Below are 144,179 nucleotides of genomic sequence, written 5' to 3'. Positions count from 1 at the left end.
GAATAATTTACCCACTTGCAAATAAAAGTCATGATTTCTTCCAAAGGAAAAAAAAAAGGGATCATACCTGTCCTATTCTCCGTCATACTACCTCATTCATAAGACTTCAATAAAATCGTAGAGAAATTGTCAAATGTCCCCTTTTCTTGGAGAACTTCACTCAAATACCTTATCTTTCTTCCACACAAGCCAGTAGTGAGAACAATTAAGAAAAGTATTAATGTATTTGTAATCCTTCAAAAATCAGTCCTGATTTTCTCCTCATGGAGAAATGAGGGAGAAGTGTCAGAGATGAGGACTGGTCTACTAGACTGGTATAACCACTGGCCATTGTCAGTCCTATACTGCTTTATCCCTGCCTCTGGGCATTGGTGTATTTTGCCACTGTAATTCCTTGGTTTCCTCTCCACTTCAAGGTCTCTTCTTCTATATCAAGACTCTTTGGATATGTCTTGTCTCTTCCTTCACTCCTCCTAACTTGGATTGCAGTAACTCAGTGGCAAAAGGGACAAGCAGCAAGTAGTTAGTGGTGGTTGTCTGGCCCCCCAGTTCTGTTTTCCCTGTTTCTGTGAATGGCCTCATGGAATGGAATAGCCACCCTTTAATGTTTTCTGTTAGAAATGGGGAAAAGAACTAAGGAAATTGCATGAATCAAGCTCTTTTCCACAAAATTTCACTCTGCATCTCAACTTCTTGCTATGTTTTAGCTCTGCCACAGGTTTAAGCTTTTGCAAAGCTACTTTTAACAATTCAGTGAATCCATGTCCCTTCTGGAAGCCCTCAAGGCCACTCTAGCTCCCACAGAGTAGAAGCACATTACAGACACCTGCTACATTCACCATATCCAAAAGCATCTGTTCCTGACCTTCATCTTAAAACAAACAGAAACGATTCCCTCTACCAGAGAATCCATATAAAATCAGAAACAAGAGTCACTTTAAATAGTTAATATTCTTTTAGAAACAAAATAAAATGAAACACTAAGCACTTGTTTCAGTATCATTGCTAGAAATTAGAGTAAAGGTCTAATGGGGTGAAAAATAATCAGCATACATTAGTCAAAAGTTGGCACTATCATATTTAGAAAAAAGAAATTCTATTCTATTATTTTTAATTCTGGACAATAATCAGAATTAGGGTAATACAGTGTTACTTTCTCAGCAGAAGTCCTCCAAAAGAATAGAGAAGAATGTTTGGAAATAATACATCATTGGTTTGTGTTTAAAAAGGTGCATCTGGAATGCCTCAGGATACCTGACAAATAAAGTCAACATTTTACACAGATTCTTGTTCTTATATATAATATACACTGTGAAAATATTAGTTTTTGAAAGGCAAACTTTCTCTCATATATATATACCGCTTCCAAACTGTCACCAATTTTAAATTTTCCGTGTCCAAATTTTAATGAGACTTGAATGGTTTTTTTCTTTTCCAAACTCTCTCCCAACATCATCCAAGAAATTGGCTGGAGCGATGGGAGGAGAATGAATCAGAAGACATCGGAAAAGTCCTTATATTTTTGGATATTGTTAAAGACTATTTCTTTCTTATACATCCATCTATCTTTCTACTAAACAAAGACTAAGCAACCAACAGAGTATGGTGTGCTCAGCAGTAATCTAACTTTCTGCCACCAAGGATACAATGACAACTCAGAAGGGACAGGGGGAACTGCCAGCAGATTCAGGCACATAATTCTCTGGATCAGGGCTCTGATAAGCTCCATCTAAGAATATCAGTTAGAAAAGCCTCTTGTAGGAGGTGAGTGCCAAAATAACTTGGAGGGTAAAGAGGAGAATATCTGGCTAGTGGAACTCACACCACCTATTGTTTGATTAATTGGGTCAATAAAAACTAGAAATGCAGAAGATCAGTGATTTCAGTTTTCCAAAACTAAACGTAACAGTTACAACTGGTTCTATAATTGAGTCAAGAATAATTCATGTATCCAAGACTTTACTATAGCAAGGTTTTATTTGCTAACTTGATGTTTTAGGTTTATTGGTGTTCTAATGCCAGAATTAGTGTTTTTATAGTATCGTGAAAAATTCAAGATTATCACAACATAAAATGTGGAGATTTCTTTATAGTGAACAAAGAAGCTTTCAGCAGGATCAAGTGCAGAATTGAAATCACCTCGTCTGGGACCCCACAATCAGAACAGCAACCTTGCTCTGTCATTATCCAAAGTGAAAATGCTTTTAAATAAAGCTGTTTTAATTTAATAGCCTCTCATAACTTGCAATCAGCATTTCTTTAATAAAATTGAAATAAGCGCCTCAAAGGCGATGGGTATTTCATGCAGAACCCAAAAATAGGATTTGCATTAAACCGAAAATTGGGCCATGCTTCACCACACAGTAATTTGACCTAAAGATAACATTCCTATTCCCACAGCTATGAGATGTGTCTTTCAGACAATGAAAACATTTAAGAAGTACAATGTTGGGTAGGTTCTATAATGTAAAAATATCTCTGTCAGGTTCCAGTGCAGCGACATAATGAAATCCATTGGCTTAACAGCATTAGTCTAGGTTCCCACCCAATGGACTGTAACAATAGCAAGGGTAAACAGAACATAGCTAGGGAATTGAGAGTCACATTTCGCTGGGTACCTTGTTTCTTACTAAGTAATTTGAAGCAAGAGATGAACCTAACATGAAAGTAAGCTAGTTAGGAGCATTCGCCAGCTCCAGGTAATCTATGAAGCATATTTTCATCTCTTTGGGACCATCCATTTCCTCCCCACCTTAATATCTATCCTTCATTGTCAGAGAAGAATAAATGGCTTTGAAGCAAAATGAACCTATGTATATAATCATAACTCTAGATCTGCAAGGGATCTCAGAGGACATTTACAATGGAAAGAACATTATGTAGTTATATGAACTAGGTTTGAGTCTCATCTCTGGTACTACTTGTGTGAACTTGGGCAAGTTAGTTAATCTGGAGGAACCTCAATTTTCTTAAGTGTAAAATAAGTTGGTTAAACTAGATAGCCTCTCTAGTCCCCTCTCTCCCCACCCCACCATTGGATCAGTGATCCTATTCTAGTATCCACAGTTTACAAATGAAGAAATTGAGGCCTGGGGAAGTGTAATGATTTCCCAGAGGTCATCCAGATAATAAATAGAAAAGGTGGAATTTAAATCAGGTCCCATGACTTCAGAGCCAGAGTGTTTTCTCCTTTGGTACTTTGTCTTTTCAATTCAACAGCCACCAATTGAGTAAACTCTTCTTTAGTATTTTAGCAAGAAAAGCACAGTGAAAATATAGAAAGGGACAGAATCAAAGAGAAAGGTTAACTGTATTGAGGGCAAACACATAGCTTTGAAAACAACTGGTATGTAATGCAAAGTTACCCTTAGTTTACCATTTATAATGCTTAAATCAAGTACTCAATAGCAGCTCTTCTGACTGCTAAGTGTAACAAAGCATAGAACCTGCTGTCCATAAAAATCAAAACAGAGCCATATCTTATGAAAATGAAAACTCCCTGACAGCCCTGCTTCCCTACGCTGCCTAGTAATGAGCGAGCTGGACACCACCACCTGACACCTCAACCTCAGATAAATATTTCAAACACATCATGCAAGAGATTCACAGATCAATCCTCACTTCCATGAAACCATTGGAGTGAGACAGAAAAGCCATTTTGAACTGACCCAACAGAGCAGAACACAGCTAAGTGTAATTCCCTACCCCCCACCCTCCAACCTCAAACCTGTCCCCGAGGTTGTGTTTAAGAAAGAAGGTTAGGTGATCAGAAGCAATATTTTGGATAGTGGTTCTGACAGGCCACAGCTACACAATACAGTCTGGCACAACAAAAATAACAAGTTCCATTTTATATTTTCTTTCAAATGAAGTCCTTGAGACTGAGTCATGCTTTGAAACTCTTCTCTAAAATGCAACAACTGTTCAGCTTATAAAGAACACTTGTCACTGAAAGGCAGTGTACTATGGAAAGAGTCCTGGGTTTGAGTCCCAGCTCAGTCAATAATTAGTTATGTCACCTTGCTTTCATAAAGTGAAGGGGCTAGACTAGACCAGGATTTGCTAAACTTTGTTGTGTTATAGATTCCTCGGAATATTTGTTGTCTGTATTCATCACTGAAGGAAACTTTAAATTTCCTTTACAGTTAATGAAAATAAAGATACGAAATTTTTCCAAGCTCAAAGTCACCTCCCAATTAATCTATACCTAGACCATTTGTGCATTCATGGACCCACAAAGATTTCTTGAATCAGAAGATCTTTAAAGTTCCATCTAGCATGTTTAATCCTGTGATTTAAATATATATATATATATATATATATATATATATATATATATATATCGTCTCCATTTCTAAGAGATCTATCTATTCCTTGTAACAAAAACAAAAAGAAAGGAATGAAATGCAGTTCATCAAAACTGACAACATTATCAACTGATTTTGACAATATTAGTAATGTTTTCCAACTGTAGTTAACTGTCTCATTAAAGCAGGAAAAAAAGGCACATTTTCTTATTTCTGGAATAAATTTGATTATTGAAACTATATAGCCTTCAGCTTTAAATATACAAACATTCATACAAACATACATCTATACACATTTGTACATCTTTCCTCCCTCTCTTCCTTCCTCCTTCCCTCCCTTCCTCCCTTCCTTCCTTCCTTCTTTCCTTCCTTCCTTCCTTCTTTCCTTCCTTCCTTCCTTCTTTCCTTCCTTCCTTTTTTCCTTCCTTCCCCCTCCTTTCTTCCCCCTCCTTTCTTCCCTCCCTTCTTTCCTCTTTCCCTCCTTTCCTTCCTCCTTCCCTCCCTCCTTTCTTTCCTCTTTCTCTTCCTCCTTTCTTTCCTCCTTCCCTCCCTCCCTTCCTTCTTTCCTTCCTTTCCTCCTTTCCTCCCTTCCCCCTCCTTTCTTCCCTTCCTTCTTTCCTTCCTTCCCTCCTTTCCTCCCTCCCTTTCTCCCTTCCTTCCTTCTTTCCTTCCCTCCCTCCTCCCTCCCTCCCTCCCTCCCTCCCTTCCTTCCTTCTTTCCTTCCTTTCAGCTTTCTTTTCTTCCTTTCTTCTTTCATTCACATTATTGTAGCCTTTGTGTATATTGTCTTCCCAGTTCTATTTACTTTGCATCACTTCCTAAAAGTATTCCCAGTTTTTGGTGTGCTTATTTATCATTTCTTTTTTAAATGGTACTTTTTTTTTTCTAATTAAATGTGAAAATAGTTTTTAACATTCACTTTTTAAATAAGATTTTGAGTTTCAGTCTTTTCTTCCTCATTCCCATTTCCTTTTCCCAAGATGTCAAAGAATCTGATATAGATTATACATGTGCAGTCATGTAAACACATTCCCACATTAGTCATGTTGTAAAAGAGAAAACAGAATAAGAGGGAAAAGTCACAAAAAAGTGAGAACAATATGTCTCAATCTGCAGTCAGACTCATGGTTCTTTCTTTGGATGTCAATAGCATTTTCCATCATGAATCTTTTGAAATTGTTTTGGATCATTATATTGCTGAGAAGATCTAAAACAATGATAGTTGAATATTATATAGTGTTGTGGTTATTGTGTACAAAGTTTCCCTAGTTCTGTTCACATCACTCAGCATCAGTTCATATAAATCTTTCCAAATCTACCTGTTCATCATTCCTATAGCACAATGTTATTCCTTATTATATACTGCAAGTTGATCAGTCATTCCTCAGTTTATGGGCATCCTCTCAATTTCCAATTTTTTGCCACCACAAAAGAAAGCTGCTACAAAAATTTTTATACATGCAAGTCATTTTCCTTTTTTAATGATGTCTTTGGGACACAGACCTAGTAGTGTTATTGCTGGGTCAAAATATGTACAAAGGTTGGTTGTCTTTTGGGAATAGTTCCAAATAGCTCTCTGGAATGGTTGGATCAGTTCACAACTCCACCAACAGTATATTAATGTTCCAATTTTCCCATATTCTCTCCAACATTTATCCTTTGTTTGTCATATTGGCCAATTTGATAGGTGTGAGATGATATTTCAGAGTTGTTTTAATTGGCGATTTTTCAATCGAGTGATTTAGAGTATTTTTTTATATGTCTATAGATAGCTTTGATTTAGTTCATCTGAAAAGTACTTCTTCATATCCTTTGCCCATTTATCTATTGAAGAATGGCTTGTATCCTTATAAATTTTGGCTATACAATTGAAAAATGAGGCCTTTATCAGAGACATTTGCTGTAACTTCTTTCATAAGTATCTGCTTTTCTTCTAATTGCTTGCAATGGTTTTGTTTCTACAAAAGCTTTTTAATTTCACTCCTTAATTAATTTTTTTATCATCACATCAAAGTCAACTTATATGCACGGTTTCTAAGTATACTCCTTTTAACTGCCTTAATAGAGATAACTTTTTAAGAATTACAACTACCATATCCCCATGGAGAGAATAAATAGTTTAATCATATTGAATACTGTGTTTTGTTTTTTGGTTTTTTCTTTTATGTTTACCATTTTGTGCTTCTGTTGAGTCTTGACTTTGAGGACTGATTTTTCTCTTTAGCTCTGGTCTTTTCATCAGAAAGACTTACAAGTCCCCTATTTCATTGAATGTCTTCTTTTACACTGAAAGATTATACTCAATTCTTCTAGCAGATTCTTGGTTGTAATTCAAGCTCTTTTGCCTTCTGGAATATCATACTGTAAGTCCTCTGATCCTTTAATGTTGAAGCTGCTAAATCCTGTACAATCTTGACTGTGGCTCCTTGATATTTGAATTGTTTCTTTCCAGCTGTCTGCAATCTTTTCTCTTAACCAGATAGTTCTGGAATATGGGTACAATATTCCTTGGAGTTTTTATTTTTGGATTTCTTTCAGAAGATGATCAGTAGATTTTTTTTCAATGATTATTTTGCCTTTCATTGTGGAATTTAAGGATATTTTTTCACGATAATTTCTTAAAAGATGTTGCCCAATTTCTGTTTCTGTCTCTGTTTCTGCCTTTGTCTATCTTTGTCTCTGTCTCTTTTTTGACCATAGCTTTCAGGTAGTTCAATATTTCTTAAATTATCTATCCTTGATCTATTATCCAGATCAATTATTTTTTCAATGATTTATTTTATAGTTTCTTCTATTTTTTCATTCTTTTGATTTTGTTTGACTGATTCTTGATGTGTCTTAGAGTCATTAACTGCCACTTGCCACATTCCAAGGAATCTTTTATACTTCCTCTTTTATTTGTTCAATTCTACTTTTAAAGTCTATTTTTCTGCATCCTTTTCTAAGTTGTTTACTCTTTTTTTCCCTAATTCTCTTACATAACTCTCACTTCTTTCCCCAATTTTTCTTCTATCTCTATACATGTAGGCCTTATTGACATTGTTGTCCTCTTCTGAGTTTGTTTTGATTTTCCCTCATGCCATAGTAGCATTTTATGGTCAGGGCTCTTTTTTGTTTATTTGTTCATATTTTAAAGTTGAGCTTTGCTTCTAGGGCATTGCCCCAAGGTTCTTGTACTGGCAATCAGAGCTTTAGACTTGGCATTCTGTATAAGTATTTCTGGAGGTCTGGTGGCTTACTATTGCACTAGCATGACCCAATCCAGTTATGCTTGTTGTGCCCTGGATTCCTGGGCTAGCGATTTGCCCATTGCATTGGGCCTGGAAGCCTCGCAGCTGGCCTGGTGTGTAACGAGCCTGCTGAATCAGAATCTTGGGAGCTTGGTTTTTTGATATGTGTGGTGACTAAGAGCCTCCCACTGGCTTGCCTGGGCATTGCCTGTTAAGCTCAGGGCTAAACTCCCCTTTAATCGAAAGAGACAGACATTTCCTGAAGCTCTTTTAAGTTATCTTAGGCTAGAAAAACTTGTTTTACTCTATCTTTTGGTGCATTTTGTCACTCCAGAACTTTTTTAGAGATTCAATTTAACATTTTGTTTCTGAAGGAAACTGGGATGTGCTCTGGCAACTTTCTGGATTCTCTCCACTATTTTGACTCTGCCCCATCTTGTTTATAATTTCTTATGGTAAAGTAACTGTCCATTACATTCATGTATTGTACAGAAATTTGTTTAGCTGTTAATCACATGCTTTGTTTCTAGTTTTTTGATACTGAAAAAATATTCTGCTATAAAAACTCTTGTGTTTTTGAAACCCTTCTGTCTTTGAACTCCTTGGCATCCTATTTCCTAGTAAAGTCCAGAAGTGAAAACTGACAGAAAGAACCTTAGAAAGAACTGAATTACAATCAACCAATCATTGAGTAATCATTAAATATCTACTGTGCTTCAGGCATTGTGTTATGTGTTGGGAATGCAAAGGTAAAATTCAAATAGTTCTTATTAATAAGGGTACCTATTCTAAGGTATTGGCATAATTTGCATATTCATTGCATTTTTATGTCCATGGCCCACAATGTGCAAACTGTGTGACTATAGATGTCAAGTCTTGTGTGATTTTTTTCCCCACCTAATAATGACAATGTATGAGACCATGATAAGTCCATACATATTAACTACAGATGAAGATAAAAAATGAGGTAAGAAGTATGTACTGAATATGGGAATTGCATAAACAAAAGCAAGGAGTGAGGAAAAGCTATAATATGAAGAATAAAGAAGTTTTATGTGAATTTTACTTCAAGTCTTATAAATGCTTCAGAATTTCATATAGCATATATAATATTACATGAGGTACATGCAATGATCAGAAACAATCACAATATCTTGCAGTGAGTAGATATTTAATGAATGCCCTAAAACAATAAATAGTGAATTAAATTAGCTATAAAATATAGGCAATCCAATTTTATAAACATTAAATACCTACTTTGCAAAAGCCACTATTAAATAAAAAAGAATTTTTTAAAGAATAGAACAATATGCATTATTAGAGAAGAAATAGAACACAGTCTCTGACTTCAAATAATTTGTGGTCTGACAGAGTGACAAAATAAGATGACTAGGCAAAATACTCTAAGAAGATGAAAAATATTAGCAGAGGAAGGTTGCTTTTATCCAGGAGGTCATAAAAGACTTCATGAATAGGACGGCATCTGAATTGGCAGTTTCTAGCAAGAAATAGATGTCAATGAACAGAACTAATTGGCGCATAGCTATGTGAAGCAATAGGATGAGATATGGCTGGAAAGTTAGGTATTCTTTTGAGAACTGTGAATATTATGTATACTAAATGAGCCAAACTATTATTTAATCATCTCATGAAGTTTGCCCTGTTAATAGTTTATTGGGCAAAAATTTTGCTTCAGTACTTCATTTTGGTATGTAGATAGCCAAAGCTTCCACAATACCATAGTAGAATAGCCATGCTCTGGGAAGTTTTCCTAAGCTTAAAAATGCTCTGATTATGATTATGGACATAAATGATATCTCTGAGTTTTGATTCCACATAGGGAAGAGATTGATCACCAATATTTGGGTCACAAGTTGATTAATTCTTTCATATTTACAAAGTGGATAAAGTTATCAAAAAGATGAATTAAGGAAGCAAAAAAAAAATATCTCCATTTCTATGTAACCTTATTTTTGCTTCTGCAGTGATAGTGGTGAGTCAAGAGTAAAAGAAGCTGGAGGAGATAAAAAGTATCATTTATTGCACACCAATTATGTGCCAAGAAGTCTACTAATTATTTTACAAAAAAATATCCATTTGATCCTTACAACAGCAATGTGTGAGAGTAACAAAATAATGTGATGATCAGCTGTGATGAACTTGACTATTCTCAACAATGAAGTGATTCAAGACAGTTCCAATAGATAGAAAATGCCTTCCACATCCAGAGAGAGAATTAAGGAGACAGAATGTGGTTTGAAGCATAGTATGTTCATCTTTTATTTGTTTGCTTTTTCTTTTTTCCCTTTTGTTTGGCTTTTTCTTACATAACATAACAAACAGGAAAATATGTTTAAATGGAAAACAATGACAACAAAAACAATTATGTGAAATAGGAGCTATTATTATTCTCATTTTACATTTGAAGAAAGTGAGGGTGTCACTTAACTCTTTAGACTGTCTGCAAATGCCAATTAAATTTTATACTCTAAATATCAGAACTTTTCCCACAAGGAGTAACTGAATCATATCTATAGTGACCCTGGACTTAGAATGAAGGAGATCAGAGCTCTTTTAGTCACTGATATTTCCTAGTTGAGGAATCCTGGGTAAATTACTTAATTTCTCAGATTTTTCCCTATCTGAAAATGGAAATATTTATAGCCTTACTTCACATGGTGGTTGTGTGGATCAAATGCTTAATTATATGTTTAGTGCTTTTTAAAGCACTATGTACACTTCAGTTATTATTATTCAGCCAGATAGTCAACAATATTTTATTAAGCACTTACTTCTTGCTTGGTTCTTAGCACTGGAGATATAAGGACAGACAAAAACAAAACTCTGCACTCAAGGAGTTCGGATTCTAATGGGGAAGGCATCGTGAAACTATAAATAAAATAAATAAAAAATAAAAATAGGAAATAGCTTTTTCCTTTAGCTCCTTATCAATTTCACATCAAAATAGTGAGAAATTAGAGGAGACTTTCTGGTTTGCTTCATATAAATTTCCTAAAAGAGAAAACTATGGTTTCTTCCACTATCTAACATTTCCTTACTTTCTCTTAAGCCAGTGGCCACTCAGGAAACATTTTAGTTCTAATATAATATTCAAAGATAAGAATCCCTTAACCCCCCCGCCTCCCCAGTTTTGAGGGTAGATTTGTTCTTTTCCAGTTTGTGTTTTCTTTTGTGCAGTCTTTTCCATCAACCTGCTAAATTACATTTCTCATGTAGCTAAGGCTATAGCTTGGGACTGGGAATAATGAATTCCCTGATTCATGGGTGTTCCCTGATAGAATAGCCATCACTTGTTGAAAAAACTATGAACAGGTCTGTTCTACTTTTTGGACCTCAGGTTCCTTATCTATAAAATGTCATGAAACCAGATTTTTAGATCACATTTGGATAGGGGCTAATAGAATCTAATCTAAAGAAAAGAATTTTATTGTACTACACGTCCAATAAATGATTATCCATTTCCAGTTGAACATCACTAATTCCTTTAATCTAACTACACATGATAGGACCTTCCCCATTCTGGACCACCTCCTCTATATGGTATATAAAGCTAGGGACAAAATATAATACTCCAGATACTACTGGCTGATCTAGACAGAGATCAGTTGAATTTTTGTGTTTTTATTTTTGTGAACATAAATACTTTTAATATGACTCAAATTTTCATTAGCTTTCTTAGCTATCATTTATTTATTGGCTGGATGTCTAACACAAAGTCCAAATAGATGAGGGATTCTGTCTAGATGATAAGGCCCTCCAAATGACCCTGTTTCCAGAAGATATTGTATTGATTCCTTCAAGTGCTTTCAGGTACTACACTGTTTCCTAAATGAGATTCACAGCCACTACAGTATGACTTAATAGTCCCCACAGGAAAGAAAGAAGAAGTGTACAAATAGTTCACATTTATAGAGTGCTTAAAGGTTTGCCAAGTGCTTTATTATCAATGAAATCAGAAGACACACATAAGTTGGAGAAAAATGGAAAGCTAGCTTAGAGGTTCTCCTTGGAGAATGGAATAACAGTCACTGGAATTGGTTCCACCATGTGCCCAAGAGGGACAAGAAATATCTATTCAATGGGACTCTTTTAAAGGTTGATATTAGTAGTGGTAATAGGAACATTATGAAGATAGTTGTAGTTTATGTGCTGAACTGTGTAGCTGTATAAGAAACAGAAAATTTCTAAGAAGAATAGCCCAAGCTCAAACTAATGTCAATATATATCCCAACAGACAGGACAGTAAAAATATATATATTAATATAATTTGTATACATACATACACATGTATATGTATACAAACATAAACACACACAGACGCACAAACATACACACACAGATAAACACAGTAACACAGTTGGGATTAGGAAATAGAAGAGGTCAAAAATATAGATTACTTACAAGACTTACATGTATATTGAATTTTCCCTCAGGAAGAGATTTGAAAGGTTTTGGAGATGATAAGCAAAGAATCCTTATTAAAAAAAGAAAATATCTTAAAACATGAAAAATGATTAGAGAAGAAGTGAAATGGTGGTTAGAATTGAACATGGAGCCAGGAATCATTAGGATTTGTGTGATGTGAGCAGGTCTTTTATTGTCTCTGAACCCCATGTTCCTCATTTTTAAAAAATAGGAATAATGATATTTACTTCACTGGATCAATCAATCAAGTATTCATTAAGTGTCTGCTAGATACTACTATGATGCTAGGTGCTGGGGACACAAAAAGAAAGAAAAATAGTATTTGCTTTGAACCTTATAAGGTAGTTGTAAAGATCTAATGAGACTATGGTTTGTGAAAGTGTCATATACTCAAATTGCCATTACTGTTTGCCCAGTTCTGTGCTTTTTTTTTTTTTTTAATATAGTGAGCTTCCTATAAGAAAAATTATTCTATCAATATAGATTAACAATTGTTCCATAGTTTATAGTTTGCAAGATTTGCCTGGAATATGAAGATATGAAGTGACAGCTAGTATATTTGTACCAGATGTAAGAACTGTTTCTGGATAGAGGTCAGCTCTTTCTAATATGCTATACTGCCTTTAATTATTTTATTAAATATACATTAACTATTGCTATTTTTTATATTTAATGTTTTATAGTCTATTTCAAAGAAGCAGGGAGATAGTTCAGTGGATAGAGCAGTTGGCTTTGAGTCAGGAAGACCTGAACTCAAATGAGGGCTCAGCTATATGATTCTGGGTAAATGAATTAATCTGTCTTAATCCATTGGAGAAGGAAATGGCAAATCATTCCAGTATTTTTATATGGGGTCACATTGATTCAGACATCACTGAAAAACAAAGCAAAGTCTATTTCACAGGTTGATAAATTATTTGCTTTTTTGTTATTGAATAAATATATTGTGCTTTAAGATCATTTTATGTAAGCTCCATAAAAATTATCTTCAGAACAACTCTGGTAGGAGATGGGACAATTTTTCCCTTGCTGTCCTCTTGTGATTTTGATTTCTTTTTCTAGTTTATTAATTTTTTAAAGTTTTAAAATCTATGTAGTCTGAATATTTTTAGCATTTGGTATGGTGATAAAAATGATTGTTCTTGAATTTTTATCAATTGATATTTTGACTGGGCAATTGAGGGAAACAAATATCTGTGGTGGATCCAATGTATTTTAATTTTGAACTCTAACATTCTAAGAATTGTATTTATAGTATTGGCATTTAGTGTCTGTTGATTTATGAAAGAGTGAGCTCCTTTATCATCATTCTAGTCACTATGGAATTTTTTATTTGTTTTTATTTTTGGTGAGGCAATCAGTTGGCTTGCTCAGGGTTATCTGACTTGAAGTTGATAGTATTTTGATAGATTTTCGTGACTGCTAAATTTTCAGAAGCTATAGTAATATATTTTATAGTTTCTGTTGGTTCTGTTGATCCTTAAGTCTGAACTCCTTAAAGATAGCTTACCTATAATTATGAATATTGAATAACAATAATGAATTATAATCATAAACCCTTGCATTTCTATAAATTAAACTATATAACTCTGAGTTTTGATATTGTTATGATAGACACACTCTGGTTACACATCACTATCTTGCTATTATTCTTTGATTTTTAATGCTCTGTAGACTAATCATAGGTGAATAAGTCCTTTTTGTAACTGAATAAAAGTAATAGTACACGAAATCATCCTGTGTAAGCTCAATGAAATCACAATATCATGATCACCATGATCATTATCATTATCAGTTGGCATGGAAATCATTTCAGAATTCTCTTCTAATACAATCATCTATCTAACTACTTATCACCTATCTACATCTATATGCCACCTATCTACTATATTCAAGGGATTATGTTAGGGATTGGGAAGACAAAGACTAAATGAGTACAGTAGTTGCCTTTTGCAAGTTCCAAATTAGAAGAAAGCATAGGAAAAATAATTATATTTGTAATTACAATAATAATTACACAGTTACAAAAACATTAATTTAATGGCTGTTGATTCTTAAAAATAGAAAATGTATTTTCTTAGGAAAAAATGTAACTGATGTTAATCATCAACGTGAAGAGATCAAATGAACTGACATACTACCTAAGTCAGAAAACATTTAGTTTCTTTACTATGAGGACAAACAAAACAAGCAATATTTGTTTGAAATGCAAGCTAATTTTAAAAAAAGACTAAAGAAAGAAATGATAGAGGTGGTGATTTCAAGAAAAAAAAAATGGTAGGGAGACTTGTATTAATTGATGAAATGTACAGTACACAGAATGAGAAGAAAATTTCTACAGTAATAGCAATATTGTAAGGATAAATTTCAAAGAACTAGGAACTCTTCATCAATGCAATGGGCAGTTAGAGATCCAAAGCATTTATGATGAAATAAGTTCTAGTTAGAGGATTGATGGAGTTAAAATGTATATTGAAGCTTATATTTTTCATCCTCTCTCAATCCCTCTACTTCTCCCCTCCTTGTTTGTTTTTCTTTTTCTTCCTTCCTTCCTTCCTTCCTTCCTTCCTTCCTTCCTTCCTTCCTTCCTTCCTTCCTTCCTTCCTTCCTTCTTTCCTTCCTTCCTTCCTTCCTCCCTCCCTCCTTCCTTCCTTCCTTCCTTCCTTCCTTCCTTCTTTTTTCTTTCTTTCTTTCTTTCTTTCTTTCTTTCTTTCTTTCTTTCTTTCTTTCTTTCTTTCTTTCTTTCTTTCTTTCTTTCTTTCTTTCTTTCTTTCTTTTTTCCTTCCTTCCTTCCTTCCTTCCTTCCTTCCTTCCTTCCTTCCTTCCTTCTTTCTTTCTTTCTTTCTTTCTTTTGCATGATTATGTTTGTAGTGGATTTTGTTTTTCTTGTCTTTTCAATGGATCAGAATGATCAGAGAGAAATGAGAGAATTCAGTATTAAAAATTAAATAAAATTGAAATATTTTTTAAATTAAAAATTGGTACAAAGGAGAATGGTAAAAGGTCATCCAGTTTCATCATCATTCAAAGCAAAAACAAAACAAAACAAACAAACAAAAAAGGCAGGGGGATGACTCCTCAAGAAATGAACAATATACAACTAAACCAGATAATACTAAAAGCATTCATACTTGATACAATAAGAACATAAAGAAGATGTGAAATTTATCATCTGCCAACATTTCTGAAGCAATCTATTCTCATCTTAAAATGACAATGAAATTGCCGTATTTGGATTCTTATACTATCAGTGTATAATATGCAGAAGTAAAAACTACATTTAAATTGAAATCAGGAAAAATAACTAAATCAAATATTTAGAAAGTTCATCAAATTTAGACTTTTAAGAGCTCACGAAGAAATCAAAACAATGGAAAATGTCCCAAAAAGCATCTCAGAAGATATCAGTAACTATTAACTATTCGCCAAAGCCTATTTTTTCATTTCTAGAATTCTTTCTTGATGCATGTCATCAATATTTGTGTCAAGGATTGCCTTGATAAAAATTCAGGAAGAAAAAAGAAAATCACAGCTAATCTTATCACAGTTATATAACTAACTGCTTGAGATATAATGAGAATAAAAAGTACATGAGTGTGGGTTTTTTTTTTTTTGATAATCAAAAAGAGAATGGGCTTGTCAGAAATGTGGGAAAGTATAATCCAAAGCCTCTCTTCCAAATAGATATAGTCTCACATGTATGTCAACATCATATATGATTTCTTAGTAGATGTAACCACACACACAATTTGTTCAAGTATCCCGATAATTAATAAAGCACAAGAAGAATGGGGATTCTTACTAAAGGTATTAACTGGTTTCATGAAGGATATATTGGCTATTCAAAGTATAAGAAAAGATAAAATTTTGAAGTTGTGTAGATTTTCCAGAACACTTTACAAGCTTTCCAGTGGAATCTATGGTCACTAGAAAGAGGATTATTTAGTAATACATAAAAGAACAAACAAAGGGATAAAACACATATTTTCCAGACTATGATACGCAGTTGAATAGATGGACAAAGAAAACTTTTATTAATGTTTTTACACTTACTATGTGCCAAGCCCTGTGTTAAGCACTGGGATAAAAATACAGAAAGAATTACAATCCCAACCCTCAAAGAGCTTACTCTCTAATAACAAGAAACTACATATAAAAGGCAGTGAGATATGGAAGCAAATTTTGGTAGGGGAAGTCACAGAGATTATTAGTTGGTCTAATAAGGTAGTTGACTTATATTTCCTTTAGAGAAACCATTTTATTATTGGTTTGATTACTGTAATCAGAATAAGAAGTATGAATGTGTGAGAAGGATGGGGCATAAGATGCATGTTGTAGCAAAGGGATGGAAAGATAGTCGGAGGAGTTGTGGGCTAAATGTACTTCGTTACCAATAAAGAAGAGTTCACTGTGCTACTTTATATGTGAATTGTTCACCACAAATGAGAAATCATATGGATTTATAATTAAAAATAAAAACAATAATTATCATTTTCACCATTACAGATAACATTTTTATAGTACTTAGTATACATCAGGCACCATGCCAAACATTTTACAACTATTATCTCAGTTGATCCTCACAACAATCCTGGGAGGTAACTGCTATTATCATTTTTATTTTAGAGATGAGAAAATGGAGGCAAGCAGAGGTTAAATGACATATCTAGGGTCATATAGTTTGTTTGTATTTGAAGTAGGATTTGAACTCAGGTTTTTTTGAATCTAGTCTTAGCACTCTATTTGCTGTGATGGCTTTGAGTCTTGAGCTTGATTTTGAATATATGATTTAGGTACATAGAGGAAGATAATTCGTAATTTTTTTTATAATTTGCTTTACTTTTTTACTTTGGGTGAAGGCCTAGCAAATTCAGCATTTAAGAATGGGACAAAATAATTCCTTTTTTTTTTCTATAGCAATCTTGTACTCATTTGAAGAAGCCAATCAGAAATGAATTTTCATTAGGTGAATAACCCATAAGAATTGTGAATTAATTTATCACTTCTTAGGATTTAAGGACTAATTTGATTGAATACGAGTTGTATAGGATTTCAAATTAAGAAGTATATTTTCAAACAGACAATAGAAGTAGATACAAAAGAAATAGATAAATCATTATGCCAAATAAAAAAGTGTACCAAACTCTAAAACTACTTGCAGTTTTATGTAGGGCTTCCCAAGGTTTATGAGCTTAGAAGGTCTCATGGTATCAAGATATAACACTTGCATGACAGGATTGAAAATTTCATCCTCTTTTGTTTTTTTCTGCCAACATTTTTAAATGCAAATTCCATTGGAAGTACCACATGTAGTCATTTATACCTTAGCATGTATTTCTTTGTCAGATCATTTTTCCTGCTTACATGATCCCTCAAGTTTTAGTACTTTCATGCCCAACAAAATAGGAAAGGATTCATTCTGAAGATGCTGTTAAAGTAGTAGCAGTAAGTGACCTTATGGCAGACTCATTACTCAAACTCTTTAGTGTTATTTATGTCTAACACATTAGAGATTTCACCCTCACTTTGAAAGTGAACTCAAGAGAAATACAATACCAAAAAAAAAAAAAAAAAAGACTTTCCCAACCGGACACATGGGCACACTGTCCTGATTCACCAGGAAGATGTTGTCTCTAGCTCATTTCTCCAACCTTCCAAAATAAATGATACTGAAATGGTAGTAGAAAGGGTCACCCCACAAAAAATGCAACAATCCATCAAATCAAAAGAAAACAAAAAACAAACAAAAAATTCATAATAACCACAAGTTCTGGCTTTCATATGATGCTTGTAGTCATTGCCAGAATGAAAGAGGTGGAATTTACTATAATTGCTGGTTTCATCTTCACAGCTAAGTTGCTTTTGTTTCCTCATTGTAATGACACTTGGTGCCTGGGTAAAGGACATAATAGATGGATAAAAAGACATGATAGTTGAGCAAATCAGTGGTTCCATAGATAAGCTTTGCTTAGTTCATAAATTTTCCTTTATTTGGCTTTGCTCTGAAGCATTTTCTGAGGATACCTTTAATCTGGAAAAGGTGGAAGTGAAAGGCAGATGGGGATTCTCTCTCTTTCTCTTCACCTTTCTTCACTTAGAATAAAAAAAAATCATAGAATTAAAGATGGAATTTTAGAGGTCATCTATTCCCTTTCTTTAACAAAGAAATAGCTTAGTGAAGTTCAGTGACTTAACCAAGTCACATAGCTAATGGCAGAGCTAGGACCAGAACTCCAGCTTCTTAATTCCCAAACCTGTCCTTTTATATCTTACAACTCACTGTTCTTCAGTCTGATCATAGTCACGATCTCTTACATTTAATAAAAAATTTATTGTTGCTGCTAGACTTTAATTATATATTCATTATAATTAGAGAATTATATTAGTTACCCCTAGGTACTATAAGCCAAAATTATTTTTATTTTTGGTGTTAATATCACCATTCTTACCATGATATAATTTCTTTTTATTCTTTTTTTTTTAATCAGAGAGAAATGAACAGATGTGGGTTCGATTTGATTTAGGCAATTGTTTGCCATTTGATTTTTATAAAAGAAACCCAAGTACTAATGGCTTCAATTTCTATCCTCTTTATGGCTAAACCTTTGAAAAAACTTGTTCCCCCTTTGAACTCATACATCACTCTGCCTCAAAGATAGCAAATTTCATAAGTTATGCCATTACAAATTTAACTTTTTTTCATACATTAACCGTTTTTTAAACTTAATGAATATTATCAAACACTTTGTATTGGCATTGTAGAATACAACTACTCCCCGACATTTAGGGAGAATTCACGTAAGAAGTTCCCTAAGGAAATCCGTGGAAGTCCTTTCTACACTTAAGTCATTACTGATCCCTGGTGAAAACCAGCTAGTTATTCCTCCCATTTCTGGCAAAATCTACTTTCTCCATGACAGTTTTGATTTTAATCTGGACCCCTCATTTGAAAGGACAAAGTAGAGATTATAGTAGGAGCATTTCTCTTCTTCTTATATCCTTTTCGGTCCACTTTTTCCCAATTGAGTTTTTATCTTGCTAGTCTTTCCTCCTTTCTATGTGCCAATGGAATAGGCTATTTGCTTTGTGTCCATGAGGTGAAGAAAACAGTAAAATGAGAAGAAAGGAATATCCCATTGAGCACAACTTTGGATCTTCAAAACTATTCACACCCATTAGTCTTTCAACCACATCCATAGAGATTCCCCACATGAAACAACATCTTCAAATATGAACAAGATATAAAAGATGATTTAAGGAAATTCAAATCAATCTTAGCTTAAAAGAAAAAAAAAAGCTTGGCTGTACAGTGGATAGAGCACCAGCCCTGAAGTCAGGAGAACCTAAGTTCATATCTGGTCTCAGACATTTAACACTTCCTAACTATGTGACCCAGGGAAAGTCATTTAACCCCAACTGTCTCACCAAAAAGAAGAGAGACAGAGACAGAGAGAGAGACAGAGACAAAGAGAGAGAGAGAAAGAGACAGACAGAGAGAGAGAAAGAGAGAGAGACAGAGAGAATTCATTCTGGGCTTCATAGGTACTGGTAAAATCCCCATCACTAAAAATGCCTTTTTTTCCCCCAAGGAATTAAGGTATTTAATGTTCTTTTAATTTATCAATCAAATCAAAGTGACTCCTAATGCTCCAATGAGCATTAATAAATATAAAATCATCAGGTACCTACTTTTAAATGACTATTACTAATAATGTAAATTAAAGTTTCTATGGCAGTTTAAGGTTTACAAAGTGGCATTTGAACATATTATTTTATTTTATATTCACAGTAGTCTTTAAAACAGTCTATAAAATGGATAATATTTTACAGATCAGCAAACAGGCCCAGATAATTTAAGGTCACATAGGTTGGATTTGAACTCAAATCCCTCTTAATCCTAGTTCAGTATCCATTCTCCTATATCACATTGTTGATAAACTTAATTTGTCCAAATTATACTTTATTTAGAGAATTGAAACTAAGCTGAGGTAGTAAAATCCCGAACAGCCTTGCTCCCAGTATTCATGCAGATACCACACATTCCATTCCAGCTGATGCTGAAGGCCTTCAGGGAAGAGCACACCTTGGCTTCATTTACAGAAACTAAGAAGTCAGGTCACACGATGTCCCAGCTGTGGGCATTCCAGCAGCAGCAATTTCATGAACATCAGCCTAGGGAAATGATGTGAGTTTTCTTTCCACAGATGATCCCATAAACTTACTAATTTTAGTGCTTTATTCACTTCGGTTGCTTTTCTTAGCTAAATACTATGCAATGTACGTCTTCCCTAGACTTACACAAGAGACCTTGGGTATGAACTACCAGGCTCATCTGTAAAACCTCTCTTCAAATATCCCCTCTATTATAGCCCCACTCAACAGCTAAGGGGTGGTCATGTATTTTGGATGAGCTCTGGGCAGCACACTATACAGCCAACATTCTTATCTGGTATTGCTAAAGAGCCATGGTCAGGAAGGGAAAAAATAAAAGAAATGTGCACATTTTCTAAAAAAAAAAGGGGGGGGGGCTAATTATCTATATTTAGTTGAGGGAATATCTGATTCTGTGATGTTGTTGACTAATCAAGTGCATCAGAGACATGCTTGCATTGATTTCCCAAAAGTGTTTGAGAATTGGGGAAGAATGCACAGAACCTTCATGCAAATAACTATTACTTGAATCCCTTAAAGGGAAAGAATGACCAGTGGCATTCAGGGCTCTTTACCAGCATCTTCTGCACTGGGAGGTCACCTGAGTGAAATAAGAACATTCCTTTGTGCAACGATGAGTTTCTGGTGCACATAGTAATGAATGAACATTGGAGTCATTCTTAATTCTCTTTCATTTTTTTCTGATAAATAATTTGATGCTCTTTGACCTTCAACATTGTTGAAATATGTGATTTACTAATAATTTATTGCCTGAAGCCTCTTTGGAGATGGGTAACATTCAATATTGTTATAGATAAGGTAGCTAATATGTAATATACAGTAGCTGTAGATAAGCTTTAAACTTTCAACCCTTTGTTCTGGCTGTAAAATGTCAGTTGGACCCATTTTGGTGCTTTTTATTACTGCATCAAAACCATGCTGTGAATTTGTAGCTGCCATAAATGCTTAATGTAAGAGCTCATTGTGCAATAAAGTGTCAGAACACTGTTTTTAAACACGTTTTTAAAGCAACATTTTACAGCTTACATTTTTTCCCACTGCGTCCTATAAAAAGTACAGATTTTCAATGTCACATTCATAATAAGTGCATAATCATTCCTGGGAAAGCAGAGCCTATTGCGACTTAAATGGCTTCTTCTCCAGTCCATCTACCTCTTCAATTTTTCCATAGTAGAGGATGTTTGCACAGCTGCCTTGCTGGAACCAAAGTGAGGTGGGAAGAGTCAATGTCTAATTCAGGAAAAGCAGCTTATTTGGACTTTAATTTGAAATGTTTCACCCTTCAACTAATTTAATCTTTAAAAACAACAAAGTACCAAGGTAAAGAAAAAACATGGCTTCACTTTGTTTCTTCTTTTACATTGACTAGTAGATTATAAAATAGCTATATTACAAATTTTTCTTCTGATAACTCCAATCTGTTTTCAAATTTTAGTATTGTCTTTTTTTAAACCTCGTTTGAACTTGGTTTTTATCTTACTTTGAAACATATTTTCTTCTTTTCTAGCTTAACTCCCCTTATTTCTTTTACCCAGTTATCAGATATCAATTTTTGTTTTTTAGCAATTTCAGTCATGTCCAAATCCTTGAGGTTTTCTTGGCAGAGATACTGGAATGGTTTGGTATTTCCTTCTCCAGCTTATTTTACAAATGAGGAAACTGAGGCCAAATAAGGTTATGTGATTTGCTCAGGATCACACAGGTAATAAGTGTTTGAGTCCAGGTTTGAACTTAGGAATAGTTTTCCTGACTCCAGGCCATACACTCTATCCATTCTGCCACCTAGCTGCCTGATGCTGTCAATGCTTTCAAAAAAGGAGAGCAGAATAAGATTCTTTCTTTCTCCTCCTCTAAGTCTGATCCTACCAGGCCTCTTCTCATCCCCACCCTCCTCTCACACATGTATTACCCTTTTTTCTGACAAAGGGACTTCTGGGCATAGCTAGTGTACATAAACAAATTTCGTATTGAAATTCTTATTATATACATTTATGTTGATAAAATTTATAAATTTTCTATTTGTAAACTACCATAACATTTCCTCTGAAGTTCTATTACACATAATGTTGCATATCTCTGGAAATCATTGCACTTTCTAGTTCCTTTTATACTTAGTCTACAACTGGATATAGTCAGGCAATTTGCTTGCTTTTACTAATGACTAAATCTTATGGACAGCCTGTCATCTTATGTCCTTAATGTCAGAAAAGACATTTATATCAGGAGATTTGATAAATACTCTAACATTTGTTCAATCACTACTAAAATACTCCACAACTTGTTCCCAAATTTCCTATAGATTTATATACATAACTTATTTTTATACACTTTCTATTCCACCTAAATAAACTTTCTTAAAGTTCCTCATATAGAACACCATTTCCCATCTCTATGCCTTAATATCAGCTGAATTTCTTGGCAGAAATGCACTTTCTCCTCCAATCTAAAGTCCTAGCCTCCTTTAAAAGCACCATCTTCCTCATAAAGTCTTGCCCAGCTGCAATTGCCTTCTTCCTTAAAAAATGTCATATTTGTTTTGTATCTTTCTATTTATAGAATACAAGCCCTTTGAAAACAAGGAATGATTAACTGTTTTCCTTAAATTCCCAGTGCTGGGCACATAATAGATTCTAAATAAAAGGTTTTTTGATTGATGAGTTGAGACAAACTGAAGAGCTGACAAAAATACATATAATACATATTTTATGTAATAAATATAATAGCATATAATTGAAAAATTAATAAAATATTATAGCAATTATTATTGTTTGATACTGTGTTTCCCTATCTTGGTAGAAGTGCAGTGGTTATTTATGCATCAATCTTAATTGTGATCAGCATGGAAGTGTTTTTTCCCCCCTGATCTAGACTGATTTGTTCCTCCTTAGGTAACATGGTATATCTTCCTTCCAGAGGAAGCACCACACTAGGACCTCACTTAGTATAGAAACCCAATCAGCTTTTAGTCCTACTGAAGCTTTTAACTCCTGACTACAAATGATCTACCAGCTTCAATCCCCCTATCTTCCCCCAACTCTCAACAGAGATTACAGGTCTATGCTACCATCCCAATCTAGAAATAGTATTTTTAAAGGGCATTGTTAATCCTTTGCATTCAGCAAAAGTTTAGATTATATAATTGCCATTTGGTCATATCAACAGAATTGCTCTGGGACAAGTGTAAAGATGATTGTCAAATTTGAAGGAGACATTTCACTTACTCCAAGAGAGCATTATATGATTATTTTCCTTTTGTGTCCCTGAGGTTTATTGAGGTAGTCTTCATTTTTTATTTTTTTAAACCCCAACTCAGTTCCAACTTAATTGAACTTTTCAAAATCAGCAAGTGGCCTTTGGGGAATGGAAGGAGTCAAAATTTTAGTGTCCCCAAAACCACAGGTCTACTTCAATAAGAATGTTTTTTCCTATATATAATTAGATTCATTTGAAGATAATTCTTTTGCAGCAAGTACTATCAAGGAACTCATCCTACCTTAGGAAGTCTCTTAAAACATGAAAATGAGGTGGTGATTTATTCTTCCTCAGAGAAATGCATTTATGAGTGTTTTTAAGGACCAAGAAAACAGCCAATTCCAAAATGCCAAAGAGATGTAAAGAAAATACCGACAAGACAATAATTGATTTAACCAAAAAAAAGTTACTTTTACACTTCAAGCAAGTTTTTCTTTTCTTTTTTCTTTTTTATGATCAAATGGCAGGATCAGTTTAATATGTATGAAGCTGGCAAAATACTTCTTTCTATATGAGCTGTTGAGATAGCATTTGGATTTTTAAAGTGTTTCCTTGTCAGCTAAGGCAGGGCCATCACAATCAAACTGTTTTCTAAAAAGTTCTCTTTCTGCAAAAGCATAAAAGGTTTTTTGTTTTGTTTCTACCAACCTATAGACTATTAGTCACCTGAAGCTCTGTATGTTGTGAGACAGCGTTTTCTATAAAAACTACAGATGTGTATAAAACCTGAATGGGATAAACTGAGTGAATACCTCTCATAAGAATGTGGTCTTGACCTTTGTCCTAATTATAATTTAAGACTTTGCAATAATAAGCTGAGCTATAGCTAAAAACTGCAGGTGTTAGATTATCCTAAATATTTCTCTCCTGTCTTCCCCACCCATCCACCTTTTCATTAGCATTTAAAAACCTAATAGGTAAAATGTGTTCTGGGGTCAATGTTTAGTCTCTGCATAAATTAGAACTTGCCAACCAATTGGAGAAAAGGTCAGAAAGGATGGGGGCTTCTGCTTTAGGGTCTATATAATCTTGAGTTTTGCAATTTGCACTTTGTACTCTTCTACTAACACTTTGTCTGCTGGAAGTTGCCCTTTCTTGGGAGTTGGTAATAAATCCCTTTTTGCTTTTTACCTTGAGAGCCTCTGGTTTTAATTTGCTGTCTCACACAAACCTCAAGCAAAATAAGGACCAGAAAGGAGAAGCAGAAAACTGAATTCCTGTCTATAAGCTGGTTTTTAGTAATCCTACCCTAATTTTTTTTAGGGTACTTAGTCATGATGTCATAAATGAGTGCTATTATTTGTAGTCAGAGAAGTAAGGCTTAAATCCTAGGTGTGCCACTTAGTATCTATGTAATCTTTTAAAAGTTTAGCTGACTCTATGGATCTACTTTCTTCAGCTGGAAAATTAATAGGGAATAATGGGTGTTGGAATAGATGTACTCAAAGACTGCTCCTATCTTAATCTATGATAACAGTGATCCTTCATAAATTGATGATAAACTTCCTCACAGAGTAAAGGGAATGTTTTTTTTTCTACTTAAAAATTATATTATATATTGGATTGACAATGCAAGGTAATAGACTATTAACTCAGTAATCAAGAATGAACACCAGAATTACTCTGAATCCTCTCATATTAGTTTTGCATATAGTTTGATATTCTTTGACCATGGACAAGGTTGAAATGTTAGAATTACTTATAACTTATTTTCTGAAGCATCTTTGGGTAATATTAAATATACTTATAGTGTAGGAAAAATAAAGTAAACTTTCCTTAGTGGAATAAGCTCAGAAATATTCTGAGATCAAGAGCTAATTTAAAAAGTCATGTTTATGAGAGAGAAAGATCTAGGCCTAAAGTCTTCCATTTATACTTTAATATAATAGTACATAGGAAAATAAGCTTAGTCATCTAACCTTAATATAGAGGTATATAGGAGAATATGCTTACTTGTCTTACTTAAATTCGTCTAAGTTGAAAAAAGTACATGCTTCTAAAATTCACATTCCTAAACCCCACAAATAAGAGGAAATTGCAACATATGGCTAGTACTGAATGGGAGAAACAATCTCTTGTGGAAGAGACCTTGTAGAACCTGAAAGTCTCAGTATATGATTAATGCTAATATCATAATCTAGAGATTTTCCTGTGTAAGTAGATGAGAACTCTTCACTATCCCCATGAGTGCTGAGTAAAGATTCAATCTGGAGTTTTCAATAATTTTTTTTTTTTCTATAATGATTACAATGATTTAATTTTATTCCATGATCACCTATGGAGGTTTTTTAAGTTCCTTAGTAAAGTCTCAACTTTTAGGCATTTAGGGAATATAAAAAAAATATTACAAATTCTATGATCACATACTAATATAAGGAAGGAATTAGGAGAGAGAAACAATTTTTGTTTGAATGTGAATTCATATCAATAGATATTATTTTGGTCCTTCCCATTTTCTCATCTATAAAAGAAGAGATTATTACTTATTACTTTCTAGATATAAGATCAAGAAAAATGAAATATTCCTTAAGATTACACCTTGACTTCTCCAAGGAAAATGTTAATTATTAATGTTTCAAATGAGAGTTTTTTCCAAATTTTTAAGTTTCATAAAAATGGTATTATTTTAGCATGTTGATCTGAGTCTTGTATGCAGAAGATTCTCCATAACTGCTCTTTCTATAAATGAATGTTTTTCAGTGTCATAGCTTATTATATCTACTATCTATTGGTTCCATAATTGGTAGGTTAAATACTAGGATACATATCTGGTGTGTGTAGAACAATGTCTCCACCACATTTTTTTTTTTTTTTTAGGTTTGAAACAGTACTGATGCATTACTGATGGCATCCTGAAACCCTGGATACTAAATGATTCATCCAATGTCCACCATGATGCATTTCATATTTCAGGAAGGCAAAACAATTGTGGATTTTTTAGTCCCACATATTGATTTTATAAAAATAATTTTTACCACTAGATGGATAATAAAAATAGCAATAATATCCTGAATTGGTATAAAACTTTTAATTCAAAAAGCTTGAAACCTTCAAAAGGAATGAACAATTGTGGGCTTGGAATTTCCTATACTTTATGAAAAAATAAATATTTTAGTTCTTTCATAACTGAAACATGTTATCAATTTCCATACCATGTGGCACTAAGCACTGGCATTACTACATTGTACCAAAATAGAAAAGAAGATAACCGAAACACACATTTGCTCCCATGCACACACAGCATTTGATTACAGTAAATGGAATGGAGTCTTGCCTTTAACCTATTGACTTGAGCCCTTTTACCTCAGCAGATGACAAACCTAATTAATGCTTATATAAATTTTAAATTTTGCCTGAATATCATGAATTAGAACACTTATGGTGTTTTTAAAATAAATTATATTCACTGAAGTATTGAGAGACCTGCATCCTTCAAGTCCAGGTTTTTTTTTTTTTTTTTTCATTCCAGTGCTTCTCTAGCTCAGATTATGACACTTGCTCAGATATTTGGTCATATTTTGTGATTTCATAATTCTGGAAATTTAAATAAGACTCTTTTGATATAAAGACTTTTCCCAATGCTATTAATATGCAGGAGGTTCAATACTTAAAAATTCTCTTTTGCTTTCATAAGAAGTGAATTTGTCATTTGGTACAAGTGTTGGAATACCACTGCAATGTAAATGGAGCAGCTAAAGTTCTGTTTTGATAAAACATCTTTCAGGTGATAGTTGCTGGATACTATAAACTGAATGAATTATCAGGACCTTTGTGAAGCAATATATAAATAATTTCTCTCAAGCCCTCTGTCTTATTATTCTATTAGTGCAGTGTGGTTTCTCTTGGATTTGATTTGCTCTCAGCCAATCAGGAACTCCTGAGCTCAGTATTCCAATAAACTGTAATTCAGCCAGCATTATGACAGTTTAAGAATCAGTTTTACAGCTTAATTTGCCAATGACTCACTACCACACATCATTAAAACCTGAATCCTAATCTATTGATGGACCCATTCAAATGAATTGCTAAACCCTGAGAAGCAGAACTGGTGGCTATGCTCTTTATTAAATGAAGAGCATCTTCCCTGAGGGGCTGGGATCAATTAGATCAGCTTGCCTTTTACATAGTCTGTCTTTTTCCTTCCTTCCTTCCTCCCTTCTTCCCTCCCTCTCTTCCTTCCTCCCTCCGTCCTTTCCTTCCTTCTTCCTTCCCTTTTTCCCTCCCTCCTTTCCTCCTTCCCTCCCTTCCTCTCTCCTTTCCTCCTTCCCTCCCTCCCTCCCCCTCTCTCCCTCTCTTTCTTCTTTTCTCCCTTCCTCCCTCCCTCTTTCCCTCTCTCCCTCCCTCCCTCCTTCCCTCCTTCCCTTCCTTCCTCAGTCCCTCCTCTCCTCCTCCCCCTCCCTTTCTTCCTCCCTTCCACCCTCCCTTTCTTCCTTCCTCCCTTCCTTCCTCCTTCCCTCCCTTCCTTCCTTTCTTTCTCCCTTCTTTTCCTCCCTCCCTCCTCTCCTTCCTTCTTCCTTCCTTCCTTCCTTCCTTCCTTCCTTCCTTCCTTCCTTCCTTCCTTCCTTCCTTCCTTCCTTCCTTCCTTCCTTCCTTCCTTCCTTCCTTCCTTCCTTCCTCCCTTCCTCCTTCCTCCCTTTCCTTTTCCTCTGTATTCAGTGGAGGGTGGATCCATCTCTAATTATGAGGGAAGTTTCAGCTATAACTTGTCTGGTCCTTTGGAAGAGCTAAGTATACATCTTCTTTTTTAGAAGAGAAAAAAAAATGAGATAAGAGAGGGCAGAGCCACCCATAATGTCATGTTTTCCCTTTCCACTATTTTACAATCTAAAAACAAATAATTCTGCATTATGAATTCCAGAGCCCCAGACTGCAGTACATCAGATTAGCTTGGTGGTAGCTAAAGAAGCAAAATTCAAGTATCAAGCTGTAATAGTTCTGGATACTCAATCCACTAAATCCACTGATGGAATTTGAGTGAAAGATTTGAACATTTTGCCATGGGCATAAATTTTCTAATAAAAGTGAATGGTTCTAAAAGGAAGGAAAAGGAAAAGCCTTTAAACTGTGGCTTAAGACCTCTCAGTTGGTTTAGCCTTTGGAACAGTCATTCTTCTGGCTCTTTCTCCTCCTGGGTTAGGTAGAGAAGATTCATAGGATCAAGGGAAAATCACCTTTGAAAGCAAAGTAAAGGTTTTCTTATTGATCAGAGTGGCAGATGGGATTAGCTATGGTTGTTTGCTTGGCAAGATTTCTCTGGTTTAATTTCTTCTCAGTATTCTCAATTAGAACCTCAAATATAGTAGCAAAAATAGATAGAAAGATAACTTAGATGTGTAGGTAGAAAAACTACTTTATCATTTTTCTCTCTTAAAAAGCTATTTAGGAGGGATGATGTCAAGCCTCATAGATTTAGAGTGCACATGTTATGAAAATTTAAAAAAATCAAGGGAAAAGGGAAATCACACCGGTACATGATTAAAATTGTTACACAATTAGTGGCATAAAACTAAACTTTAACTGACTTCCTTTGTTTAAAGTGGTTGTCTTACTAAGAAGAACAAGAGGAATCCACATATAAAGATTTACCTTGATAACAAAATCTTTCTTGTCACATGCCACTTTTTATTTTTTTGGTAAAACAGGTCTGATTCACAGTGCCCTGGTAGTTTAGATTTAATATTGGAATGAAATCAGACCCTCATGGCCCATTTGACAATTAATAATTAGTCATATATGATTTAGCCCAAAGCAACTTTTTGATGATGGTCATGCTGTTTGAAAAGTACTACAGAGAGAATTGGAACTTTTGGTAGATTTTTCTATTCATATGTCTAGAAATTTATTGTAACAGCCTGAATCTTATACCCATGAGCCAAACAATGATGGTTTTAATACTTCTTAAGGAGAAACAAAAACAAAAAGAAAAAACTCACAAAAATTAGATTAATTTACGTGGGATAAGGCCTTAGAAAAAGCCAGTCTAGACTACATGGAAAGCCCTATATGGAAAGACTACATGGAAAAAAAAATACTGCTTCTGTCACTCTCCTGAAAAGACATTTCACCTCCACTCTACAATTGTTTCCCCTCACTTAAGGAAATATTGAGAAACAATTTGAGAGAATTCGTGTTCTTTGGATGCTGTCATTGCAAAGATCAAACCTAATAATCCACTGATATAGGTAACAAAGGAAAAGGTGTGGATGCCCATCAATTGGGGAATGGCCGAACAAGTTGTGTGCATGAAGGTAATGGAATATTATTGTTCTATAAACAAGCTGATTATAGAAAGGTCTGGAAAGATTTACTTGAACTGATGCTGAGCAAAACAAGCAGAAACAAGAATACATTGATAATAGCAAGATGATCAACTATGAAAGTCTTGAGTCTTCTCAGTAATTCAGTGATCCAAAGTAGTACCAATAGACTAGACAGAAAATGCCATCTGCATTCAGAAAAAGAATTAAGGAAACTGAATATAAATCAACACATGCTATGTTCACTTCTTTTTTCTGGATTTTTTTTTTGTCTCTCACGTGATTTTCCCCTTTTGTTCTGATTTTTCTTTCCCAACATGATTCATAAAGCAATGTGTATTGAAAATAAACTCCCTACAATAAAATAAATGAATAAATAAATAAAAAATTCAACTGTTATAGGAGACAAATTATCAACTCAATTTCACATTCATGTATATATAGACACATATATATGGGTGTGTATACATATATATACACACACACATATCTAGAAGCATACATACAGACACATATACAAATATAGGCATATAAAATCAGTGTACAATCCAAAAGAGAATACTCCCTTCCTTTATACAGTATTTTTCTACCTTTAACATTTGCCCCTTAAATATTAGCTTGGAAAAAATTATATGTGTGTGTGTGTGTATGTGCGTGTGTGTCTACACACACACACACATATATTTTCCCTGCCCTTTGCATGATAAAGGTTTCAATAAATGTGATATCCGAAAAGAAACTCACTGCCTATTCAACATACTCAGATGCAATGATTTGATATCTCTGTGGAAAGATGAACTGATTGTCCAAGATAGCTTTGAATCAAACAAGACTAGAGCCTCAATATTGAAAGAAAGTTATTTGATAAATGTGTGTTTTTCCATTTTGCTTAAAAAGAACTTATTATATGTACAGCTGCTATCTGAGTGAAATTAATGCTGAAGTGAAGCTCAGTATTACAAAGTAAAATGGAGCCTGCTCTCTTATATCAGACTGAAAGACATTGTGATGCAGCAGGAAGATTGAACTTTGGCCAGTTCAAGAACACTAATTCTAATAATAATAATAATAATCAAAGATAAGGCAAAAGCTTAAAAAATACTAACATTATTTCATCTGAGGCTATCTGCTACCCAGAAAACAGACTCTTCATAAATATAATAAAATGAATTTCACCAAAGAAAAACACACTAAGTAGGTAGTATCTTTAATTTTTTTAAAAGGTATTTCAATGAGATCACTTAAGTCAAGAAGATCTGAGTTCATATTTATCTGTATAACTAGCTCTGTGACTCTGGACACATTAGTAAATTTTAGTTTCATAAATGTAAAATGGGAATATTAGTACCCAGGGAAGTTGTGCAAATCAAGAGATATTTGTAAAATACTTAGCACACAGTAGGTATTACAATGTTTATTTTTTTTTCCTTCTTTATCACCTCCCCTCATTTTTTTTAGTCACCCAAAACATCAAGTCCACAGAATGGATTCCTATCTACCAGAAAGTTCAAGTCATAAACCATCTTAATTATTTAAGTCCTGGATTCTGGGGGAAACTTCCCCAAATCATTCAAATTCAATTGGGCTTAGTTCAGTGTGCAACTGTGTTGCTCGTTCCAAACAAATGCTCTTCAGGCTTAACAGGGATGAGAGCATCAGGGCACAGAGCTGATGTCCAAAGAGAATTTTAATGTGCAGAGAGGAAAAGAAAAAGAGAGAGGAGGAAAAAGGCTCACTCTTCAATGTCAGGAATTGCTCTTTAATGGATCTACCTTTGAATCAAATTTTGATGGCTGACTGGCACATGGTGAGTGCTGCTCCTAGCTCATGAAGGGCTGACACCAAAGCAAACCCCTTGCTGATCAGATGTACTGTATCAGTTTCTTTGACAGAGTCTAGAAAAAGAGGTTTTGGTGAATTGTTTGTAATAAGCAGAGACACTTTCTTTCCCATGTGGTTAAATTAACATTTTTAAATGGCCAATAACCAGGGGGAAAATGTTGTTAAGGAGAATTTCCTTCCAGCAAAAAAAAAAAAAATCATTTTCATCATTCTGAAGTTCAACATTTAGAGATAGGGACCTAGGGACTTAGTTTTTCTTTGTTTCACAGGCACTTTACTGATAACTATGAAATACGCAAAGCCCTAGAGGAAGACCCACAGGACACCGAGTGCAACCTCTCTGGAAAATCTAATGAAGAACATGGGCAAGATTCACCCAGAAAATGAAGTGATGAATGTCTCATATGATACATAACAGGAGAGGGAATATTCACATGGAAGAAGTCATTATTTCATTGAGCATAGAATACACATTAAATGCTTCCCAAATATAATGATTTCCTTGGGAAAATGTGAATTTTCACATTCATCTAGCTCTACTGCATCCTTGTGATTATAGATACCTGGTTAGACTGAACAAAAATAGATAGAATGAAAACCACTTAACTTGGCTTATCTTATAAATGAAGTCTTATAAGCACCGTTACTTTCCAAAGATTACTGTAACACAGCCTTTGACTCCTAATTTTGAAAGATTTAAGTTTAACTACATCTCGTGAATTTCAGAGTTTAAGTCCTCTTAAGATACTTTCTTTGCTATTTTGCACTATACTCAAAAAGTTATCAAGCTGTGCATACTCTTTGATCCAGCAGTATTACTACTGGGCTTATATCCCAAAAAGATCTTAAAGAAGGGAAAGGGACCTGTATGTGCACGAATGTTTGGGCAGCCCTCTTTGTAGTGGCCAGAAACTGGAAACTGAGTGGATGCCCATCAATTGGAGAATGGCTAAATAAATTATGGTATATGAATATTATGGAATATTATTGTTCTGTAAGAAATGACCATCAGGATGATTTCAGAAAGGCCCAGAGAGATTTACATGAACAGATGCTGAATGAAACGAGCAGGACCAGGAGATCATTATATATTTCAACAACAATACTATATGATGATCAATTCTGATGGACATGGCTCTCTTCAACAATGAGATGAAACAAATCACCTCCAATAGAACAGTAATGAATTGAAACAGCTATACCCAGAGAAAGAACTCTGGGAGATGACTATGAACCATTACATAGAATTCCCAATCCCTCTATTTTTATCTGCCTGTATTTTTTATTTCCTTCACAGATTAATTGTACATTATTTCAAAGTCCGATTCTTCTTGAAAAGCAAAATAATTGTATGGACATGTATACATATATTGTATTTAACATATACTTACATATTTAACATGTATTGGTCTACCTGCCATGGGGTGGGGAGGGAAGGAGGAGAAAAATTGGTATAAAAGATTTTGCAATTGTCAATGCTGTAAAATTATCCATGCATATAACTTGTAAATAAAAAGGTATAATAAAAAAAGATACTTTCTTTTTGGCACTGCCCTTACACTGGATATTTAGTTTTTCTTAATAATAAGAACATAACAGTCAAACATTCAGATGTTAAAAGACTAGAGCCTTGAAAAAAGTTATTTGCACAGGAGGACCTGATTTCAAATCTGACCTCAGACACTTAAGACTTACTAGCTGTCAGATCCTGGGCAAGACACTTAACCCCAATTGCCTTATGACACCTCCCCCCCCCAAAAAAAAAGAAAAGAAAGGTGATACAAAATAAATAAGATCAACAAAACAATAAAAATGCTAGATATGTAATCTTTTTGATTTTGTACTGTTCTGTGTATTGTCTTCACTGTACATTGCTTTCCTGTGCTGCCAGGCACAGCCCCACATGGCTGTGAAGCATCTCTTGGCTTCAGCCAAACTTCTTAGCTACAGTGCCATCTCCCTTTAATGAAAAGAAAGAGCTTTGATAAACTTTTAGTTCAAAGATAAAAATTTAAAGAACTATAGTTCTTTTAAAGAAGTAGTCACACAGCCAGGGATCTGCCTAAACCTTTTTAGGATAGGAAGTAGAGAGAGAATTCTTCCCCACCCCATTATGGAGTAATTTGTATTTTTCTACTCAGAATCCTAGCTATAAAACCTCTCATTTCCAAGAAGAAATTCTTTGAACCAGATATAAAGTTCTATTAATATTTGTGGGTCATAAAACAAATTTTGATTGTCATCCATATAAAAATTACTCAACCAAGAGCTGTCAAATATCTTGTGGTCCTTTAATCTTCCTATCTCTAACTTATCTTGTTCTAGCATTTTTCCCAAAAGATAAGTGGGCAGGAAAAAGTCACAAACACAAAAACTATTTCAAGGCAAGATCATTTCTTCTTTTATCTGTTTGTTCATATTTCTGCCTTTCATATTCAGATAAGCATAGAAAGGCTAATGGAGCTTGATCTCATCATTACCCTTAATAGTTTAAAAGCACTTTAAACTCTACTCACAAAACATACATGATTGAAACTCCAGGAGAATGAGTATTAACACAGTACTTTATACAACTGTAAGCCTTCTTTCCAATTAACTTGTTGGTCTTTATGTTTTGAAGACTTGCTGACAAAAGCTGTTATGATGAGATCTCTGGAAGCTACCATCTCGAAGAGCACCTAAAATGCATTTCTTAACAGTTCACCAGCTCCCAATCATGGGGATCTCCCCAGACAACTGGCACAAATGCACAGGGTAAAGTTCAAGTCCTACCCCAATAAATGCAAATATGAGCTGAGCTGCCCTCCAGTCAACACCAAGATGGGCTTCCACTGCAGTCACATCATGTGAGTCCACAGGGGTGCTGAGGCTGGACATGGGCAAATTCTCTTGGGGCTCCGAGTGCAGTACCCAAAAAACAAGAATTATTGATGTGGTCTACAATGCATCCAGCAATGAGCTGATCCAGACCAAGACACTGGTAAAGAATTGCATTGTGCTTATCAATAGCATTCCATATTGCCAGTGGTATGAGTCCTACTATTCTCTGCCCTTGGACCAGAAAAAGTGAAGAAGGAGCAAAGCTGACTCCTGAGGAGGAAGAAATTTTAAATAAAAAGGAGTCAAAAAGAAGATCCAAAAGAAATATGAGGTGTTGAAGAACACCAAGATCAGCTCACTCCTGAAGGTACAGGAAAGCCCTTTGCCTATACTGCATCCAGATCAGGTCAGTGTGCCTGAGCCTATGGCTATGTGCTTGAGGGCAAAGAGTTGGAGTTCTATCTGAGAAAAATCAAAGCCTGAAAGGGCAAATAAACACTAACTTGGACATTCACTAAATAAATTCCCATATTGTTAAAAGAAAAACCAAAGCAAAAACAAAACCAAAAACAAAACAGCTCACTAGCACTGTGTTTACTTATAGAGACCTCAAATCTCTGAAATGGTGAATTCTGATATACAAGTTAGCCAAGATCAATCTACTAATTAGTAAATATTAAGTAAATGACTTCTAAGTGCTAGCCACTATTCTAAGCATTGGAGATGCAAAAAGGGGCAAAGGACAGTCCCTAGCTTTAAGGAACTTACAATCTAATGGAGACAACAACATGCAAACAAATATATACAAAGTAAGATATATTTATGCATACATATACATATATATGTATGTGTATATAATAGTATATCATATCAATAATGGATAGGAAATAATTAACAGAAGGAAGGCACTGGAATTAAGAGGAATTAGAAAGTGAAAGCATTAAAAAGGTTGGAGAAAGCTTTTTTTAGAAGACAGGACTTTAGCTGTGACTTAAAGAAAGCCAGAAGTGGAGGGAGAGAATTGCAAGAATGACGAACAGCCTGAGAGAATGCCTGGAAGTAAGAAATAGAGTGTTTTCTTCATAGCATAGCTAGGGCAGTGTCACTACTTAGAAGAACTCTGGTAGAAAGTAAAGTGTAAAAATACTAGAAAAGAAGGAGGTGACTAGTTTTTAAAGACTTTGAATACCAAAGAGAGCATGGCTCTGGAAGGTAACAAGAAGCCACTGAAGTTTATTAAGGAATGCATGTTTTATTAGACTATATTTTTGTTCTTTCAATATCTATTTTACCATGTGGTTCTAGAGTACCAGGACAGTTTTCCTTGATAATTTATTGAAAAATGATGTCTAGACACTCCTAAATATGGCTTTTAGGTAGATCAATAATTTAAAAAATTTTCCAGGTCGTTTGTTTTTTTCCAATGAGATATTTGACATTATTTTTATTTTTTATTATTTTGGTTTCATTGTTTCTTGATTTCTCTATTTGCTCAATTCTATTTTTAAGGAATTATTTGCAATAAAAATTTTTTTAAAAATTATTTTCTTCAATAAATTTTTGTACCACTTTTCTCATTTGGCCAATTTTGCTTTTTTCGGACATTCTTCTTATTAGCTTTTTGTACTTCCTTTTTCATCACTCTCAATTTCTCTTCCCATTTTTTTCCTACACCTCTCTTACTTGATTTTCAAGATCCCTTTTGAGTTCTTCCATGACCTGAGACCAATTCTTATTTTTGTTGGAGGGTTTGGATGTGGGAATTTAAACTTTGTTATCTTCTTGTGTGTGAGTGTTCTGATTCTTCTTGTCACAATAGTAACTTTCTATGGTCAGTCTTTTTCTGTTGCCTGATCATTTCCCCAGTCTATTACTTGGCTTTTAACTCTTTATTAAAGCAGGATTCTGTTTCCAGGGTACAAATTGCAATATCCTAAATTTCAGAAGTTTTGTGTAGCTATTTTAGAGAACCTTCTAGGGATCTCTATGTTTTAAATTCTTCCAAGATGATATGATCAAAAGATAAGTATGTTTACTATTCTTGTGGCCTATGCTGTGGTCTGTGAGTGACCAGGAATACTCTTTTCAGCTCTGGAGGGATCCCAATCCCCTTTGGCTGTAAGTTCTAGTTTGCTAATGCTCTTCCTCATCCTTCCTCAACATGACTATTTTCCAGATCTGAATATGGGCAAAGCAATAGAGTCCTGCCTCAGTGCTATTTAAGAGATTTCCTACTGATCAGCTGTTCAACACCCTTACCATCTATGGGCTAAAACCTCTGGAAGCCACTACTGCCACTGTTGCTGCCATGACTGCTATGGGTACTAATGCCAGTTCAGTGGTTCCAACAACCCACTTCTGGTTGACTGGTTTACCATGATCCTCTTCTCCTAGTTTGGAGTTAGGAGAGACTTGAGACAAACAGACCCACTAGCAGACTATTGAAATAGTCCAGGCATGAGATGATAAATGCTTGGAATTGGATGGTTCTTGTGTCAAAAGAGAGAAGGGTGTGTATTCAAGAGATGTGCAAAAGCTGTGTGTATAAAGGGATTAGGAGAAAAATATATGTGTTTTAATTATTATCAACAGGCTTCATTAATAGCTTGGATATGGAAAGTGAGAGATAATGAAGAATCCAGGATAAATCCTAAATTATGACCCTGATGACCTGGGAAATTGGTGTTATTCTTAATACTAATAGAAAAAATAAGAAGATGAGGAGACAGAAAATATCTTTCTCCTCCCTACCCCATATATTAGCCAAAAAATATTAACTTTTAAAGAAAGAGAGGTGTTTTTAAAAAGGAGAGAGAGGAAAAAAGGAAAAAAAAAAGGAAAAGTGAGAGGGAACATAAAATAACAAGACATTCAAGAACTTTATGAAAGATAATCATTCTTCTATAGTTGGTATTCATATACTCTCATATGGAAAAGCATTATTGATACAGTAAAAAGAATTCTGAACTCAAACTTTAGAAAAACTGAACTTGAATCCCAAGTATGAAACTGACAAACAATGTGAAACATTTACTATTATATCCCTAATGTGTTCAAAGAGATATAGACATAAAAAGAACTCTGAAGAATTGAAGTGAAAGATATCATCAAGAAATGGTATAAAGAGAAAATGGAATAATTTGATAGCAAAAACAAGTAATGACACATAGAGAAACAAAGTTCTCCCATGAATCCTTGAAATGTTAGAAGTTTTGTCAAATATGTCAAATAGATCCCTAATGTTCATTTTATGATAGAATATGGACCTATTTCACAGGGTCAGCTGATTTGATGGATAGCGATGTATGATACATTTTGGCAGAGCAATTGCAATTAAGTGACTTACCCAGAGTCACACAGTTACTAAGTATTCTGTGGCTGAGGCAGGATTTGAACTCAGGTCCTCCTGAGTCCAGGGCCAACAGTCTATCTACTGCACCATCTAGCTGTTCCTATATAATATATTTTTGAGAAGACTTTCCAAATAAATGAAATCATGGATTCATTCAAATATTTGAGTATATTGGCTTAAGCTCCTCTAGTATACTTGCCCTTATGATTTATTAATTGAGAACCATTTTAGTCAGCCAGGTTTTAACAATTTTTAGAAAAGAATATATTTCATAAAAACCATGAAACATTTTAAAGTTTAATATCTGTATTTTAAACATTTTCAGCATCACTTCATTTAATCTAGAAAATCAACATAGAGATAAATCAACCCTTGATTTAGAGGTTTCTGATTTCTGAGATATGAATGCTAGCACTAAAAATTTAACAACTGATTCCTATGAGAAATATACAAGTTAATTCTAGAATACTCCTGATGCATACTTACTATATACCTCTCCATTTCCCTGTATGCATACTCATTTTTAATTCTTCAGAAGCAGCTGTCTCTCGTGTTTCACTGCTATAGAGTAACAGGAGCAGAACCTTAGCATTAAAAAATGGACCTTTGTTTTTGTGAGAAACATATTTAGTAATAATAGTAGCTAACATTTATTGTACAGGACTTTAGTGTTTACAAGGCATGTTACAAATATTTCATCTTATCAGAACAAGGAGATAGGGGTTATTAGTACCATTCCAACTTTACAGATGAGGAAAGATAGGTTAAGTGACTTGCTCAGGATCATGATTAGTGAGTGTCTGGATCCACATTTGAACCCAATTCCAGGTTCAGCACTTTACCCATGGAAACATGCAGCTAGCTACATAAGTTAATCATCTTTAAAATTTTTTAATGACAATCATACTTTTCTTTATCTATAGTATCTGAGCCAGTTGTATATCCTGATAGATAACCTTTATAAAGTATGCATCCAAATGCATATTGAAATCTGAGTGAGAGATACTCCCCAACTTAGTTTTTTTTTTTCCTTTCTTTTTTTAAATTTAGATATACAGACTGCCTCCATTGAGTGATTATGGATTTATTTCAGGTGGCTCTGCATTGTCCTGGGGTTTGTTGAAATCAACATAATGTCATTTGGAGGACTTCATTATCCACAGGAAATCCAACTTCAACCTGTATTCTGCATTGGATATCCAGCAGATATTTACATAAAGAAAAAGAAAAGAATCACAGGAAAAGACCTTTGCTTAAATCAAGTCAAGTCAAGAACCATTTATTAAGTTCCTGCTATGTGTTAGGTACTGCGCTAAGTGTTGGGACTGCAAAGAAAAGCTAAATATAACCCATAATCTTAAGGAACTCACAGTCTAATGGGAGAAAACTATGAACAAATAAGATTCTCTCTCTCTCTCTCTCTCTCTCTCTCTCTCTCTCTCTCTCTCTCTCTCTCTCTCTTCTCTCTGTCTTTTCTCTCTTTCTTTCTCTTTATCTATACCTTTCTATCTATCTATCTGTCTGTCTGTCTGAAGAATAAATTAGAAATAACCCAGAAGAAAGGTTATATATAAGGCAATAAGTCTTAAATGTTGTAGTGAAATATTTGAGGGCAGAAAGATTTCCAAGTTTATTCTTTCCAAAGAAGCCAACTGTAATATTGTAACATGAATTGCAAACATGATATTCTAGTAGAGAAGAAAGGTTGCAATAAAAAGTTGGAGGAGAATCCATCTCTATAAAAAAGATCTGGAACATTTCTTTAATTTGTGGTAATCAGCATCCTATCAAAATCAAGTGTTGTAAACTTTTTTTTTTCTTATAGCACAAATGCAATTCTTTCATGGAAGAATATAAATGACAAGTATTTTACATAGTCTCACATTTGGCATATTATACTGTCACTTCCTGGAGATAATGCAAATAAGGAAATGACTGTTTCCCGAATTATTTATGAATTGGAATTGCCTGGAATTTAGAATAAACTTTGTGACCTTTGGATGTTCACCAATGTCCAAAAAGATGTGATTTTTAAATGATATTGAAAGGTAGTTCCATCAAGTTGCTTTATTTCCCTACACCCCCCCCCCCAAAAAAAAAAAAAATCAGCAAGCAAAACCAAATATAAAAAGCTGGACAGAATCATTTGTTAACTGGGTCTTCTCATTTCTGAAGCTCCTACAAAGGAGAAATGGGAGTAGGAGTGGGGTTGTTGCTGCTGTCTAATTTTTGTGTGTGCAAGTAAGAGAACAATGTCCTTTTTTTTTTTTCTCCTAGCATTTCATACTGATGATGAGATGTCAAGACTTGTAATATATCCCTGAGTAGAAGGCTCTAGCTTCAGTTCTAGGAGTCAAAATCACTATCTCTTTCTCTTATATTCTAATCACAAATGCTCATCATTGCATTGCTTGAAAAATCCATTACTGCCCTTTTGCATTCAAATACACTGCTATGTTTGTTGAATAGCCTGTCTTACTTGAAAGATTAGAATCTGACACACAAGTCCTCTATCTTCTTAAATCCTGGAATGTTGTATGTTTTTTAAAAAACCTCTTTGCTGCATAATAGCCAGCATTGGTCTGATAGGTATGTATTCTCAGGTAATCCTGACTCCTAACCTATGCTATACCTGTTCTATTGTTAGCCTGCATTTAGGGTAAATTCATTATGTGTGTTCAAACACACTTCATGAAATTTTTTGGTAGAGGAGAGAAACTCCCTAAGATTCCTATAAAGAGGTTATTAAGATAGAAGAAGCAGAGAGTGTAATCCTGTATCTGTTACTTTTTTAAAAAAAAAATTTTTAATTTATGGAATAAAACAAGCATTTCCAGAGGATAATACAATAAAAGATTGTTGTTTATAACAGTGCAAATGTACTATGCACAATTTGCTATTTCTTTCAAATATATAACAAAATTGTCATGTTAATTTCTTTTTTTCTTCCTTTTTCTCCCTCCCATCCTATAGATAGCTACTATTAGGGGTGTGTGTGTGTGTGTGTGTGTGTGTGTGTGTGTGTAGTGTATTTCTTTCTCTGGATGGAGATAGCATCTTTTTACATATGTCCTTTATAGTTAATTTGAGTATTTATAATAGACAAATACCTATTCCCTCAAAGTTTTTCTTAAAATGATATTGCGATTACTGTATATAATGTACCCTTGGTTCTGCTCATTTCACTTTTCATTATTTCATGCAAGTCTTTCCATGTATTTCTAACATCATTTAGCTCATCATTTCTTATAACACAAGTTTCCCATCATGATAATATATTCCATCTTGTTCAGCCATTCCTCAAATATAGGCATCTCTGCAATTTCCAATTCTTTGCTACCACAGAGTTGCTATAAAAAATTTAGAACATATACATTATTTTCTTTTTTCTCTAAAAATTTTTAGAAATAGATCAAATAATGGTATTCCTGGGTCAAAGAATAGAGTAGTTTAATAAGTCTTTGGGCTCTCTAGATCATTCTCCAAAATGATTGTATCATTTCATAATAAACACTTATTTTATTAGAGCTTAATGATTTTGGTTAGGTCACCTAGACTCTGGGTTTCAGTTGGCTTATGATTTCCCTTCAATCTCTGATTCTGGGAGCTTATGATTTCTAGAGAGTTACCCTCTCCTAAAATAATAAAAAATTAGTTTTGTGATGTAATCTGGGTAGGCAGCATGGGTAGACTGTATAGGAAGTGTATCTTAGAACTTATAAGATCAGGATTTAAGTTCTGTTGCTGACCTGTACTGACCATGTTATCTTGGGCAAAGCACTTAATTTCTTTTTTGTTGTTGTTCTTAATTTTATATATTTTTTAATAATTATAACTTTTTATTGACAGAACCCATGCCAGGGTAATTTTTTACAACATTATCCCTTGCACTCAGTTCTGTTCCGATTTTTCCCCTGCCTGCCTCCACCCCCTCCCCCAGATAGCAAGCAGTTGTATACATGTTAAATATGTCACAAGCACTTAATTTCTAGGCGTTTCATGAATCTTTCTAGAACAATAAATTGCAGAGAAAGCGATGGCCTACATTGGTGGAATCTCCCTCATCTGTTCTCAATATCAATGAAATTACAGGTCCAGTCCTTGTCCTTATGCCTGGGAAATTTTAAAATAGTTTATAGAATGAATTATTTTGATTATTTACTTAATAAATGGAAATTAAAAGGGTAGGAAGAAAAAAAGGGAAACTCATCTGCAAGACAATTTTAGCTGGAATGATGTAATTTTAGTATAACAAAGCCTGTAAATTCCAATTGAGGGAGACTTCTACCCTGGGCATTTAACTTTGCTACTTTATGCCTCAGTTTCCTCATCTGTAAAATGGGGATCATAACAGCACCTATTTCACAGGATTGTTGTGAGAATCAAATAAGTTAACACTTGTGAAATGCTTTGCATAGTGCCTGGCACTTAGTAGGTATTTAATAAATGCAAGGATAAAAGAAACCTTTATGTACAATTAAACTTGTCTTAATCTTTCTATGGTAACTTCAAATTGGAAGCTAAAAATCATGTCTTTCTGTTGAAAAAACGTATATAAACTGAAGCTGGATAACAGAATTTGGATCCCAAAGTCCTTATAGGGAGTCCTTCAGTGTTATTAGTATGAAACTAACTTCAGCACATTAAGAATTCATGATTTTGCTGGCGTGGACATTATCCAAATAACTAATTAATTGTACCCCATATGAGCGTTGAGGATTTTCATCCAAATCTCACTTTTCATAAATAGCTCTCAAGTATAGGAGAAGGGAATAACACTGAGAAACTGTCTCTAATGTTATAGTCTTTTGTTTCCCACCAGTGGGCTACTCTTTTCTCCCAAAGATAATCATTTGGGAATCATTTTTGTCAATCTTAAGTAGCTTTAAAAATTATTTACTAAGGTATTAAAATAAAAATCTGTATGAAATCCTACTGAATTCTGTGACAGATTCTTCCATAATTGCATACAAAATACAGGGGAAAGTGGGCTTAAAATCATATGTAGCAAAGTCACAACTTCTGGATGCTGGAAATATATTTTTTTTCTCATTCAAGGGATACTTAAGATATTCCCTTTAAACATGCTATGGTTTCTTTGCTTGTAAAATTCCTTATAAATACAAGATTCCTTGTAAATACCTGAATTTATGACTAGTCTGTCCTGGGCTCCTAAAGCAGACATAACCATCAGCTAATTTAGAAAAATTGCTAAGACATTAATGGGAAGACACAAATATCCAACATCTGCTGGAAGCTCTAAAGATCCTCTTTCAGCCAAAAGGGAAGGTAAAGAGGAGTAGATCCAGGCCAAGACTGAAGACTAAAGGTAAAGTTTCTCCCCACCCCCACCCCAAGGAGGTTTATGTTTAAGAGTTTTCAAGAAAAATAAGCATTCTCTAGCCTCTCAAATGACATCCTACTCAAGTAGGCTGATAATCTAAAGATGATTCTTATTACATTAACAAAGTTTCTCAATCTCTCAATTCTTTTTAATTTTTTTTTTAATTTTGGTGCAAAGTTACTTCAGTTCCAAATTCTTTTATCACTTAGTTCAAAGCCTGTGACTGATTGATTGAAACTCAAGCTTATAATTGAAATTGATTGATTGAGCATTAACTATTCTGAGATGATGTGATTGAGTGAATCAATCAATCCAACCTTAACACAATCAAAACACATTTACAAAATATTCACCAAATACAAGACACTGCACTAAGCAGAGGAATTACAAAGAACTGTCCCTATCCTCAAGTTCACATTCAAACAGAGGAGACATTATGCAAATAACTGAGTACATACAAAATCTATTCAGAGTAGCTAGAATGTCAAGTTAGAGAGCAAAGTGCTAGAAGCTAGGAATACCAGGAAAGGTGCATCCTATAGAAGGTAGGATTTGAAGGAACATAGAGAACCTAGCAGGTGAAGATCAGGAGGTGAGTAACTCATACATAAGAGTCAACAATTGCAAAAGCAGGGATGAAAGGCCATATTTGAGAAATATTAAATCAGCCAATGTAGTCACAATGTTGAGTGTATGATGGGGAATTACATATATGTGTGTTTGTGTGTGTGTATATGCTATGAGACTTGAAAGATAAGAATGGTCTGTTAGAAAAATCTTTAATGTCAAATAAGGGATTTTAAATTTGATCCTGAATATGAATGGGAATCAATGGAGCTCACCGAACATGAAGAATAATAAGATTAGACCATATATTAAGAAAAATCAGTTTGATAGCTGAGGTGAAGATGGATTGGAGTGAGGAAAGACATGAGGTAGGGATGTAGCTTACTATCCTATTCTGTCTTAGCAAATGATCTTCATGAGTTGCTACAGCTTAAAATTTCAATAACTTGTGTTGCTCATGGTGATGATTCTCTCCAAAATGAACAAGTGTGGTTTTCAAGAGATATGGGATCCATTATTACATTCATATTTGAAGCCTTTCCAGTGGGCTAGTTCCTTCCATAATTTTTGCTTGTATCACCTACAAGAAGTTATAGTAAACAAAAATCTTATAGTATAATAGATATAAATATAATATATAGTATAATATATATAAATATAATATATAGTATAATATATAAATATAATATATAGTATAATGTACAACATATATAAATATAATATAATATAGATGTAAGCAAAGTGAAATGAGCAGAACTAGGAGAACATTTTATACAGAAAGAGCAATATTATGCAATGATTAACATATATGATATAACAATATTCAATCAATGTCAATAAATGACAGCTATTCCCAACAATACAAAGATACAAGACAATTCTGAAAGACCAATGATGAAAAATGCTATCTACCTCTACAGAAAGAACTGATGAAATCTGAATGTAGATAGAAGTACAGTTTTTTTTTTTTTAAATGATGTTTCTTTTTGTTTTTTTAAGTCTGTTTTCTTTTACAACATGACTCATGGAAATATATTTTTTTCCATGACTTCACATGTATAATTTTTAGCAAATTGCTTGACATGGCCACACAAACACATACACATGGTATCTAACATAATTTTTAGTCTACATTAGTAGAGTGACAGTTCAAAGAACTTGAGATGCTATATATTTCCATTATACTGTCCCCTAATCAGATTATAAATATAGCCCTATGTTCAGTTCTTAGCATCACATTTTAATTAAGACACTATCACTCATTCTTTGATATCCAAAATACTGATGAAATCCTGCTAAATTTATCCCTATAATTTCTTTCCATATGTCTCCCTTTCACTATAGTACTTTCATGACATGGCTACTATCCTACATTGAGTACTACTTACTCTAGCCTCAGTTACTTCAATATACTTCTCCCTGCACCCATTCTCTTCTCTCTCAAATTTATTCTCCAGTGACAAAATGATCTTTCTAAAGTATAGGTCTGATCATGTCACTCCCATGCTTCAGAATTTCTAATGGCTTTCTATTTTCCAGAACATAATGCTAATTTTAAATATGGCATTTACACCCCATAGAGTCTTATTCTAATCTGCCTTTCTGGATTTATTTCATGATACCATCTTTTCAAGTAATCTCTTGTCCAGGCGAATTGGTCTTTTTTGTGCACTCTAAGCTTAGTATTCCTTCTCTGAATCCCTGTGCTTTGTCAAAGACTGTTCCATGTGCATAGAAAGTTTCTCCTTACTTCCTTTCCCTAGGATCCTTAGTTTTCTTCAAGGCTCAACTCAAATTCTTGGAACAAAAGATCTTAACCTTTTGGGGAAGGCAAGAGGATAATGTGTCACAGATCTCTTTGGCAATCTGATAACCCCCCTTTCTCTGAGTAATACTTTTGAATGAATAAAATAAAATACATAAGATTGAAAATGAGACAAATTATACTGAAACACAGTGGGGTTTATCTGTCTCTATTTTCTTTTCTTCCAAGTTCATAGACCCTATATTAACAAACTCCTGTCTTGGAGAAGAATATTCTTCATCCCCCTAGTTCTTAGTTTTCTTTCTGGCTTCAAATCATCTTATTCTTATTCATGTAAACATTGTATCTTTTCAGTAAAATTTAAGCCCATTGAGAGCAGACTTTTTTACTTTGTCTTTGTAATTCCTAGCACAGTACCTTACATAAAAGAGATTTCTAACCAATACCTGTTAAATCAACGAAAGAGTTGGAGTACATCTAGAGATGGCAACAGAGTGAAAAGAACATTAGTTGAAGAATTTGGGTGCCTTTAGGTGAGAAAAGAGAAGACTTAAAGGGAAAAGATGTCTGTTAGTGGAACAGGAATTGAATTTGTTTTGCTTGTCCCCAGAATTCAGAATTAGCAACAATAAATGAGAGTTTCCCAAAGGAAGATTGAAACTTACTATAAGGGGGGAAAACCCTACTATGTAAAACTGATTCAAAATCAAACTCCATGTGAGATAGCAAATCCCTCATTACCAAAGGAATTTGTCAAGCAGAAGTTAAGATACCTATTGGTAGGGATATTGTAAAGATTTATGCTTAGGCATGAGGAGGAATAGATTATACAACAATTCACATTTCTTTAGCACTTTAAAGTTTAATAGGATTTTCTCAACTATGAGACGTGTTATCAATTTTTAGCTCTGAATGACAGATGAGGAAACTGATATTAAGAGAGATTAAATGACTTGCCCCTGTTTACCCAATTAATGTATATCAGAGAGAGGATTCAAAGTAAGGTCATCTGACTAAAAATTCTATTCCTATGGGAAGAAATAGGATACAGGGAAAGTATATTAGTATTGGTGATAGATGACTTAGGTCGAAATCTCAGCTCTGTTATTCACTGCCTGAATGACATTTGGTAATATACTCAACATTTTTTGGCCTTAATTACTCCACTATGAAATAAGGGAATTGGATTATTTGGATTCAAAAATCCCTTCCAAGTATAGATCAATGATATGTGCCTATATGGCTTTTATAATCCCCTACAGATGTAAATCTGTAACTCTATCATCCTTTGCCACAATATCATGCTATCTTTCATAAAAAGTAGAAATTCAGACAACACTGAATAGGAGAAAGATCACTGGACAAGGATTTAGGAAATATTGATTGTATTCCTGGTTGTGACACAAACTATGTGATTTTAGACAAGTCACTTAACCTCTCTATCCTTCAATTTGCTCAATTTTTAAATGAGGGAGTTAGAATAGATAAGGTCATTTTCATCTGTGACAACTTGTGATTTAATAGCAATATTTCATATTATCTAAAATTTTCAGTTGTCCAAGGTCCTGATCATTAGCAAAAATTTATGTGGGAATATATGTCCCTCATATTTCCAAATAAAACAAAGATGAAATGTGGGTTTGAATATACCATATCCTAAACTACTTTTTCTTATCTCTACCTCATTTGCAGGTAGACAAAACAGGTCGAGATTTCAGATAATGGTGGTATTGCTGTGATCTAGATATTGTTCATGCACTTTTATTTCTCATATTCCATACTATTTGTCAAATAAGTTTCATATACTGTTCTGTGTCTGTATGAGCAAGTGTAAATGGAGAGTAAAGGTCTTCTGGTTACTTCATTTACTCTTCCCATTCTTGAAGTATCTTGTTGTTCCCCACTTTTTCTATAGAAGCCTCCAGCTTAACTCAGTGATATGGTCCACTAGTGAAAAAGAAGTAATGTATGTGTGTGTGTGTGTGTGTGTGTGTGTGTGTATTACACAAAAAGAAAGCTGAAAGATGGAATCAAAATAAGTGAAAAACGCATTTTAAAGTGCTTTCACTGTGGTCAATGTTCAGGATACATACAGATAAGTAAGACAATCCTTGTCTCAAGGAACTCATATTCTAATGGCCTACATTCAAATGCCACCTCTGATATTACTTATTTGATTTTGGGCAAACCAATTACACTTTTTATGCCAAAGTTTCCTCATCTACATATTGAGGGAATTGGACTAGATAGCTTTTAATGTCCCTCCTAATTCTAGATCTCTTATGTCATCTTTTCACTCTCTTTTATATACCATTACAACCTCCCCTCCTAAACCAATAACTGTTTTGGGCTCATCCAAACTTTCTCTCTTCAACTAGTGGGTCTATGAATTTGGTTCCCTTTATTTTATTTTATTATTCTGTACATGTTCAGAACATAAAATCATTAAAAGATAGCAAATGTTTTTACTTTATTATTCTGTAGCATATGCATGAATGTATGTATATGTATGCGGAATAATACAAAGTGAATTAAAGGAACCAAATCTGTAGTACTCTGTGAAGAGTAGAGAGATACAGTTATACATACATTATCTATGTGCATGTGCACATAGATACATATACATACAAAACAATACATAGTAAAAGAAAGTAAATAAATTTATATAAATATATACATATGCATATACATCTTACATTAGCTTATATATCTCTCACTAGACTAAAATGAACTGTTTTCTGAAATTTATTCTGCTTTTAGCTAATCTATTTCTATTACTATCTCACTTAATTCCTATCTCACCAACTTAAGTGGATGTACATAGCTACAATGAAAAAGCAAGAACTGCTTTATTTTCATTCTGTATCCCTAAAGCTAAGTCTAATGCTTGGCATAGAGCATAGTAGGCACTTAATAGATGTCATTTAATTGATTAAGATTAATAGCAATGCTATTACTAAAAAAGGGAGTTAAGTGATATGTCTTTCAAGCTCTCAGCTAATGCATTTTTTAATAGTGACATTTGACTTATTGTTTAAGATAACTTCATCTCTTTTGCTTCACAAGATGAATAACACCTAGAATTTTCTGATATGGACAGTAGATGAAAGAACTTAACCATATAGAGTTTTGAAGGTATGAAAGAGATGGAGACAATGGTGCTCACAACAATAGCACAACTATTTATTCTGCTTGTCAATGGGCTCTAAAAACTTTAAAGAATGCTCCATTTCTAGTGAAAGGGAAGAAGCTTCAAGGACAGGTAAATTTAGGAACTAGACAGATGCCAAGTAGAACCCAAGAACTTGGAGTAAAGTTCCAGGACGTGGAAACAAAAGTTCCCCCGTCTCTATCTGTCCATGCTTGGATGTATCCATGTAGGATATTCATGAGGATATCTCTGAGGATATCCATGAGGATCTCTGAAGTACAATATAGCACTATGACATACTGCTTTATACAGCATGTTGTGAGTTTCTTTTATCCTGCACATGAATCACTGGGATATGGGAATGCTAATACAAGAAAATGAACCTCTGAGTTAGCTTTTCCATTCCATGCCATAGCTGGAATACAAAAGAGGGAGGACTTGTACTCCAATCTGAAAGGTTTTCTTTCAGCATCTTCCTCTGTGTGTCTCTCTTTGACTGCCTGTCTGTCTCTCTTTAGTGGGGAAAGGGGGCTTAAGAAGTAGATATAAATAGAAAGCAGCAGAACATAATTTGTCATATATGTCTAGAATTTTAAAATGTATTCTGCTTTTAGCTAATCTATTTACATTACTATCTCACTTAATTACTATCTCACCCACTTAAGTGGATATACATAGCTAAAACAGAATGCTAGGTCTGGAAAGAAAGAATAGGCATATCTGCCCTAATTTAGGACTGAAATATAGTTCTCAGAGCCAAGGATGTAGGACTGAGGAGCAGCATTCTGGGTGACTGAAATTGACCTGTCCCAGGATCTTGTAAACCATCATTAGGGCAAAATGACATTCTTAAATGCATATTTAGAATTTTAAAATCTTTTCGACCTAAGCTTTATTCTTTTTCAATTTTTACATTGGATCCCTTCTTTCTAACTCTCCTTTTCATTTTCTATCAAATCTCTAGTCTGTATCTATTTAAATTAAAGGACCAAAATCTAAAGGACCTCTTCTAGATGCCTCTGTGTAGACAATCCTTGGGCAATACAAATTTCGTTTCATGAAAGTCATTTCATATTAAATGCCACACTAAGTGATGTTTATAAAATAATTTGAAATACATGGAACATAACAGATTATAGAAACTGAAATATTTTTATACTTTGATGGATAGCCTGTTGAATAGTTAACATTTAATAAATGCTTACTGATTGATGGATAGATTAAGTCCAGAATCTCATCAGGGAATATCACAAACTATCCATACCCTCTGCTCCTTAGTAATTGTTGTCTGTATATTTCTATTTGCCTTCCTAAAAAAGATCTATGAAAGAAGGCTTTTCCAAATTCCTTTTAGTACTTGATGGATATCTGTGCAACAATCAAGATGTCCATAAAAATCATTCACCCTCATTACATGACCTTCTGTTTCTTGTAACATATACTATTATTGAAATTAAAAAAAATTATCCAGAACACTCACAATTGACTTTTGCGCCTAAGATACTTCAAATATAATATGTCACCTAAAACATCTGTCTACCATTTGTTCTGTGAGTGGTTGTGTCTCTTTTATATTCTGCCTCTGTCAATACTAATTGTTTTCACTTTGCACTTGCTTCAAACAAGCTCTATAGGTTCTCTTCCTATACTAGTTGGCTTTCCCCTCCTTGCTTCTGAACTTTCCCTTCTCTTCCTACTATTTGTATATCCTTTCATTTTTCCCCTCATACACATAATGCAGCTTTTGTCTAAAATGAATCTTTTTTTTTTTTTGTTCTTTTCTGACTCTTCTTCTAGCATTTTTTTTTCCAGGAGATTTCAATGATTTCTCGATGCTTCACTGTGTAAGCAAGATTATGTGTAGTCAGCTGAAGATTTTGTCAATATGCTCAAACTTTTGCAAAGTACCAATTAGACTGATTTAGTTGCTGTTTAGAGTGGGAGGAATGAAAAAATATATTTTAAAGATGATACACTTGCATGGGCCTTTTAAAGCTTTTTTTTAAGATAGAAAATTATTTTAAAAAGGTAATGGCAAATTTGCAGTCAGCATCTTCTCCCCAGTCTTAAAAACTAGAAAAAAAAAAGGAAGGATTCAAAGAACACCTGAGCTCCCAGAAGAGTGGAACACTTATGGCAAAGACATTATTTAAGGAAGGAAAATAGTCCTGTAGCTCTACAGAGCAGGTCATAGATCTACACAGAGTGTGAGTTGCATGTACTGTTACATGCCAGGGGATCATTTTCCCTAGGGAAATCGATAATGGCAATGCTTCTGTAAGTTTTGCCAGGAACCCCAGCTCATGAGCTCTCTGCATCTATACTTAGTTAAGTCCTTGTCATGCAGCTTTAATTATGCTCATTCCTAAGAGCTATTCCTGGAAGTGAAATGAACTTACAAAAGCATTGCTAGGATACTTCCACTAGTTGCTGTATATACCTTTTCTAAAAAGAAATTGGATTTGTGTATGTTCAAAAATAAATGAGAACTCCCATTTAAGAAAGGTGTGAAAGTCTTCATAGATGTAATGATGAGTTTGCTTTTCCCAGTCTTGCATTCTAAGAAGCAGCCAGGTGGTATATGTATAGAAGCACTCAACTTAAATATCACTTCAAACACTCACTAGTTGTGTAACTTTAAGCAAGTCACTTAATATCTGCTTGCCACAGTTTCTTCAACTATAAAATGGGAATGATAATAGCACTTATTATCCAGGATTATTGTGAGAATAAAATGAAATAATATTGGTAAAGCATTTAGCACACTCTCTATCTGGCCCATAGTAGACATTATGTAAATGTCAATATCATCATCATCATCATCATCATCATCATGTAATGAATTGGGGCTGTGACAGGAAAGTCCATTACTTCTAGAAACTGAGTTTTTATTTCTTTATAAGTAATCATTTAAATTATGTTGAGAGGCAGTAGAGATATGGGGGAAATAGCCCTGAACTTGAAATCAGAGTATCAGTACAAGAACTTGGATATTGTAATTTATTAGCTAAGTGACTAGATGAATCTCTTCATCTCTCCAAAACCTCAGTGTCTCCATATGTAAAATGTTAATAATAATACTTGTTTCAGGAATCTAAAGAACTGCTAAATGAGCTATTCTTTTTATATTCTTTATGTAACAGACACAGTGAAGCATTTTATTTGGTTTAGGTTCTGGAGAATAAAGAATTTCTCATGTGGATATAATATGTTATTTCAGTTCTCCATTATCTGTGAACATGGACTGGATTCAGACCCCATTCCCAGAGAAAATATAGATGATTGAATTCTTAAATAACTTTTACTTGTGTTAGAATACATTTAATGATTTTGTGAGAGAGTCCAATGACCTTTCACATATGCATTTTGCTTAGGTAACTGAATATTGGTATTTGATAAAGGGAATTAGGTTGGATTGGGTAGTTAAGAAGTAAATTAAATGACAGGACAGTCAGGTCAGGATTGAAAACTGATCATAATAATTAACAATAATAATAACAGACACTTCAAGGTTTGAAAAGTACTTTCAGTATATTTTCTTATTTAATCCTCATGTCAACTTCATAGGAAATATGTAACAAGTCTTAAAATACCCACTTTCTGGATGAAGCAACAAAAACTCAGAGAAAAGTGCCCTCTTAAAGGTCACACAACTAGTAAGCATCTGAGGTGGTGGGGCAGTGATTATAGTCCCAGGCTTGGAATCAGCTTCCTGAATGCAAATATGTCCTCAGATACTTAGCTATGTGAGTCTAGAAAAGTTACTTAACCCTGTTTGCTTTTAATTTCCTCATCTATACAATAACCTGGAGAAGGAAATGGTGAACCACTTTAGTATCTTTGCCAAGAAAACTCACTGGAGTCATGAAGAATAAAACATGACTGAAAGCATCTGAACAACAATGAACATCTGAGGTAGGATTCTATGACATATTTTTCTGGCCAAAAGTATAGTAGTCTATTATGACATGCTGACTCTCTCATCTGTGCCTCTCTCTCTATCATTAACATCTCCCTGTCTATGTCTCTTTTTGCTTTTTTTCCTCTACAAAGATTTTGGTTTCCTTATTTCACCCAGATTGGAAATGCTACAGTTACTCATAGATCTGATCTCATTGCTAATCTGATACAGAAGCTTTGACCTCTTCTGTTTCTAATCTAAATTAGTTTGCTCCTCTTTGAGTATTTTTGATGCTTGATTCATTGGGGCTCATTATTTTAGTGCTAGATTTGGGCTGGACACAGTCCCTTTAGCCATAATGCAGTTCAGAATTTCTAAGTTTTAAGTTCAAGAATTTCTAAATTCCATCAGTCTCAGCTTTCCCACACGCAAGCAAGCATTGTATATAGGAGTGCTTTGCTATTTACCATAATGGTATCTCTCAATCAATTTTAAGTTGTCTTTATAAAAAATCTTTGGAAGATGATTTTATTGTTCTTATTTTAATTTCTGTTAATTTTCACTTATAAGCCTGTTAAGATGTTTCTACATGAGTTCAAATAGGATTAATTTATTGAAGGAATTTTAAGAGGAAAAATGAAATATTATTTATGTAAAGATACAAATGTAGTAAAAGAGAATATTTGAACTTGAATTTAGGAATCTCAGTTCTTTTCTATTGTGAAGGACACATTCATTTACAAGAGGAATGGTATATCATAGAAAGGATCTTTGTTGATATGGCATTTGTCAACTTTTTTGTGCATTGGTGATTGCAGGATTACACCTGTAATTTGGCTATACTGCAACCAAGTGGAGAATTATGTCTGGCTTATAACCTCATGGCCCAAAAAGACTGGCTACTCATAGACATGATTAATTTAATCACAGATAAATGTCGTGTCCTATTCAATTCTCTTCTCTTCATGGCCAAAAGTAGAAAGAGCATGATAACAGACATGTAAGTCTTCCATTTGCCAGCTTATCTGTCCCTGTAAATATCCTTTTCCATGAGATTTTCTTCCACCTGACTGCCTCTCTTCTTTAGTTTCCTGCCCTTTGAAACAACAGCTGGTGTGATTCATTAAAAACAAGCTTAAGTTTATACATTAAAGCCTTTTCTGCTTTTTCTTTATCAAGCTTTCACTAACCAAACTCCTGAGTTTTTTTTTTTTAAAGGAACCAGATTCCTTTTATCCCTTTCCCCAGAACACTTTAATTATAAAATAATTTTTTAAATTAAAAAGAAACACTATGGTTTTGTGTTTAAGGAGTTGGTCTAGGTATCAGGATGACCTTGCCTCTGACACATGTCGGTTATGTAACTATGGAAAAGTCACTTAATCTCTGTCTGCCCCAGGTAACTTCTAAATTTATAAATTGTATTAGAAATCTTGATCTTCAATGAGAGAACTTTCTTGGGGGAGTTCCCTCTACTAATAAAGTCATAAATCTAGCTAAAAACAAAGGTATTTAAAAACATATAAGCATAAAATTATAAACAGTAACACAAAACCATTTCTCCATGCTACAATTATAATATTTTGAATTTATGTAAGCCCTCAGCAGAAATTACATGCCCTAGAAAAGAGGGTAGATTCTTATGTTCTCATGTGGGAACACAGAGCAGGAATTTGTTAGGAAGATGCTTTTTGTAAAGTTTATCATGTGGGAAGATACTGTAGTTAAAAGAAATAAATATTTCTATTTCTTAAAAATAATATTTTTCTTCCTTCATTCAAAGAAAGAGAATCCTCTTCTCAGAAGGCATATCAATTTCAATCAATGAAGGAAGACTCTAGATATTTTCTAGTCATTATCAACAAGTTACCAAATGAAGAAGCAAATAAAAATTCATCAACCTTTAATATCAAACTGTTTATTATTCCTGAAGTAGGATAAAAGGATAATTTTCCAGGATTCTATCACCCAGAAAGACTAAATAATAAGAAGATGTAGGGAATTATAGGCAATAGAAATTCAAGGGAGAAAAATTCCCTTTAAGCAAAGGAAACTAAGAACCTAAAATACTAAATTTCTAAAAACACTTTTATTTATTATAATGATCAAGATAATAATAATAATACATTTCCACAATACTTTGAGGTTTAAAAACCCTGATTAAAAAAAGGTAATGTTGAGTACTATTATTGCTATTTTATAAATGTGGAAAGAAGATTGAGAGAAGGCAAATGACTTCTCCATAGTCACAAAATTAAAAGTTGTCAGAGCAAGGATTCAAATCTAGAATCCTTGATTCTAAATTCAATACTCCTTCTATTAAAATGCTGCCTGACACAAAGGACAAAGCACTGGATTTGGAATTGGAAAACTTGAGTTCAGTAGTGGCTCTGCCATTGACTGCCAGTATAACTTTCCAAAAGTCAATTAACCTCTTTAAGCATCAGTTTTCCCATCTATCAACTAAGAGCACTGAGTTAAATGAACTTTATTATCTCTCCCAGCTGTGAAATACTGATTCTAAACCACAATGCCTTATACCTGACAATATTGATAAATGGCATCTTCTTGAGACCTACATTAAGTTATGTTATTGAAACTTAGCTATCTGAACTTTGGAATTCTCCTGTATCTTTTATTATTTAATGTGGGTTTTAGATGGAATAATCTAAATTTGGATAATTTTAGATGTAGCCACTTCCATAAAACACTGGTTTCTATTTTAAATTTATTTTATTTTTAAAACATTTTTATTTTTCCTCAATTACATTGAAAACATTTTTTACATTGTTTTTAAAACTTTGAGTTCCAGATTCTCTCCCTTATCCCCATCCCTAGTGCCCATTGAGAAAGCATATGTGAAGTTATGCAAAACATTTCCATAAAAGTTACATTGAAAACGCTAGTTTCTTAAACACGTTTAAAACATTATTTATTATTTTTCTCAGCTCAGAATAATCCCATAGATACTTTGGAGCATGTATGGACATTATGTAAACAGGTTCTGCTTTTCTAACTTGATGAAGATGGCCCTCTTTTATTGGCTATTGGGCTAGAATGGCATTCAAAAGGTATTAGTCATTCCATGCCTGTCTATTATTCTGCCCCACTTGAGCATGAACTTTGTGAGAACAATGTCACACAGAAACTGCATGAGTGAAGCTCATTCTTCCTAATGACTATGGTGATATAGAGATAAGGGTAATTCAGTTGTTGAGTTCAGTTATTTATGCTTCCAATCTTGTTATCATCAAAGTAAAAGATAATTAATATTAATTGCTTAAATGGAACTGGGGAAATAATCACTGGCAGCTAACAATGGGAGGGAGGACCAAATCATAAGTGGGTTCAAGTTAGTAGTATTGGAGAACAGACATCCCCAAGTTCTCAGGTATACTCCTAAAACTTTTCCCATAACGTACAATGAGGCTTGAGTCAATGTGATCACAATAGGAAGGATTCTTAAGGATCAGATTTGTGTGTAATAGAATGGGCTGACTTGTAGGATGGTGTTTGAACAGAATCTGAAGGAATGCCTGTTTGAAAAGTATAAAAAAGATTCTTCCATTGGAGTTTAAGACCATATATTCATTTTAAACACTTTTTCCTACATCACTCCACACTATATTACATTTTTGCTCATTACTAAAAGACATGCTACTAATCCTTATTTATATACTCATTCTTTCATTGAACAAATATTTATTATTTACTTATTATTGTCAGCCCTACTATGCTAAAGATAGAAAGACAACTCAAAGGATAGTCCCTGTTCTTCAGAAGCTTACATTCTATTCAATAAGAAAAACTGAAGACTTCCAAGAGAAGTCAAATTAATTAATCAATTAACACATATTAATTTCAGGTAATGGAGATACAAGAACAACTGTATTGTTTCTCATAGAAAGGGATTAAAGACAGGACTGTTCATGAATTGAGGCTTAAAACTTCAGTTATACAAGTTGAGGATACTCAGGTTTGGGGTACAGGAAGTGAAAGAAAAGTTCATCTGCATAGCTGGGAGGAGAAATATTTGATTTGTCAAATCAAGCCAGAGACTATAGTTTATAATATAAAGTAATGGGGGAAGTGAGATAGGAAATGGTCTGCAGGGTCGAAGAAAATTGGAACTAGAATCCAAAGAGATCTCTGACTTAAAGGAATAAGCAGTCATAGTTTGAGATACTGAGGGGTCAGATAGCATGATAGGATATGTATGATATCTACAAAGAGTTAGCTTAGTGTGTTCAAAAACATAGCCATATTTTCATGCCTCATGAGATTAGTCCTTTCTTCCACACTTTTAAAAATAGTTCCTCTAGGTTGCAGTGTTATTTTCAAAGGAAATGACAGTCTTCAAGTAGTGTCAGGCAATATACTACGTTGACAAATCTGTAATTTAAATTTTAGAAACAACACCAAATCAATTAACTCTAAATTTAAAGTGGTTGCATCTCTCTTCTATGTGATAACATTTATAAAAGCTGGTTTTTTTAATATTAATATTTGTTTTTTCTTCAAACTTTTAGGATTGTAACTATCATTTCTAGATGTTATATGAACATCAGTTCACTAGAATAATAAATGGATATCTTTGCATGTTTATCCTGAAAGAAACTAATAAGAAGGTAAGAACCTAATGAGGTTGAGACACACCAAACACTACAGACCCTAATTCCAACAATCCAGAGAGAAAAGAACAAATACATGAGTCTTTAATTTCTCTCTACAACCAAATAATAGTAGCCATGTAATTGGTCCTTTTTAATATTCTTTCTCCCTTCTAAATACTATTTTTTTTCCTAAGATGCAAAAGCATCAGCTGAAAAGAGGGTACAAAGACACATGGGAACATCTGCTCTAAGAAGCCACTTGAAAAATAACTATGCCAGAGAATGGGAAAAACATCTGTGCAATGTTCAGGAAGCTATTAGTAGTGCCTTAGGAAAGTGATGGGGGAAAAGAACCAAATATAAAGACACTTTAAAATGGAGTTTAAGAGAATATAGTAAGACACTTAACTGGGGGCAAAAAGACTATCTTATTCCCTCTGAACAACTTTATGCAGTGTTTGAAACAGAAGGGATAAGAGAAGATATACTATAATTGATTCAGAAATATTATCTACATACATACACCAGGCCTGATTCATCCAATGTGCGTAACTGTCAATAGTGAATAAACATTTATTAAGAATGTATTATGTTCCAGGAACTGTGCTAGGTTCTGGGGACACAAATATGAAAAAGAAAGAGTCCCCTCAGGGAGCTTACATTCCAGTAGTAGTAAACAAGATACAAAAATATCTGAAAAGCTGAGGTGGGGAGAAGAATTTTAGCTGAGGCATGAAAAAATTAACAGGGTAGCTCCACTCATAAGATCATGGAATTAGAGATGGTTAGGATATTAAAGGCCATCTTTAATTCTATCTTTTAATTTTACAATTGAGAAAATTGAGAAGAAAAGTTAGGTAACTTGCCCTAAGTCATGCAAGTGAGTGAATGGCAGACTCTCTAGGAGTTCATATGCTTTCCAATGAACCTTTCTGCTTCTGCTCCTTCAGTAGGACTGAAACAATCAAATTCAATACCAAGGTAGCATGGCTAATTAATTAAAAGAGGAAACAATCACAATGATATACTTTTGTTCCCAATTTTTGCCAGAAACTGCACTATAAAGGAGCCCACCCCTGACTTAGTCTCACTTTCATGGCTCAGATAGATAAGCAGTCTCTCCTAGCAAGAGTACAAGGTATTCCGGGAGTATCTACCAGTGGTGTGCTAGTAAATATTTAACAATCAGGTCCTCTGGATGGGGAGGGAACAGGGGAAAGGGAGGGAGAGAAGAAAAGATGTATACAGGCCATACTTCTAAGTTTAATTTGCATTATTAACAACTTCTTTACTAAGTGTAGACAGTCAAAACAATGAAGGTAAGATTTATAGCTTTTGCTGATTTTGGAGTTGTAAATATTCACATTTAAGATTTAACAATTGGTTCAGGTTAGTTGGTTTGAACTGACTCCTCTATATTCTCTGTCTTCTTATAACACAAAGAGGTTTGAGGTCTCTTATCTTCTCACGACAATGGATGTACTTAAAAAAAGATGATTGGAAGGTAAGTTTCATGTTGCTCATCAAAAATATTTTTTGTGAAATGTTCCAGAAGTACTGCTTAACACTCTTGCAGATGCAGAAGAAACTTTGTTTTAGATGTCTGAGTTGACTGAGATTATGTAAACTTCAATTTCCTCATCTACAAAATAAAGACATTTAGAGAAGATATTCTACAATGCACTTTGCTGAAACAATTTAGGAATATGAAATCTTGACATTTTTATTCAGGATTCAAAGCAATCTGCTCTGAAATAAAATGGACATCATTTGGCCCCTTTTTGTCACTACCTTTCATCTCCTGACAATTCATATATATGCATGTGTGTATGTCGATGTATTTATATATACTTGTATATGCATATATATGTAAAATATATATAGTATGAGTGTTTATGTGTTTATATATACACATGACATATATAGGTATGTATTGTACACCTATATATATATGTATATGTACAAATACATCTGTTTATATATGTCTACATACACATTTTTAGTTCTGAGAAATACAGTTCTTGATAATTCTAGAAAGATTAGGGAATATTATATAACAACTATTAAATTCTGCCTTCATACCTTTGAAATTAGGATTAAGACCCTGGGAGAGCAAGAGCAGAACAGCTATGAGTCATGTAGTGTAAATATTCTTTCTTCTTAGAAAGCAAAGAGGTATAATGAAAACATTTATTTTCCAGTTTTTTTATAAGCCAGTGAGAAGAATTCAAGGTCCACATATTTTAAATTCTTTGAACTCTTCAGAGGGAAAACTTAGCATCAATATCAGGTATACATATAAATCACTCATAGAATAGCATCTAATATTATATTCTTTTTAAGTTTACTGTAGCATCATTGCTAATATAAAGCCATAAAAAGTTGATATGTAATGAAATTCTTCTGTCTGGGAAATTCATCATCACCTCTCTTTTATGGACAAACTCTCCTCTGGTCATTTAAAATGTATTCTTTTAGATGAGTGAATTTCCATCAGTAATAACATTCCATAAAAAAAAAAAGCAAATCTGTTGTATAGGGGTAAAACAGCTTTGTGGAAAGGAAATGTAATTGTAGTGAATAGTTTCAGATTGTAAACCAATCTTGGATTTTCAAGAATTCTTGAAAGAGACAAGCAGCTATGTAAATATAGGGAGATAACTGGATACTACTGGCAATGGGATATAAGGTAGATAGATATAATTAGATGATTTGATTTGGACTTGTCTAGTGTTTTCTATTTGCTTCTTCAGTTTTAGGCATAGCAAAGAATGTGCTAAATTCCAGTTAAAGACAGCTTAGCAGATTGTGTGATTTAATTAAAAAGGATAGGAAACTCAGACTAAAAGAAACCTCCCTCAAGAGCTCTAGGAGACAGCCCTCAATTCATCTAGGCAGACAGGAAGTTTGTCCAAGAGATGAGCCCCAGGAGTTAGTGAGAAAATGTATAATTAGGTAAAGTACTGACAATTTTATCTCAAATGAATGTGAAGGGACAATGAAATTTTTCAGAACACTACAGAAAGTATTTGATGTTCATATTTCTGTTAGTATCATGTAGCACAACTATATACTAAAATTTAGATTTTTTTTTTCTATAGAAATGGCAACAGAATCATATCAAGAAGCAAGATCTAATTTTTACTGAGGAAGGACAATGTAGAGCCATAGGTACCATTTGGTGAAACATACAGAATGGGGAAAACAACAACAGCAACAAAGAATTGGTGTTTGGTGATTCCCTTCAGAAGTCTACCAACCTAACATAAATTAGAAAAATATCTGATGTCTTTTACAGGACAAGCATCATAAATTTAGAACTAGAAGAGAACTCACATGGCCTGAACTCCTCATTTTGCAGAGGAGAAAATAGAATTAAGAAAGCTAAGAACTTTGCCTAACACACAGAACATAAATATCAGAGGTGAAATTTGAGCCCAAGTTTCCAGTCAGTTTTCTTTATATTTCTGATCGACTCATCTACCTGAAAGATAGAAATCTACCTGAAGAGAACTAACAGACCCAACAACCAGTCCTAAATCCCTATTGCATTTTAGGTTGGAGAATGATATCAAAATTATACTGCAAGTCAGCCACCTATCTCTCCTTCAGTTTTATTACCTAAATTTCGCCTTTGTTCTCACTAGTACTTGGATATCCTTTTAGGCCATCATCTTGGCCTTTATCCTAAAGCTCTGGAATTGATTTTCCTCTTTCCTAATTTTGCAAATATATATGTCTCTTCCACATGTAAATCCATGGCCCTATTTTCCTATTATTCACGACTTGCCAAATTACAACCTTAGATTGCCACCACTGTTTACCTTTTATGATCTTTTTCACATTGCCACTAGAGAAAGCTACACGATTGTGCTGACTGGCTCCACTATTTATTTATAGTCCCCAGTTGCAACTAGTCTTCTATTATAGCAAGACAATCCTTTCTTTCTTAATTATTTGATTCTTTATCAAATTACCCACAAACCTTTTTTTTTTCTTTCTCTCCTAAAGCCTCTACGCCATTCCTCCCTGATAATTTTAAACTGTGAATCTGAAGAGTCCATAAACTTACCTAAATTGCACATGGAATACAAGACATACAAAAAGAATAAAGAAATCCTCTATTCTACAGCTTCTTAATGATGAAAAATTAGTCTCTCTCACTTTTAATTTTATGAAGCTGTTAGATTTAACATCTCAGTTCCATTTTCAGTTTTATTGCCATATTGCATAGTAGGTTCAGATAATTCATTTTATTTCCTCTGGTATTATTGCAAATTTTACCTTGTTTACTACTTTGTTGTTTAATGTTTTTGTCCTCTTTTAAGAAATCACATTAAGAAAAAAAAAAGAAATCACATTAACAAAAGTTTTATCAGATTTCTTTTAAAAAGAATCAACTTTTAGTTTTAATTTTTGTTTTATTTTTCTTATTTTCAATTTATATCTTCTAATTTTTGTCACCTTTTATTCATTTTATCTTTCTTATTTGTTGACTTTCTATTTTTAAAAATACATGATCAGTTAATTAAATGTGCTTTTTTTCTATGTTTATTAATATATGTTTGTAGGGATATGATTTTTTCCCCTTAGGACTCTTAGTTACGATTCAGAAATTTTGGTACATTGCTTCATCATTGTCATATTCTTTCATATGATCAATTATGTCTATAATTTATTTTCTGACTTCGATTTAGAATGATACGTCTCCATGTTAATCTGTTTTCCTTTGGTGATTTCTGAAATTTGTTATTTTTATTGTATTATGATTTATACATGTACTATTTCTGCTTATATTTTTTACATTTGTTTGAAATAGATCTATGCCTTATTCTTGCTGATTTTTTTAAAATCCATATGATACTGAGAATATGTAAATTCTTTAGCAGTCTCATTTATAAGAAGCCATATTTATTTTAGCTTTGGTTTCTATAGCAATTTATTCAGTTCTATATTTTCCTTTTTGTTTATCTTCCTATTAGACTTATTTAACTTATTATCTAACTTGATTACTCTTATCCAAAACCAAGGGATAGTCATTAAAATCTCCTGCAATGATTGTGTTATTGTCTATATCTTTTAGTAGTTCTATTATTTTTCCCTCTTTTGAATTTAGGTTCAAAAAGATTTGGAGTATATACATTTAATATCAATATTGGTGTATTGTGATACACTTTTAATGCGATATACTTTACTCATTTATCTCTTTATATATTTTAATATTTGTTTTGCTTTGCATGATTATAACTCCTGTTCTTTTGGATTCAATGATGCATTCTTCCCAAGAAGTAGGAACAATGTTCTGAATAAGCACCAAATCCCTGTAGATTATATCCAAATTAAAGTTCCTATTTCCCACTACAGAGTATCTCTTTTCCTCCATGGGAACATTCATCATTAGTACCTCCCTCTTCTACTGACACAACATTTTACCTTTCTTTCCTTCTGTTTCATTCCCTCCTGTTGCCTCCTTTTTCTGGTAAGCTCTTTTTCTTGAGACACTATATGAGTTACATACTTTTCATTGTTAACCTTTGATTTGGCTGTAGTACTTCACATATTCTCCTCTCTGTGTTTCCTCTTCTCTCCCCTTTTATTTTCTCACTATTTGATTCCTTCCCCTTTGACAAATTTCTCAGGAGACTAGATCTCAAAGCAGTCTCAGTCTTCTTCTCTCCCTTGCTAGACAATTCAAGTTTCATCAAAGTTTCATTCAAGTTTCAATTCAGTTTTTGCCCCTAAGCAACTTCTGAGGCAACAGGACTGATTTGAGCTAGATGTTAGAATTTTTTCCTCAGGTTTAGTTGGGTGTCACAGAGTTACACATGTCACCCTTTTGTCCCAGTTCCTTCTTTTCCTCAGTTTTCTAGCACAAGGCAAAGAAGCCTTCCTGTTCTTGTCAGATTAAGCTTTGGCTTTTTTGGTTTCCCTAGACACAAGAGGAAGGAGTGGTAGTGAGAGAGTTGAGTCTATGATGGAAACTTGTGAATTCTTACAGGTGATGGTAGGGAATGCTAATTGAGCATTAGGGATTAAATGATGTGGTTCAGTCCTTGGAAATTATGTGAACTCCAGTGTCCCCACCAAGCCCACCCAGTTTTCAGGGCAAATGTTACCTAAAACCAACAGGAGGTCACATTCCTGGCCTTGTTATCTTGCCAGCAAGTCCGAAGCTTACTCAATCCACCACTCAGCAAAGACCTTGTAGATAAGGAATTCTTCTTTTCCCTAAGCAGGTACACTAGATCTTACTCTTCCTGGACAACTAACTTTTGTGAGGAAGAAACCCTCAATAGCATATCCTTGTTCCTGGATTCCTATCATGCACTTGCTGAGATAGACATAATGAATATGCAAGTTTGCTCTTGCCTAGGATCCACACAATCTTCTTCCTAACTCTCTAGAGCCCACTCTCACTTTGCCTTTCCTTCAACTTTGAAGTAGTTCCCTTAAGTAGTCCCTTCATTTACAATCCCACTAAACTACCTTGGACAGGTCATGTGCCTTTCATGAAATAAAGGAATCCTTTTGGCTATGAAAATGTCTGTGAGTTTTTCACATTCTGAACTACCTTCTCAGAACCTTGTGTTTCCTCATTAAGAAGTTTATTTCTTTAATACTATTTTATACAGTTTTTGCCTCATTGAAATTTTTGATGTTCTAGACCATGGACACAACTAATTTTTTTGTCTTGCACATAATTCTTATTTTGATATGCTTTGAAACATCTGGAAAATTGCATATATCTATTCCTTAAATTTGCTTGCTGGTCAGATGATCTTGAACTTTAGTTCCAATTTAAGATACTAAAATATTGTGTCTGTGACTCTTCTAAAACATCATTTGTTTATCATTTTGGAAGCCTAGGTTTGCATAAAATCAAAAAGAAAAGTCTTTGTAGGCATCACATACTAGAGAAGTAATATATTTTAGGCTTCTATAATTCTATAGAGATTACAAATTGACATTTTTATCTTAATATTTCTTTATTGAGATGATCACTGAGTCCAAATCTTATTCAGAAGAATGTTGATCCTGGTGTTTCATCTATTGCATCATTTTCTCCATTATTTTAGGGTGAACTGAACTCAGCCTTTAAGTCAAGAAGAGATTTCCTTTAAATGGAAGTAGTGAACATACTGGGAATCTTGCAAGGATCCCTGTAATTAAAAGTGTTGTGTAGCCAATGTATGAAGTCTGAGGGAAGGTGTTGTTCTGACTTTTAGATACCATTAATTGGAAAAATTGATATGTTTTTTGTTAAGTGCTTAAATCAAGACAAGCAAATTATTTTCTAAGTACAATTAAATACTGATATCTCTATTTTTTTTTTTTTTGTTTTTTATTTAATAGCCTTTTTATTTACAGGATATATGCATGGGTAACTTTACAGCATTAACAATTGCCAAACCTCTTGTTCCAATTTTTTACCTCTTACCCCCACCCCAACCCCTCCCCTAGATGGCAGGATGACCAGTAGATGTTAAATATATTAAAATATAAATTAGATACACAATAAGTATACATGACCAAAATGTTATTTTGCTGTACAAAAAGAATCAGACTCTGAAATATTGTACAATTAGCTTGTGAAGGAAATCAAAAATGCAGGTGTGCATAAATATAGGGATTGGGAATTCAATGTAATGGTTTTTAGTCATCTCCCAGAGTTCTTTTTCTGGGCATAGCTGGTTCAGTTCATTACTGCTCCACTGGAAATGATTTGGTTGATCTCGTTGCTGAGGATGGCCTGGTCCATCAGAACTGGTCATCATATAGTATTGTTGTTGAAGTTTATAATGATCTCCTGGTCCTGCTCATTTCACTCAGCATCAGTTCGTGTAAGTCTCTCCAGGCCTTTCTGAAATCATCCTGTTGGTCATTTCTTACAGAACAATTACTGATATCTCTAAAAAGGATAATTAAAAAAATAGGCTAAATAATATTTTAATTTTTTTTCATATTTTTAGGAATGCTTTATGCATGTTTTAGGAACAATTTTAATTCCTACAATCCACATAATTAAACCTGTTAATCTTTTTAAAATATGAGAGAATTGAGCTTGTCATACATTTACATGAACAACTTGAACTTGTACTTGCAAACATACACAAAGATACACAAGACATACACACACACACACACACACACACATAACCCAAAGGAGCAACATACTTTCTATATTTTCTCCTCAACATACTTCTTTATAAACACTTTGTATGCATTTGCTTACAAAATCCTTTAAGACCAAATCAATGGTTTCTTTTGGTTTGTTTTTTTGTTTTTGTTTTTGTTTTTGTTTTTTTGCTTTTTTCATGCCTCAGGCCAGGAGAAACCTGCATCATTCTGTTACAACACAGAAGTATACCTATTCTCAGTGGAATAACAACTCATTTTTATGATTTTCCCATACAACCTCAACCTCCTTTCTTTTTTTTTTTCTGGTAATAAATATTCTTCTCTCAAATTTATTTCTCTCTCCTCAGTATGAGGAAACTTGATTTAAATACAAAGCCACATCTATTTTATAAGAACTCACTAATACACAATCCTATTATCAACTGAATGTAATCTTCTAAATCTAGGAAACTATTTCACCACTCTTAGATGTGTAGCCTTTAAAGCTTATTGTTTTCCATCAGACTCAGTTGTCCCAAGGAGAAATCAAAGCCTAGATATCATTGGTAATTCCTATCCTTAGAATCAAACATTAAAATCGTTTCACAAATTCTACATTTGTCAGTATCATATTAAAAAGATCAGAATTTCAACTATCCTCTAAATGGCTTTTTAATTATTTTAATCCAGCACTAGAATTTTACCAGTTATAAAATATCTACTATTAAGAACCATTCTGATAATTACTTATATCACTTTCTTATGTTAAAAATATAATATGCCATATTAGACAAACTGCCCAAACATACACAATGAATTATTTTAAATATCTGTGATGCATATATTATTGTATATGTGTTCTACAAACATCATATAAGAAAAAAAAGGTATGACATACAAATAAGAGAAGACCCTCTTTGGAGTCAGAAAATCTTTGTGATCATCTTAGCTATGTGATTATGGGCACAACACTTTAACTCTCACTGATCCAGGTAACTTTTTTACAATTATCCGATATAAAAGAGCTGGCAATTTGCTTTAATGGATAGAATTTTCACACTGGGAGTTCCTTATACCAATGACATCATAAATTATGATCTTGGTCTTGCTTTCTACCCTTCAAAAACATACATATGTAGATAGCAGAGAGAACTTTCATAAGATTTCTTAAATGATGAAAAATATTTATATAAATAGAGATAGTTCACAGCACAAATTAGCTTATTTTCTTTGGTGCTGTCACAGAATCATAGTTCATTTGAGAAGGAACCTCAAAGAATATCTAGTCCACTCTGTTTGTTTGGTTTTTTTCCAATAGGTACAGAAACTAAAGTTCAGGGAGGGGTGTAATGGGCTGAGGTTTGAGTTGATGCACTGAGGTCCCAAGTAGGTGAGGCTAAATAGTAATTGGGCTATACTCTATTAATATACATGATTGGATAAAGAATGCCCCCGCCCACTCTCTGTGCAAGTCCTGATGTGTTGTATAGGAAATGACAATTTTGGGGGGTGGAGGCAGAGAGAGACAGGAAGAGAAGCTGGGAGAGATTGGGCCTGGGTTCCATACTCCTAGCTGCTGGTTGTGTGGCTGCTGGTCTAGCTAGCTTCTTGACTCAGCTACATGCATTGCTATTGCCCATTCTCTTCCACCTCCGATCTTTCTTCACTGAGAATGAAGACTGAAGATTTTCCCCTAACCTGATTTCCTGACTGCGGCTGATTTTAAAATATGCGATCTTCACAGAGGGGAAGTACCTATGCTTACACAATTGAGGCAAAGCTAGTAGATCTTACACCAAGATGTCTTGATTTCAAGACCCAAGGACACCACTTCACCTTGAGAAAAAATTAAGATATAGAATCAGGTATTGTTCCTATTCTAATATATCATTCTTAGAGTTTTTCAATCTAAGCCATAGCTCACAGCACAAGGCATTTTTATTAGGGGCATAATTCAGAGAATGTTTTGCTTTTTCTAATTAGGTTGGCATAGGGGCTTATGGGATGTCTGGAAGAGAAATCTTTTCCTTGTTTAAGATACTACTTTAAATGAAGTAGCTATAAGAACTGGGGAAAGGGGAAGGCCACATACTGTTCCCCCACCCCTCAGAATCTACTATTATAGATATCAAAAAAATTAAGAAAAAAATGAACCCTTGAATACTGAAAGTGTCACATATAAGAAATACATTTAAATAAGAATATTTATTGCTTGTGGGAAGTTTTAGAAAGAAAAAAACAAAATAATTCAGAAATAATTTTTGGCTTCATACATTAGAGATATTAATACTTGTTCTCTTTTCAAATTATTGAGAATATATTTAATATTTCAGATACCTAATATAAAAATCCTTTGTGACATTGATAGGGTACAGCTTCTAGAGGGAAATATAGCAATAATTTTAAGGTCCCCTGACCTTAGAGTTCTTCTGTTCTAACAATCTGTCAATGATACTAAAATCTTCTGGCTTTAGAATCTGTGGTCTTGAGGTCCTGCTGACCTTAGAGTAGTATTGTTCTAATAATCTGTCTGTTAATGATTCTAAAGTCTTCTGGCCTTAGAAAAGTTTTACAAACTTTACTAACTCTCAGATACATAATCTGCTGGAAATGATAACCAAATTCCTCAGATCACTCCTCAGTTCTACCTCTGAGTAGAATTTTTCTACCAAAAAATTAGCATAACACTGACCTGAAAAACTGGATAAGTTTGTCTCTTTGCTCCTGGTTCTTTGCTAAATTCTTTTGGAACTTAGCCTACTTCAATTGGCATTACAATTACAATAAACTTGGATATGGGTTCAAGCCTACAAATCCTTTTGACACACTATGTGACACTAGTCTGTGACCCAGGTTGGGGCCCCTTCTGAACCTCAAGAACATGACATATACTTGCTAAAGAAAAGATTGTGATAAGTAATGGAATATGATTTTAGGTACAAGTAATCATCAAGAGCTAATGAGGCCAGCATCCATTAACATGACAAATTTGGTTGTCTAAACCTATATGCAATAAGTATTATTTAGGAAAATTATTTACTTGAGCATAATAAGTATTTAATTAGTACAAATTTTCAATTGATTCTATAAGACTTCCACTGGCTGTTGAAGTCATTACAATAAAGACACCATTAACTTCAGATACCTATAAGGAACTAAGAACAAATAAGTTTGGTCACAACTGAGCAGTGGATACCAAGAATTGCATACACACACACATACTCATTTATATGTATGCATGCGAACACACATACACATATAGATTATACAATAATTATATTTAATGTGAGTGGAGTTGAGGTGGATGGTATCAGATATAAAAGAATAAAAAAAAAACTACACTAAACAAACAACAAACCAAAAAAAAAAAAAAAGCCATTTAATTATCTCTTTAGTGTATGGAAATATTTAGTATGTGATTTGAGAAACTGCATTTCAAGATGACTACTGAAGCTAAGGCACAATTTACCTTTATACAGTACTTTGCACATAAAAGACATTACCTTATTTAAGTAAATGAACACATCATTGAAAAGTGTACTTAGAAGCAACATTCACTTGGATTTCAAATAAATCATCTATCCTATTTCCTTTTTAAAAAACATTTCAACTGAACAAACACACAAAGCATACTGTTCCTGCTCACTTCAAGTGTTGGGGCAAACAAATTCCATGGAGTCTTACCACCTAGGCTTAAAGAAATTTTCAATGTGAGCAAGGAGCATTTAGATTACCCCTATAATTGCAACATTTAGGCACTTGTTTTATATCTTGGGGTCTTGTACAATCTTCTACCCTCTCTCATTCCTCTATGATTTTAAGGGGTTACTTTAGCTAATCTATAGACTGATTCATTCTCTTATATCATGGATACAATGCAATACATAAATTGTTTGAAAGAATTTAAGATGTTTAGCAAAGAAAAGAGAAAACTTAAGAGACCTACAGTGGCGATTTTCAAGTATTTGAGAGATTGTCACATAGAAGAGAGACTTCCTTGCTCTGCTTAACCTGGGGGGAAGAGATAGGGACAATAGGTGGACTTTGCAAAGAAATAGATTCATGTTCCACACAAGGAAGAAATTTATATAAATTTAAGTTATTCAAAAGTAGAAGGGACTGCCATGGAAAATAATGGATTCCTCAGAACTGGAAGACTTTAAGCAGGGGCTGCTGGGTGACCATTTGTAAGGAATGTCACAGAGGGGATTCTTGTCTAGGAAGGGGTTAAACTAAATGACTTCTGAGATCCTGTGTAGTTCTGTGATTCTGTGAGCTGGTGAAAATGTAATGAATAGCTAAAAATAGGGCATCCAATCTGGATAATTTGAGTTGGTAGGGAAAAAACACCCATGAAAAAATAATTTTTTTTTCCTCTATAAAGCAGGATTTTCTAATCCTACTTTGAGCAAGTTCTTAATCTTCCTTCCCCTAATTTTCTGGGTAACTGCTTTAATTTCCTACTATCCCTTACCTGTATTAACACAGTCTAAATATAAACTCAAATGATTCCTATCAGGGTCCCTTGGTCCTCCTCATCTCTCTTGGTTGTCCTTATTCACAGCATTCCAAATGCTACGGATTGGTGATAGGAAACATTTAAGAGCATTATTTTTTTTTGCCAGCCCATTAAAAGAGAAAAAAAAAATTCTTGCTTAAAATAGCTAAAAAAGATCACACCACTGAAAAACATTCTAAGGAGTGAATTAAATATTTGTAGTAGGGTCTTTTTAAAAGTAAGCATAAATCTGTTATTTTAATACCAATAGTAATAGCATACAGAACCTGTACTCAAATGTATAGCAAGATGGCACTACTTAAATATGTGCCTTTAAAAAAAAAAGTGACATAAACAAATATGCATACTTAACTTATTAATAGCTTGATTGTTACTGGAATTTTTATAATGTGGGCTCTGTGGCACAGAGACATGCACACACAGTTCTAATTAACACCAATCACAAACGCTAATGGTATAACCTACTGCTTAAGTAAATGAACATCCTTACCCCTGCTGCTTTGAAGAGGCTGATAGGCATGCACTTTATTGACAAAGTAAGCTAATTTACAGAGTGATTGTCCAAGAGGGAACTGCTGTTTATTTGCAGGCTTTTTCCCATTGAACTCACAGGGCAAACATTGCACTTAAATTGTTAATTAAAATATCAACAGATAAAATGTAAACATTGTGTTTCCTAAGTGTGGAATGACATATATTCATTCAGTACCAAATCCTGAGGTTCTGCTTAATGATTACCAGAGGATAATTGCACTTGCTCTGAAAATGTTGGCCAGTACCTACCATCCCAGTTTGTTTCTCAAGAAGAATCTTTTACATAGAAAAAAAAAAAAAAAGAATGAAGGAATGAGCTAATCTTCTGCCTTATGTAGACATAGACCTGAAGGACTGCACATTTCCAAGTTCCTTCAGTGAAAGCCATCTGTGGTTACCAGATATAAGACACCTGCAACTTGTAGAGTCCAAGGTAGAAAGGAAGTTAATGTTGCTGTGGATTTTGTGTGTGTGTGTGTGTGTTTGTGTTTTCTAAAAATCATTCTTGAAGAGAAAACAAAAGGGGTAATTTTAACAAAAAAGTGATGAAATTGGGTGCTACATACTTTGTATTTGGAAGCTAAAAACTCAACTGTTATTAGATCCAACATTGAAACTGGATACCAGGCAGTTAGGATAAGAAGAGAAGATATAAGGGTGTTGGCTTTTGATCAAATATATTTGGGGTCTTAATATATAAGAAACAAATAGAAATACAGGAGCTATTCCCCAATAGAAAAGTGTTTTTTAAGGATATTATCAAACAATTCTCAAATGAAAAATTGTGAACTATTTACAGTTAAATAAAAAAACTACTGAAAATATCTAGTAAGAGAAATTCAAATCAAAACATCATGCAGCCATAAGTAGGTGAATAGTCAAAGTAGGAGGAGCTTCAAAAAGGAAGGCAGGCTAAAATAACATCGGTGTAGCTGTGAATTTGGTCTTACCATTCTGGCAAGCACTTGGTATTACTTAAGAAAGTGACTAAAATATTGACACACCTTTTCTTTGCTATCCACATGGAAGACATAAATCTTAAAAAATACAAAAGTTAGAAAGAAAAGTCTCACATAGCAAAATATTCATAGCAATGATTTTTTAAAATTAACAAATAACTAGAAACAAAGCAGATGCTTATCAATTGGGGAATGGTTAGGCAAATTATGATATATAAGTATAAGGAATATTACTGCATTGTGAGAAGCAATAAATGTGAAGATTTCAGAGAAAGAAATATGAATTGATATAATGTGAAAGTAGAAAAATCAAGAAAACAATGAATACAGTGACTACAATAATGTAAATGCAAAGATCAATTAACAGAAAAAATAATTTCATGTACTGAGTAAGCTTGACTTTGGAGAAGTGTTTATGCATCTTTCTTGCTTATTTGAAGCAGCACAGGGCCTTAAGTAGTGCATATCACACATACTTTAAACATCTGTCTATATGTTAGTCATTTGCTTTTGTTGTGTTTTATTTTTCTGTCTTTTCCCTCCTTTCTATTATTTATCAAAACCACACCAGGAAGGAGAATAGGGAAATAATAATCTATAAATAAAGATGATGTAAAAAGAAATATCAGTGAACATAGGCCTTGGTTGAGCACATATGGTACCTTACTTCCCATTTATTGCTGAGCCTACCTGGATGGTTTGCACACCATCTTCTCCATTTCCATGTATAACTAAGTGATCATAGCCAAATACTAGATTTAATCCAGGTGAATTACTGCAACAGGAATCCTTGTACGTGGAGATTCAGGATCTCTGCTCTTGAATCAGGCATAAAGTTAGTGTCTCCTAAACTGCTGGCACTGGCTTAGAAAGATTCAGAACTGAGATTTTAATCATATTTTAAAATGAAAACTTATACTATAGTTTTTTTGTGTACATGGCTTATTTTTCTATTAGACAAGAAACTACATACTCATTCTTCTTTGTAGCCTTCACAATACCTTGTTGTGTGCAAAAGTTCGATGAATAGCCATTTAATGAATGGATAAATTTTTATTTATTAACTGAATACCTTAAATCATGCCTTATATTAATTATACATTGTTGCAAAGCATAATTATTGTTTATTGAGTTGTATACAATTTCATCATCAATATGAATAATAGTAATAATAAATCACATTTATGTAATATTTTAAGGTTTAGTGAATGCTTTAATTTATAAGTTTCTTTTGTTTGTATACACATACTCATTTGTTCTTAGAATTAAACCTTTCGTTCACTGAAGAACAAAATTTTATGCAAAGAAAATCATCTTCCTCACCTCTTCTCCACTGGTTATCATTTAATTGGTTATGAAAATAACAGAGAAAAAGGCAGGGCTCATTGCTATTCAGAAGGATCAGAGCATATATTATGATTTAGATAAAGAGGCTGGAAAATCTGTATTATGAAGTCAGGTTTGCCATTGATTATGTGATCTTAGAAAGTCACCTAAGCTTTCTGTACCACAATTTTCTCATCTATAAAATGGGAATAATGGTGCTTATTTAACTTAACTTTTCCTATAAAATCATTGTGATCACTTCAGACAGTGGCTTTAAGTGTAATTTCATTGATACAGGATATTCCTGGATGAAATGACTCTCTACTATACTTTATTGCTTTTTTGTTAATGTGATTTTAAGATATGACAATAAATGTGAACTTACTCTGAAAAGTAAAAAAAAATAGTATACATGTAAAATAATTAATAATTGATAATAGACCCAGTGATTTTATGTTAATATCTTTTGAGTTTCTTAGGAAGGAATAAAAAGTGCTAAAAACATGATTCTAGTTTGAACACCTGACTTCAAAACTTTCTAACTGGAACCTATAACTTAAGGGCAAGAAACATTATTCATTAGTTTAAAATTCTGAGATCTCTCTGTCTCTGTTTTTCTGTTTCTCATACTCTCTTTTCCTTTTTCAAAAAATACTTGTGCAGGAAAAAACAAAATGAATACATAAGATTGCCATTACTTCATGTAATTCAAATAAAATAATTATATTTAATATGCATTTTTACATCTTTGATTTCCAAAATGACCCAATTATAATGATCCTTAAAATATTAGTTATTTGGTACTTTTACTCGCAATATCTCATTCATATAGCTTGCATAGAACTGTCTCTTAGCAAATTTCATCTTTTGGGTTATGCATGGTTCTCATTCTCCCATATGGCATATATTTCTTGACTCTTTCCTATCTAGGATATATTCCATATTTCTGAAGTGCTGTTTCCCCACATACTCTTTTCCAAAACAAGATTAACCTGAACCATATACCATCCCTTCAGAAGCATGCTTTCATATAGCTTGAAAGATAACTAATGTGATAAACATTGATATATGAATGTATTAATTCTCTACATTATTTCAATGTTGACATATACTATTGCCTCATAGTTAGCAACTCTGAAAACAGAAATAAAGAAATTATACTAGAGAAAAGGAAGGTTATTTGGTCACACAGAACAAGTTTGATGAACAACTAAAATGTCTACGGGTACCTTTGTGATGCCAGGAGAATTGAGTAAAGACTCTGATTTTTGAATAAGGACCCTCTGTGGCCAGTTTTGGGGATAATATGGGCAAGAGTCACATAGTATATGTAGGCATGGATCATTTTCAATCTACATAAGTAGGAAGAATGCCTGAATCTTTGAGGTCACATATTTATTTGAGTGCTTAAATCATTTCAGTGATAAGCAAAAGTTACCATAAACCTTTTGGTTTGGCTAAAGGGAGTCTTTTAAAGAAACTATGTTTAAATTCAGAAGGCTATAGTTGTATACAATGTGTCACTATACCACACTTCAGTAAGAGGAAACATATATATTTATACACATATATATGTATACTATATATATATATTTCTCTCTCTGTGTATACACACACACACACACACACACACACACACATAGAGTAAGTGTGTATGTGTGTGTGCACAGATGGAGGAGGGTGCAAGGAAGGCACACACACATATAAATATATACATGTTGAAATAATCCGTATACATATATACAAAACACAGATATGTTTATATATATATGTGTATGTACACATGTATCTTGGGACAGGTATTCTCTGAAAATCTTTAGATGTGAAAAGAGGAAAGCCTCCAAGACATAGAGTAATTTCTTTAGGGTAGATATAGAGAATGATGTTTACAAGAATGGAACAGGATAAAAGATGAGAAGGTGGCAATTTGTACCAGGAGAAATTGTAGATACACTTACCAAAGAGATCACACAAATACTAAATATCAGAGTAAACTGCATGGCACTGTCATTTATCTTACCATTCTGGTTCTACATGGTAAGATGAGATAAATACAGGAAGTAGTATGATATATAAAGAGCTAATCTTGAGACCAAGAACTGAGTTCAAAACCTTGTTTTGATACTTCTCATGTATGTGATTTTGTACAAGATATTTAATCATTCTGAGGCTCACTTTTTTCACCTTTAAAGTGGGAAAAAATAATTGCAGCTACCTTGCAAATTTTCTGTACATCAAATAATGTAATATATTCAATTCACCTTGAAAACCTTAATATGTTACATCATGTGAGCTATTTTTGTCATTTCATTACAATTTTTTTTCTTTATCCTTGTATTTCCTCCAGGGCATAGCACCTATTAGGCACTTTAATATTTTCTGAATTAGTGAATGAATAATTGAAAAGATCCTCAAAATCAGGTTTCAAAGTCTATGAATTACTTTAATACTACCTTTTAGTTACCAATAATGGTAGGAGTACTATGGAATTGGGAATTTGGGAAAGTGGAGCAAAAGCATCTTGGGGAAGGTAATTCAACACCCATCAAATAAGAGCAAATGAATGAATGACTAATCTCTATTTTTATTATACTGTTATGAAAATGCTTGTTTTATTCAATAAATTATAAATAAAATAAAAATAATTAAAACATAATATATACAGATATGTATACACATACACTGTATACATATGTACCTAGATATACATCTGTATAAGTGCATATATGTGTTGTTATAAATGTATTTCATTAAATTTGCTTTCTTTTAAGGGAAAGGGACCTGTATGTGCACGAATGTTTGTGGCAGCCCTTTTTGTAGTGGCTAAAACCTGGAAACTGAATGGATGTCCATCAGTTGGAGAATGGCTGAATAAATTGTGGTATATGAATATTATGGAATATTACTGTTCTGTAAGAAATGACCAACAGGATAATTTCAGAAAGGCCTGGAGAGACTTACACGAACTGATGCTGAGTGAAATGAGCAGGACCAGGAGATCATTATATACTTCAACAACAATACTATATGATGACCAGTTCTGATGGACCAGGCCATCCTCAGCAAGGAGATCAACCAAATCATTTCCAATGGAGCAGTAATGAACTGAACCAGCTATGCCCAGAAAAAGAACTCTGGGAGATGACTAAAAACCATTACATTGAATTCCCAATCCCTATATTTATGCACACCTGCATTTTTGATTTCCTTCACAAGCTAATTGTACAATATTTCAGAGTCTGATTCTTTTTGTACAGCAAAATAACGTTTTTGGTCATGTATACTTATTGTGTATCTAATTTATATTTTAATATATTTAACATCTACTGGTCATCCTGCCATCTAGGGGAGGGGGTGGGGGGGGGTAAGAGGTGAAAAATTGGAACAAGAGGTTCCAAGATTGTTAATGCTGTAAAGTTACCCATGCATATATCCTGTAAATAAAAGGCTATTAAATTAAAAAAAAAATTGCTTTCTTTTTATGCTTTAAAATCATACTACAAGTAACACACACATATATACACTGACACAAACATTATCATAATTCTTTGGGTTTTAGTTTCTTCATCTATAAAATAAGGGGGTTGGGGACTTCTTATCTAAGACCTTTCATTTCCAAATCTATAACCTTAGAGACAAATTACTATGCACAGCAGCCTTTCGAGGTATAGAGTAAAGAAATTTTGAGAAGACCACAATATCCCTTCTAACCCTCTAGGCAACATCCTTCCTTTCTCTCAATTCACCCACTCCCACACAGGGCCCTTATGCTCTATAATCTGATGACATTCTCAATAGCTGATATGGTCAGAAACAATACAAATAGCCTAATCTAGTTTAATTCTCTGGCTGGCAGCATTTGTGCTCTTTAACAGATGAAGCATCACAAAGTAAACCTCATGCTGGGAAGTCTTTTCAGAAATGGGTTCATTTTGTGTAGCTCTTTAGTTTTTTGCAAGTGAAGTCTCCATTGTGGAGATTCATGCCTCCATACCAGTGACTGAAATTTGAATTGGAAATATGCCTGCACCACAACTGAACTGCCTTCTTGGTCTAAGGTGCTCCTGTAAGATTTGCACACTTAAGTGAAGATGGGAAGGGATTTGTTTTTGTCCTAAACTTTATTAATCATTTGTCACAGATGGAACTGTAGCAGCTATTAATCACACACATAATCTACAACAGCTCTTCTGTTGGTCTCCTAGTCCTCATATAAATTATCATGTCAAGGATTAATCCATTTTGTTTTGCTTAATCCTCTGTTTTTATTCATCCTCTCCCCCTCTTTCCCCTTCCTTGTTCCCTCCCCATCCGTGCACACACAGACAGCCCTATTTACTCGGCTTTTGTTCAGAAGGGTTTCAAATTGTCTTTTGGACAATTTCAGTCTGAATGATTAATCATAGTGACAGAAACTTGACCAACGGTTCAACTAACCATGAATAAAAACACTGAGCCCAAGGTCGTTCCAGGTTACACTTCTGCTCCATTCTAGAACAATAAGGAAGAAGTGGATGAAGGAAAGAAGAGGGGAAAAGATTTCTTCAGGCATTATTGCCTCTTAACTGACGGTAATCTGAATACAATGTGTCTGTGGCCATTTCCCCTTCTGAAACAGACGCCTTCTGTTATTAGACTTGCTGTGTAGGCCACCCAGTCTGGTGGAACGGCCCACTTCAGCAATTTCAAATCACAGTTAAATGCTGATGCCTCCAGGGCTTTGACTATTGCAAACAAAGTGAGCTCAGAATTGCCCAGCTAGCTTCCCTAAAGTGTGATATAGGATTATAAATTTAGCTTGATGGCTATTAAGCTCATAAATTGTAGTCAGAACATCTTACAATCAAAGCTCCTCATGGCCTTTCCTTGGGGACAGAAATAAAGAAAGCCTAAAGCTGAATACTCTGTACTGTATAGATTAATTAGGGGTAAAAAAGTTTTGTTTTATTTTATTTATTGAAAAGCAAAGACATTTAGTAGAAAATAACAGGCACATCTTTATCCAGAAAGAAATCTTTCTTCTTCACCTGGCTTCTGTCATTGCAAAGGCTCAGGGCAAGGCCACACACCACTAATCATTCAATAAATATTAATTAATTATGAGGGCCTGGGAGGGTGGCTCCCATAAGTGGTAGGGAAAAAAAGGCTGTACTGTGTTGGCTAATCAGATAACAATAAAAATGAAATAAACATGAGCTGCAATAAAAAAAAAAAAAAAAAAAAAGATAATGACCAGCAGAATAATGAGAATTTAAAGTATCCCAAAGCCTCTTTTTTCAGGTGCAATGTGGGAAATGAACCGGCATATCCCTTAGTTTACTCAGTCTTCTAGTGTACCTTCTTGGTCATCAGTTCTAACTTTCAGGTTAGGACAACTAATTTAAGAGAATAAGCACTTTCATATTTACTTAACATATCATCTTAGTATATACATTGGAAGGAATGCTACTGGTTTTAAATCTAGATTCTGTATCAGTATGACTTGGTTAACTCATTTCATTTTTCTTGGCCCTCAGTTTTCTCATCTATAACATAAAGTTGGAGTGGATTAAAAAGATTGTGTGTGTGTGTGTGTGTGTGTGTCTGTGTGAGAGAAAGACAGAGACAGAGACACAGACAAAGATAGAGAGATAGAGACAGAGACAGACAGAGAGAAATAGAAAGAGACAGGCAGAGAGAAATAGAAAGAAAAAGAAAGAGAGGGGGGAAAGAAAGAGAGGGAGAACAGACGGAGAAAAGGGAGAGGGAGGAAGGAGAGAGGGAGGGAAAGTGTCACTTTGATAATTAGGTGAAGCCTATGTACCCCTTTTATGTCTTTAGGTATATAAAGAAAGATATGTAAGATTATAAAGAAAATAAATTACACTGAAATATAGCCATCAATTTAAAAAAGTCCATGTACAGAATGTTTAAAACCTCTGAACTAAAGGATGTATAAGGGATCTTTCCACTCTCATCCTATGAACCTCAAAGTGGCACATCACATAGGTACCTCCCTATTGAGGGAGCCCTCTTAACTACTTTTAACAGATTTTTCCTCTCAAATCATGTTATACAATTACCATATCTGAGCATTTTGATTCCTTCATCTATTAAAAAGAAATCTCTACCCTACTCACCTCTCCTCTACCCCACCCCAATGATCATTTGATTAGTAAAGAAGGAGTAAACTTCCTTTTGTCCATGATTCTATAGAAGTGTATCAGATGGCAGCACTAGAACATTTCTCTTAATGATGCAGATAGCTACTGGTTTAAGTGAGGAGTTTGTTACTTCTTAACCAGGTTGAGCAAATATTTCCTTCATGAATTAGATTTTAGACAGGTTTGCAAGGAAAACTCTTCTCAACATGAAATGAATAATCTGTATTAGGGGTTGGCAAACTGCAACCTGCAGGCTAAATCTAATCTATCTCCTTTTTAAAATCATTCTTATCTCACCATAATTTACTGACCTCTGATCTCTATCATTTATAGCTAAATAACAACGCAAGGGAGGCTTTGGAACCAGAAAGAGGGATACTTCTTTATTAAATCATCATTTCAAATTTAAGAATTAAGGAAGGTCTTTTAAAAAATGAGCATATACTTGGGAACCAATGATTATATTTTCCATATACTATTTTTAGTTTTTCTAGAGATCAAGTCAAGAAAACCCTCAAAGGAAGATTTTGGTTAAAAATAATTTAACCTAAGAATAATAAAAAGGATTGCATTTAAAAAAAAAGTATAAAAGAATGAGATAGCTGGTTAGTATAGTAGATGCAGCATGGTACCTACAGTCAGGAAGACTTGACTTCCAATGTGGCCTGGGATGTTCTAACAATTTAAATCTGGGCAAATCATTTAATCTCTACTTGCTTCAATTTTCTCCTTTGGAAAATCAGGATAATAATAGCTACTACCTCTCAGGAATATTATGAGGATCAGATGATATATTAGTACACCACTATGCAAATCTTAAAACTGTATAGGTTAGTCACCATCAATATTATTTAATTATTAAAATAAATATAAAATATTGAAATAAACACCATTTATTTATACTTTTAAACTTTTTTGAATGTTTTAGCAAAAATTCATTTAATCCTCAAATTACCTTTGTGATGGAGGTGGGTATTATTATTTTTTCTTCTTAAAATTTTATTTATTTTTTAATACGTATTGTTTTATGAATCATGTTGGGGGGGGAATACAGTGAAAGGGAAAAACTATGGGAGAGAAAAACAACAGAAAAAAGAAGTAAACATAGCATGTGTTGATTTATATTCAATCTCCATAATTATTTTTCTAGAAGCAGATGGCTTTTTTTGTCTAAAGTCTGGTGGGATTGCTTTGGATCACTGAACCACTGAGAAAAACCAAGTCTTTGATAGTTGATCATTACACATTCTTGCTGTTTTTTGTGTACAATGTATTCCTGGTTCTACTTGTTTCATTCAGCCTTGGTTCATGTTGCTTTTCTAAAATCAGTTTGTTCATCGTTTTGTATAGAACAATAATATTCCATTATTGTCATATACCACAACTTATTCAGCCATTCCCCAACTGATAAGTATCTATTCATTTTCCAATTCTTTGGTATCACAAAAAGAGCTGCTGCAAACATTTTTGCACATGTAGATCCTTTTTGGAGCTGGGAATTATTAAACATATTCCACAGAAGAAGAAAGGAAGGTATAGATATTAAGTGATTTGAATCTTTTATAGAACCTATTATGGTAACGAACACCTAATACGATATATAAAGAATCTGCTATTCGATATTGTATGATCCTGAAAATAATGGAATATGATCATTTCCAAAGAATTAAGGTTTCAGATCTCCCAAATGGTGATGGGGACAGAATAGGGTTAAGCAAGATATAAACCAAAAATTAAGATACAGAAGTGACATAAAGCATATAGTCACAGTGATGTATGCCAAGAAAAGGAAGTGGATATAAGTGATAAACCAATAGGGACTTTTTGTGTTTCATTGGTAGCTAGGCAATGACAAGAAATCAAAGAGACTAGCTTCTATCACACTGGGTGGGCCCATGGGCATTTTTCTTTGAGAGCATGGACAAACATTGCCCATGAGAGACAGAAATGGATATTATAATTTGAATCCCCAGCAGAAGAAGAAATATCAAAGTATTATCTTAAGTGGCAAAAAGGCAAAAACAATGAAATAGCCTCCTAAATCAAAGAAATAAGCCAACTTTAGCAAAATGGCATATTAAGTAATTCCTACCTGTATTTAGAACTACCCTCCTGTTTCAAAAACATCTCTGGGAATATGGTAATGACAAGATAGTGTTTTCATTTTTATGAGCTAAAGAGCATCTTCTTCATCACCTATTTTCAAGTTCATGGAAATACTTTTAGTGATAATTGCTAAACATGCCAAGTGCATTTATAAAAACCAGCATATATATTGATAGTAGCAAGTTTCTATATTTGAGATGTTTCATGTAAACATAGACATTCAGTAATTATTGTTGTTGCTGCTGATCTCAATGAGAGGAGAGGGTAATAAATACAAGAGCTATGATCTCATTAAAAACCAGAATTATATGCAGTATGCTTTTTGGGTCATGATTCTAGTCCACTATGCAATTTTGCAGACATTTCTGAATCTTTAACAAACCACACTTTAAAAAAAATCTATAGGAACCTTAGATTAGGTTCTCTAGGGGAGCAGATATTATAAATAAAATTTAGGAGGAGGTTTTTCTGTGGAAGGATGTAAACATTTAGTTTGTTCATGAAAGAGAAAATTTTGAAGGTTTTTTTTTTAAACTACATCTACCTTTAGGGAATAATGAACTGTTTAGAAACTCTTTGTCCTGATCAGTATCTTATTATTTTATTCTTGCCTTGGGCAAAATGGAAGCAGTCAGTAACATGACCTGAGGTGAAATGTTGAGTCTGTTATGATTTTGGGTCTGTGACTCTGAGTTCCCTTTTCAGAGTTTGCATGTATAGCAGTGAGTTTATGTCTCACCCCGATATGTACTGAAGGGAACACTGAACTCAGAAGTGAAAGGTCTGGGTTTTAGTTGCATCCATACCCCATACATGTGACCTAAGACATGTCATGGGAGGTTTTTCAGTTTTCTCATTGATAAGATAAAGCACTATCAAATTCATAGGGTTTTGGGGGAATTAAATAAAATTATGGTGATTAAAGTGATTTATAGATAGTATAATTATTAAGTATCATTCTTCCTTAGAGCTCATCAATTTCTATAACTTATAATAAGCTATTACTTATTTTTTTGAGCCTCAGTTTCCCCATTAATAAAGTGGTGAGACTTAATTATATGACCACTGAGATATCTTCCCATCTCTAAATTTAGAATCAACTCTAAATGTCTTATTTTCAAGAGAAGAAAAACTGAAGCCATACATTTACTTAGGGTCAAAGAAATTCAGATATCAGGAATGCTCTCTCCTAGTTCAGAGAGCTTTCCACTCATATCACTACTACCCAAGACGCTCCTTTTATTGGGAGATCACATTAAGTCGTTGTCATTCATTAAAATATGCATGAATTGATTTAGCAGATTAATTCGTCATTCATAAATCAGAGTCTAGAAATGTAGTAGAAAATGATAGGTATGATAGATGATAGGACAGGGAGAGAGAAAAAGTCAGAGAACACTCTGTGTGCTATAGGCAAAACCAGATGGAACATCACATTTGGAATCCAGGTGGAGATCAGAATCATGGGAATATGCAATTCCTGGAAGAAGGATTTTTTTTTTTATCACAATAACTTGTATGTAGTTTACAAAGTACTTTACTCATATAAGGTTGATCCTCAAAATATCCTTGTGAGGTAGATGTTATTATCTCATCATGATGAAACTGAGATTGAGAGAGATTGTGACTGTCCATAGTTACAAAAGCTAAAAAATTTCTTATGTAGAACTCAAAATTCATGTCTACCTAATTTCAAATCAGGTACTATACTAATGTTGTTGAAAGTCAGCAAAGGATGCTAGACTGGGAAACAAGGGGAATCTGCATTTAGATTCTTTTCCATTCAAAAACTACTCTATAAATTTGAAAGTGCCATATAAATGTCACTGTAGAAGTAGGGCTACTATGACTATTGACAAGCAAAATTTAAAATGTTCAAAACAACTATTCAACAACAATTTTTCAGGTCATTCAGTAAGAAGAAACTTGGTAGCTATTCTCTCCCTTTTAAAAAATATTTTATTATACATTGCTTTACAAATTATGTTGGGAGAAAAAATCAGAACAAAAGGGAAAAATCATGGGAGAAGAAAAAAAAACAGAAAAAAGAAGTGAGCATAGTTTATGTTGATTTACATTCAATCTCTATAGTTCTTTTTCTAGATGCAAATGACATTTTCTTTCCAAAGTCTGTTGGGATTGCCTTGGATCACTGAACCATTGAGAACCAAGTCTTCTGTGGGTGATTATCATCCATTCTTGCTGTTATTATATACTATGTATTTCATTCCCCAGTTGATGGGCATCTACTTATTTTCCAATTCTTTGATACTACAAAAAGAGCTGCTACAAATATTTTTGGTACATGTGAGTCCTTTTCCTTCCTTTATGGTTTCCTAGGGATACAACCACAGGAGTGGCACTGCTGGGTCAAAAGGTATGCACAGTTTTATAGTCCTTTGGGCATAGTATCAGATTACCCTCCAGAGTGATTTGATCATTTCACAGTTCCACCAGCAATGCATTAGTGTCCCAGTTTTCCCACATCCCCTCCAACATTTATGATTATCTTTTCTTGTCATCTTAGCAAATCTGAGAGGTGTGAACATCAGTTGTTTAATTTGTATTTCTCTAATCAATAGTGATTTAGAGCATTTTTCATATAAATATAAAACACTTTAATATTGTCATCTGAAAATTGTCTTTTCATATGCTCTGACCATTTATCAGTCAGGGAATGACTTGTATTATACAAATATTTAACCCAGTTCTTTATATATTTTAGAAATAAGACCTTTATCAGAAATACAGGCTGTAAAGATTTTTTCCCCAGTTTTGTACTTCCCTTTTAATCTTGTTTCTGTTGGTTTTGTTTCTGCAAAATCTTTTTAATTTAATGTAATCAAAGTTGTCTATTTTGTCTTTCATAAAATTTTCTACTTCTTCTTTGCTCATAAATTTCTCCCTTCTCTTAAGATCTGATAGTTAAATTATACCTAGCTTTCCTAATTTGCTTATGGCATTACCCTAAATGTTCACATCATGTACCCATTTTGACCTTATTTTGGTATGGATTGTGAGATGTAAGTCTATGCTGAGTTTCTGACATATTATTTTCCAGCTGTTCCAGCAACTTTTGTCAAATAGTGAGTTATTATCCCAGAAGTTGGAATTTGGGAGTTTATCAAATATTAGATTATTATAGTCATTGATCATTGTGTCATGTGTATCTAATCTATTCTACTGATCCACAACTGTATTTCTTAGCCAGTATCAAATGGTTTTAATGATTGCTTTATAATATAGTTTTAGGTCTGGTACTGCTAAGCCTTGGTAGGTATTCTCAAAGAAAGAAATACTAAAAATCGTTATCATCATAGGGAAGAAAAATATTGCTGATCTCAAATACAGAAAATATGCACACACTAAAATAATGTCTCATAATTTATAAAAGAAAGGTAGACTTGAGAAGGGAGGATGGAAACCTAGGTAATTTTTATTAATTGGTGCCTCATTTCTTCAAACAACAGACAGAAATGCTACCATTTGCAATAAACTGTTGATGTCAAGTGACAGAAAATTAGTTCTTATGTATTTTTAAAACTTTCAAATATGTTTTCATGAAATTATAATGTCTTAATTTCAAGGACCAGTTTCTCATGACTTGCCATAGCTAAAAGCCAATATATTATATTTTTGGAAAACTAGGAAATTCCAAGTCTATAATACTAGCATCATAACAAAATATAATCTCTATTTACAAAAAAGCACATAAAATCACATAAAAACATATTTGTGTTTAATAAATGCTACAATCAAAAGTACATTAAAGTATACAAACATCAATGGAAACTTATTCTTAAGATTTTAATTCATATATATGTTAATTCCATATATATATATATATATATATATATACACACACAGATATATATGTATTTCTGAAAGGAAGAATATAGATTAAAACATATATATGTATATACTTTTACAGTGTTATAATAATAAATCTAATATTTTTATGCTACTTTATTCACTTTGCATTCTTTCTGTTTCTGTATGTTTTAAAAATTATTTTTTGTGTGACACATTCTTCATTGTCTTATGTGACACAACACATAGAAATTACACAAATTAGTCATTACTCAACTTTGGGGATTTTTATTATTTATAATCAATCATATTTATAATGATGACCATATTTTTAATTTTTTCTTATAATTTATTTTCTTGGGAAATCTTTCAAAGAGTAGGATTAATAAGTCAGGTAAAAGAATTTGTTCAATTCCATGATTCTTCCTGAGTAACATCAAATTAACTTCCAAAAAGATTATACCACACTGTGTTCCTAAGAGCAGTATCTGAGTGTACCTCTTTCCCCACATACTCCCAGTATCTTTTTTGAATTTTATATTATTTGCCAGCTTAATGAGTTTGACATGGTACTTCTCAGATGATTTAAATGTATTTATCTTTATGAACTTAACAAAGTGTCTAGTCATTATTTATTTTCTCTTCAATGCATTTCTTTTCCTCTCCTATGACCATTTTAGGACTCTCCAAAATGTACAGAAGATAAACTTGAACAATACCCATTTTTATTATTTTAAATTTTATTCAAATAAAGATTCCATAAATTATATCCATAAATTCCCAAACTGATCAAAGTATGAAAGATTTCCTAAAAGATTATTGATCTCATTTGAGCCTCACAACAAACCTGTAAGGTACATTCTATTATTTTTTTCTTACTTTATAGATGAAGAAAAACAGGTAGAAGGAGGTTAAATGATTTCCCTAGAGTGATTCGGCCAGTGAGTGTCTGAAGAGAGATGTGAGCTCAGTTCTTCCTAATTCCAAAATCCACCACTTACACATTTTTGACACGCTTGCCTTATTACAAGGAGATTAGGAATATGGTGATAGTTCAAGGGAAATAAAAATTACTCGTCAAACCATTTTTCTACCAAAGCATGAAGGGTCACAATCTATCTAAGTATTATTAAAAATATTAAAATTATTAAAATCACAATAAAGAATTAAAAATAAAAAATCTAATCCAGTGGTGTACAAACATTTTTGATCAGTCATCCCTATTAGTTGGGGGAAAATGAGCATGATTATTTATTTATTCAATATTTATATGTTTGCTTATTTGTAAATCATTTACACATATGATTGAACTAAAATATACCAAAAAATAAATTTAAAAGGAAAAAAAAATACCACCAGTGGTTCACCATTATCTCTAAGATCTGTTTGATCTTAGAGATAATAGGAAACCACTGGAGGTTTTATGTTTTTATTTTTTAATAACAAAGTGGCATAGAATTTGACTTAAAGAAAAATCACTGCCAGTATTTTAGATGGTAGATTTGAGGAAAAAGTTGAGATCCAATATAAAAAGATCAATTAAGAAGCAACTGAAATAATCCAAGTGAAAGATAATGAGGTCCTGAATAAAAATCTTGGCTGTAAGTTCAAATAAAGTGACATATATAAGAGATATTACAAAGGCAGAAAAAACAAGATTTGGCAATGGATTTTATATGTGAGGTGATCAAGAATGTAAGTCAAAGATATCACTGAGGATATGATCCTGATTTAATGGAGAAATGGTAGTGCCCTCTGCAATAATAGAGATGTTTGGAAGTGCGGAATGATTAAGAGAAATGTTAATGAGATCTGTTTTGAAGATCACAAGCTATCCATGCCCATTCCTCCTGTATAACTCATTACTTCGCATAAAAATCAAAAAAGGGAAGAAGCAAGGTTCTTGTTAATCACACGAGATAATATGAGGGGAAAAGTGGTTGGTATACTTAGAGGTGGGAATTTTTTCAGTAGCACTACATAACTGCTGCCACGAATATTCCAGCATGGATAAGTTATAATTGTCTAGAGGGGCTAACATCCCTCAGAAGTATATTTGGGGGCTTCATCATTCAGGGAAGGAGGTAATAAGAGGAAACACTTAAGAAACAAACTACATTTCTGGCTTTTGGAGAGACAGCAGAATGAGTCCTATCTTCTCATCTCTAAATGGCTGATCATAAATTTCTTGTGATCGAGCCCTAGTCTTCTTGATTCAGTCCAGAGCTCTGACTGTGAATGATGCTGAAGTAAGATACCACTGGCCATCATTTAAGCCAAATGGTAGAGGGCAGTTTGCAAATTATTTTCCATAAACTGGGAAACCTAGATCTAGTCATTGCTTTGTCACTACCAAGTTGTGTGACTTTGGAGGCTATAATCTACCTAATTTACCCTATGATTCTGTTTTCTCAAGTGTGTATGTATGTGAATGTGTAGGTATGTTCATATAGCTATATCTATATCTATCTATCTATCTATCTATCTATCTATGTATCTTTCTGTCTTACAGAGCATATAGAGGGATGCAATCATTACCCTTAAGGAGATTAAGTCAGCATTGATAAGAGATGACAAATATAGCAAATATGGCAAATAGATACATGTTCAGGAATTATTTAGCTAAGTATTATATTATAGGGGAAAGTTTGTGAGAATATGGGAGGATTCAAGAACTTTCTTACATAATGAATGAAGTCCTTCTGGAAGGAAGTGGTTCCTCAACCAGTTTTTTTAATTATGAGAGGTATATAGCCTGGCAGATGGGAGACAGTCTGTCCCAGGCATAAAGAATAACATGAACAAAGGCAGATGGTTCTGGGATGGGTGAATGCATAGAAAGGCAAGCAATTTAGCCTGACTATAAATGTGAGAATAAGTGGGGCAGTGATGAGAGATGAGTAGGACAAGAATTGACTGGGTTGATTAGTCAATTCATTTGTTACATCAACAATCCTTTATTATCTGTTTCACACAATGGGCAAGGTATCTGCCCTCCAGAAACTTATAGTCTAGTAGCAAGATATGTCTGGGGGCAGTGAGGGGGGACTGCATAATTAAATACAGGGTGTTTCAACAGTCTTAGTGAAGTTTTGACCTTTTAAGAGTTTATATCTTTAATAGCTGACACCTTGTCCACTGTGCAGAACAGACAATAAATGATCGTTCAAATGATTAATGAATTGGCTAATCAAACTAATCAATTTTTGTCCTCATCTCTCATCATTGCCCCACTACTTCTTACATTTATAGTCAGGCTAAATGGTTTGCCTTTAACTTTAATAGCTTAAAACTGCACTAAAATTTTTGAGATACCTGGTACATGAAACAAGAAATAGCAGCATGTATAAGAAGGTAATGTTATGCATTTCATTGGAGGTTCCACTATTTTTGTGCAACTTGTAGGTTTTTTCTTCTGTAGAAAAAGCAATGTATAATAATAAGATTCTATTATGGTAAGATACTTTTTTTAATCACGAAAAACTTATTCTGGGAAACAATCTGGATAGCTATATAATAGCTAGAACATCTGAATAATGTTTTTAAGAAATTCTTTATGACCTACCTAGGAGTTGATATGTGGTTTGGTGAGAAACATATATTCTACCCATGGATCTGGGACTTCCCATACAAATGAGAAAATACTCATTTGCATATCTAAATTAATGAAAAAATATCCTTGGAACATAGATTAATGGAAAGACTTCTGGATTAGGAGATATGTGTCCTAAGCCCTAGTTCTATTTGTCATCAAACAACTATATGATTTTTATAGAAGTGGAAACAAATAGTATTTAAGGTCTCTTCCAAATTTATTATTCAGTAGGCCATTGTTTAAGTTGGTAAGATATTTAGCTGTCTGTATTCACCACTATTTCTATATGAAATTATTTTAATTGAATATAATCAAGTGATTTTTATCACAGCAAAATTAGGTTACAATTTTAATATATTTAATAATATAATTTCATTTAATTTAATCTATATTTAATTCAGCCTAGCAACTTGGGGTACTTCAGACAAAGATGTTTTAAAGTACATCAGATAAGAACCAAGTCTCTCTTTAAACTGATGTAATGCTCTTTCTCCTCATTAAGCCTATCCCCTCACACAAACTTGATACATGCTGACAAAATATTTGAACACAGTATTTGCAAACTTAATACTAGAAAGTAATTACTAGAATAATAGTGGCAGGGAAAATAGTCATTTTCATACTATGTTGAAAAGAAAGAAATTGGGGGCAATTTAGACTCAACGATTCATAGAACCATGGGATGTTAGAATTGGAAAAAACCTTATAAATTATCTCGTAAAATGCCCTCAATTTAAGTTTCTGTCTGCTTGTTCTAGGTCATTATTTAAAATAAACGTTCTTTACTATAACCTAAAAATAAAATTAAGAGGGATCTTGGGGATGGGAAGGAACAAAGACACATGTCCCCTATTTAAAATATCATTGGAGACGTAAGTACCATATTTTACATTTTCATACATTGTTCAGAATTTTCTTCTTGTCTCCTTATTTCAATGGTGATTAGAGTTTTCCTGAGAAATGATTCCAATAGCAATAATTTCCTTCTTCTTTTGGAGAGTGATTCTCTCCTTAAAGTACCTCACAAACATTTCTTGATTAAACTGTCCAACTTTGAGGTAAAGAAGGCAATACCATCTGTAACTGCAAATTCTCAAAGGAACACATCCGTCTGGAAGGACCAATTCCCTGAGAATTGTCAGAATAGGAAGCTTGTCAGTAAAGGCAAAGAAACAACAATGTGCTGAAAATCCAGTCTGTGTGCTCATCCGAACTGGAAGCCCGTGTTTTGCCAAATGAACATTTAGCTAATTCCCTAATGAATATCTCACACTGTGATTAGAAGTTGATAGCAACAAAGCCTTACAATTCTATCCCAGTTATATATATATATATATATATATATATATATATATATATATATATATAGTTAAGTGTTGAACAGTTTTCAGTCTCACAAAGATCTTGGTTTATAAAACCTGTATGTCAGCTCAAACTCAGCTGCTGCTAACTGTAAGGAAACACGGGGCTAAATAGCCAAAAGTAAGAAATGGCAATAAGAAAAAAGAGGTCAGTATTAAGTTATTTTCATTTTTGACTTGATACATGCATGCCAACATTAATTCCAATGTTCTACTATATATTACTTATGTATAATAACAAACTATATGCTATTTTGGTCAATGTTACCTCCAGCTTATAATCCTTTTCTTTGCCTCTGCCTGATCAGATGCCCTATGTATACTTTTAAATTCATTCATTCATTCATTCATTTATTCATTCAGCAAACAAGCAAGCAAGCATTCTTTCTATACTCACCCTATTCAGGATACTATTATTAGAAAGAAAAAAAAACACATCTCCATTTTAATTGAGTTTACATTTCACTGTGGGTCAATTGCACATTCAAATATAAATCAATACAAAAATATACAAAGCAAAGGTATTGATTATAGTTTGACATAAATTTAAAAATTTGCAGGATCAAGCTATTTTGTAAACATACACACTCACTTTTGGCTCAAAACTATGATTATAGTTCAGTGTGACACTGGACAAATTATTTAACTTCTCTAGAATTCAGTTTCTTTGGGGGAGGGGGAAAGATGTTCTAGCTGTTGTTTGTTGTTTGTTATTTGTTTTGTTGTTGTAACCTTGATCTAAATCACTACTAAAGGTCCTTTCAACCCTAAATATATGATTCTAATTGGAGCAATTATAAGGGAAAGGCAAATATTTCCCAAGAAGCTCCATCTATTAAGGATATATTAAGGCTCTGTGTATTGAAATTTTCAAACCTGAGGTTCTTATGAAGTCATGTACTAATAACACAAGGGGATAGCATCAAGATAGTGACATGGATATGAGAACAGTGAAAAAAAAAGAAATATACAGAGAGAGCAATGATTCCAGTACCTAGTATAAAAAGTACAATTGTAGTAGAAAATAATGCTGTTCAATTGATAATGGAGAAGAGAACTGAAAGAAAGTGAGATTCAGATTTTAGCTTAGTAGACATTTGTAATCTTCAGTTTGAATTCATATTTTCAGTCTTTCCTTAGCAGAAGATGATCCTGAAAGAGGCTGTTTCTCCTGTTATTTGATCTGGAATCCCAGAAATGTATGTGCCTAATGTTTTTCTAGTTATTTAAGAAATGTTTTAATCCTAATTGTTTTAGATTTTAAATTATGTACTTTATCTACAGTATTATCCTGATGTTGACTGAGTTTAGATGCCCTTGGAGGCTTACAAATGCAGTGGAATGAGGGCTTGAGTCAAATGAAGTAATATTATTATCTAAATCTCCCATATAGAACCAATTAATCCATTTTCATCTATATGTTAGGAGCAGATAGGCAATAACAACATAATAAATCTGGATTAAAATGTTTTTTTAAAAAAAAAAACCTATGTTTAGATAAAAGAACATGCAAGAAAGATGACAGTAGTTAGATGGACTTAGAATTAGTTGAAAGCTACATCTAAAGAGAAGTCATTAATAGGTTAGCATAAATCTGAAGAGACATGTCTAGTAGAATGCTCCAGGTATATGTCCTTGTTCAGTAGTTTTAAACATTTTTTATTAATTATTTGGATTTAGGTATATATCGCAGGCATGGCAAATTTTTAGATGGCTGAATTTGAGAGGGATAGATAACAAACTGGATGACAGAGTTAGGGTTTCCAAAGATCACAACATACCACAACAAAGAGCTGAATCTAATAAAAAAAAATCCAAAAGAACAATTAAATTATAGATTTTATAAAATTATACTTTTGGGTTAAAATATCAATTTCACCATTACTAGATATTGATGAAATGATTGGAAAGCAGTTTTGTGAAAAAGATCTAGGTGCTTTCATAAGATTAATATAAGTCAATAGGGAACCATTTCAAGGCAACCAATAGACATAATATGATATGAAGATGTAGTAGGAGTCATAATGTTCTGAACAAGGGAAATAATGTTCTTCTTGTGCTCTTATTCAGGACAAATCTGGAGAGTTGTATTTGATTGTGGATAGCAAGATTTAGGAATGATATTGATAGGCCTGGCCTTACCCTAAGAAGATAAATCAAGGTGATTGAGGGGACTGGAGACAATGTCTATGAAAGTCTTTTGAAAAACAAAATAGAACTAGAGATGTTTATATTAGAAAGGGAAAAAAAATGAGAGCTCATCATTTTGAGTAATTACAAAAGTTGTTAAATAGAAGAAAAGACTTTACTTGGTTTTTCTCTAGAGAAAAGAATTAGAAGCAAAGAAGTAGAGACTGTAAAAAGACTCATTTAGGTTTGGTGAAAAAACATTTGTAATTATTGGAATTGATTAAAAGTGGTATGGGTTGGGTAGCTACTTAAGAATATTGGAATAAAAGTTTTTGTTCAGATATGGATTGACTCAGAAGACCTCTGACATTCTTTTCAATTTGAGATATTGCGGATCTTTTGGTAGGGGAAAAAATGTAATTTTTCAATGTTTTATTCAGCAAAATTAAAAAAAAACACTAGAAAAAAATCATATTGTGTTTGCAGTAAGCCCACAGTTAATGTTAGTGGGCTTCATTAGTTGAATTTAATGGACCACTATGCAATTAACATGACACTTAAGTTTGTTGATAGGCAGTCTTTCTGTACATTTACATAGGGTCAGTGAGATATGTAACTGAGTACCTTTGTTGTATAAAGTAATACAATGTTCTAGTTTAAGGATAGTTGACATATTTCACTGTCTGGCAATAAGCTGTCATTTCAAACATTTTCATCATTTTGTGTTCACTTGAAAATGCACATCACTAGTTGCAAGATTCAGTAAGCTGCTGCATAAATAAGTTAGAAAAAGTCTGACATTGAATAAATAAAGAATGAGGTCTGGAAAAATGAGTCAGCTTTGGGGTTTTCACAGGGGTAGAATTTGAAATCACAGAATATTCTGGATTTTCGGGGTCATCACCTAATCTCTGCCTGACTTGTCTTTTATCTGATGATGTCTACTCTCCCTTTTTTAAACAGAAAAATAGCCTGAGACCAAGAGAAACACAACCATGGTGAGCCTGATCAGAGTCACTTGAACATATTTCTCAGGGACCAAAAAGGAATGGCAGATACAATATCCTTTTTTTATAAATTTATCATTTTTTTTACATTCTTTCCTTTTGATATTTAGTTCCAAATTCTCTCCCTTCCTCTCACACCTCTCCTGACCATTGGAGAAGGCATGCAAAATGATATCAATTACACATGTTAAATCATGCAAAACATATTTCTATGTAAGCTATATCACAAAAAAGAAAGAAAATTATACTTCAATATGGATCCAGAGCTCATCAGTTCTGTCTCTGGAGGTAGAAAGCATTTTTTTAAAATCATGAATCATTTGGAATTGTTTTGGATTATTGCATTGCTCACAGTACCTAAGTCTTTTGTAGTTGTTCATTATTAGAATATTGCTGTTACTGCGTACAATGATCTGGTTCATCTCACTTCACATTGTATCAGTTTATATAGGTCTTACCATATTTCTTTTGAAACTACTCCCCTCTTTTTTTCTTATAACCCAATAGTATTCCATCATAATCATATGCTACAAGTTATTCAGCTGTCCCTTAATTAAAGAGTATCCCTTTAATTTCCAGTTTGCAAATACATTTGCTATTTTTTGTATATATGGGTGCTTTTCATTTTTATTTGGTTTTTTTGGGTAAAGGCCAAGAATTGGTTGGGCCAAAGGATATGCATAGTTTTATAGCCCTTTGGGCATAATTACAAATTGTTCTCCAGAATATTTGATCCAATTCTGTGAATTTCTGTGCCTCCTTTTTTTTTTTTTTATCATAAGACCAATTGTATTTTCAGAATGTTATATTCTTTAATATTTTTGTGTCTTTTCCCAAGCTATTAATTCACTTTTAATAGTTTTCTTTTATCACTCTCATTTCTTTTCCCATTTTTTTCTTTGACCACTCTTATCTCTTTCTTTAGTTCTTTTAGGAATTCTTGCTAATTTTGAGTCCAGTTAGCGTTTTGCTTAGAGCCTTTGTAGCTGTGTTCGACAGTTGTCTTCTGAGTTTGTCTGCCATCCTATTAACTAATATTAGCATATTAGCCTTTTTTTATTTGCCCGATTTTTTCCCTAGCCTACCTTTTGACTTTCAGCTAAATGTTAAAGTTGGACTCTGCTCACCTCGTGCTTGGGAGGCACTGTTTAGAGCGTTAGTCTTTTTTTGTGCTGCTGTTTTTAGAGCTAACTCTGGGGATCTGCAAATTGTCAGTGCTTCCGATGGGCTAGGAAAAAATTGTGGTCACTGCTCAATTGGTCTATACTCTGGTCTTTACCTAGGAAAGGTCACTATTCTCCTTTTGCTGCAAGTAGTAGTGCTCCTTTTGGTTCCAGAACTTTGACTAGGTCTCCTGCTCTCCTGCAGCCACAAGGGCTAGTGTTCTCATACATGTTGGAACTGTGACCAGGGCTCCTTATCCCTTGTGACGGATCATGAGCTCTTCTTTGCCCTAAAACTGTGACTCAGAACTATTTACGGACAAGTCAGCATCAGCTGCACTCAATCTCAGAAAAGGGTGCCTTGTAATTTCTTTATGACCACTTGTCATACTCCTTACTGTCTCTGGGCTGAGAGCTTCCAAAGCTGCTGTTGCTGCTGCTATTGCCACAGCTGCCTCTAGTGCTCACTACCTGATGCCCCCCCCCCCCTCCACCATCACAGACCTTTCCTACCAATTTCCTAAGTAGTTTAAAGCTGGAAAAATGTGTCATTCTGAACTTTTGCTGAATATATTATTGCTCTAAAATTTTATTTGAAGATTTGTTTTGTAGCAGTTTAGAGGAGAATGGTGTGAGAGTTCAGCTGTATTGCTCTTGTACTGCACAATCTTGGCTCCTAATATTCTTTTAAAAGCTATAATAAAGCACCACCACGAGAGGACATAGTTGAATTATCCTTTGATATTTTGGTGCATTGTTTGTTTTTAGACAACACATAGGATTTTATTGGTTTAAGAAAGTCCATATGGAGACACTTCTTTTAAAAGTGCAAATCAGGAATTTATAATCTTAGAGAGCTGCCTATGAGAATGAGAAATTAAGTGACTTGTCCCTGATCACACAGCCAGTCAGTATATGCCAGTCCATTTATACTATGATACCTCCTTTAATATTTCCAACCCTAGTATTTCAGAAAAAGAAGATTTTTTTAAAGTGTCAAGCACAAGGGAATGTCATTTCAAAACAACTTTGGAAAATCACCTGGGTAAGAGACATCCCAATATCAGACCTTTAGTATTTTATGCTTCGCTAGTGGTCCTCCTCAATTTATACCTCCTATTCAGTGTCAAGGGACTTGGAAGGGTTGTGGAACTTGAGATGCTTTAAGGCTAGAGGCAGCAATAGATAAATGTGAAACCAGACAGTTCTGAAAAATAGTAGTGTTAGTCACACATATGCCAAGCACACAGAATTAATCTTATTCCAGTTGTTCACTGGCTGTACTCAAGGTGAAGAGTATGAACTACAAGACACTAGTAACTCTCACTGGAATTTGACAACTGCATGTCAAAAGGTCCATGTAAATTCAAAACTTTAAGCCCTGGAGGTATATTTAGAAATACTGTGGTAATATTTTTCAAACCTTTCCTCAGATATCAATGATTTTCTGTTAGGGAAAATGAGGGTAAGGAAGAACTTCTTTACAACTCCAGAAAGCCACAGGTGTAAACCAATTGGAAGAGATAGCCTCTGGAGAGGAATAAACATTATATTACACTGAATGTCATTAGACATTCAGAAGGAAGAATAAAATGCCTAATTTATTCACAAAGTGACATTTTATTTAGTGCAGATATGCAATTTGGGCATTTACTAAAGGCATTTGCAGTAATGAAGGGGTAATAGGAAAATAGGTTCTAGCAGCTGACATTGTTTTCTTTGGCCTTCTGAGCTGATGTTCTTTCCTTGTTAGGGTACTTAACTGAAAGAAGAGAAGGTGCCTTTGTGTTGGATAACCTTTTAAAATCAAGAATGTTCTTCACACTTATATAAGAAAGTAAAATGTTCTCCCTTTTCCCTGGTCCTGCCTTTCTCTTTCAGGTCAAACTAACATAAGCCTTTTACTTCTGTGCCAGAGAATCTTACATAAAATAAATGCACTTTAGTGATCTGCATTAATTTACTACTCTGGTCAAAGGTTAATTATTACAGTGAATACTGTGCTTAGTTCAACATATGGGTACTGTGTACTTTAGCTGATCTGACAATTTATATCTGTTTATTAAAGCTGGCAATGGTTCACAGAGGTGGGGAGGTCAAATAATTGATGTTTGTTCATAAATATATTTTTGCTTGCCATGGGTATCAACAATTAAAGAATTCATGAGAGATCAATCTCTATATTTGCCCATTTACCTGATGCTGATTGTGTGTGCCCCAGTATAGTGTAAAGCTTATTTGACTCCGACTCATAATTCATACAACCACAAATCTAGAATTGGAAGGAACTTCTGAAAATATGTAATCTAAAATTTTTCTTTTGTAGATGGAAAAAAAGAAGTTCTGGTAAGTTGGAGCTGCACAATACTAGACAGAGTAAGGATTAGAGAGAGACATTGAACTAGATCCTCTCACTCCAGAGTTTTTACTCCTTCCAATGTGCCACAGCAGGGACTATCTGATGTTGGGATTTAGGAAAACCCAGCCTTGTATCTCACCTCAGACAATTACTAACTCTCTGATCCTGAGTAAATCATACAATCCTTCTGAGTTTCAGTTCCCTCTTCTCCAAGATGAAAATAATAACATTAGTGACATTTACCTCAGGAGATTACTGGGAAGATCAAATGAGATCATATGAATAAAGTGCTTCATATACATCAAAACCATATGCTAATGGCAGTTGTTCTTGATGATAAAATTGAAGGTGGTCTCACTCGATGGTGTGTTTATTTTTCTTTGTCTCTAAGTTTGTTCATGTCTACTATGAGGTAAATGAGTTATTGAGATGGAACATATTAAGATGTGACCTTGCAAACTAAAAATTTGGAACAGCCACCAGGAGTTCAGAAAGTGGCAGACAAGCTTAGAGAGGAACCAACCATTAGGAGTCAGGTATGTAACTCAGCCTAGCAACAGATCCATCTTGCATCTGAGAAACTAAGTCCTGCAAGAAATGGAACAACTCATCCATTAGCTATGCTAAATTTTGAAATGAATCTGGTGGACCTAACATTTGTAGAAACCATTTTAAGATTAAGCCCACTTGCATGAAGGACTGAGACAGTAGAGGTGAAAGTAGGATGTTTTGGGATAATACTTGCACATTAATGATATCAAAGAGATATCAACTGGCTAAATGACATTGGGGGGATTCTAACTGGAAGAGAAGTGATATTGTAAATTTTTTTTACAATGTTGGCAATTGATACTGAAGATGATATACCAAATAGGGGCTCAAAATGATAGTGTTAGAGAACTCTGAGTGCCTCAGGTATGTCCTTTCAATTAAGAATTGGGAATTATAGTTAGTTGTGCTCTTGGAATCCTATCTGCTAGTACATGTGAAGGGTTAGTAAATCCAGCATCTTGCTACATTACCCATTGTTATAATTATTTTTGTAGATGATGATATTTTAAACAATGTCTATACCTGAGTATATAACTGACCATATTTTAAAACAATAACAAACGGGGCAGCTAGATGGCCCAGTAGATAGAGCACTACCCTGAAGTCAGGAGGACCTAAATTCAAGTGTGACCTTGGACACATAATACTTCCTAGCTGTGTGATCCTGGGCAAGACACTTAACCCCAACTGCCTCAGCAAAAAATGACAACAACAACAAACTATGTCTTGAAAATACAATTACATTCCATGGTAAGACCACCTTAAAATATCATGCAAACACTTAACAGATTACTCATATGGAGGGTAATGAACCAACCAAACTGTGAAATAAACAAAACTTGCTTTTAATGATCTCTTCAATATCTAAGACCTTCCATTCCTGCAGCTTCTTATTATAATCTCATTGTTAATAATCCCATACAAAGCACTGAGATGATTTAAATTGTTACCCTATTCCAAGGCATCTATATATTAATAGAAAGGATTAAAAAGACCAAAACATTTAAAATCTCAAAGAATAAATTATGCAGAGATATATAGGGAATCCTACATGGCATACTTCAAGCAGCACTAAATAGTCACTTATTATTCAGGTTGGCCCTAATAGTATGTATGTTGAAGGTATATTACATGTAATATATTCATTATTTATGTATATATGTTCATATATATACATACATACATATGTACATGTATCTGTATACCCACCCACACACATACATATCAAATCAGGTTATCAAAGAGCATAAGTCCCATCAGTGTTATTCCCTACTGACTTACAAGAAAAGAATTCACAAGAGTTTTAGTATACATACATACATACATACATACACACACGTATGCTAAAATTCCATCTTTTATAGCTACTCCCCAAATCACCCAGATTTCATATCTCTAATGCAAATAGAAAAGTCAAAGCTTCAAAAGAAGCTTTGATATGACATTAAAGCATAAGCTTTTTAATTAGGAAACTAGTGAAGAAATCCACCAGATACATTATTATGGCTGCTAGTGTGGTTTGATACAAAAGTGATGTTTGGTTTTAAATTGAGGAACACATTGGATCTTTCAAAGGGTATACACATCTCTGAAAAATGTATGGCTACTGCTTCTATGTTTTTTTCCCCTCTGAAAAAGTTTATCTCACCTTTATAGATCACTTTAAGGCCCACGATATTTTATAACAGAAATCAACAAACTCTTTTTCTTTTTTTATAAAGCTTTTTATTTTCAAAACATATTTATAGATAGTTTCAACATTCATCTTTGTAAAACCTTGAATTCCATTTTTTTCTCAATCCCTTCCCCCTCACTCACTTCTATAGATGGTAAGTAATCCAACATATTCAGCAAACATTTATTAAGTACCTACTATGAGCCAGATGCTGGGGTTATAAGATGAAGATGAAATAGCCTCATCACTCAAAGAGCTTCTTACATTCTAATGGAGTTACAAGACAATCAGAAAGAAGATTAACAGATTGAAAACACAAAAAAGGGAACAGTTAAACTGAATTTTGAAGGCTATTAGCAATTCCAAATAGTGGAGGTGAGAAGAAAATTCTGGACATTTGGGAGAGCCACTGCAAAAGCAATGAGATGAGAGATGGAACACAATGTGTGTGAGTAACAATGAGTAGATTATTTAGACTGCACTGTAGAATATGTGGAGAAAATAATATGTAAGACTATAGAGACAAAAGGGATAAGTTTTAAAGAGCTACTAGTGATATTACAATAGTTTATATTGTTATTATTGTTGTTCAGTTATGTATAACTTTTCATGATCTCATTTGTGGGTTTTTTTGGCAAAGATACTGGAGAGCTTTGGCATTTGCTTCTCCAGCTAATTTCACAATTGAGGAACTAAGGACCTAGTCTCAAATTCTCTCTTCTCCATTATCTTATTGTCTTATCTGTGAGACACTGTGAGACACTTGATAAATTAGTTTCCTGGAAAGAGATGTTGTGGTTGTTTTGTTGTTATTATTCAGTTATTTTCAGTTGTTTTTGTGTTTGTGTTTGTGATCCCATTTGGAGTTTTCTTGGTAAAGATTTGGGAATAACTGCCATGTCCTTCTCTAGCTCATTTTACAGATGAGGAAACCGAGGCAAAAAGGTTTCAATGGCTTGTCCAGAGACGCATAGCTAGTAAGTGTCTGAGACCAGATTTGAACTCAGGAAGATGTATTCCTGACTTAAAGCTCAGCACTCTATCCACTATACCAATAAGGCAAATAGATTTTAAATACTGAAAAAACAGAAACATGCACTTTAGGAAAATAGTTTTATAGATGTTATCTTAGTTACTGCTAGAATATCAGATACAAATATAGATCATAAACATTTAAATATATTTGTATAAATATGCATTTATGTATTTATATGCACATATACACAATTACTCTGATTTCAGAATCCTATTATTCCTCTTTATAGTGATGTTTCTTGCTAGTGTAAAAAGTCATTCTCAAATGAAAAGTATATCTTGAGATAAATTCCTGTTCATGAACTAATTGCCTTAGATGCTCAGCCTAAGAATGAAGATTTCACTTCTGATTGACACCATGTCCCACCAATTTTTTTTCTTTCCTGAGTCAACAGGGACCAGAATGTACAGGAATTCTGCTTTCTCAGGTTATCAAAGAGCACAACTCCTGTCATTGTTACTCCCTGCTGGCTCACAAGAAAAGAATTCACAACAAGAGGGCACTGGGAAGCACCATTTTGAGATGCTTGTCCTTTAGGTTTTCAGAATATGTCTTACTATTGTGAATGTACCTAAAAGAACAGTAGTTTCTGGTGAGGAAAATGACAATAGTGAGGATTTGAGTAATAACATTTCTTATTTCCTTAGCACAAACAATCTGCCTTTCTCTATAAATACTATTTATCATTTAAATCCTTTTGCAATCTATGTCTCATTTATGTATCCACTTTTATTATACATTACTCCAATTTACACACTATATATTTCACACACACACACACACACACACACACACACACACATACACGCGCACACACACACACACACACACACACACACACACACATTCTGTTCTATCACCTGAATTTATGCTTTTGTGTAAGCTATTTCTCTTGCCTAAAATAGTTGGAAATTGACCTGAGAGGTGTCCTACCCTTTCAATTTGCAGATGAGGGAAATTAGGTCCAGAGAAATTAAATGACTTGCCCAGAATCACACAGATATTAGTATTTGAGAAAGAATGTGAAGCCTCCAAATCCAACATTACCTCTCATCCTATGTAGCCTTTCAGCTTTGGCTCTTGACTAGCACTCTTTTAGGCACCTTTATCTCTTAGAATACCTAGCCTTCTTTAAAACTTACCTCCAGTTTCCAGTTTGTCTCCTCAATTTACATGGCATTTCATAAATATGTACATATATATATGAAATTTATTTGCATATATATGTATGTGTCCTTTTTCCTGATGAAACATAAATCTCTTAAAAGAAGTCAGTGTTTGTTTTTTACCTAATCATTCTCAGTGTCTATAACAGTGCATGGTACATATTAGGTACTTTAAAATGTTTACTGAATAACTAATTGATTGAAAATGGACAATATCAACTGACTAAATATATAATACAATAGGGAAAATTACAAAGCTTTGGGCCAAAAAATGAGTACCTTGATGTAGTTTAGGAACATAGAGGTCTTAATCTCTTTTAACAATTTGGATCTAATAGTGCTACTAGTTAAATCAATTAAATAGTAGTAAATAAAATAACTTAAACGGTATTACAAAATAATTCTGCTTTACTATTTAAACATTTGAACTTCAGAGGGGAGAATACTGATGTTATCTGAACCAAGAAACAGTAAAGAAACAGTAATTACAATAGAGGCTTACTATTTAAGTAAATTCAAAATCATTGCCCCTCCTGGAACTCACTCAATTGGGCTACCTCCCACATCAAGTTATCCTTCTCCCCCACCCAATAGCAAGAATAATATTGTGAACACTTTAGGAATCAATAGCAGTAAAACTCATTCCTTAGTGGCATTAGTTTCAGTTCTGCTGCTGATAGACTATTATATCTTAATTTTCTTGGACACAAAATCTAACATGATTAGCCATGCTTTTGAGATTTTTTTTAAAACTATGATTAGGGTTCCATTTCTGATAAACATAAATAGTATCCACTTGAGTTATGAAATAAGCAAGCTTGGTAGAGTTTCCTGCTATCAATGTCATTTATTATTGGTAAAAGGTACATGTACTAGTCTATATCACTTAACACATTCTACCAATTTGAGACCCAGTAAAACAAAGATTCCTCCAGGGCTTCTACTATATAAATACTGCTTGAAAGTAGCAATTACTTTTTCTTTTCTTTTCTCTCTCCATTATGTTATAGAACCATAAATCTTATCATTAATGCCAACCAGGGTTTAGAACCTTACTAATATTAGAAAATTTTAACACAAATGTCATGGGAGTTTTACATGTGAGTAAAAAGAGTTGAAAAACAATTAACCTGGCATTCAAGGGCATTACAAAAAAATTTCTGACTCTGCATTTTTCATGCATTTGTTACCGGTTGTTCTTGAATTCTGTATGCTACATAAAACTGCTATTTGACCCAAGGTTCTTCATTATTGTAAGAAATATAACACCAAGGACTTACCTTTCTGGTCTCTAATATCCACAAGTAAAACCCTGGAGTTTTACAGAAATAGATGTAGCTATTGATTCCTCACCAGAAAGATCATAGGGAATTCATGACTTCCTGGCCATTTTTAATTAGCATAAAACAAGTCTTTGAGGACTAAAATGCTGGTGCCTTGAATGATTAAAGGAAAAGCAATTTACTTATACTAGAAATAAAAATAATCCAGAGGCTCTCATAAAATAATTTTTTCCCCTAAAAAATACTCCTCTGTGTTATAAGTTAGATAAGGAAAACCAAAATGTTTCCTCACCTCCTACAGTGCTGTACTGCATTATCAATATTTTTTCTGTACATTTAAGCTATGTCCACAATGGGTTCCATAGCTTAGAACAATGTGATGTTTATAAAGCTTCTGGGAGGTTGTGGAGATATTTGCTCTTTCCTTCAGCACTATTTGGCACTGATGAAAATATACCTTGGTAAACATTTCAATCTTAGCACAAGGTAGATGCTGTTCCCCAAATATATGACAAGTCCCACAAGAAAAATATCCTTGTACTACTTTCTATAGAACCATAGAGTATTAGATATGGAAGAGAATTTGAGGATTATCTTACTCAAACCTCTATTTTTAGATTAGTAGGTACTGGGACAAATCTTAAGTGAGTAAAGTTCAAATCCTATAATAACAAAATGCTAACTTCTATTAGTCACCTTTTTTATTTTGAAAGCAGCCCCATATATTATAAACTTAAACATTTAACTTAATTCAAGTGCCTGTTACACAAAAGAACTTGTATCCATCTTTTCTTCTACTTTTCTGGTGTTACTGATATTAGCACCCTAAGTTAGAATTTTGTCATTTCTTTCTGTGATTATTATTGTATTAAGGGTATATGGTCATTGCCCTTAATGGCTATTTCTTCTTCACTGTTCATGATGACTGAAGTGGAGTTAGTTGGTTAGAGTACTATGTTATTTAAGTAAGGATTCAGTCTCCATATGTGACACATCTTTTCTTTTTTATTTCTTGCCATACACTGTATTCCTCATCTTGGCCAGCTGTCTCACAAATGCCAGCTGTTACTCTCAAAGGGCAACATACAAACTTGTGCAGATGAATGAATCAATGCTAATTCATCATCACTATGGGAAAAATAAGTTAATAACGAGTAGGTCTATATTATCATTGAAGCAGCTCTTTGTATCCTATATGAAAGACAAAAGTGGGCCCAGAAACTGAACTCATGGTTTCATTACTATAGATTAGAACCTTAGATGAACAAATTCCCTGTATTGAAGCAAAACACATGAACACTAAAATAATCATAGAATTTTAGGCTCTAAAGGAGTCTATCTAGTCTGATACATTTCATTTGAGAAAATTCTCCCCAAAGGAAGAAGTGACCTTTCCAAAGTCATATCAATAATAATGAGCTGAGCCAGTACAACAACCCAAATTCTCTAATTTTCTTTCCATGAGAGCCAAGATATTGTCTTTTACAGCTAAAATTATATATTGAGAGAAAGTTTTATTCTCCTTTTCTGATGATAGATAAATCAGTATATTGATAGAGCATATCCTAAGTCCTTACCATGCTCTAGGCACTGTGCTAAGCAATGGAGATATGAAAAGAAGGAAACAAGACAGTCTCCACCTTTTTATTCCTTTGGAGAAAAATAATACATAAAAGGGGAAACTAAAAGCTGGGAAAGAGAGGAAGGATACTCAGGTAAGGAACAAGAAAGCAGTAAGGAATGAACTGATACTAATTAAGTAAGTAATACCAAGAGAATATTGTACATAAATAAGATTATGTGATGATAAAATATGATTTATATAGCTCTTTTCAACAATGAGTTGATTCAGTGAAATTTCAATGGACTTATGATGGAGAGAGCTATCTCTGTACAGAGAGAGGACTATGGGGAGCAAATGTGGATCATAACATAATATTTTTACCTTTTCTGTTATTGTTTTTTTGCTTGTTTTTTTATTTCTCATTTTTTCTCCTTTTGATGTGATTTTTCTTGTGCAGCATGATAAATGTGGAAATATGTATAGAAGAATTGCACATGTTAAAGATATGACTTGCTTCTAGGGGAGCACGTGAGGGAAGAGAGAGAGAAAATTTGAAACACAAAATTTTGCAGGCTTGAATGTTTTGAAAACTATCTTTGCATATATTTTGAAAATAAAAAGCTATTATTAAAAAAGGAAGATGATTAGGAAACGAATAAACATGGACACTGAGTCAAAAAGAGAGTGAAGTGATGGCTGATCATACTCATAAAATGGTGGTGTAAGGGTCTACAAGATCATAAGATCAGGGCCTCAGAGACAAGACAGCTAAAGAGGATTAAAAAAACAAGCTCAGTGAGAATGTGACTTATCCAAGATCCTTAAATAAGTTGCACCTGAAAGCTGCAAATCATAGCTTGTTTTTTTTTTTTTATTTCATAAAGCTTAATATCTTTTTTCTTTAAAAATAATGTATGAGCAAATAATGTAATGTAAAATTAAATTCAAAACCATACCAAAAATATTCCAAGTTGTCTGGGAGTCAGTCTATCAAGGAACACTCAAGACATGCATAGAAATACCTACATATTCCTTATAAAATAAATAGAGAAAGCCTTCATATTCAATACTCATGGCTGCGCAACTCCAATGTAATAAAAATGACAATGCTATTATTCACTAAATACTATAATAATGTAGAAATTTAGTATTTCAACAGTCAAATTAACAAGACAATGCTTAGGAAGATTGAGAAAATAGCAGCAAAATACTTTTGGAAGAACTAATGATCTTGGCTATTCTGAGAAATAATGGAAAAAAACTGAATGAAAATAGACTTGCAGATTATTGTATAAATATGTATACATATATTGTATTTAACATATACTTTAATGTATTTAACATGTATTGGACTGCCTGCCATCTGGGGGAGGGGTTGGGGAAAGAAGGGAAAATTTGGAACAGAAAGTTTTGCAAGGATCATTGTTGAATAATTACACATGCATATGTTTTGTAAACAAAAACCTATAATAATAATAAAGAAATAAATTTGCACTTTCATTGGAACTATTTCATGTTGGTTAAAAAAATAAACTTCAAAATAAATTAGTCTACTTATTCGGTGCCATAACAATTAAGTTGCCAAAAATATTATTTTATAGAACTAGAAAAATAATAAAAAAAATTAATCTGGAAGAACAAAAGGTCAAGAATATAAAAGGAATTAATGAAAGAAAATTAAAAAAGATGGTGGCTTAATAGTACCAAACCTAAAACTACATTATAAAGCAGCAGTCATCAAAACCATTTGGTACTAGCTAAGAAGTAGAGTATTGGATCAGTGGAATAGTTTAGATACACACAACACAATAATCAAGATCAATAGCAATCTAGTATTTGACAAACCCCCAAACTCCAGCTTCTGGAATAAGAACTCACTATTTGACAAAAATTGCTGAGAAAAATGGAAAATATTATGTTAGAAACTGCATAGACATACATCTTACATTCCATTACAAATTAAGATCAAAATGGGTACCTGATTTGGACATAAAGGATGATACCATAAACAAATTTGGAGAACAAGGGATAATTTACCTATCAGATCTTTGGAGAAGGGAGGAACTTATGAGAAGATAATGATAAATACTGAAGGGGATGTAGGAAAACTAGGATACTAATGCATTGTCAGTGGAGTTGTGAAATGATCCAAGTGTTCTGGAGAGAAATCTGGAATTATGTCCAAAGGGCTATAAAACTATGCATACCCTTTGACCCAACAATGCTGAGAAGGGAGGCCCAAAACTCTCTAAAACTCCTTCAAGGAGAAAGTTTCCTTGAATCCTGCATCTGTAAGACCCACCCCAAGGAACCAAGATAAAGTGGTTTATCTTGGTGGGACTAGTTGAAGTATTCAATTCCAATAATTTCTACCCCTATTGTTGGCTCAAAACCACTCCCACTAAGTGATCTCATCTAGACATGGAGACAGTGACAGCAGTGAGGGAAACTTCTGTCTCAGATTTCCTTATAAAAATGGTGATTTAAAACTCACTCCTTGCAGAGGACCTAATATGCCATCCCTGACATAGCAGCATTCTCTGCCCACTGGAATGATATTCTCTTTCAGCGTTACCCTCTTTATCCTCACTTATTTCCCTAATAAGACTTTATACCTCTCTGTTGGGATTTCTCTACTATAAACTTTACTTCTCTGCCAGAACTCCTCTACTACTTTACTCCCCTGTTGGGACCTTGCCATTAAGGAATTCAGCCTTTCTATTCATGAGTTAGCAAGGGCTGATTTCCAAATGCTTATAATAAACTTCTTTTCATCAGTCTAGCTTTTTGGGTTCATAAATTTCTTCATGAAGGACCTCTGTGCTGCCATAATGGAATTCCCACAACCCCCTACCTTGCACCAATTCTAAAGGGGATTTAGGGGAGCCAAACCTCTTCATTTGGTTCCCTGAATCCCAAACCTGCCACTAACCTCATCATTTAACTCTCTGACCACCAGGAACCCTAATCTCATCATTTTGATTCTCTGAATCAAATCTCATCATGTCATTATTGAGTTTGTATCCCAAGGAAATTATAAAGGAGGGAAAGGGACCCTCATGTACAAAAATGTTTGTATTAGCTCTTTTTGAAGTAGCAAAGAATTGGAAAAGGAATAAATGCCCATCAATTGGGAAATGGCTGAAGAGGCTGTGATACATGAAGGTAATGGAATATTATTGTTCTATAAAATATGATGAACAAGCTGATTATAGAAAGGCCTGAAAAGATTTACATGAAATGATACTGAGTGAAACAAACAGAACCAGGAATACATTGTACACAGTATCAACAAGAATGTGTGGTGATCAACTATGAAAGGCTTGTTTATTCTTAGCAGTTCAGTGATTCAAAGCAATCCCAATAGACTTTGGACTGAAAATGCCATCTGCATCCAGAAAAAAGATCTAAGGAGACTGAATGTAAATCAACACATGCTATGTTCACTTCTTTTTTGTTTTTTTTGTTTTGTTTTGTTTTGTTTTTATTCTCACTCCCATGCTTTTTCCCTTTTGCTCTGATTTTTCTCTCACAACATGCTTCATAAAGCAATGTGTATAAAAATAAATTGTCAAAGAACAAAAAAAAAACTCTTAAAAATTCTATAGATCATAGAATCAGAATAGATAAGAATATATCTGAAACAAATGAGCTCAGCAACTCAGTGTCCAATAAACCTGACCCAAAACAACATTTAGAGAACTCCCTATTTAACAAAAAATGCTGAAAATTTTTTTTAAAGGTTGGTGGAAGGGAGAAAGGATAAGGAATGAAAGGGAAAGAAAAAATCTTTTATAAATAACCACTATGTAACTGCTAATTGTGCTAACTGCTTTACAAATATTAGCTTATTTGAGCCTCACAACAACTCTTCAAGATAGGTGGTAGTATTAACCCTATTTTATAGTTAAAGATAGTGAGGCAAATAGAATAAATGACTTGCCTATGGTCACACAGCTAATCAGTGTCTAAGGCTTCATTTTAACTGAGGTTTTCTTGGCTTCTGGCCAGTACTTTAATCACTGTATCACCTAGTTACCTATGTGAAATTAGATTTTATAACCTTATATTTTGTACTAAATAAAGTCAAAATAGATATGTAATCTGAATATCAATGATCATATAATTATAAAAAATAGAAATGAACTAGCAGTGATCTTTCACAGCTATGGTTAGGAAAAGAGTTCTAAATCAAATAAGGGACCTCTAGATCACAAGTGATAAATTACTTTTGATTACATGAAATTAGAATGTTTCTGCATGGTCAAAATCAAAGTAAGTTGAGTAAGAGGGAAAGCAGTTAGCTTAGGAAAATCCCTCCATCTAATGCTAAGGGTTTGATATCCAATATACAGAAAGAACTAACACATGTGTATTCAATCTAGAGTTATTCCCCAATGGATAAGAAGACAAGTAAATAAACAAATAATTTTTGAAAAAAAAAGCAAACTATTAAGAAATGTATAAAATGCTGTCCTAAATCATAACTAGTAGGAGAAATCCAAAATTGAAAAAAAATTCTGTTCATTTCACATCTAGAAAACTGACAAGTTGACAACAGGTGGAAATAGTCAATGTTAAAATGGTTGTGTAAATACAAGAACATAAAAACATTGTTGCCCGAATTGTGAATTGATCTAACCATCTTGAATAAGCAATCTGGAATTAATTTTAATAAAATGTTGTGTTCATACCTTGACCTAGATTTTTTTTCTTTTTTTTTTAAATTTATTTATTTATTTATTTTTATTTAATAGCCTTTTATTTACAGGTTATATGCATGGGTAACTTTACATCATTAACAACTGCCAAACCTCTTGTTCCAATTTTTCACCTCTTACCCCCCACCCCCTCCCCTAAATGACAGGATGACCAGTAGATGTTAAATACATTAAAATATAAATTAGATACACAATAAGTATACATGACCAAAACGTTATTTTGCTGTACAAAAAGAATCAGACTCTGAAATATTTTGACCTAGATTTTAATTCTAAATGCAACCTTAATGAAATGTATGCTAGAAAGGAAAGCGCAATATAAACTAAACTAATTTTTTTTTTTGCAGTAACAAATCACTAGAGATAAAATATATAAATACTAGTGATTGGGGAATGGCTGAAAAAGAGATGTAGATGAATATGAATGTAATGGACTATCAGATAAGAAAAAATTCAGGAAGGAATAAGCAGACATGTGGACTGATGCAAAATAAACCAGGCAAGTCAATTAATATATACAGTGAGTAAAATATAAATGGAAAGAATACCAATAAAACAATCAAAACTGAATGCTGTGTGGTTATAGAGACTAAATTTGGGCCCAAGAAAAGAGATGAGACAATGCTCCTCAGTCTCTCCTTTGCGGAGCAGGGAACTATGGATAAAGGAAAGAAAATATACACATACACATTACAGTATTCTATTACATGATGGTATCACAATTTATTCAACTTTTCCCTATTATTTTGCGTGTTGGATTTAAATATCAATAATTGCAAATATAATTAAATAATACAGACACAAAATATTCACATAACATGATTGTAAAACATAAATCATTAATCTGATAAATAGTTAAATTCAATATCCACTAGTAATGTTCTATTAACTCTCATGCCTCTTTTCCTTAAACTTAGTGCAACATATACATTACAGTAATGAAAATTATAGGAAAGTTGAATTCATTATCACAAAACTACAGGTAGGAAAATTATGACTATACATAAATCCATGAGACCCATACAAGTCAAAACCTTCGCTCTATGGTTTAAGAGATTGCCAAATTATATTTCTAGTCTCAAATGTTAAACAAAATAATGTTGGATACAAGCTGACCATGGACTGGGACTTAGAATTGTATTTATAGTAATAGGATTGGAACAGAGTCCAGCATTTTTGTGGGATTTGACATTGTATGCCAAAAGTTGGGAATGGCCATTCTATTCTCATTACAGCACCAGTATCCTTAATCTCAATTTATAAATTAAACAAATAAAAATAAATATTCTTGGTGAAATAAATGTTTTACTAAAAATAAAAAAAATAAAAAATGAAAAAAAAAAACACTCGTTACTGTCTGTAAAGCCATCAATGAATTGTATTAAATTCTTCCTATCACCTAATTTGGCACTTAGTGAGTTTATGATATTAAAAATAATAATTATCTTCTACATTATGCTTAATATCTATCAATAAGGCTATGGATCTTAATCTCCTTTAAGCCTCTTTCCATTAAAAGTTGTGAATTAAACATATATATTCAAACAAATTAAATGCTGCTAACAACTCTCCTAATTTGTAAACATTTGCATAAACATGAATTTTAGCAAATGCTAAATTAATCTGAAGTGCCAACTTTAGAAGTAATGAACAATAAGCATATCATCACCTTAAAATACTCTCCAATTCAAATGCTCTTGCAGAAGCTTATGCAAAACCCCCCTTTATAACCTAAGATTGGGAGAAATCAATCAGATTACCAGTGATTAAAGATAGCTTGGGTTAACCAAAATTGCTTAGCTTTCAACATAAATTGTTTTCTAAAGGAGATAATCTCAAAGGCTTTGAATCAACAATTCATTTTTAAGGAAATGACAATGAGGTTCAGATTTAAGTGGATTTATGCTTTATATTTGGAGGAAGTAAATTATAAATATTAGTCAATTATGTAAATGAATTCTTTTGTAACTTCTGTGAATTTGATGCATTAATATACCTGTGGTTTTATCAGTATAAAATTATAAAATAGAAGATTATTAATTTTAGATCCCCAAGTGATAGACTGTCTTCTGAGGTCTTGAACAGAGGTTTTAGTTCTCATATCAGCTTACAATGGTGCTCTATTACTCAGCAACAATTATCTTTTTTTTTCTCTCCCAAAAATTATTTGTTTTTCTGACAAAGGTGTTATGGACATTGGCTCTTTTGGATGGAGACAAATACTTTAGTTAGAAAAAATAAATGATCTGTCCTCTCTCACTATCCATATATGTATTCAAAGAATGTCTTTCAAATTAAATTGAATGTCTTACAAATGATAGTACAGATTTATATGTGTAGTTTCAAAGTTAACACCTATTTTCTAGGTGTTTTTATTGCATCTAATCAATTAAGATGGAAAACATGTGAAATATACAAGATAAATTGATAAAACAATTTCTTCACCTAAGTTTGAATGTAAGCTTCTTGAGGACAGGAAATATTTTCAAGTATCTCAAGAACCCAGCTCTATCTTCTTAAGGAAACTAAATTGAATTGAATCAATCAGTGGTAGTATAGATTTTGAAAATCTTAGATTGGAATGAAGATCAGAGGCATCTCCTTTAATGCTATTTTATTTTTTTTTTAAATGAGCATACTGAGATCCCAGAAAAGGGAAATAATTTTGCCTAGATTAGAATTAATTACTGACAGAGATGTAAATATCATTCAGGTCTCCTGATTTCATTCTAGCTTTCTTCCCATACTACCAAAAAGGCCCTTACCAAACAATTCTTTTTTGTTCATTTTCCCAGAATTATGCTGAACTATTTATAGCCATTCTTTTGGGGGCAACCCTCCACCACCCCAGACTGCTACCTATCAGTGATCTAGGCTTGACCATATCTTCTCAGCTTGTTGATGAGAATGTTATATAGGATGGAATAAAAAAAACCTCACTGAAATCCAGGTAGATTACATCTATTGCTTCTCCCCTTATCTACGTGGCCTGTCACTCTATCATGGAAGGAAATTAAATTGGTCTGGCATGATTTGCTCTTCACAAAACCTTGTTGTTAGCTCCTCAGTACTTTGTGCCCTTCTGGGTGATTGCAATATGATTGTTTGATAATTTGTTCTAGTACCTTCCTTAGTGTTAAAGCTAAGCTGGTCAGTCTGTAATTACTTAGGGTGTTCTTTCTCCTTAAAAAAAAAGGTGGGGGAAGAAGTGGTTTAATTTGTCCTCAGTTATGCAGAGTCTTTCTCTATAAATTCTGAAATCTTAAAAGTAATAGGTAGCAACTATGAAAACATGAACTCATTCTCTTAAACATGTAGTATGTATGTCATTAAACTGATGATTTAAGTACAGGTCAGATTGGTAAAGTATTTTTTTAAGGTTTTCTTGTGAGTTCAGGTTCTTCTCTTAGTTATATCCACAAAGGACACTGTTACTAGGATTCTAGAAGCATCTGAACTCGCTTTTTTTTTTTTTAAAGATGCAAACCCAGTATTCCAAGCCTCTGACTATCCATAATCATCTGTTATTAGTTCCCCTTTTCTCATAATCAGGGGGCCTGGTGTTTTCCCTGATTCTCCTCTTCTGCCTTTTGTAATTTAGAAAGATGGACAATAGGTACTAATGGAGGGGAAACTGGGAGGTTGATAAGAGAAGTGATTTAGACCCCTAAGGGGCCATCTTTTATATTGTAATTCTTTGGGTTTTGCTTTTTATGATCTTATGAGAGAAGTATATTCTGTTGCTCAAAATATGCAAAATTAGAGAAGCTACCCCAAATGTTGATGTGGACTATTTTTGTCTGACCTATGGCAGAACATTCCAAGTTCATATTGGTCTGATCAGTCACAGATGGAAAAACTGTAACTCAATTCTAACATAGTAATGCCATTTTTTGTCCTCTTCAAAAATGAAGTACAACAAAAGTACAGTAGTATGGTGGACAGTATAATTTAGTGACTAGAAACAAGGTATTTGACCCTGTGAAAATCATTCAGGTTTTCTGGGACCCAGATTATCTCAACTGTATTATGAAAGAGTTGGAAAAAGTAGTCTCTGGAATAGTTTACAACTTTAGATTTGTGATCCTATCAATAAATAACATCTCTGCTCAAATCTGCACAATTCACTTAATTTCCCAATGTCCCTTGGCAGGTACCAATCTATTTTACTGGAGGGAGTTCTTCATGCCAATGAAATGACAGGGATGAAGGTGTAAGGAGAGAGAGAAAGGCAAAAATAACAGCGGGAGAAGGGAGATGTAAGGATGAAATCAAATAAAAATTTTTGGTTAATTTTTATATCCTTTGTCAAGATTAAAGCAAAGATCTCATCTTCCTAGGCACAGAGATTTTCAGTCCTTTATTCCTCAGTTCCTCTTACTTTGGGATATTTCTTATGCTTATATCTCAACTGAAGCAGTCTTAGAGGAGACTGCTTTTAGGTCTCTTTTGGTTTGGCTTGTCTCACTGTTTAATTCAAAAATTTCCCATATCATGGGTGAAGGCCTCTTGAGCTTCTTTGGTCCTTTTGATATCTCTTTTCGTCAAGGAACTGTAGTCAACCTACAGCATTCCTGCACTTTGAACTGGGTTCCTGGAAGAGGTACTGATGGAGGGGAAGCTAGAACCATTGATAAGAGGAGTGATTTAGAACCCAAAAGGGCCATCTTTTATACTGTGATTCTTTTGGTTCTGCTTTTCATGATCTTATGAGAGAAGGATATTCTGTTTTTCAATTTTTAGACCCTATATCATGACTTTATAGATCTCTTGAGATTTGCTCTCTATCAGACTGAAAGTAACCTTGATACCCTGTACCTTTTTTAAAGTCCCCATTTGAGAGCTTGCATTTTAAGTCAGTAAGATCATATTTGCTTCTTCCTCTAGTTTTATTTTTCCTGTCCTTCAACTCAGCCCAATTCAAAGTGTCAGAAATACTGTAGGTTGGCTACTCTTGGCTGCAGAATAGAGATACAGAGAAATAAAGGATAACTCAGAAAGCATTATAGTATTTTCTCAACTATGTTAAAAAAAAAAAAACTTGCCTTGTTAGACAACTGATTTCTTTGAGCCCCCCATCTTCCATTTTCTCCTTGGAGTAGCATATAAATTGGGGGGAGAAGAAGGGAGTATTGCAATACATAGAACAATTTGAATTCTAAGCCAAACACAGATTTTGGTTCTGTTTTTTAATAATATTTTTGCATGGATTTCAAGCCCTCCAGGCACCCCAGTGTTTTGTAGCTATTTCCTCATTTTATCTATTCAGTTGAGAATCTCAAAAACGGGAGATCTGGCTGTTATGAGAAGCTCAGTTTATGTGTGTTTATTAATTTTTGTATACATGCCCATGGGCTTTTATGCACTGAGTTCCTTTAAACAAATATAAATAATGAATAAATAACCAAGTCACCCCCAAATGTATCTCTCTGATTAGTCCCAGGGCTAGAGGAAAAGTTTGGTATCTTATGTCTCTGCTGCTAGGGAAGAATTGCATAATTCCATTCATTGCCAAGTATATTTATGACACATAAGTACATATTATGTACTTCTAAAATGCTTGTTTGGAAAAGTATAGGAATATGTTGTCACTTGGCAAATTTAATCAACCAGGGGCTAATCTTCCCTAAAGAATTGCTGATTGTACATTCCTCATTGCACAGTGTCAATAAACAAAATACTGCTTAACTAGGTTTTTTTTTTCAGACTTTAAGGCTGTGTCTACGTAAGAAACCTAAAGTATAGATTTGAGAAATTATTCAGAGAATGGAATCAATGGAGAGAGGTGCATTCAGTAGTGGGTGTCGCATAGTACTCAGTTTTTTGGGAGATGTTTAGTGAATTCTACAGAATTAACACATGTATCCCATGTGGGAGTCTTATCATATGGGATTTATGCTTGAAATTACATGCACATGCATGTTTCTTGATCCTTTTGTAATAAAGAATAATATTTTGCCCTTTAAAAAATTCAAGAACCACAGTATTAAAATGATCTCTATCACAGAAAAGACAAATATGTTTCATAGAATCCTTGAATTTCAGAGTTGAAAAAGATTTATGATATAATCAAATCTAACTAATATCCTACTTTTATAGAAGGGGATTGTAAGGCCCAGAGAGATATACTCTGATCTGTTAAAGTGAAACAATTAATAACCCACCTGACCCATAGTTTTCTTCCAGTTCAGTTGCTGACCCTCAATGTTTTAATAAAATACCATTGAATGAATTTCCTCCTTAAATTTTCATTTTACTACAAGAGTTAACCAGTGAAATTCACATAAATCAATAATTAGCCAGAATGCTGATGGGACAAAGGTTTTTCTTTGGTGGGAATCTATGACCCCATTTTCCATTTTTGTATCATAACTATAAAATGTGCTAGTTTTGTCTGTCTTGCTGTAGTGTTAGATTTAGAGTGAAAACAAAAGTTCAAGAAAAAATGCATGTTGTCCAGAATAGGATATATAGACAGTCAATTTATTCAATTGATCACTACTATTTGTAGGGATTTAAGCTAAAGATCTAGAATTAATAGGAAGTGTGCAAGTTGGATCACATTTGAAAATGTTGACTTTTTCAGAATATTATTAAATAATAATAATAATAATAAATTAGTATTTATGTAGTATTTTAAAGTTTGCAAAATGCTTTATAAATATTATTTTATTTTATGTTCATAATAACAATGGAAAGTATGTGTTATCATTATCATTCCTCATTTTAGAGTTGAGGAAATTGAGGAATAGGTTAAATGACTTGCCCAGTGTCAGATGAATAATAAGAGTCAAAGATCCCAAACTTCTGGTTGATAAAAATGTTAATCTTGTTAATCACAATATTCATTGTATTATGACAAATCATGGAATGCTATGATGTCAGAAAAAAAATAAAAATCACAACTACCTCAAAGGACAATAGAAAAAATGATAGATAGAAGTCACTTGTAACTTATTATCAATTATGATTTGGAATACCAAATTTAATTCTAAAAGATCACTGAAGACTTTTGTGACATCATTAGGAGGTGGAATAGTAATAGAGAAAAAAATGAGGGAACAGATAGGGTTTCTAAAAGTTAATTTGATATCCTTGAAATAGTAAATGATCAAAAGAAAGGCATTCAACATAGGGCATGGATTTTCTATGGATAATTTATAGAAGAACATGGACAAGAATTACACAGCATAAAATTATGTCAATTATATTGTAGATTAGTGGAGATACATATGACCAGATAGCCTAAAGCTATGAGAATATGGGGATCATTCATGGAAAAAAAAAAACCTTCCTGATATATTTATTATATTTCTTGGGACAAATGATATATTAATGCTGACCTGGGTAAATTGGGGAGAATTGGTTAACTTTTGGTGGATGGTTTTGTAGGAGTGAAGAATCCCATACCTTATAAAGAAGGGAATGGTGACCAGGATTATTCTTAGTAGTTTTAGAAAAGAGTTGGGGACCTTTAAGAACATGGAAGGAAAGATATAAAAACATTTCTACTGACACATACACACATATACGCACACACACACACAACTAACTGTATGCTGAAGTTGCCAGTCATTAAAAGGTTACCAGATTGTCTCCTGCTCACTGCTGAGGAGAGATACTGGGTGTATTTTGGCTGTCATGCCAGCCAAATCTAAGTCACACTTGGTAACACATGCTGCTTTTCACTTTGTCCAGTACCCTTCAATCCTAATATGTCATCTAGAGCGCAAAATGCTATCAGATAATTGTGAGTGGAGAAAGAGGCACATTCAGGGTTAAATCATTAGCATTTTTGGAGGACCCTCTTATTAATGTTTAAATCTTCAAAATATCATGAATAAAAGTATCTTCCAATTTCTATAAAATGTATTCAATACATTCTCAAGAGAAACACACATATATTTATCTTGATAATATATTGAATATCTATATCTATATTTATCTATTTATACATATGCTTTTATATACTGGATTATTTTCTGTTACTCTTTAATAGGGAAATCCAATGACATTTGGTCTGTATTTTCAATTTGTCACATGGAGGAATTTGCCAGTTTTTGGCAAACATCATATGCAAATGTATTATAATTTTAAATTGGCTTAATAATAGATCCAGTGACAAAGCATATGATTTAATATACTTCATTATGGAATTGTTTATGTATTATTAGAGCTTCCTTCATTCCCATCTCTATTTAACCACATCAAAGCTCCTGAGGGAATCTGGTTTCCCCTTAATACTTTAAATAAGTGTGAGTGATCCTGGACTGACATCTTAGATCATCATGTTTATCTTTGATAGTGAATCTATTTTTTTCCCCTGCAGCTTGATTCAGATAGTTCTTCTGGGGGTTGGGTGTGGGGCTGATATTTCTTCATGACTCTGCTGACCAATAATTGAATTATTCCTCCAAACATCAGTATAGATTGCCTTTATGATTTTTATCCTAACTAGTCTAAGTGAAAATGCTATAGTTATTCACTTAAATGTCTATACAATCATAGCACACAGTATTATCCTTCAGAGATGTAGGCCCTTTTGATAAATCTTATTAAACCTCTTCCTCATTAGTAGCTAAGCTAAGATGCAGGTATAAAGAAACCTGCAAAGTCATGAAGATTTATGTTGAATCATTATAAAGACTCCACATAAAATCAGTTCAAATATCCAAAAGGAATTTAATTCAGGTTTTCAGTGTTTTATTTTGGGCAGATTAGATGAAAGAGTAAAGGAAATCTTCCCTTCTTAAATCATTCATTTCTGAGAACTAAACATTCAATAATTCTCTAGGAGAAAGCATTCCCCTAGCTCTATAATTTTTACATCATTATTTTTTCAGCATAATGCAATAGCATTTGCATTGGCCTAAGAGCCAGGTCAGCAGTGCAAGCCCTTGGGAATCCTAACAATAAATCACCACAGATTTCTTATTACCATCCCAATTATTTGCACATGAAGACAAAGAATAACATTTTCTAAATGGGCATGAAGGCTAACAAATATCAATTTTATATTCATTCAGTAAGCATGTAATGTGAACTCAAGAATTTACATAAAAATTGCAAATGCCATTTCTGGCACACCCACTATAATTTGGACTATTGACATATCAACTACTATAGGTAAAGCATCAGACTAAGGAGATTTAAAAATTGGAAGTTATCATTCCTATCCTCCAGGCACTTGTAATCAAATAGGAAACACAAGAAAGAATCACTGAAAGAGTTCAATAGTAATTCAAAGATAGCATATGATAGATGTTGAAAATTAGGATAATATAGTAGAAAAGCTTCATTTTGAAATAAGTTCAAATCCAAGTCTTGCTATTAATAACCTACGTGACCTGAGGTATACCATTTAACCTCTCTCCTCATCTACTTGTCTATAAAATTGTTAGATCTTCTGATCTAATAAGGAATACTAGACATAAGTCGTGTTATAGTAGCTCCAACTGAATTGGAGTTTAATGAAAGCTTTATCAAGAGCATAGAATGCAAAGAATTTAAGATATTTTTTCTAAACATTAGGGAAAGACATGAGACACACACTAACAGCAAATACCTAATATATTCTGACTGAATTATTGTTAGAAAATAAGATAGTATTTAGAACTGAATAAATACCAGGACTCAAAAAAATAATAATAGTCTCATGTTGATATGTATCTTTGGGGAGTACCCCAGCGATCTACCTATGGTTTGATGGTATGTAGCATTTTTAATCAATCTACTTGAAAAATGGCAGAGATGGTATAATTATTTGCAGATCATAATTCAGATTTGCATATCTGGAGGGAGATAGCTTATATGTCCCCATTACAATGTTAGGCTAAACATTGCTACAGACAAAAATGAAAGATTAAGTCAAATATGATGAATACTAACATAACTAAATATAAAGTTTAAATCTTAAGATTAAAGTTTAAATAAATATAAATAAAATCAAAGGTACAAGATACAATATGAATGAAATATGATTATATATCAGTTGATCAGAAAAATTATTTAGTTCTTTTAGTAAATAGCACATTCATCACGATATGGTAGGGAAAATAAAATAATTTTAAAAACCTAATATGATCTAAAGATGAAATAAAGGGGGCATATTATATAATCATTCTGAATTAGGCATTTAGGAGTTTCACTATGCCATGCTGTGTTCAAGATAAATACATACACGTATGCACACAAATACACACACACACACACACACACACACACACACTTCTGGGGATGAAATTTTAAGTAGGACTTTGATATGATGGGGAAAATTTAGAATACTGTGATCAGAGCATTTAAGGATCTTAAGAAAATGCCACTTTTATATTAGTTGAAGAAATTGAGGATATGGGGATATTTATCTTGATCAAGAGAAGATGTATAGGAAGGATACAATGAAACCTATCTTCAAATATTTTAAGGTTTCTCATGTGCAATGGATAGCAGACTTTTCCTGCTTGGCACTAGAAGCAAAAACTAGAAGAAATAGTTGTAAATTACAGAAACAGAGATTTAGAAATTTTCAGAGCAATTAAAACTGCCCAGAAGTAGAACACTTTAGGAGATAGCTGTTTTTTTTTTTTTTTCAGAAGGCTTCAGGAAAAAGTTAGGTAATAAATGTGACTATTTTTGGAGGTGATTACCCTCTATAGAATGCATACTCCTTGAGAAAAGGTGTTATTTCATTTAGTTTTTGTCTTTATATCCCTAGTAACCAGGATATCCATTCCCCATGCCTTTCATTTCTTCTTTTCTTTACTGGACTTCTTTAAGATTCAGCTCATTTGCCACCTGTTACTAAGGGCTTTCCTGGTCACTACTTCCCCTGGTGCCTTCTACCTGGACCTATTTTTAATTTGCACTATGAATATATCTTCTATGTCTATAATCATTTGTATATTATTATCTCTCCCATTAGAATATGAGTTCCTAAAGAACAAAGACCATGTTATTTCCTTTCTTTTTATCTCTAAGACTTAACAAAGTGCTTGAGACATAATAAGTACTTAATAAATGCTTGTTTATTGCTTGACAGTAGTTTGTTTTTTTTTTTTTTAAAAGCAATTATGAACTGAATTGAATTACAGTCTTGTACAAATTTTATCAGAATGTCTAACTCTAAGAGTTCCTTCTAATTTTGAGGTCCTATGATTCTGTTATCTGGGGTATGAAGAATGTGAAGGATTTGATAAGGAAAAGAAGAGAAGGACATTCCAACTTGGGAAGTACTGTGAACATAGTCTCAAATTGAGAATGGATAAAATAGAATAGTTAAGAGAATGGTGAAGATTGGAAAAGTAGGCTAAAACATCTTCTGAGGAATGACAGACAAAAAAGGGTTAACATCATCTTAATGATCTAGCTAATTGAAATTTGTAAGCATATCTAATGATGAAATGGATGTTTCAGAATGAATATTCTAGCATCAGTGTGAAGGGTACATTGAATAGAAAAGAAATCTTAGGAAAGTGATTAGGAAACTGTTTTAATAATCTTGATATGAAATTATGAGAGCTTAGAAAGGAAAGAAATCAATGAGAAATCTATTTCAAAGAAAAAATATCAACAGAACTCAGTAGCTGATTTACTATGAGAATCAAAATAAACATAACAACAAGTTTTTAAACTAATTTCACCATCTTCAGCAAATATCAACATTATTAACTGAATTGTTTGAAATATTCTGTTGGTTATTGGTCAATTTATAATACATAGTATAATTCTATAATGTTAAAAGAAAAAATGAGGCAAAGATATTTTCAACTAATAAATGTCTAGGCTAGAAAAACTAGAATGTAGACATGGTTCATTTTGAGGGCTCCTCACTTCTGCTTTCCTTTTTCTTCTAACAGCACTGGGATGTAAAGCATTAAGAAAACTTTCCTGATGATTTTAAAGTAACCAGTGGTAAGTAGAACTAAATTTAGGTGATTACCAGAGATCTTTAACTTTCCTTGATCCAACACTTGATAATAAAATGTTTTGAGTACATATTTCTAATTTGTATATATTTACTTAACTCTAAACAAAATGTACATTACTACTCTTTTTATAATTATGTGTGATACTTGTCAAAATACATCTTAAAAGAATATGATAAAAATAAAATCATATTTGATTCCAAAGTTGTCAGTAGACTGTTGGTTGGCTATTGTCCTTCATTCTTAAAGAGTTAATTGACCAAAATGATATCAATGCCTTGGGATCATGTACTGTGTGTCTGACTGTGATTGATCAGACCAATATAAGCTCAGAAGGCTCTACCAGGTAAGATATAAATAGTTTATATTTAAAGAATGACATACTTAGACTTTTGGAAAATCATTTTGATGTGGAGGATGGATTATTTTATGGAGAGATGAGGTAAATAGACTGATTAGAAAGTCACTAAAATAGAATGGAACAGAGAAGGTAAATTGAGGATGATAACTAAGAGAAGGGGATATATGTGAGAGACATATTAGCAGGACTAACAAGTCTTAGCAACTGACTGGATATACAAATGTGTTATGAGTGAGTATAAGGAGTCAAAAAATAAAAGGAAAGGAAAAATATGATGAACAGAAGGATGGTGGTACTATTAACCATATCAAGGATATTTAGAGAAGAAATATATTTCAGAGAAAGATGGTAAAATGAGATCTGTGACCTAGATCCCAGCCAACCCATGCCTGCTCATCACACATAACTTATTTTGTCTATTCTCAAATTTAAAAAAAAATATTGATGCCCCTCTTATTCCCCAGTCAATGGCTCTCAAGCATAAAGCTATTTGAGGGGTGCCTGCCATAGCCACAATCAGAACTGGGGAAAGGTGATTGAGGTATATTCTTCCTATGACAGTTTCTATGAGCAGCAGTGTAGGTTTCAAAAATACTCTGAGGGCTTAGAATAGGAGAAATTGGATGCTGTCAGCAGTGGAAGGAAGCCAAGAAGAAATTTTGAGAGTTAAGTGTAGATGTCTGTTGGAGATAAGCCTTAATTAAGATTAGTTCCTGCAGAAAGAACTGGAAAAAAAAATTGTATTTAGAACCTATAAACAGGTGATCACATCCTTCTTGATTTCAGGGCCACTTGAAATGAAACTAGTTTATACATGGATCATATTTACACTCTTAAGTATGACTTGCAAAAATAGTATGAATTATTGATAATAGTACTCTTAATAGACATATCTTAGACCTCATTAATCTTGCCAGAGTCAATAGTAAATCATCTTCCTTCCTGGCTTAAATGATACTTGAGAAGTCAACACTGGATTTTTCTGTGAATAACACTGGAAAGTTAAAGATGGACACATATGCCTCTACATTTTTTTCTGTGTTTTATTTCATTTTATTTTGAGAGGCAATTGGGGTTCAGTGACTTGCCCAGAATCACACAGCTATTAAGGGTTAAGTATCTGAGACCAGATTTGAACTTAGCTTCTCCTGATTCCCGCGCCAGTACTCTATCCACTGCACTGTCTTTAGCTACCCCACAATGTTCAATATTTTAGTGGAAAGACTGAATCATGGGCACAGAGTAAAACAGATTCGAGTTCAAATTCTATAAAATTCCTCTTAATACCATGGTGGCTTAAAGCAGTTCACATAAACTCTTCAATCCTTAGTTGTGCTGTTTAAAAATGAATAAAGCTACTTTCGCTGCCTATTTCATAGGACTTTTGTGAATAAAATAATTTATAAACTATGAAGTTATTTTTAATAAATATGAGTTATTATTCTTATTGTTATTACAACTAAAACCAGACTTGAGCAATGGAAATTGATCTTGGGATGCTGAATTTCACAAGGTCGTAATAGCAATTAAACTTTTTTAACAGCATTAAAACAATTTACATCACCATCTAGTTGGCAAGACTAGTTAACTAAAATGTGAAGATAACAGGTGGTCTGTATTACTTTCTTCCTCTTGGTTGCTGCACTCAAGGGGCATTGCTACTCTCTTTTGGAAAATAGACTTGCGGTGTCCCCTAGACCATTTCTTAGTCTTTGTCTCCCCTTCTTAAGTGGATCTTTTCCTTAAAATGCAGGTGTAAGTGTGCTTTTCATGTTCATTGCCTTGGTTGTGTTTGTAAAGCTTTCCCCACATGTCACAAAAAATTATGTTTTGTTTTGTTAATTGTTATTATCCCTGTCCTGAGGGAAAAGAGAGAGAAAGAAAGAAAGAGAGAATCTGACACATAGACACACACAGAAACAGACAGATAGGAATAGGCTCATAGAGACAGGGACAGAAAGAGAAAGAGAGGGAGATAGAGAAAGAGGAAAAGGAAAGGAAGGAAGGAAGGAAGGAAAGAAGGAAGAAAAAACAGAGAGAGAGACAGAGAGATCAAGAGACAGAGACAGACAGAGACAGAGACAGACAGAGACCGAGAGAGACAGAGAGGGAGAGAGAGGGAGAGGGAGAGAGAGAGAGAGGGAGAAGGAGAGGGAGGGAAGAGAAGGAGAAGGAGAGGGAGGGGGGAGAGGGAGAAAGGGAGAGAGGGAAAGAGGGAGGAAGAGGGAAAGAGGCAGGGAGGGGTAGAGAAGAAAGAACATTTTATTAAGTACTAACTGTGCAAAGCACTAAGAATACAAATATAAGCAAAAGGAAATATGGTTGCTGCTCTTGAGAAGCTTATATTCTGATGAAATAATATGCCACATAATAAGGAGCTTAAAAATAAAGAATGTACCCAAGATGAATAGGTGAGCTGTAGTTTCCTGGGATGTTCTAGGTTTGAAGAAGTTAGGATAACTGACCTGGTTGTTTCTTCAAATGGAGATTCGGGAGTAAATTTACCAATTAGAAGAAGAGGATAAACACATAACTTATTTGTTATTCCACTATAATATCTATCAGCTCTTCTCTTCTGCACATTTTCAGAGCAACTATACTTTTCAATTTCCTCCACAATTCAAGTTTTAGTTCTGACTCCAAGATCGATAAGTCAGAGCCTGTTTTTACCAGCTGAAGAATTAGCTCCAAGAACTCTCTATGTATATGCAGAGGGAGATAAGTGTAATAGATACAATGGGGTAGAGGTATGTATTTGATAGCTTTTCCAGGTTGGGAGAGCCTGCTCTAGGATAGCAATGAGAAAAGATAAAAAACTGAAAGTTAAAGAGATTGATTTTTGTTCTGTTTAAGTATGAAATGCCTGTTGAGATTATGTGGTATGGATATACTTTTTTCTCCCAATCCCTAATAGGAGAGCATTGGAGAACTTTTAATTTACTTTAACACTTTCCCCAGTAAACAAACATTTATATATTTTCTCTATAGTCTTCTCTTCTCAAATGAACAGAATACAAAAATAAAACCCTAGATAAATATCATACATACATGCATAAATAAACACACACATATATGTGTGTGTGTATATAAGAAAGAGAGACAGAGAAACAGAGACAGAGACAGAGAGACAGAGGAGAGAGAAAAGAGAGAGAGGGAAGAGAAAGAGAGAAAAGAGAGAGAGAAAGAGAGAGGGGGGAGAGAGAAAGAGAAAGAAAGAAAGAAAGAAAGAAAGAAAGAGCAAGAAAGAGAGAGAGAGATAGCGAGAGAGAGGAGAGAGAGGGGGGAGAGAGAAAAGAAAGAGAGGTGAAAGAGAGAAGGGGGAGAAAGAGAAGGAGAGAGGGAAGAGAGAGAGAGAGAGAGAGAGAGAGAGAGAGAGAGAGAGAGAGAATATCAGAAAAATCAAATTCCTGCACTAGTCATGTGAAAAAAAAAAGTCTCATTCTAATTCGACATCTTGGTAATAGAATTTTGGGAAAGAGAACTATAACATATTTCATCTTTAATTTTCTGTAATTGTTACCTGTCATTATATTGATATAATTATTAAGTATTTCAGTTATATTTCTTAATAATGCTAATATAGTATAGTTTCCTGTACTGATTCTCTTCACTTTGCTCTGCATCAGTTCACAGAGGTCTTTTAAGTTGCCTCTGAAACTGTGTATGTTGTCATTTCTTAGGATAAAATAATACTCCATTGAATTCATGTACCATAATTGATTTTTATTTATTCAGTGAGGAGCTTTTGACCAATGCTAGTGTGAGAGAAAATACACTTGTCTTTGAGCTCCCACAAAGCCTTAGTTCTATCCTCAGCATCAAGTTCATAGAGGAGGAATGGTGGAGAAACCATAAACAAGAAAGAGAAGAGAAAGGGGAAAATATTGCACTTTTACTACTGCTGAAGATAGCTAGATGATGTAGTAAATGGAGCACAGGGCCTAAAATCAGGAAGACCTGAATTCAAATTTGACCTCAGACTCTGACAAGCTTTATGATTGGGAAAATCATTTAAACTTGTTTGCCTTGTTTCTTCACCTTTACAATGTGCTGGAGAAGAAAAAGGCAAACTACTCCCGTATCTTTACAAAAAACAAAAGAAAACAAAACCAACAAAAACAGTATGGCACAAAACACACCAAAAACCCAAAATCACCCCTAAAGAAGATCAGGAAGAGTTGGACTTGACTGAAATTCCTGAATATCACTACTACCACCACCACCAACAAAACTAGCTATTATTGAAGTGTTTGCAAAATTTGTGATAAAGTAGTCATACAAAAATGAATGAGGAGGGTAAAAGGTTGCTATTGATGTTGGAAGGAATTTTTGACAGTTTCTGGTAAGGAAGTATATATAGTGGTTAGTTAGTCTGACATTTGTGTCACAAAATACAAAATGCATGCCAATAGGCAGAGCTAAATAAAAAATAACTAAAATTATGTGAGAGCCAGAAATATATTGCTTTTTTGAAGTGAATCTTCTGAGCAACTCTAAACTTAATTTTTATGCTTAATTTAGATGAAATGCAGTGGAGGCACTAAGAGTCAGGGCCAGAAAATACATGTTGAGAGTAATATATATCAAGAGGTCCCATTTCTACAAATGTGAAATAAGAACTAAACTTGAAGAGCTCTTAAAAGTTTTGGAAGTTGAGAGTTTTCTCCAATTTTATGAATGAATTTTATTTTCTATATTATTTTTTGCTCTTGATTATCACTTGAGTGCTCTATCAATACAGATACTATCATTACCTTGGCCAGAGGCAGCGCTGAAGCTGAAAACTGCAAAATGAGTTACCACTATGGTGAATATGAGTGCTGAGTTACTCACAGATGAATTAGAGTGGGGTGCATAATGGGGTTGTTGAAGGTGGTTTGCAGCATGGGATTTAAAAAGAAGGAAGAATAGCACTTACTGCTAGCACTAGTAGCCTGATCTCTAATACAGATTCTTATAATAATTTTAGTTGTTTTTGAAGACTGACTCAGACCTTAATGAGGTCTTATAATTGACTTAGTTGCAGGGAACATTTTCTCATTTGGGCATATTTTATGCTTTCTTTTGGACATTTGGGGAATAATTGAGAGAATGATCTTTATACATCTTCTCTCTGTGATAGATGATTAATTGGACTCCAAACTTATTCCAATCAGTATTAATCAGTTTGATATGATTCCATATGGAGTATTGATTAAAAGTGAAAAAAATCAATAAATATTAGCCCCTAAAATGAGCATTTGCTTAATTACAGGAAATTAACTAGAGGACCTCGTCTTTGCCTTGTTATGGTAACCAAGTCCAGCATGACAGAGGTGATTCAATTACACAGGAAGTTCAGATATTTTTGTTGTCCTTCTGTTCCTTATCATTCCTTTCTTGCCCAACATGGGGAGATGATCATGAACACTTGACCAACAAGTGGTTCAGTTTTTTGGCCTATGGCCGACCTGTCTACCAGCCTATCAGTCCATGTAAATGTTTTAACAGCTATTTATCAGCCCAGCCCATTGTCTACTCATTTACTTGGTAGAACCTTCTAAAAGGTTAAGATAGGTCTGTCAAGGTTATTATTAGCCTCTTTGTTAACTTTGTATTTTGTGTAGAATGTACTTGAGGGTCAGCCAATGAGTTTCTGTACTTTTTGTGTCATTTGTATTGTCTGGGTATCAAGCACTACAAGTGCAGGAGGAACTAAGCATTTCAGATCGTGAGGAAGACATGAAGTCCAATTCATTAGAGGGACCCATGGACACTTTAATAAAATACCATTGGCTCAGAGCTCTGCCTCAGTTTCTTTTATTGTAGGTTGGTCAGTTTTGGATCCCATATCTCCTTTTTTGGCACCCTTTATGCTATAATAATGCTGGATATCTTGCCACTGGTTAGAAGGAAGTCTTCTGGGTCAAGGCAATTTTTTGATAATAAAGTCTTCTTAAGACAGCTTTAGCTGCAACTCAGATTCAGATTCTGTTTGAGTTTCTGTCCCATCGATAACAAGGGTAATTTGAGGGGTTCTGGCTGACCTAAATGTTTAACCTAAATTTGGTAAAAGTTATTTATTAGTGATCAACTTTGTAATGATATTAAAATAGTTGCAATTTGAAGAAATGAAATTTAAAATCATTCAAAGGGCAATGAAGTGACTCATAATGGGAGTAGGGAGGCTGTATTGTATGGAAAAAATAGATTTTATCAAGGAGATGTATGATTGGAAAAGAAACTGGCCCAATAAATTGGTGAGAGCAAGATATAACCAAAGGATTACAACTGACATCTGAAAAACAGTTAGTAAAGAGAACTTGATGAAAGACTCAAACTTGTCAAGGTGACCTCTAATGGAAAATTTACAGAAGGATATAGATAAGTGCTGCACAGGATAAAAAAAAATGGATGAATAGAGATCTTCATTGTTAGAGAACAGATTTACATTTGTGAGATCACAGATTCACTGAAATATTGAAGCTTCTAATTTAAACTGACAGGTATTGCATATTCAAAGAATCCTTTTTAAAATAAAAAAAAAATGTTTTTAGTTCTGACCTGTAGTCATATTGGCATAGAGAAATCCTGGAGAGAAAACCCCTTTTACCAATGAAGATTAACAATTTTTCTTTAGTAAGTAGCCTTAGAAAGTTACCTGTTGCCCTAAGGAACTAAGCAAATGTCTCAAGATCACAAATACAATATGCATCAAAAACAGGACATGGATTTTACTCTTCTTTATTCTGAGTATAGCCCTACATCCACCACCACTACATAAACTCATAATATATACATATTTCCTTTATATAGATAGATAGATAGATTTTTGCCTCTTTCAAAGATATCTCATTTTAGAAAAAAATTAGTGAAATATGTAGATTAATAGAGTAGGTATATATCTAATATATCTTTATATTTAGAAAAATATAGCTCTCTGATAAGCTAGATATCTGTATCTAAGAAAAGATGTAATGATATCTAGAAAGACACAGATATATCTATATTATGGATATCTAGATAGATATAAATATATATATATATGGAGATATTTGATACAGACAGATATATCTATACCAAAATGTACCTTGTGACTTCTCAGTGTCTACACCACTTCATAACCTGTTTTAAGCCCAGGTAGTGAGATTATGCCTTCTTGTCTGTTTGTTGTTTTTTGAAAGTTTTGGAGGGCTATTATAATAAAATGATTTCAATTAAAGTGCTAGTATCAGATAATTTGGCCCTTTTCTGTAAATTAGTTTTTCTTAAACTTGAGTTTATCCATATCATAAATAATGGTAGAACTTTAGACACTATGCTTTTAGCAGCTGTAGGGAAAGGAGATTCTTCTAGATAAGGAAATCTTTCTGACTGCTTCAGATTACATGACACAGGCAGTCAACTATTTGATCTTCCTCCCCTCCCACCACACATCCCAGTTAGGAATAAAATAGTGCTTTCTTTAAACTACAACTTGGTTCAATATTTTGGTCAATACCCAATTTGATAAAAAAAAAATTAAAAACTTATTAGATATAGACTATGTGGTATTGGGTCTGTGATTGTCTAGAAGAGCCTCCTTTAATTTTATATGATCAAAGGAGAAAATGGAGATTGATGACTCTTCCTCAGATGCAATTGGTCTAATCACTGTGTGTTTGTTTCCTGTTCAACCCAAACTTGAAGTATCCTACAATGAGCACTCTTTGAAAAATACCCTTTTCATTTTGCTCTGGATTTTATCCGATCTTTAATGCTTTCAATAATTAAGGAATAACTATCAAGGCGTGGGGCATTTCCAGGGGATTAATGGCCAGCTGGGAGAGTTGATGGCCTGGAGCAGAGTGGGGACTCATTAACCTCAGCTGGTCATTAATTCCTTAGGAGCCACCTAGGGTGGGGGATGTTCTTGCCATCGCAACTCATTTTGGTTTTAAATCAAGAAAAAAAAATAACTTTTAAATATCATTGCAGCTGCAAAGTCCTTCTCACTTGGTGATAGCTCTCTCTAGTGTACTTGGGGCTTTGGGGGGGGCAGTAATTAACACTTTGCTAGAGAGACCTATCTCCCTCTTTCACCATTACGGAAGCATTCCATCATGCTTCTAATCTCTAGGAGTTCTTTTTCACCATCCAGTGCCAGTGTTGAAAAGAACAGTGATAAATGAGACTGACTTAAGTGGGGACTAGACAAGAAAGACCTGAAACAATGTTAAATAGTTATGTTAAAAGGGTCATAATTAAGACTGACCGGAACTCAACCTTCTTGATTTCAGCCTTTACATAGGAAATTAAGCAAATCCTACTTTTTTTTCACCCTTGCTTAACATCACTTTCTTCTTCAGAACTTTAGTTAAGACCCCAAAGGAATGCTCCTGAATTTATGGAGGATTTATAAAAAGATGTAGACAAGAATTTCATTGGATGAGAAGTCATGGAACTTTTATAATCTGCAAGCCTGAACAGTCTATACTGATTTTGAATGAGTTTATTCATATTGATTTTGAATACATTGACCTGTTATAAATAAGAAACAAAGATAGTTAAATTAAAAGGGACATATTATCTAGAAGGGAAGAGATTTCCTGAGAATAATGATCATGTGTACATTATATTAGACTAGAGAGAACTGATATGGGAACTAGCTTTAGAGGAAGACCTGAAGAAAATATTATTTGAGATAGAAAGGACCAGGTCAAGTTATATTAGGCCTACAATTCCCATCTTATTCCTTTTTTGGAGATAAGGCATCAAAGTACTATTTAAAAGGTACTGTTAAAGACATTAAAGAATCAATGTCACTCAATATCTTAAGTGGAATTGGTTTATATGATCAGTCATTCAATTCAACAAACATTTCTTAAGTATCTACTGGGTACCAGGAACTGTACTAAGATAACAGGCATTTGTGAAATATGGGTTGGCAACTGTTGCCTGTACTTGGTCCATGTTTTATGAAGATTCATAGGATTAAAAAAAAAATTCAAAAGGGTCCCTGCCCTCAAGGAGTTTGTATTCTACTTGGAACTAGACTGGGGATAAAATGTGTACATAAAAATAAATGGAAAGCATATTCAAGAAATACAAAGTAATTATAAATCAGAAATTGATGCTAATAACTAGGGTTTGATGAGATCCAGAGAGGCCCTCATGTAACATATGGCACCCTGGCCTATGCTTTGAAGAAAGCTAGGCATTTGAGAAAGGTGACAAAAGGGAATTACTTTATAATAGTGAAAGTTCACAGGGGGCCAGAAAACATTATAAAGCCTCAAGGCTTGAAGATAGGAAATGGGAAGAAAAGAAAAGGAGTATAAAGGAGAATTAAGTAAAGGCCTAGAGATTTCAGATTTTAGGTGAGTCTAAACTCCATCCACAATTTACTTAGAAAGGGTCCTGCCTGGGGTCAATCCCCATCATTTTCACTGATCATAAAGCTTTGTTTGTAAGAACAATCAGACAATTTAGTCAGGTGACTATGTGTAGTAATACTTTTTAATCTAAAGAATTTGGAAAAATGAAATTACTCAGTTTGTTCTCTAAGATGGCTAGAGATAGCTAGATTGTACAATGGTTAGAGCACTGGCCCTGGAGTTAGGAGGACCTGAGTACAACTGTGCTCTCAGACAGTTAATACTTCTTTACTGGGTGATCCTGGGGGAGAGATAGAGAGAGAGAGAGAGAGAGAGAGAGAGAGAGAGAGAGAGAGAGAGAGAGACACAAAGGTGGAAGAAGTAAGAGAATAAGTATTTATTAAGTATTTACTTTACTAGGCACTGTGCTAAAGGTTTTACAAATATTATCTTGTTTGATTCTCACCCTAACTCTGTAAGGTAGATACAGAGATAACGTGATCTGTCCGGGGTTACATAGAAAGTGTCTGAGGCCAAATTTGAACTCAGTTCCTATTACTCCATACCTACTGCCATATCCACCATATTACTCAGTTGCCACTAGAGACTAAAGGCCCTTGTGTTTTAGAATGTCTACAGTATTTTCAAATATCTTAAAGTTTTAAGGAAAATAAAAGACTACTCATGTACTGAGAAGAAGGTCTAGATCAGAACTAGGATAGTATAGGTTATTTCACTAATTAACTGTGTGATTGAATATCCCTTAATCTTTTCTTTAATTTCAACTTCTGAGCTCTTTTCCAAATATAAACCTATATTTTAATCAAATGGAAATATTTAATGCATGATATATGTATAGATCTTTATAGGATTCTTATAATGATAAAGTAGAATTGTAAGTGTGAAAAAACTTTAAAAATTTTTGATACCAGTCATGTGATTTTTTTTGGTAGGAAACTGTCTACAAATGACAATTGGCACCCATTGCAATTCACAATCTCGGGAAAGTTTGGGGCACTGGGAGATTAAATGATTTTCTCAGAATCATATAAAAAGTTAGACTTCAGAAGTGAAAGCAGGGATTCCTAACTCCATGGCTGGCTCTCTCTTCATTGCATTATGTTGCTTCTCTGGAAAGAACATAAACAATTTAAAAGTGCCAGAATAATATACTGATATTAGTGCTATTACTCTATTACTTCAAGGACTCATGATTTTATAATCTATATAGGTACTCTTTTTATCAAAGATCCCCTTTCCCAACTTGATAGATGGTCTATATAAGTTTTCATGTGCAAGTGATGGCCAATCTTCTGGTGATATTGGTAATTATGATATCATATTTACTTTTTAAGTATAGTCATATTTATTTCCTATTTTTATACATTTACATTTTTGATCAAGAAAAATTTAGTATAGGCTTGGCTTTTTCAAGTTACTTTTTATGAGAGGTGTCCTCATAATTTTCGGCTGGAATTTTTAACAGGAAACTACAAGCTAAGTAGCCCAAGAAAAACCCCGATTTCTTTACTTGCCTGCCTAGCAAAGCAATTGCTGTCCAAGGTACTTTTCAATATGGTACAATATCTACCAATTCCAACTCCATCAGCATGGAATCATATACACAAGCATTATAATAAAATGTGGCCATGCAGTACTGTTGCTCTGTCTCTACTTTCATGTATTATTAAGACAAGTATGCAAGGCAATGAAATTGACTTTGAAATATTTGCTAAAGTTTCCAAGTGGATACCAATTTTTATTCTGTACTGAGAACATATGATCCAAATTTACTGTGTCAAGAAGAAGAAATATAGGCACTAAAGTATAGGCTATATATATATATATATATATATATATATATATATACATTGCCATTCTTGTGGATAATTGGAAATTAAAGAAAGTTGGCATTTGAAGCATCTTGTATTATCAAATAGGGCTAATGACTCTGGAGTCAGAGGATGTGAGTTCAAATGCTGATTCTCATACAAAGTATACTATTTGGGGTAGGTCCCTTAGCTTATCATAGCCTCAGTTTCCTCACCTATAAAATGAAGGAGTTGAACTAGATAGCTTCTGAAGTCCTTTCCAACTCTTTATATGCTTTATGAACCATTCCTTTCTCTAGGCAACAAATAAGTTCATGCTTCTCTCTAGCTACTTAAAGTCCATTTCCACAGTGTTCTACCCAGGCCTTATCTCTTACCAAGTCTTTCATATACCACCAGGCTCATCTAAAATAATCTTTTCCTTGCATTTTTATAGTCAATCTAATCTGATAAGTTATATTATAATAATATGTTAATAACTCAGTTATGAATGTATATGGCATCTCATATCATTTACATTCTAAGGATTTTAGGTATCAAAGCAGGCTAATGAAATTATTTTGATTAGACAATTTCAGAATCATTTCTCATATCAGAATTCCCCCCAAAAGCAGAGATTGATTTCCTAACTCATTTCAGTCAAAAATCTTTTTAGACGCATTCATTAAGTGACATATGTCAAACCTTCCTGAATTCTGATATCTAAGTATTATTATTTAGAATCAACAAACCTAGAATAAAGGTCAGAGTTAACCTTTGAACCCATATCTTCCAGTTCTCAAAGGAGCATTATTTCCATCACACCATACTAGATGATATTACTGATTTATATTTTTGTTGCTTACTGATTGGGTTCTTACTTTGTTTTTGCATTACAGATTCCTTTGAAGGCTAAAAAAGTTTATGAAATCTTTCTCAAAAAAGTTTTTCCATGCATAAAACACATAAGCCTATGAAGAACACTAATTATTTTGGAATTCATGGTACATGTTTTAAAAAGCAAGATTAAAGATCCATAATGAAATTCCCTAGAATAATGAAAAAGAGGGCTATATTTAGAGTGAGAAGACATGAGTTCAGATTTTATGTATGGCTAAGGTAGTACCTGTGTGACCTTAGCAAATCACTTAAGTTTTCTGGTTCTGTTTCCTTGGCTAAAAAATGAAAAATTTGGATGAAATGAAATCTAAGATTCCATCCAACTAAAAATATATGATCTTTTTTTAAGATTCAAAATGTCACCCTTTTGACAGAGACTATTACTATAACTGCCTTACACTAACTTGGATAAACCAAATCAAATATTTTGTGTTATTTTCTTCAAAAAACACATAAGATTAGAAATGAATACTCCAGCTTCCTGTGAGGACAGTGGGAAGAAGCCATTTCAAGAACAGTTCTCAGCCCATTTAAAACATTTTCTTCAAAAGCAATACTGCAGCAATTATCACAGTTCATTTGTCTGCAAATGCTTCTCTGTTGTTAATCAGTCAGTCATTAACCTTACCAATATCACTGTGTTATCATCATGCATTTCAAATAGGAGGTCTGAAACTACTATTCAGGCTGAAAGATCCTGCTGTATTATTGTTATTATTTTCATCATCAACATCAAAAGAAGTATCATCATCATCATCATCTTCATCTTCATCATTTTGGAAGTAGTCTTGATTGTGATGGTATTTTTATACCTGCATCTGTGCTTTCATATATATGGGCTTTTTTTATATGTAAAGTACCATTATGGATAATAAAGAACTCACCTTCAAGTATGGTCAGCCTGGACCCAGCTACTGTCTGTAATATATATTAGTTGTGTCATCCTGAGAAAATCACTTAATGTCTAATATACTAAACAATCTGTTCGGTCATTTCAGTCCTCTCTGACTCTTTGTGGTCCCATTTGGGCTTTTCTTGGCAAAAATACTGCAATGATTTTCTATTTACTTCCACAGCTCGGTTTACAGAGGGGGAAACTGAGATAAGCAGGGTTAAGTGACTTCCCCAGAGTTACAGAACTAATGAGAGTATGAGACCAGATTTGAGCTCAGAAAGATGAATCCTCCCAAGCTTCATGCTCTATCCACTGCACTATTTAGCTGACTTTTAAATATCTTTTTTCTTTCCAGTGTCATTGTTATATCTATACATATCTTCTAAGCAGTCTATTTAGGTGATATTTTTATACATTTGGTGTATATCATAGCCTCAGAAACAGAATTATTTCTTTACTAGGATTTTTCCCAAGGCTTTCAATCAAGACTTCTATTTGATTATCCTGATTGATGAGAAAATAGCTATATGAGCTAAGTTCAGGAAAACTTGGAAGATTAGGGCAAATATATGAATAGATCCAAGTTTCATAGTCAAAAAATTCCAATTGTCCGACATGTTCCTCAGCAAAAATCCCATAACTTTACAAAAAATATCTGGCAAAGTACATGCAAAGGGTGTCATTTTCAGAGCATAAACCCTGAAGATAATAACTTAGTTATTTTCAAGAGATACTATTTGAAAGTGATATGAATTTTGGAATACTGAAATATGCTATCTAAGCCATACAAAGTTGGAAAATAGGCCCTAGGTAAAAGAAAAATTAATTCTAGGAAGATGAAATTTGTCTTTTGGGTGGGCTGCTAGGTAGTGCAATGGATAGAGTGTGCAGGCTGGAGTTAGGAGAATTTTCTTTGCCAAAGGGGGGGAAAAAAAGGAAGAAAGAAAGAAACCAAATGTGGCAGCAAAAAATCAGGCACAAATGAACAACACACCTCTTTCTCTGTCCTTTTTTCCCTTTAGGTACCTGGTAGCCTTCAGACTCCACCCTCTAACCAGCTGTCCCTTGCTATTGTCTCAGGAGTTAATCTTTTACTTTCTTCTCTTCAGTTTCTCAATTATCTAGCCCCATAGGACTAGGGCTTGCTAAGTAACTATCAATCTAAAGAAATGGCTTGATAGAGTTAGTTTAGGAAAGGAAAATGAATTGCCCTGTAATTGTAAAGACAGAAGCCTGATTTTGGTTCCGATTCCAACTAGTTATGTGATCTTGGTTAAGTCTTTTTCTGTAGGTTTTAGTTTGCTAAGAGATAGCATATTATCAATAGTAAGGAGTGGAGCACAGTGGACAGAGTATTGAACCTTGACTCAACAAGTCCCCAGTTCAAATTCTCCTTTAGACATATATTTTGTGTCAATTTAAAGAAGTTTTATAATCTCCCTTGCAGCTTTAGTTGCCTTATCTGCAAAACAGTCACAATGATACAGCCTACCTCACAAGATTGTGAGGATTAGGGGAGATGATGAATGCAAAGGCAATGTGTGACAGTGGAATAAGATTTGGATTTAGAGTTAGAGGACCTGGGCTCATAGCCAACTCTGATTTTATTAATTCTTTGAATATTGGCAACTTAATATTCTCTGAATCTCAGGTTCCTCATCAGCAATGGATTAAATGACCTCTAATGTCCCTTCCAGATTTAGATCAATGATCCCAGGCTATATAAAAGTCAGCTACTATTTTTGCTCCTTTGTAAAATTGAGCCATTGGATTTAATGATTTTTAAGGTCCTATTTGATCCCATAGAAATTTCAGGAACCTGGATTCTGTCTATGGGGGCCTTAGAGCATCTTTCAAATCCTTCATCTTGCTCTTTTAAGTGTAAGAAAAGCATGTAGATATTTGCAAATAAATTTTATTTTTTATACTGGGGATAAATTGTTTTTATTGTACAATGACAGCTATTAAAGAATATTGTGAAATCTGCCACATTGTCTTTGGACTGATTCGTAGCACATAGAGATTTACTTTCTTCCTAGATTACTTTGTTAATTATATTAGTGTACCTTGTTAAGTATGTTAGTGTACCTTATCTATAAAGGGATTGAAGTAATAGATAACAAAATAATGAAGATATATAGTCTTCTGAAGATAGTGAGAAATTAATTTCTGACCACTTAAAGGCTAAGTTTCCATCCAGATCCCACTGTTAAAAATGGAGATCTTTTGGCCAGGTCTGAAAGCACATGCAGAATATATAGAAGAAGTAATTTACATTACTCTTGAGTACCAAGCTCTCCCCACAATTTGAATAATCTACCTTTTTAGTTATGGAAATTTACATAGATAGCTATCAGTTTAGTTAATTAGGATTTAAAAGTGTGATTTAAACAAAGATGAGACATCTTTCTCTGATAAAATTACACAAATAGATGATTGTTGTTGTCATAGACTGCTTAGCTGCTACTTTGCAAAATAAAAAAACTTCAAAGTATAACTTTGATGATAAAAGAGTCTTAGGAAGTTTGTGTATGACAAATGGGTTTGAGAAGAGAATACCTAATATAAAATTTTAGAAGGAAAAAAAAAAGGTGAAAATACACTGGGACAGAACCCTAGCATTGGTTATAACTTAAAGGAATTTTTAAAATATTCAAGGCAGAGTATTTCTCCTTTGATTGAGGAGTAGAGTAGTTTAGTAAATAAAAATTTAGATTTAGTTTCAACAAGATCTGGATTTGAATCCTGTCTTATTAACTGTATCCCTGGTTATGTCACTCAACTTCTCTGAAGACTCTCAGTTTCCTCATCTATAAAACATAACACCCTACTGTTTTCTCCTCATATTTCCTGAATCCTCAGTCAGTCCTGCCATATTTACAAAGTTATTAGGGATGCTATTATCTTGGGAGCAATTATATATCAGAAATAACAGTCCATGATCATCAAACACATAAATAGAATTAAAGTATAGAAGAGCAAGTCATTCTGAATAAAGACAGCTTTGCTTATAGTGCAGAGCTTTGGCCCTGAAGGGTTTCTCCAGTTCAAAGGTGATCGATCAGGGATGAGAATGAAATGTTTTCACTTAAGACTCAATGAGTAGAAAACATCTTCCTTTGATGGATCTCACCAACTGGTTCTTAAAATCCCAACTTCTCCTAAGATAGCAAAGACATGCTACATAGCTTAGTCCCTGGAAGCCCTGGGGGAGGGAAGGAGAGTAATGGACTTTGCAGAGTAAGCTTTAAGAGATTTCTCAACTCTTTTCCCATGTGAATGAAGCAAGTGTCCGTTCAGAGATCTAATGCTGGTTTTTGGACCCAATATTGCAGAACTGATGTGATGATTTTATACTGCAGCCAGAATTATTGTTTGATGATGAATGAGCTCTTCCCTCTAAGACTTAGGAAAAAAAATTCTTGATAATTTAGAAGGGAAAGAGTGAGCATTCAACTGTTCTTCACCTAATTTCATCTTGCAAGGAAGCTACCCCTAGAAGTATTCTGTCATAGGAATGTATTTCTTTTATAACTGCATACTTTGGTCCTGATGAAGACTTGCTATTTGTCATTAAGAGGAAGCCTTGGGTTCCTGCTGTAAAGCATGTGGCTGATAAACAGCTTCCCCTGGCAACAGGGAAGCAGAGGTAATCTACAAAACTCTGCAATATCTTGATGGGGCTAGGGCTTTCTTAAATGAGAAAACCTTTAGCAGGAGCTGAAAATAAGACACCACACAGTTCACATCAAATTAAAATGCTAATGGAGAGGGTGGCAGGCTAATGTATCTTAGATCAAGTTTTAGTTTTCTTTGGTTTTACTTTCTGTCAGGGTTATTCTATCATAATGTATCAGGAAAAGTCTTACACTCACATCAAATCAAATCGTTAATGGAAAGGGTGGCAGTCTAACCTACTCTTGATCAACTGCTAATTTTGTTTTATTCTTCTTGCTCTTACAGCTATTCTCTGAAATGCATAACTCTGCATTCAAAAGAGGTTTTTGAGGGAGGCTGGATGCTGAAATAGATTAAGATGAACTGAAGACAGAAAACCATTATGTTCAGAGAATAAACACTTTTAATCATTTAATGTTATATGAAATATACAATTCACCTTTCACGGGCTGCTTTCATAACAAAAAGGAACCATGTAAAAATATTCACTTTCCCAGATTTGTCCAGTGATGCCTTTGGAAATAGTTGCTAGGGAAAGTCTCACTCATCAATCTAATTTCATTGCTCTAAAGGAGGAGGTGATGGTTATAAACCCGTATTTCCATTTCTTTTTTCCAAAAGAGAAGCGCGCGCACACACACACACACACACACACACACAGACACACACACACGAATTTAGTGTTGCAGAAAAGTGTCAGATTTACAGCTTTTAAGATCAAAGTAATCAATTTATTCCAAGAACCAGCATAGTGTGGAAAGAGACAGTGTCATGCCACTGGCCCTTTCTTTCACAGTCAGAGCTATGGGTAAGGAGAGTATTTTAGCTTTCATGTAGGCTCAGTCCTTGGGGATCTGTGCAAAGACTGAAGATTTAGAGTCTGTTTCCCTGTTGGAAATGAGGGAGCTGCATATCCAGGAGAAATGGGATAGAGGCAATCAATTAATTTCGGGGTATATCAAAAATGAAAATTTTACTTCTTTGCCTTGAGTAAAGGAAAATAGGATCAAGCAAAATGATTTTTGAAGAGCTACTATAAATGAGAGTTTTGGTGATATTTTATCTACTCTGGAGATTGGTAAATTTTACAATATAGGTTTACAGGCATTATTGTGATGTGGACATCAAGGAGTCAAGGCAAATAAAACAAAGGAAAGAAAGATTTCATATTTGCAAAAGAAATTAAGAATTCTATAATAGAAAATGGCCAGATGTCCTACAGGGGGCACACTAGATATTTTCTTTGTTTTCAACTAAATCTCCAAAAAAAAAAAAAAAAATTTAAAAAAAACTCTCCACAAAGGAATTATGTGTTAGAGGTAGAGCAGTTACAGCTGTATCCAATAAATAAAAAGCAAGAAATCCAACAACATAGCCTTATGAATTTTAGCTTTATAAATTAACAGTAGAGAGATTAATTTTTAAGGAACTCATAATACATTCCTTACTCCACCAGCATCCATGCTCTGATAGATAGTATAAAAAATGATCAACAGGTTTGTGTCAGGGATTCATGCAGGGATTATTCTCTTCCTGTTTAGATTCTACTGTTAGAACTTACATCCATTCTCTATTCATCCGACATCTATTGATGCTCCATGCAAAAAGCAAAGAATGCTACCTAGCACAGTGTGGTAGTAATGGTGGTGGTGGAATATGTGTTCATGTGCATGTGTGTATTTGGGGAATTATAAGGTAGGGAGGATCAATTTTATTTATGTCAGAGATAACCCTTATGATGTAATATTTCAAGATTATAGAAACTATACCCAGATTACTGAGTATAACTTCATACCTCCCCCAATTCTATAAAGGAGCAGAGTATAAAAAGTTTCAGCTAGTGCAATAATAACAACCAAACCAAATCAAATCAAACAAAACAAAACACAAAACTGAGAGTCTGAGATGGAATGGGGGCAATGGGCCAATGTGAAGCACTGGGCTTGATAAATATGAGGACATTTATTTTTAAGATATAGCTAAGACTATATATCCTCAAAGGAAAAATTGCATTCCTAAAACATATATTAATAAATGGAAGCAGAGAGAATTAATGAATGGAATATGCATTTAAAAAGAAGAAATCCAAGAAATAAACCTAGAATAAGTGTGATAGAGGATACTCAACAATTATTAATTAAAAAGACTATACAAATAATAAAGTTAAAAGTGTTTTTTTAAAACATTATGATAAAGTGTTAGCCAATCCAGTTAAAAAGAAGAGGGCAGAAAATCAAATTTAGAAACTTAATAAAATGAACAAGGATATTAGCAAAAGCCTGAAGAAAGTAACATTAGTATTAGAAACTACTAAGCACAGTAAATGTCTTCAAAACTGGGAATACACAAGAGAAATACAAATATGAAAATACATGACTATAAATATACAAATATAAATATAAAATATCCAAACTAACAAATAGATCTTAAATAATATAGTCTCAGTAAAGAAAGTAACAAATGCTGTAAAAAAATATAACTGTAATTCTAAAATAGACCTAAAAGGACCTACTTATCATAATGAATTTATAGGAGAGTCCTAGAAGACTTTAAAAGAGCAATCAATACCTCTACTGCACAAATTATTCTCAAAAACTGAAAATAATAGCTTTCTAAAAATTATTTTTATGAAATAAAGATATACCTAATATATATAACAGAGAAAGAGGATAAAAAGAAAGGACTATAGACCCATATAATTAATAATCATTGGTTCCAAATTATAAATAAAACCTTGGCAAAAAGACTAATAAAATATTTTAAAAATCACTATGATCATCAAATTTATATTAATACTTCAAGGATAGCCTAATTTTAGGATATCAAGCAGTTAGCAAAATTAATCATTTTTAAATCATCCCAAATCACATGGCTATCTCAATAAATACATAAAATACCATTGAAAAATCACAATTTATGTTTTATTAGCCATAGAAAATCTAGGCACATGGATAGATCACTGACCCTGGAATTAGGAAGACCTGAATTCAAATGTGACCTTGGGCATTTACTAGTTGTTTGACTTTGGTCAAATCACTTGACCCCAATTGCCAGCAGGTAGGTAGATAACTAGATAGAGAGATAGATAGATAGATAGACAGACACTCATATAGACAGATAAGAGAAGAGATCTGAAATATGATAAAAGAAATCTATATAAAGTTAGCATTATTTGCAATTTTTCACTACGTACAGGAATAAATCAAGGAACTCCCTTACCTTAAAATTATTTGATGTTGTTCTAGAAATCCTATCGATAGCAATAAGAGATAAAAAAAAAATAACTTAAAGGAATAATCATCACAGGTAATGATGAGACATAACTATCTCTATATGCTGCTGATGGTAGCTTATCTAGAAAATCCAAGTGAATCAAAAAGAGTAATTGAAGCAGCTAGTAATTTCAGCAAAGATGCACACAATGAAATAAACCCACCAAAATCAGCACCAGTTATTTATAATGATAATAAAATCCAGGAGGCAATGAAATAAAGTCCCATTCAAAATAATTATGATATATATGAAATATTTGCAAGTTGATAATATCAAGATGCAATTAGTACTTGTGTATAGAATAAAAATACCACCTAAAGAGATAAGAATAGCTTTCAAAGCAAGAGAAATACTCTGGAATCATGGCTAGATTATATTGATATAATAAAAATAATAAAATTATCAAAGTTAGTTTGAAGATTTGGTATTATAATAATGAAGCTATTTGAGATATACTTTATACAATTGATTAAATGTAGCATATCATTGGAAATAATTATTAAAAAGAAGAAATGAATAATTACAATCCTAAGTCTTAGAATTTCTTACAAAGTATCAGTCATCAAAATGATTTGGTATTGGATAAAAACAGAAAAGTAGATCATTAGAAAACATCAGATTGGAAAGAATAACTGAAAAAATCGGAACAAAGGGGAAAAAGCATGGGAAAGAAAAAAAAATCAGGAAAAAAGTGAATATAGAATGTGTTGATTTACATTCAATTTACAAGGTTCTTTGTCCAGATACAGATGGCGTTATCTATCTTAAGTGTATTGATTGCCTTGGTTCACTAAACCACTGAGAAGAACCAAGTCTTTAATAGTTGGTCATCTCACATTCTTCTTAGAATGTTTACAATGTATTCCTGATTCCTTTTCTTTCTATTCATTTTTTTAATACACATTGCTTGATGAATCATGTTGGGAGATAAAAATCAGAGCAAAAGGATCATGGTAGAGAAAAAAAAAAACAGAAAAAAATGACCATAGCATGTGTTGATTTACGTATTCAATCTCCACAGTTCTTTTTCTGGTTCTGCTTGTTTGATTCAGCATCAGTTCATGTACCTCTTTCCAGGCCTTTATAAAACCAGCTTGTTCATCATTTTTATGGAACAATGATATTCCATTATTTTCATATACCACAACACATTCAACCATTTCCCAATTGATGGACATCTACTCATTTTCCAATTCTTTGTTACCACAAAGATTTGCTGCAAACATTTTTGCACATGTGAGTACTTTTTCCCTTTTTTATGATTTCTTTAAGATACAGAACCAGTATTGGCACTGTTGGGTGAAAGGATATGCAGAATTTGATAACCCTTTGGACATAGTTCCAGATTGCTTTCCAGAATGGTTGGATCATTTCACAATTCTATCAACAATGCATTACTATCCAAGTATTTCCATATCCCCTCCAACAATCTTTTCCTGTCATCTCAGCCAATCTGAGAAGTATAAGGTGGTCAAAAGCAATTTAGATTGTTTTTTTCATATGACTATAGATGTCTTTAATTTCATCATCTGAAAATTGTTGGCTCATATCCTTTTACCATTATCATTTGGGGAATGACTTGTATTCTTATAAATTTGACATGGTTATATATATATATATATTAGAAATGAGACCTTTATCAGAAACACTGGTTGTGAAGATTTTTCTCCAGCTTTGTACTTCCCTTTTAATCTTGTTTCTGTTGGTTTTGTTTGTGTAAAAACTTTTTAATTTAATGTAATCAAAGTTGTTCATTTTACCTTTCATAATGTTCTCTAGTTCTTTAATTATGAATTTATCTCTTCTCCAAAGATTAGATAGGTAAATTATTCCTTGATGCCCTAATTTGTTTCTGGTATGATCTGTTGTGCCCAAATCATGTACCCATTTTGATCTTATTTTGTTGTATTTTGTTGTGGGGTGTGAGATGTAGGTCTATGCCAAATTTCTGACATATTATTTCCAATTTTCCCAGCAATATTTGTCAAATAGTGAATTCTTATTCCAGAAAATGGAGTTTGGGAGTTTATCAAATATTAAATTACTAAAGGCATTGATTATTGTGTTGTGTATATCTAATTTATTCCACTGATCCACCACTCCATTTCTTAGCCAATATCAAATACTATTGATGACTGGTGCTTTACAATATAGTTTTAGGTTTGGTGCTGTTAAACCACCATTCTTTGTATTTTTTCTATTAATTCCCTTGATATTCTTGACTTATTGTTCTTTCAGATGAATAGTTTTTATTTTTTCTAATTCTATAAAATAAAATTTTGGCAGTTTGATTGTTATTACACTGAACAATTAGACCAATTTAGGCAGAACTGCTTTGGTTCCAGGGTTTACCTTGGCAGATAGACTTTCAAATATTTTATTTTTTCTACATTTATTTTATTTTATTTTTTGCTAAGGCAATTGAGCTTAAGTGACTTATCCAGGGTCACACAGCTAGGAAGTGTTAAGTGTCTGAAGCCAGATTTAAACTCAGGTTTTCCTGACTTCAGGGCTGATGCTTTATCCATTAAGCATCTAGCTGCCCCTCTACAGTTATTTCAAACTTTTTACATCAATATTCATTAGGGATATTGGTTTCAGTTTTCTGTATCTGTTTTGGCTTTTCCTGATTTAGGTATCAGTAACATATTTGTGTTATAGAAGGAATTTGACAGGACTCCATTACCTATTTTTCCAAATATTTACATAATATTGGAATTAATTGTTCTTATATTTGGTAAAATTCACCTGTGAATCCCTCTAGCTGTGAAAATTTTTGTCTTAGGGAGCTCGTTGATGGCTTGTTCAATTTCTTTTTCTAAAATGAGATTATTAAAGTAATTTGTTGCCTCTTCTGATAATCTAGGCAATTTATATTTTTGTAAATATTCATCTATTTCACTTAGATTATTGAATCTGCTGCTACAGAGTTGGGCAAAATAGCTACTATTTATTGATGTAATTTCTTTTTCATTGGTGAGAAATTTACCCTATTCATTTTTGATATTAGTGATTTGGTTTTTTCTTTTCTTTTTCTAATGAAATTAACTAAAGGTTTCTCTATTGTGTTTTGTTTTTCCCCATAAAACCAACTCTTAGGTTTATTTATTAGTTCAATAGTTTTCTTAGCTTCAGTTTTATTAATCTCTTTCTTGAGTTTCAGAATATCTAATTTGGCATTGAATTGGGGATTTTTTATTTGTTCTTTTTCTAGCTGTTTTAGTTGCTTTGGCCAATACATTTATCTCTTTGTCTATTTTATTCATGTAGTTATTTAGAGATATAAACTTTCCCCTAAGAACTGCTTTGGCTATATCCCATCAGTTTTGGTATGTTGTTTCATTATTGTCATTCTCTTGTATGAAATTATGGATTGTTTCTGTGATTTGTTGCATGACATATTCATTTTTAGAATTAGATTATTTAATTTCCTATTGGTTTTTAGTCTATCTTGCTCTGGCCCTTTATGGAATAGAATTTTTATTGGACTGCTGTCTGAAAAGGAAACATTTACTATTTTTGCCTTTTCTGCATTTGATTGTTAGGTTTTTATGCCATAATATGCCATAATACATGGTTAATTTTTGTGTAGGTACCATGTACTGCCAAGACAAAGGTGTATTCCTTTCTGTTTCTATTCAGTTTTCTCCAGTGGTCTATCATATCATATCCCTAGGTTTTCTAGGATTCTTTTAACCTCCCTAGTTTCTTGTTTATTTTGTGCTTAGATTTGTCTGATTTTGAGAGGGAACTGTTGAAGTCTCCAACTAGTATTGTTTTACTGTCTATTTCTTACTTTAACTGATTTAAAATCTTTTCTAGAAATTTGGCTGCTCTGCTACTTGGTGCACATACA

The sequence above is a fragment of the Sarcophilus harrisii genome, chromosome 2 (genome assembly GCF_902635505.1).
Source record: "Sarcophilus harrisii chromosome 2, mSarHar1.11, whole genome shotgun sequence".
Taxonomy (NCBI): domain Eukaryota; kingdom Metazoa; phylum Chordata; class Mammalia; order Dasyuromorphia; family Dasyuridae; genus Sarcophilus; species Sarcophilus harrisii.
This window is presented reverse-complemented; position numbering follows the sequence as displayed.